Genomic DNA, 144,179 nt, shown 5'->3' with positions numbered 1-144,179 from the left:
GGTTTGCTTCCACAAAGTTTTGGGTTTTTGGGTTCCTTTCGGGTTGACTAGGTAGTTTACCAAGTTCTCTCGCATTCAATGAATTAGCTGTCAAATTTGGGATTCAAGCTTCGATATCGATTAAAAATGAGAATGCAACAATTTAGTGTTCATTTCCAAACTACCTAAAGTCACCAAAACCTTATCCTCAAATGTCGAATTGCTAGAAAATGATTGAGGATGATAAAAACAATTTTGAGAATCATAAACTTGAGGATGAGAATAGTGGTTCATTTTTTGATAATAAGAAGAAGATGAAAGAAATCATTGAGAACCTTCATTTCTTTTATAAAGAGGAACATATCGACTTTGAAAAATTTTAGCTTGAAAAGGATTTGAATTTTCATTCCACACCGAAACATAAACATTTGAATGAGGGTGAGCAAATGTAGCATTAACTTGTTCAAAGTGTTTATTAAACACATGTCCATGGGGAAAATTAGAAGTTGAATATAAAACACTAGAACATGTCATGCAAGGCTCACAAGAATGATGGGGTTGATGAAGAGGAGATGATTGGATAACCGGTTTTTGACTCAATAAAAATTGATCAAGTCTTTAAGAAAGAGTTTTGACTTCGGCTACAATCTCCATTGGACTTTCAATTTGACACACTTTCAAATTTTTCTTGTTTTCATTAGAATTATGACTCACCTAAGAAGTGTGATATTTATGTAATGAATTTTCACTCATTTTTTCAAAAAGGTGCCAAACATCATCTTCATGTGTTTCCAAAATATGAACCTCCACATTATGTATCAACTATGTCCTTGTGAGTGGCGGATAGGCTTTCATAGAAATATTGAAGCCCTTGCCATTTTGAAATGCTATGGTGTGTGACGAGCCCCTTTCTATGTGATAGAAAACCGACTTTTTAATGAGAGAGGTCGCTTCGTAAGGTTAAAATATGATTGTGGTTTAAGAAGCCTTTCTAGTCAAATTTACATTTATAAAAACCACTACTACAACTAATGAAGTATAGTGAGTAGGGATCGTCCACAGAGATTATACGTGTTAGAATTTAATTTTGACTCTAATGTATCAATTGATTGCAAGGAAAGATTGGTTGATTACTCTAGAAAATAATTAATTAAAATGCAAGTAAAATAAAACTAAGTAGAGAAAGGGATTTAAGAGATGAGAAGTGAGGTCTTGGGGTCTATTGGAATTGCCACCAAGCTTGTTCACCAAACCACACACTTTCAACTAATTTGGGGGAAAACATTTTTGTGAACAAAATGTGACTTCCGATTGCAATATTAAGCATGAACCATCAAATTAAAAAATGAATTGTCTACCTAACCGACAAATAAACTAAGTGTAGCACAACTCATCAATTCTAAGCATGACCCATCAAATTAGTCATAATTGTAGCACACATCAATCTAGAGAATCATGGAATTTACAATAATAAATCATGGAATATCAACTCAAGTATAGATTGTCTACCTACCTACAAGCATGAATTAAATTGTAGAACAACCCATCAAGCATAAGAATAATCCATCAAATTAATTGACAAACCCATCTAATAAAAACAATATCTAGCCATCACTAGATCCTTAATTAATCACACATAGACATGCAACCAACATAGAGAAACTAGTGTAGAGATCAACTCCCAAATAATCACACATAAGACAACATGTAATCACAAAGAGAATCAATAGAAAGAATTAAACCATATGAATTATGTGAGACATAATTCCCAATTTAATCACACATAGACATGTAAATAAATTAGAGAATTAATAAGAAGAATTAAACCATAAAAATCATAGAAATATACCAAGATTCATTAAATTCACAAGGTTAGAACACTAATCACAAGATATTATTCCCCAAAAAGTATAAAAAAGATAGAGGTTTAGATTACAAACTTGGGGCTCATCCAAGCACCAAGGAGAAGTCCAGCCAATCATTGAGGAGGTGGGTGTGATCTTGTAACCCTCAAGGGCAATCCTCAAATATGGCTCCATCTTCTTCCTCTTCTTCCTTGTTGAATTCTAAAGAGAGAGAATGTGTAGATCTATAGATGTGTTCTTGGAGCCTCCACTCTTCTCTTTTCTTCTAACCCTAATCTCTAACTTTTCTAGAGAGAGAAAATAAAATTACAATGTAAAAATAAAATGATAAAAAGCTCTCTTACAAAATGGTTCAATTCCCTTTAAATACAAGGTCCTTTTCTTAGTCACTTAGTCAGAAATACAGCCCAAAAATATCTAATCCCGCAACTATGTGGTAGGCGGAGTTCGGGTGCACGGGAATAAGACAGCTCGCTGCCAGCACATTTTCGATCAATCTAACTTTTCTTCGATCGATTAGAGTTGGTTCGATCGATCAGAGTTCGATCGATCTCACTTGGTAGTTTCAGTATCAACCTTCCTTTTGCTCCAGATCAACCTCATTTTACTCCAGATTCTCACTAAGACTTAGTTTGACTCCAAAAAGGCCTTACGAAACCATTTTTAGCCCGTTTTAACATTATTGGCCTGAAATAGACAAAAACACAAATAAGTACTAAAACGAGAAAATAAGATAGAATAAGATCATAGAACACTCAAGCTTAAGGGGTTTAAATACGCACTTTTCAGCGCTCATCAGTGTGGACATTTCTTTAGTAAGTCATTCGATCTTTCCTAAGCCTCATGCAAAAGTTCTCTTTCCTCATGAGAAAATTCTCTAATGGTGGTTCTTATTGAGTTGGTCAAACTTATGAGGTAAATATTTTTCAAAAATTCATTTTACATTTGTATCCAAAAAGTTATTAAATTTGCCCCCAAATTGTTAAACCAATGTTTTGCCTTATTTTTAAGAGTAAAGGGGAAGAGGAGTAACCTAAGAACTTCTTCTGGTACATTCATGTATTTCATGGTGGAGCATATTTTAAAAAATTCATCAAGATGTTTATATGGTTCCTCATCATTTAAGCCATAAAAAAGTGGACACATTTAAATAGTCTCGGACTTAATTTCATATTGATTGGCCCCAAAGTTTGGGAGCATGATACAAGTTGGCGCATAGTACTCATGGAAATTGTAATAATCATGAAGCATCATTGGAGGAATTGAAGCTTGAGGAGGATGTTCCATGAAATTTGGGTCTAGATAACCAAGATGACCCTCTAGATTTTCCATTGATGTGGTTATGATGAAGGATGGGCTAGGACCACACAAAATTCAAGCAACACACCAACAAAAACAACAAAAACAAGCACTTCTCCTTCGCAACAAGTCAATCAACAACAATCCTCCACATACATTGGTCCCATACTCCCTTCCTTTGAACAATATGCAAGGAAAATAAATTGCCTCCACGCGGGCTCACGATTTATCTAAGAAATTAAAACTTGCCACCACGCGGGCCGACGATTTAACTAGAGAGAGAGTTAGAAAAGCTCACAAAGGGTCTTTAAGCAACTTCAAATTATTTTTCAATTTTTTTTTTTTTTTGCCTTGCTTTGCTTTGCAAATTTTTATATTTTTAGCTTTTATGCTTTTGTTTTGCTTAGCTTAGCTTGCTTTTTTGCTTTAGAATCCTTTTGCTTAACTTTCCTTGCTCAATACACCTAGCCAAGAATAAACACAATAACTAACTAAAATGAAATAAAATAAAGACAATATCAAAAGAGTACTAATTCCTAATTCGTTCCAAAATACGGCGTTGCCACATCCCCTGCAATGGCGCCAAAACTTGGTGTGTTCGTTTGCACCAAAGCACAAATGTGGAAAAATGTAGTGTGACCAAGTTTGAATTTATAGAATACCACTACCACTACTAACTATTAATGTAGCTAGAGTAAGTAGGGATCGTCCCAAGGGAAATGAAGCGTATTTTGGAATCAATGTTGGATTAGTAGGTCGAGTGATCAAAAGATAGTTTGTTGGTTAAATTATACTACACTTTAAACTAAATAAATGTAATGTAAAACAACTAAAACAAATGAGGTATAGAGAATATGAGAGATGAGTCTTGGGTCATAGAGTTCACCACTAAGTATTACCTTCCTAGACATTCAATATTTGATGGATTAGAGAGATTGTGTGTTGTAAATGAAAGTGTGTGCCATTAATTGAATTATCAAGTATTGATGGCCAAGTAAACATACATTGTTTAGTCAATCTAGTGACAACATATTAAATTAAGCCATTAATCCTTCCATAAGTCTACAATTAATGCACACTCATTAAATTAGAGAAATATACTACTTGCATTCATAAGCATGGAACATCAAACAACAAGAATGGATTGTCCACCTACCTAAGAAAATAAGGCAATTACACTACAACTAAGTTAGTGACATGAAAATTAAACTAATTAAACTAAGGATGTGGTACAATCCATTAAGAAATATGTATGAACTATCAAATAAACCACAAGAGTAATTTATTTAAGTACCATGCTTTGACCATCACTAGATTCATAATATCAACATACATAAACATGTATCGATGTCACAAAATCTAGAGATAAACACATGAACATTCATTCTAGCATACATAAACATATGGATAGAATTAAATGATCAATTGGAAGTATTAAACTACACAAATCATTGTAGAAACAAAATTTATATATATATATAATTGTCAAGACAAGAAATACAACACAAATCTCCATTAATTACAAGACATCAAAGTCTAGGAGGTATGCTTAGAGTTATTTCTAGCCCCAAGAGAATGGTTTAGCCACTCATTGATGTTGTCATCCAACCTTTAAGGGCTATCTCCATGGTAGAATTCATTCTCCTCCCCTTGTGTTCTTGGTAGAAACCCTAGATGAGTGGAAGAATTTTCCTAAATTGTATGTTTCTCTCTCTAATCTCTAGCCAAGCCTCTCTCTAACCAACCTCTTCTACTAAAAATGGCCAAAATCCTTATATAGGTAGCTCAAATGTCACACGTAATGGTCAAACCTCGTACACTAAGACCTCCAAATGATTGCACCACGAGCACGCTTTTAATTTGGCTTAAAATCTGTTTTTCACGCAACTTGAGGCAGTTCGATTGATCATATGGTTGCTCGGATCGATCGAACACGGTGGCGCACTTTTTAGATAAGGACAAGGCTGAGATGTTTTTGGGAAAAGGACAAAAGTGGTAGGTGAGGATAAGATCAAAAGGGTTCGATCGATCGAAGAAAAGGTTGGATCGATCGAATAGGAAATTTTTCTAAAGATAAGGACAAAAGGCTCGATCCATCATAACAGGGTTGGAACGATCACAGTATGATCGATCATAGCTTGGTTCGATCGATAAGAGAAGACTTTTTCACCACTTTGCTCATTTCTTCCACTGGGCTTGAGATTGCTTCTTTTAATGCTCTAATTCAACTGAATTGACTTATTTTGGGGATAAGTACCTGAAAAGGAAATTTACATGAAATTAGACTAAAACGGGGAAATAAGATAGAATAAGGTCCTAGAACATTCAAGATTAAGGGGTTTAAATGTGCCCTTTTCAGTGCTTATCAAGTACTAAAATATGAAAATAAAATAGATGAATGGACTGAAATACCCTAACTTAGGTGCTAAAATGCGTCACATTTGAGCACTTATCAGTCATGTTTGTATCTTAGTGATGACGTACATCTCTTGAGACTTTGTTTTTATGTGAAATGACCATTTTGCCCTTAGGGGCATACTTGGTCTATTTTCACCTTTTCGCTTCCGTATTTGTTTTCTTTCAGTTCCGTGACTTCATTGAAAGTCACCATAGCGTTTTAGGGATACCGAACATCCCCATTGACCTTGTTTTTGTTTCCGCTTCTGCATTCCGGATCCGTTGTCGGGTCAGCTTTCGGGTCACATTGACATATCTGGGTTTGTGAAAATTCGGAATGTCTCAAGTGGTATCACAACATCTTATGTTTAGATCGTCACAGCTTCAACTCTATAATGCTAAGCAAAACGGTCCAAGCCCTATCCTTAGCAACATCTCATGTCAATTCGTACTCGTCATTCGCCATGTCTACACTCTACAATGACACAAGAGCAACTGATTAATCACACCCATGAAATTAATTACTCAACTCATACACCACGACCTTCCCATGACATCAAAACTACTAAGACATCAAAACAGACAAAATGGCTCCCAACGTGGAAACCCTACAAAATGAATCCTTCCTACACAAGGAAGAAACCCAACAAGGCAAGAACGTATCCAATGATACTACAAACTCCAAGAGCTAATGCCCTAGCATCAATCTCACCCGACCGAGTATAAATAATGCACGATGGTAAGACAAGAAACAAAATAAACATAAAGTCGTCTCATGCTATCAGTCCACCCAGGTTAAGCACGTAGAATACATTCATTTACATACATAGGAGTACTAAACATTCAGCATACATTATGTCAATAGGACTATATACTTCTATAAGTAATAAATAATCTACATACAACATGCTCTGTCACAAAACAAGTAGGTAAAAATCAAAACAAATAGCGTAAGTAGCAACTAGTATGCTCTTAGGAAAATAAATGCACCTAACAATGCATGAAACCCAATATGAGAAGCTCCATGCCTCTCTTACATCCTATTAGCCGTCTAGGCACAAGACACAACGAATGGCGTGGAAGGATGATCAATCATCTCCAAGTACTCGTGACAACATGTAACCCGTCGAATGAATGTATAAAACATAAAGTGTGACAATGTAAATGGCGAATAGATCATGCTAAGGCAGTTAAAGAATGCTTTTAAACACTCGAGCACATAAACACCTAAATCATTTTGAGTCAGACAACGAAAACATTAAACACTTAAGAATATGAGTATACAAGCATGCATATCAAACAAAAGATGCTTCTAAATACTTAAGCATGTAAGCACGTAAACATGTGAACACATCAAAGTATGTCAACAAGATGCATGAAATAAACCCAAACCTGTCGTCTTAAGGTATTTTAACCTAGGAGCTCTGATACCACCTGTGATGACTCAAGTTTTACAAACCCAATGTGTCTATGATAACCCGAAAGTTGACCCGATAGTGGATCCAAAGTATGGAAGCGAGAGAAAGAAACAAGGTCTGTAGAGATGTACATCATCCCTAAGACGCCAAAGTGACTTCCCATGAAGCCACGGAACTCAAATAAACCAAATGTGGAAGCAAAGTTTTGAATAGAAGTGGGTGCTATCGTGCACACCATTGAAAAGACAAAGAAAAATTAATAAAGTTAGACTCAAGAATTACCTGATTCGGAGTCCGGATGAAGGAGATATGGAACCTCGAAGTTTTGAAACAAAAATAGAAAATAAAATGCTCCCAAGGCGATCGATAGCCGAAGTCCACGAAGGATGAACAGGTGCCTGGCGATTGATCGCCGCCTACAGAAACTGAAATGCTGCAAGCATATTTTTGACTAAAAACGTGCATTTTTTGACACTTAAACGGATTCTTTTGGAAAAAGTTTATGAAGTAACCCCCCCTCCCCTAAATTGAGTCCTCTAAACAACTATGAACTAAAATCAAAATAAAATTTGATATAGAATACCCAAAATGCCCTCAAGATAAAATAGGTCATGGAAGTCAAAATATGCTAAGTTTTCTCATATATTCCATTTAACAAAAAAGATTGGCCCTTGGCATCATTTACATACATGTTGAAGTACATTCAAAATACGATATTTTACATGCCCAAAAAGGGAAACAAGCTATGCTTCCATTGGTAGGCGTCGTCGCACCACTCCAAATTTGTGTTAAAGGATAGTGAATGTGCAATGTGGCCAAGTTTTAAATTTATAAATGCCACTACTACCTCTAATTAAAAATATAGCTAGGGTGAGTAGGGATCGTCCCAAGGGATTGTGGGCGTGTTTGCAATGGAAACAATGTATATGGTTAGTAGGTCAAATGATCAAAATAAGGTTTGTTTAGTTGATTAAACTACAATGCAATTGAAATTAGAGCAAGTAAAAGTAACGATTTATAAAATAGGGAAAAAGATATGGAGAAGAGGACTTGGGGTACTAGAGTTCACCACTAAGCTTGACTTCACTAAACACTAGCAATTGTATATCAATGGGGAAACTGAATTGTAACTTGTGTGTGTGTGTGACATTAATTGAAACTAGGCATGGATGGCAAATAAGTATAGATTGTCTAGCCAATTCAAATGGAATGCATAACCTATCAAATGAGACCAAAATCCATTCAATGAAACCATAATTTATGCACACACAACTATCTAGAAGCATACACCCTTTGCATTCATAAGTATGGAACACCAAGGAACAAGAAGAGATTGTCCACCTATCTATGAATCTAAAGCAACTACACTACATCTACACTAAAGATATGGAAATTAAATTAACTAAACTAAAGGTGTGGCATAATCCATCAAGAAATAAATGTGAACCATCAAATAAATTGCAAGAGTGTTCAATTAAGCACTATGTTTTAACCATCACTAGATTAACTTCATCCATACACATAGACATGCATAAATTCCATTAAATCTAGAGAAAAGCACATGAATCATCCATTCTAGCATACATAGACATATGAGTATAAATAGATAATCAATTGGAAGCATTAATCCATACACATCAAGTAGAAATCACAAGATATATATAAATCCAAGATCAAAACATTTATTACAAGTAAATCCCCAAAAATATACAAAACACAAAGTCCAGGAAGCAAACTTAGGGGCTACTCTAGCCCCAAGTAGATGTTTAGCCACTCATTAAAATAGTCATCCAACCCTCAAGGGCTATCTCCATGATAGGAATGACCTCCTTCTTGATGGAAACCCTAGAAGAATGGAAGAACTCCCAAAGATATATAAAGCTCTCTCTCTAGCCTCCTCTCCAAGATATGAGATATTATATGTGTATTTTCAATCCCCTTGATATGAATGGCTCAAAATCCTTACATAAGAGGCTCAAGTGTCACACCCAATGGTCTGGATTCGTGCACTGGGGTCCTTGCAATGATTGCACCACGAGCCAACTTTTAATGAGATGGAATTTGTTTTATTTCGGACTTGAGGAGGTTCGATCGATCAAACTGTGTTGAGATCGATCGAACATAGGTGAGATCCATCGAATGCTACAGAGATCGATCATCCTTGGCAGCGCCTTTTTGAATAAAGACAAATCTCTGAGATATTTTTGGGATATTTTGGGAAAAAGACAAAAGTGGTAGGTGAGGTGGTAGTTGTGGATAAGATCGAATATTTTCGATCGATCTGAGAAAGGTTGGATCGATCGAACATGGTGGAATCTTTTAGATAAGGATAGCTGCTTGGATCCATCTTGAAGTGTCCAGATCGATCTTGCTCTGATTAATCGAAGGAATGTTGAGATCGATCGAACTTGCTGTTTTTCCACACTTTGCTTCATTTTGCTTCCACTTTGCTCCTTTCTTCCATTTAGCTTGAGATTGCTTCTTTTAAGCTCTTATTTAGCTGAATAAACTTATTTTTGGGATAAATACCTAAAAAGGACAATAACATGAAATTAGTCTAAGACGGGAAAGTAAGATAGATAAAGGTTCTAAAATACTTAAGTTTAAGGGGTTTAAATGCGCACTTTTCAACGCTCATCATCCATACAAGTTATATATTACAACATTTAAGAAAAGTTTAATATGCTAACACTTGCATGTATACAAAATCACATCAAATATCCAATGTAGCTCAAGCCGATCTAGGGATGTTGTGAATTCCAAAATAAGGTCTCCTTACCTGAAAATAGCCCAATCAACTAGGGTGAGTAACTTGCATTACTCGTAGGAAAAGAATATGCGTATAACCTCAAGTTTTAATGAATTTGCAAGTTAATCGGATTCACACGAATCATGCCACCTAACATCTAAGTTCAAAGGGAAAGGATAAGGACATCCTAAAGCTACATTTGAATCATGAAACATACCATCCACAACAAGTAAACTTAATAAGTTACAACTTCAAAAGTAATGTCAACTTGTAAATGAAAGCGAAATCAAATAATAAGCATATATTTGCAATGACAACTACCACAAAGCTAGTAGGGGAACAAGGTATACACCACTTTAACAGCTACAAAATAATTTGCACATAGACTCCACTATGTTGCAACTCACACATACAACTCTACCTAAAAATAATTAGATAATGAAATATTTAAAGAAAAAAAATTCTATAAAACTCTACCTAAAATTACGTATTTTATTTCTATAAAACTCTAACACAAATTACCTATTTTATTTAGTATTTCAGTATTTAATTATTAATATAAAAAAATATTTATTAATTGACATAAAAAGAGTTTTTAAAAAAGTTATTATGAGTTTTTATTTTTTTTAATTAATATATGGTGTTTAGAAGAGTTTCTATAAAACTTAAATTACCTGTATATTATAAGGTTTTTAATAAAAGGAAATCTAATTAAACAAGGAAATATTTAAACAAAATAAAAATAATTTCTATAAACTCTACCACAAATTACCTATTTTATTATCTATAAAACTACATCATATCATATATATATAGGGTGACGATATTCACACTCCACTTTTCTCCAGTTGCACTACATTTATCATTTTCTTTTAAAAGAAATGACAAGATAGTCCTTGAATTCATTAATGCATAACTCCTTAATTTATAATGTCATAACTACCCTTTATATAACCTTTTTTTTTTTTTTTTAACTTTCTTTACTTCTTTTTTTCCCATTCTTTAGTTTTTTCGGAGGTCCTCTCAAAGAAAATAAATATTTTAGATTTTTTCCATAGTGACTTTTTTTTTGGTACAATCAAAAAAGATATTTATTTAGCAAAATTGACTCTTTTTTAATTTTGTCAAAAGAGATAACTTTATTTTTTGGTAATTTTTTATGGGTCTTATCAAAAAAATAATTTATTCGATAAAAATAATATATATATATATAAATCATCTTCTTTTTGTACTTTTTATTATTATTATTATTTTTTTTTTTTTTTTTGGGATTTTGACAACAGAGATAATTTATTCAATAAATATATTTTTTTGACGCTTTTTTTTCTTCATGTTAAAAGAGATAATTTTTTAAATGGTTACTTTTATTTTTTTATCAGGCGAAAAGAGGCAATTTATTCAACATAACAAAATTATATATTTTTTGGGTCTCTTGAAAAAAATTATTCAATTTTTATTTTATTTTATTTTATTTTATTTGTGTTATCAAAAGATACTTAAAATATTAAAGATTATAGATAAGGAGAGAAAATATGAAAGAGCAGTTGTATCATTTAAAAAGTAATAATTATTTACTTGTAAAGATAAGGTTAGAATTGTCATTTCATTTAAGATTGTAGTGCAAATATTGAAAAATGGAGTGCGGATATCGACTCCCATATATATAAATATATATTGAGAGAGAGAGATGGGACAAGTGCAAAAAAACACTTGGATTGTTAATTTTTTTCATTACTTTTTTCTTTTTAGAAGCATTATTAATTTTTTTTTCTTTAGTTTTTAATTTTATTTTACTCTTTGTGAGTTAACTTTGGATTGTAAATTTTTTCTGCATTTTTTATTTTTTATTTTTTGTTCATTCTTAATTTATTAGTTTGAGTCAAGGTTTCAATGTTTTTTGTGTTTGGGTTGGACTTGATTTGAATTTGTTGCTGAAAGTTTTTCATATGTTAATTTTTTTTTTTTCTTCTTTTTTTTTTGGTTCAATTTTAATTTATTGTTTTGAGTCATACATCAGGTTTCAAAATTTTTGATGTTTGGGTTGGACTTAATTTTGAATTGAATGTGTTGCTGAAAGTTTTTTATATGTAAAAGTTGTTGGGGAAATTTGAACATAAATATAACACATTATAATCATATCACATAAAATTATTATTCATACTGTAAAAAGAATAAAACATCAAAGGATAATACATCAACATGAACTGATAATAAAACACCTTGGATAATATATTAACGTGAGTAATACATCAATTTGAACATCATGAATATAACAATGAATCATAGAATATTAATCTGTACAATAATATCAACAATAGAAATTAAGATAAGAAAACAATGATAATAAAATAAATAGGAAAGAACTGGCCTGGATAATTAGAGGCATTCAAGCACTGACCTAAAGTCGTATGGCAAACACTGTCCTAAAGTCGTTTGGTCTCCCTACGTGTAGGTAATAACAGTCTAATACGGCTCTAAGATACAACACATATTAGTTAGTGTTCTTCTCCAGACACATCCGAAAAGAGACAATAATGTACTAGTCTTGTCTTCAAAGTTGCCTCAAACTCAATAAAAAATATTCTCACATACACTCAATGAAAAAAGAGATATAATAATTGTTTTTTTTTTATTATTTAAGAATAAATAGGCTAATAGCCTTACACGTTTCTCACACCAAAGTTTCTCTCTCGCATATCCCAAAATATTGTATAGGTCCTTTTTTATAACTTTTCAACTTTTAACTCTTTTGTAGCACCGATACAAAATTTAAATAAAATGATAATGGTAATAAATATAATAATAATAATGATACTAATAATATTTTTATAAAATAGTAGTAAAAAAAGTATGTTAATTTTTTTCATTTTTTATTTTTTTATTTTTTGTTCAATCTTAATTTTTTGTTTTGAGCCATACTTCGAGTTTCAATATTTTTGGTATTTGGGTTGGACTTGATTCTGAATTGAACTTGTTGCTGAAAATTTTTTATATGTAAAAGTTTTGATTTTTTGTTCAGTTTTTTTTTATAAAAAAAAATTATTTTCATAAGCATCATAATATTTTCTTTTAATATATAGTTTTATGTGATAAGTTTAACTTGGATTGTTAATTTTTTTTCTTTACTTTTTCTTTTTAGAAGCATTATTATTTTGTTTTTTTTTTCTTTAGTTTTTATTTTTATTTTACTCTTTGTAAGTTTACTTTGGATTGTAATTTTTTTCTCCCATTTTTTTTTTCTTTTTTTGGGTTCATTCTTAATTTATTAGTTTGAGTCAAGGTTTCAATATATTTTGCGTTTGGGATGGACTTGATTTTGAATTGAATTTGTTGCTGAAAGTTTTTAATATGTTAATTTTTTTCTATTTTTTATTATTATTATTTTTAAAATTTTTGGTTCAATCTTAATTTATTGTTTTGAGTAATACATCGAGTTTCAATATTTTTGGTATTTGGGTTGGACTTGATTTTGAATTGAACTTGTTGCTGAAAGTTTTTTATATGTAAAAGTTCTAATTTTTTCTTCAGTTATTTATTTTTTATTTTTTTAAAAAAATCATGATATTTTCTTTTAATATACAATTTTATTACTTAATTAAATTGGTGCAATTATAATCATCTAAATCAAGATAAATAATCTTGATTTTGATATTATTTTAGGAGTTTAAAAATACATCTATCACTAATTGAATTCCTATTGAAATATTTAATTAATAAATATTATTTTTATCTCTTTTACATTGTGTTAATATTATGTTCATTGGTCATTTTACAGTTTTGCTAATTATATTTTATAGAATAATTTTCTAATTTATTATTGTAAAGATTTTGTATATTGTTATCATTATTTAATTTAGTAATCTGTTTATCTTAATCAATATACCAGTGTGATTATTTAAAAAAAATATTTAATTACCATTTGAGAAAATAATTATTTAATTATTTTGAAGAATATTAATTTTAAATAAGATTTTACTCACTGCAACGCACATACTGTTTTACTAGCAATAATAGATAACTATAACCTAATAAATAAATAATAATTTTTTTATGGTCTCCACGTGGGCTATTCAGAGCTCAACATATGTATACATATGAATAAAGCATGAATAAAGTACACTCAAAATTGCTCTCTAACGATTTCAGTAAGGGCATGGACCCGTTCGAGACCCAGTTGACTTGAAGACAAATTTTAGTCGGATCAACTATGGGTGCAAAAAAATTCCATCAAATTGGATCGAACAATTTGATTTGGTTTAGTTTGCTAATGGTTCGGTTTGGTTATGGTTCTAAATTTATAAAACTGTAAAAATACGATTTGGTCACGATTTAATATCTTTTGAGATCAAATTAGACTGAATTGAACCGCTATGTTATATATATATGTGTGTGTGTTAAATTATATATTATAATCCTGCAATTCAAATCACTTAGAAGTTTGTAACAACTACCAACTTATGATTCACTCTTAATTCTCATAGGTTTTATCAATTTATTAGATAATTCTTTTATTTTATTTATTTATTTATGTTTTATAGTGACTGAATTTTGAATTGTGCTTGACTGTTTGTTGTCGAATTAGTAATTCTAGATGTATTAAGTTATTAGTTGTAATATCCGTAATTTTAAATAATTTATTAATTAGTTTATTCGCATTAATTGGTTTTAAATTATTTATTTATGTGTATTTAATGTGATGTGTTTGGATGTGTCCAAATTATTTGGACTTTAATTTAATTAATTGTGTGTGTGACATTTATCTATTTATTGTTATTAAATGTTATGTGAAATTTATTTGTTGTTATTAATTAAATAATTATCTATTTTTATTTATTTAATTCATTTGGGCTGGACTTTGGACTATATTATTTACTATTGGGCAATGGGCTATATGGACTAGTCTATTATTACAAGTTGGGTCTATTTTAAGTTAGGCCCAACCCAATGTTAATTGTAAGTATTTCATTTATTAATTATATAAATACATATAAATAAATGTTATATATATTAGAGAGAGAGAGAGAGAGAGAGATTTATTTGTTTTATTTTTGTGGTATCGGTGTAAAGGGGAGGAATGGAATTGGGTAGCCGAAAGTGAGAGGGTAAAAGGGGAAAGGGAAAGGGAAAGGGAAAGAAAAAAGAAAAGAAAAGAAAAGAAAAGAAAAGAAAGAAAGGGAAAAAGAAAAGGAAGAGAAGAATGATGATAAAAGGAGGTTGGTTATAATTATTTTTTTGTGTTAGTGTATTTGTGAGATAAGAGAAGATTCGGGAGAGGGAGATAGATAGAGAAAGAGAGAGGTTGATGAGGAATGAAGAAGAAGTAGGAGAAGAGATCAAGTAGAAGAAGGTGGTCGGAGGTGACGAATTTTATTTCCAGCAAAATAGACTTTGGATTTTAAATTCTTAAGGCATATTTATACTCTACTCTACTCCTTTGAATTTATAAGCCTATCACTTTGATTAATCAAAATTATAGTTGTTATTTTAGTCTATCACTTGATTTAAAATAAAAGAATAGTTTTTATTTTATTTTGTGGATTTAAATTAAAATAATTTATAAATCGGATGCCATGAACATGATTATCCTTTGTAAAATTATAGATTTAATCATGGATATATATATGTATGTGGTGTTGTTATAATCTAATGGTGGATGTATTGTTAAGATAAAATTATAATTATATTTTATCTTGTGGAATAAAATAATCTATTAATTGGATTCTATATTATTCTTTGCAAATTCATATATATGCTAGCTAATAAGTTTAGACTCACTTTACCGGGACAGATTTTATGACTGTTGGGTATGTAGTTGATTATTATTTATGGAACCGCGTGAGCTGGTTAATAAGTTTAGACTCACTTTACTGGGATAAAATTTATGGCCGTTGGCTATGTGGCTGATTATTATGTGTGGAATTACACGAGTTGGCTAATAAGTTTAGACTCACTTTACCATATGAGACAACTATATAATTGTCGAAGTATGTGGTTGATAGATTGGTGACACCGCGTGAGCTGGCTAATAAGTTTAGACTCACTTTACCCTGTGGGATTACTATACGATTGTCGGGTATGCAGTTGATTATTGAGAATCTTACCATTGGGTAAGTATATTGATTATTATTGAGATTTTTACCATTAGTAAGTATATAGATTATTGTTAAGATTCTTGCATTTGGGTAAGTATATAGATTATTATAGAGTTTCTTGCCATCGTGTATTTACACTTACTATTTTTTATTACGTTGTCTATTATTTAATTATAGATTTACCTTTGGGATTCGTAACCCATAGTTCGATTATATATTTGTTGTTGGGATTCATGACCCACTGTTGGATTATATTTATTATTGGGATTTAGTTATCCATTGTTTAATCACATATACTATAGGGATTGGTGGATTAGTGTTTAGTGTATAGGATGACGGCGTATATGGCCGAGTGATGTATTACATGTATAGGAGCTATTGCTCGGTTAGATATTAGACACTTAACCATCCTATATGAGTTCTAAGTGGTCGCCGTCTATTCCTGATGTGGTTACCTATACATAGTGATCATCTATTAGTGTGTATATGTATGTATGACTACGTAGCTAGTGGGATAATTATTGGTTAGAGATGATTTGTTTATCGATTCTCTGTTGGGTTGTGGAAGAGAGAACTTGCTCGTGGGTTTGACCCACCTTTTGTTGTCATATTTCAGGTCCTTGTCAATTTTAGCTTCAGGGATGACGACTCAGCGTATTAGGGATTTTATTCATCTTCCACTCCTTTCGATTATTTTATTGTATGAGTTTTTCTGACTTTAGAGTTATTACGGATTTTGGTTTAGGGGTCCTCATATTAAAGGATTCCCAAGTTGTATTATTTAAAGTATTAAAGTGTTGGGTTTTATTTCAATAATTCATGTAGAAATCGAATATACTGTAATTAATTAAAGAGTAATTTAGATATCGTACCTGATTGATGATCAACGCACATATACCTTTTGAATATCTATGTAATCCTCTGTGAGTTCCTTATCGCCCTTTGAGATATCTGAAAATAGAGCGTTTTACCCCATTCTGAGAGTTGTCGATACGATTGGACTGAATAAGGAATTTAAAACCCTTATATATAACAACGATAGGGGATGACGGCTTCTCTACAAACAAGCATATCTAAGTTTACCTTCCTATCATGGAAACTTAGATATCAATGGTTATAATTAAACCACACCAAAAAAGTTGAAAAACCACAATCCAACGGTATAAAACCATACTCCCAATTAGACCACCAAATTGGAAAGTACAACCCAATCCATCAAGTATCAATAATCACATTGCAATCCTATTTTAGAAAACCTAGTACATAGGACCATAAAATAATTTTTATTATTTAAATATATATATAAAAATTCTAACAATCTCCCACTTCGTCCATGCACTCTAAGTTTTATAAAATGACATTATGAATTGCAACAACACTTTATAAAAGTCGAGTGGCCACTCATTTTAATTTAGAAAACACAATTATCGAAATTGATGGATTGAAAACTTTAGAACACTCTCCTCCATAAATTTCCTCAATAGTGGATCATGAATGCGTAGACAAGTAATATATTAGTCTAAACAATTTCATGGTCTCAAAATCGATTCCATCTAGGATTCAAGCAAATATAGTGGTTTTTACTGTATTTCATGAGATGTGCAAACTGCATGTGGTCTAAACGCACACCTCACTATCTGTCCTGCTTCATACCATCGCGGTATGTCACCTGAACATATTATAGCAAATCGCCAACATTCTGTTCAGTGTAAGGGTTTACCGATATGGAGCCAATCCCATATCTAGCCCAAGCTATCCTCGTGGAGTGTGAAGTACTCCCACAGGCAAACTTTAATATTTATGTTTGGATTTACTAATGTGGTGTCAATCTCACATCTAGTCCAAATAACATCATGAGTGAAATACCACTCCCAGACAAATCTTATATTTGGATTTACCGTTATGATGTCAATCTCATATTTAGCCCAAACAACCGTATAAGTGAAATATCACTCTCAGACAACCTTTAATAATTATTTTGGATTTACCGATGTGGTGTCAATCTCACATTTAACCCAAACAACCTCATGAGTGAAATACCACTCCTAGACAAACATAATAGCACGTGTATAAATCACATATATAAAGATAATAGTAATTTTGCATCATAACTTTATTTTGGATGCAAATAATTGTCACCATAAGGTGTAAACTGGAGGAAAAATAACTGTCACCACAAGGCGTAAAGAAACTAATTGCAATGTAGCATATACAAAAGAAATATTAGATATCATAACATAATGACTGTTGAACACCTATCCGAATCACGTGCTCTTTAAATACTTTATTATTTTCGGTTCAAGGCTTTAGTAAGAGGATTTGCAACAATCTTTCTGTAACCATATAGGAAAATCTTAACGACAATTCAACCTTAACCTTCTCACGCTTGAAAATGTATTTTATGTCAATAGGCTTACTACGCTTGGTCACCCTTAAATTTTTCCATATACTTAATTAATATAAACCTTTAGAGAAAGTTTAAGTATGCTAATAGCGTGATCCCTATGGATCTAATGCCAAGGACATACTCTACATACCCCACGTCCTTCATGTCAAAACTTTACATGAAATTTTTAATATTATGTATCACATGAATGTCATTGCTACCTAGCAAAATATTATCAACATATAGGACAAGGAAACCAAAATGACTCCCACTAAACTTGAGGTATATGCATTTATCCATAACATTCTCTTTGAACCTACAATTAATAACCACTGTATCAAAGTTCAAATACCACTACTGTAAAACTTGCTTAAGCCATAAATGAGCGATAATGAAAGAATGACTCTTAAAGAGTCCTTTAATGAAATTAGAGAAAAAACTTAAAGAAATTAACACTTCACTTTTACTTAAGCACTTGGCCATCAATTTTTGTCTTATATCCATCAAAAACCTCAAATCACCAACTACAGCATACTTCCAAACTCTAGAAAATTGAAACTAGATTGGAAACTGAAAGAAAGGTCTGCAAAGGAGAAATAATTGAAAGAGTAAGAATATGAGCTTTAACTGAAACCATTAAAGAAAGTGGAATGAAGCCTGGAATAAATAGAATAGATGCTGAAAATACCTTTCTGTAAAAAGAAACTACAATATCTTAAACTCCCACTGGATTCACCACTCTCATGAAATATGCATAATATATTCCAATAATCTCCAAAGGTCTACAGGACAGTAAAATCTCAAATTCTTTAATCTTTCAAGATGTCTAATAAAATAATCATTGGTAATGTGAGTATTAAGCTCCTTAATATCTGCATTATATAACTATGTCTCTATAAGATATCCATACACTTTCTATTTTCTGCAACTTTATTCTGTTCAGGAAAACTAGGAATGGTGTATTGTGGCACAATGCCCTACTTTTTAAGTATGTATTGAAAATACTACTATTTACACCCTCCTTATCATTATCCTATTAAAACTCACCACCTTAGTTTGATTTTAAAACCATAATCTTTATACCAACTACTTTCAACTTTAGTCTAGTAGATTTTACACACATCAAGTGCTTCGGACTTCTGGTGGATTAAGTACACAATCATACCTTGAGAACCAATCAATGAAGACAATGAAATATCTTTGCTGCAAACGAGCTATAATAAGAAATGGACCAAAAATGTCGGTATAAATATAGTTTAAAACCAAATGACTGACTAGCCTCAAAATTACGTTTATTAGCATTTGTCCTTTGACACAACCAACGCATAAAATTTGTGGCATAATAATCTTATCCTTAACCAAGCGTTCAAATCTCTTTTGAGAGACATTCCCCAATATCCTATGCATAACATAGATGAATCCTCTCTGACCAAAACACGATTTTATTCGGATGGTATCGAGTCAATTGAAAAACAAGAAGCAAGTAGGATCACGCCCGAATCCATCCATCATGTTTATACCTATATTTTTACCAAGTTAGGCTCAAATATTAATATAGCAATTTTCTTTCTTACTTTGTTTTTCTTTTCACCACAATAACCTTTTCTTTTAATGTCCTTTTATTTCTACATGATCAACATTTATCATTCCATGATCAATGTTTTTATTCTGTTTAGCCTTATTCACTTTCTTGCCGCCTAGTTTCTTCATGAAACTATTCTTACTATCACCGCAAGATAAGCTGACTCAGTTTTAACACCCTTGAGTCGTTTCCATTCAATAACACAAAATGCTAACAGCTGGTTAATGCCACATTTAACTTCTTGTGAATTATAATTCACCTTGAAAAGCTGAAAAACCTAAGTAGAGAATAGATCACCATGTGGACTAATTAACTTATTAGCAAATATGATTCTCTACTACCTCAGATCATTAACTAGCTTGCACATCTTATAGATGTACTTCCTCACTGAACCATTACCATCATATCTCACTAACATAATCCATGTCAGATAATAGTATTGTAGTTACTTTCTAATACCCATTAACTCTTTCTTGATCAAATCAAGAAGCTCCTTGGCAGTATCAAAACTAAAATACCACCCTGAATAGTATCACCAATAGAAGTATAAATTAATCTAATGGCATGGTAGTACTTGTAGTTCACTTAAAAAATGCAACAACTTTTCTACCTAAGAAGACAATGCACTGGGCATATGGGCTTCTTTCTAAAACAACAGACACGTAGTCCAAGAAATCCAATATAATATCAAAACCTGTCTTCTAGGCAGTATAATTTTAACCATTCAATGGTTCAATCCCTATAAGATATCTTTAAATTGTGGAAGCGTCTGTAACCTCAATAAACGTTATATTGAATAACATCACATAAACAACATATAATAATATATCTCAGTTTTAGGGATTATAACTTTATTTCGTGCTTGGGTTTTAAGCCGAACTTATCAGGGTGTTTTATATGTGCAAAACCATCCACCCTGCGAGAACAAATAAAATGCCATCTAAAAATCACCTTTTGGCAGAATTTTAGATTTTATTTTACCCCCAAACCTACGATCAAATCGCACATAAACCTATTTGATTATACTTGAATTATTGCTAAAGACTTCCACGACCTTTTGGCAAGAGAGTTATTTAGTTATAATTCAAGCACTCTCAAATATTCTACTCACTTATCCCACACTAAGACATTGATCACCTTTTGGCAGAACTAATGCCTTCATGTAGGTAAATGCAATGTGAGACCTCAATAAGACCAATGTCTTAAAAAATAATAATAATAATAATAATAATAATAATAACCTCCGTGAGCGTGTCATCTTTTGGCAGGCATCATCGACTTTAGCTATTACCTTTGAAATTGTCACTTTACCGGTCTTCCTAAACCCCAAGGAAAGACCTAAACTGTAGATGTTCCATTTTATTTATGTTCATATTTATTTAGTGCACATAAGCCAAACCCAAAATTATGGAACATTTAATTTCACTGTAATATAAATGGCTTTAATACAAATACAATAAAGCCTTCTCATACATCTTAAGAAATTACAGTGAATAATATAATAATAACATGCACATCAATCAAGATTTAAAAATCTCAATTCTATATATATTTTAATTAAAATAAAATATAAATACTTGATGCATGTATATTATATATTCCGTAAACAATTTAAAATAATTGAATCTTTAAATCAATCAAGTTAATACTGATTGCTTATGACACACAAGCCCATAGGTTTTCAACCTAAAATTAAACAATTAAAACTTGAATCTTTAAATAGATCAGATTAATAATACTCGATTATGGAACGCAAGCCCCATAAGTCATTCAATTTAAAATTGAACAAGTATGGTTAAACTACCACGCAACTTCAAATTAAAAAAAATAAAAAAAAAATACTTACTCATGTAATTCAAGATAAATACCTCGTAACAGAGATCTCAAATATACATTGTTTCTTTCTTTACCAATAAATTATTCTTGTAATATAACATGAATTAAAATCTCAACCTGACGTCAAATAGATTATTCATACAGGATATAAACTAGGCAAAACAAATCACGTTTTAGTATCTCACTGTCCATTTATGCACTTGATGCATGTATGTATAAACACATTCAAATAAATAAGTTTACTTTAAATTCATGAAAATAAAAACTTCATATATATATATATATATATTAGTGTTAATTGTACTGTACTGTACATGCAATCTTGCATATATATATATCAAAATATATATAATCACTGTACAAAGGCTTAGTCAAAACCATATTGTATATCACTGTATTGTCATTATTATAATATTATGGTAATAAACAATTCAAAATAAAATTATCAAATTGATTATTGTAATATAATAATAATATTGAATATTATCATGTCACAGGACTCACATGTGCATAACTAAATACATGTAGCAGTAATAGATGTTTGTACCACAAGTTCCTATGAACCAAGCAAGCTCCCCTAGCTATACATACGCAATACATGCAAGATATCCCAGAGACTAAAACTTTAATCACCTTCAAGCACGATTTACGAAATTGGTCATGCTTAATAAATAAGCCATTTAGAATGTATAATATTTACTGTACAAAGGTTCACATGCTTAGATTAGATGACCAAAGGAGTACTCAATCAGGAAAGAGAAAAACAAGTCTCTAATCTATCATTCTGATTGATGATTCCATGTGAACTTATACAAGAAACAAATGCTTTAAAATATATATATATATATATATATATACATACATATATATACATATCTCGTTCGGCGCGTGCATGCCTTGATCATAATACAAATTTATAACAAATTCATCAATACAACAAACTGATAACAAATTATATCTCGTTTGGCGTGCATGACTTAATCAGAATACAAATTGATAACAAATACTTTATTGTTGTATAAAGTATTTTTCAAAACAGAAGAATTAATTATTTTTATTTTGATTTCAACAAATCCTAACCTGGCTCTGATACCAATTGTTGAGTTTTATTTCAATAATTTATGTAAAAATTGAATATACTGTAATTAATTAAAGAGTAATTTAGATATCGTACCTGATCGATGATCAACGCACATATACCTTTTGAATATCTATGTAATACTCTGTGAATTCCTTATCGCCCTTTGAGAGATCTGAAAATAGAGCGTTTTACCTCCTTCTGAGAGTTGTCGATACGATAGGAATGAATAAGAGTTTTAAAACCCTTATATATAACAACAACAGGGGGGGACGGCTTCTCCACAAACAAGCATATCTAAGTCTCCCTTCCTATCATGGAAACTTAGATATCAATGGTTATAATTAAATCACACCAAATAAGTTGAAAAACCACAATCCAACGGTATAAAATCATACTCCCAATTAGACCACCACATTGGAAAGTACAACCCAATCCATCAAGTATCAATAATCACATTGCAATTCTGTTTTAGAAAACGTAGTACATAGGACCATAAAATAATTTTTATTATTTAAATATATATATATAAATTCCAACATAAAGGAGTTGTAAAGTTAAGGATTTGTTTATTTGGATTTTATTTATTATAATTCAATTCCGCTTTTATTTTCTTTTATTATTATCATTTTGTATTCCGTGTTTGCATATTACCAAATTATTTTTTATATCCCCATATTTTTGGGTGTGGACCTGATCAACCCACGCTCGAAAATTTGGGGGTATCACATTAGTAATTCTGAATTTTTTCACTTATTTTCAAAAGTGATAGAGAATAATGAATTAAAAGTTCTTAATATATTAATAATTCTGCATGTGTTTAGAAGTGATAGAGAATAATGAATTAAAAGTTCTTAATATATTAATAGTTCTGAATGTGTTGATAACTTGGTTTATAGTTGTGTAAGTGGATTTTGAAATATGAATACTTCTGTAACAAAAAAGTAAAAAAAAAAAAAAAAAACCGTGGAACCAAATCGAACCAAACCAGTTTTTCACGATTTGGTTTGGTTTGGTTTCTTTGGTCAAATAGTTTAGTTTGGTTCCAAATTTTATGAATTGGTTTAGTTCCAAAAAAACTCTTAAATCGGTCCAAACCGAACCACATGCACTCCTAGGATCAATAAATCAATTTCCCTCCAATAAGGATTAACCTATGATCTGCACAAGAGATATAACTACTACGTCCTTGATATGATTGTCAGTGTAAATCTATCAGAGAAAGTCCCAAATTCTTGGAGTGTCTGGGAAATTTTACTTTTTATGCTAGTGGGTTTTTAGTATTTTATAAATTATAAAGATAAGAACGAGATTTTGAATTTATCCTTATTAAAAGACAAATGAGTACTCCGTAATTTGTGCACTTTTTTAATCAAGTCAATGTCAAAATGATAATTTGGTAATGTTATTAAAAATAGTATATATATTTTGAAATGTGACATGTATTTTGGGACATCTTAAAATAGAAAGATGGACACAAATTTTGAGAGGGAGGGAGTATAATATCTATTTGTGAACTAATATCAAAACCACTACAAACAAATATAGGAGTGCACTTACAATATTGATTTTGATATTAAACATGCAAACCTTATGACATAGACCAACAAAAATAATACCATAGTGAATACCAAAGGCATCATTTCGGTTAGTGGTAAAGGAAGTCTCCAGGTGAGTTATCAATATAGGTGAAAAATGGACGTTCAAATATCTTAAAAGCTACATGCATTTAGTCTCTTGTCAATGCTTAAACACTTGAGTTTACCTTTAGTTCACATAGGACAAATTAATTCGACGAAGAATAGTAAGTTTGTGGTCGAGCTCATTCGATATTTATAATGTCAACGCGAGGTGCCAATTGAAGATCATTTTCATCGAGTTTAAATAGTTGCTCCCCGATTATCTTATCTATTTGCTATCCTCTGAAATCATCAAATAGAATAGTAAGCTTGTGGTCGAGCTCATTCGATATTTATAATGTCAACACGAGGTGCCAATTGAAGATCATTTTCATCGAGTTTAAATAGTTGCTCTCGATTATCTTATCTATTTGCTATCCTCTGAAATCATCGAATAAAATATCATGACTGGCACTTATTATTATTATTATTATTTTTTTGTATCAAAGATGATCAAACAACTTTTCAATACTTATTTTGTTAGCAAAAAGATCATTAAAATTATTTATGTATATGATGTAATGTCAACAATAATTTCAAAATAATTTCTTAAAAATTATGTCTTTTACAAGCTTTGGCAATTGGTTTTTAAATTTAAGAGAGTACGAAGAAGCAACTTTACAATGTTTTCAAATATTTATAAATATTTATGTGGATTATATTTATTTTTATTCATATAACATATATTTAAATGTTATTTGAAAAAAAAGATGATGTATCTTCTTACTCCATGGAGGGTGATGACGAGCAAGAAAGGCATAAGTTTAAGAGTAAGAATGAAAAGCTCGGGCCAGCAATACAAAAGGAAAGCAAACCCTATGGCTATGTTTGGTATGGTGGGAAAGAAAAGAAATGATAACATTAGTTATGAGGGAAAGGGAAGAGAAGGAACGAAAATGATAATTTTAACCCCTATCTTGTTTGATTAATTAATGAAAGAAAATAAAGGAAATGATAATAGTCATGTTTGAGAAAAAAAAAGGAAAGGAAACTATTTTAATAAATTTACTTACCTTTTTTATCTTTTAAAAGATAAATTTATAGATTTAACTTTGTAATATAAAAATAAATAATAATTTGATAAAAAAATTATTGTTCTTTTGAATTGATGTTATACCTTTTAACTTATATGCTAGATAAACAAAAGAATGTATATTAGATAGGCAAAATAAATGTTACTATTTTAATACAAATGAGTTAAATTAAAAGTTACCAATAAAAGATGAACAAAAAAGATGGACCAGAGAACTGCATAATATTTATGTGACAAATGCATCAAAAATATAAAACAATTAATTCAGTGGTAAATTATATAAACCTCACAAATAGAATGCAGAAACAATTATTTCAGTGGTAAATTATATAAACCTCACAAAATAGAATGCAGAAACAATTATTTATGGGGCCTCAAAATTTATAGGCCCATGGATGATGGGCCACCAGAAAAAAATATTTATGGGGCCTAAAAATTTATCGGCCCATGGATGGTGGGCCACCAGAAAAAAAATATTTATGGGGCCTAAAAATTTATCGGCCCATGGATGATGGGCCACCAGAAAAAATATATTTTTAGGGCAAATAATTTCAGCCTCCCCAATCGGCTCCCTCTATCTCTATTCTCGTTCTCAACTCTGAACTTCTCTCTCTCTCTCTCTCTGGCTCTCTGCAACTGCAAACTACAAAATCTACAAGAATCAGAAGTTCAAAACCCATATATTTCAGTTTATCTATCTGTCTGCAAGAATCAAAAGTTCAAAACCTATTGCTTATATCAAAAGTTCAAAACCCATATCGGCATATCAATTCAGATTGTTCAAAAAATCAAAACCCATATCTTTCAGTTTCCATCGCCCGCTGTTCCAGTTCGGGTTCGCCGTTCGCAAGCTTTAGCCGCTGTCTCTCAACTCTCAAGCTTGCCCCCCTCTCTCTCTGCAACTGCTAACTTGTATGAATGGGTTTTGCCGCTAACGGCAGAAATTTCAAATTTCAAGTTCTGCTGCTAACGGCAGAAATTTCAAATTTCAAGTTCTCTCTTCCTCTCTTCTCTCTTTCTACCAATTCTTTCCCTTCATCACCAGACCAACCAAGACCCGTATCCACAAACCACTTCCATCTCTTTCTCTCTCATCTATTCTCTCTCCTCTCTTTCTTTTTCTCATTCTCTCTCTAATACTGTATCTCTCTCACCGGGAAAGAAGCAAGAAGTGGGTCTGTTCTTAAGCTAGGTCACCGACGGCAATGGCTTCGATTTGGGTGGAGGGTTGGTAGGCAACGATGTTGTCTTGGACCCATTTGTGGGTGAATGACTGGTCGGCGGCGGCGGAGGAGAGGTTCTCGTTGGGGAGTGCGACGGTGACGGTGAGACCCAATACCACCGCTGCCGCAGATGATGGAGAAGTCAGGTAGATCGATCAATCAAACGGAGCTCTGGGTGTGTGGCCGGCGGTAGGTGGTGAGCACCGGATGAAGAACTGGCTGCCCTAGAAATGTAAGGGTTTCTTCCCCTCTTTAGGCTGTAATTAGATATCACTTATGTATAGCCTATATACTGCCTCTGCTTCTGCATCTGATTTCTTTACCAAGTTTTCAATGAAAAATAAATGCGTATACCCATTTCCAATAAAGCACCAAATCAAATAAAAGGCTAGGCAAGAACATCACAGAGAAGAACATAAAATAACTGTAGACGCAATTCATGGGAAGATGGAATGCAAATCCTGCAATTGAACCCCCAGTAGCTGAATTCACTCCCATAGCACTGCATCCAAATTCCCATAACAAAGGTGTCAAATAGATGTGAGAGACAGCTCACTTTTCTGCAGATTCCCATAATTAGGAATTGCAGACTGAAGAACAAGAGCAGTAGTCATAGAGGCTCTAGTCCTGCAATACCTCCACACGTTCTTATGCCACACAACACCATCAGAGGAAAGCCTGCACTTGTTCCAAACTGACTTGACAATTAATTTTCAACTCCCGAATCCCTCCACTTGCTCCTTGGTACCTGAAAATGATAGGATGAGCTAGCAGCCCAGTAGGAAAAACCATATCAAGAGTCTCCAAGAGGTTTAACACACATGAGAATAAGCTTTACAGAGAATATGTAAAAACATATATAAATATAGAAGATAAATGTTGAAAAATATTGAGACAAAAAGCTCATGAACAAAGCGGAGGATGAAGATGATTTCAATATAGATCAATATCAGTTTGGCCAAAACATATGTAACAATAAAAACAGATTGTGTCATGGCTCAACCAAGGAATTTAGGAATAAAACCACTCCAAGCAACTCAAGCTATAGAGAACCCTACCCATGAATGACAACATGAAGATGGAGATGAGATGGTGATGAATTCTACAATTCAGCCCCTATTCCTCTCCTTCCTTTCCTTCTTCTCTCTCACACTAAACCCTCACTGCTGGAGCTCTCTGGCTCCCTCTCTACTGTTTTCTTTTCTTTGTCTTGGTTCAAGTGTGCATGTAATAGAAGAGAAGGCAGCAACAGGTGTAACCGCTGGGAACAAAACGTGTCATAAACTGGTGTGATGAGGTTATAGGAAGCTGCCACTTGGATTCCAAAACTGTCCATCACTAAAAAGTTAATCACACTAATGCCCCAATAAAATCAATTAACTCCTTAAGCTCGATTAAGAATCACTAAGCTCGATTAAGAATCACTAAGCACGATTAAGAGTCACTAAACACAATTAAAAGGCCTAATAAAATCTTAGGATATCACATATATACTAATAAAGACGTTGTTGCTACTCCAACAATCCGGAAATAAATTGTTCTGGGTTGCTTTGGTAGGTTTTCTGAACAACTGGAATAATTTTTTGAAGTTAATGGCATAATGAAAGAATTTTTGTTTCCATGGTCTGGCACAATGCAATTTGTCCTAGTGAACATATTGAATTTGAATATTTCTGTATTGTTCGGTAGTTGAGTGACCAATGGGAAGTGTATCGATAATTGAGTGCAAACGGTTACCTACTCCGCCATTTTTTTGTGGTCTTGCCAAAGGACAGGAGCACAATTTCAAATGATGAATTCTGCAGGCCAATATCTCCGGTGGACACTGAAATAGTACGTCACCTATGTAAGGGTGTTAAGGGTGGATTTGATGAAGAAATGTTCGGGTCTCACCTTGGTTTTGGCTGTCTCAGAGATTATTTGGACTTTGAGCTTCAGAAGCGGTATAAAGAAGCTGCAACAGCAACTCTGGCTTTGCTTGAACAACATTGCAACAAAGTCACTGTTGAACTAGCCAGAATGGACTTTAAAATAGAGGCCAATTCTGATGTTGCATATCTTCGAAGATCTGCAATGCTGCATGCTGCTTCTATCTGCAAATATGTGGTGGGTAATAGTAGGCAATTTACTATTTTAATTATGAGCCTCATAAATATACCTAACTTTGCTGTTTAAGGGGATAGATAATATTGAGTTGTTGAACTCCAAACTCTCTTGTAAAACATGTCATTTTGAGAGTGTAAATCAATAAAACACATGGTTGATCTAGAAAGCAAGTCTAAGAACACATATTCAAGTCTAGGGATAGCCACTTTCTGCAATTAATGCCAAATGTTTTGCCTTTGCTTTTTCTGATTACTGAAGAGGTGAGACCAGTCTACCCTTCACAGCATCATACATTATTAGGGTGCACTGGATAATTTTTTTTTTTGAGCTATTACTTTTTCTGATTACTGAAGGGAACATTGATTGACAGAGCAGCAGATCCTTCCCCTGAGCAATGGGGAAGACAACAGAAGAGGAGCAGTCGGAGAGTGGGATTGGAAGCTGGCCTGGCGTTACAACAGATATTAAATCTCCCACCACCTTCGACTCTACGAGGAAGGTGCTTTTTGAAAGTGTGATTCTTTTATTTTCGTTACGGCACATCCTCTAAGGGATGTCCTCTAGTATAAAGATTTTTTGTAAAAGCAATCATGAAGTTCTGTTTATCCACCCTATTTTGATTTGGTTTTGCCGATTGAATACAATCAAATACAATCGAGCGGAATCCGATTTGAATGCAACAAATTGGAGATCAGAGCATTTTTTTATTTTGATAAATTGTGACAGATGGCAAATATGTTACTTGCCCATGCTGGTCGAGGTGGAGGGAGAGGAGTTTCTGAAGCAGCTGCAGAGATTGCAGATGCTTTTGCACGACCATGGCTTGCTCCCCTTCTTGACAGTTTATGTGATCGGCTAGATTTTATATTGGGGAACCTCTTTGATCTAGGTGTTGAGAGAAATCACCACTGCGGCTCAGACTGTTAGTATTCCTTGTATGCTTTTACTCTTAATTGACACTATGCTTCCCCTTGGATTAGAAAGTCTTAAATAATAACATTAGACTACATAAGATTTTCCTTTAGCATGGTATTCACTGGATATAGAAATATTATTACTAACAAAAAATGTTTTTTACTGTTAGTTCCCTTGTAATAATTTTTTTTGCTAACAGATTAACATTCATCAATTTTCAACTAACTTAAGTAATTCTTAGTCACTTATGTTTTTAATGACAATTGCTCCTTCATGAGTATCAGTTACTGCCGGTTTAACAATATTTTCTATAAAGGCTTTTTGAGTTGTAGTAAGTCTTATATTGTCACGGTGTTGCATGTTGTAGCGAAGCAAAAACTTTAACAGGTGCTTTTCTTTCTTATGGTCTCCATGTCTCAAGATCCCAAGATAGATTTATAGTAATAATATATATTTGTTATGGGGAATCGAGACATGAGCAAAGCAATACAAAGAAGAAAAAACATACCCCTATTAAATTTATCTTTTTTAATGTTTTCTTTCTTTTGATTTTTGGTTGTATTCAGCAAATTGCACCTTTTTACTCAAAACTAGTTAAAATATTTGCTGTCAATAAATATTAAAGTTATATATTTTTCCACAGATGGAAGAAATAATGGAGATATTGATGGGTATGTGGGTTTCCATGCTGCTTTATGACGCTCTTGACTGTTCTATATAGAGGAACTTGCGAAACACTGCAAGCAGCTAGTTCGGCACCATCTTGATTCAGTTACTAGCCTATAGTCTCAGGAGTGCTATGATATTGACTTAAAGGGGAGCTTCAGCTCAGGTGCAAACTCTTTTTACAGATTTAACCAGGAATCCGCTGCTGCTTTATATCTCGAGCTATCTGATAGGGGGCCAGCTTTGCGTGATGAAACTAAGAGAGACCAAGGGAATATACCTCCAGAAAAGAATGCACAGCAGGCCACTCCAGGAAAAGGTGCTGAAGCCAGAGATGCTCTGCATGAAAGCCATATGATTGTGCTTAGACCCCATCACCTTTATCAGCCATGTGATGTGGTTAAGAAGGAACTTGGAGACTGCCTTGAGATTGGAGCAAGGAAATGGCACACAAGAATATTAGGCAATAGCAGAAATCCAGATCTTCTGAGAGACCAAAATGGTGGTGGCTTTCTATTTGCAAGTGGAGAAAATGGTTCAAGATTAGGCACGGCATAATTAGAGATTTGTTCATCAGCTGTACAACATTTTGCAGGGATATGTGAAATTCTTGTTTAGCAAACTGTGTCTTGAACCTTGAACTCGGCTCCTTAACCCCTTGGTAAGCTTTTAAGATTCTTTTTCTCTCAAACTTATTTGCCTCCACATGAATATGCATATCTAGGGCGGATTGCTTGGTGCAATAGTAATGCCTTTTACGAGTATGCATATCCTCAATTAAAACCTGAAAGCAGAATACATTGTAAGATAGTAATAATTATTGTAGAATCCACCTTAGTGGCTTTTGTACAGCATCGTTGATTACTAATGGCATTTTCCCAAGGAGGAACATGTTCTGTTCACTTCTGTCTCTTTCCAGAATATAAGGTGCAGATGGCAATTACCGTCATGCTATTCCAGTTTTCTCATAAATTTTACTCATCATTCCCCTACTGTTTTGGGCTTTTTAGAACTCGATGGTTTTGGTTTGGTTTGTCTGACCAAGCTATATTACAGTTATTACTGTACATTTATTAAAATGCTACAGGCAACCTTCTTTTTTGTTTTAAAATGTTTGACCTCTATCATTTTAATAACACATCACAGACCAATTAAATATGAATTTATGCTTGCTCATTACTAGGATTATGGTCAACAGAACAACAGTTATTGTTGCCCATCGTTTGAGCATGGTGAGGAATGCCTGTATGATTGCCGTGATTCATCAAGGAAAATTGGTAGAAAAAGATATCTTAGATTGTGCTTTGCTAATTATTATGTAACTCAATCACATACGCAGAAAATCTAAAGTTACTACTCATGTCATAACTAGTGATACTATTTTTAACTGGCTTGTAGTTTTTCTTATTCATACTGTGTGATATTTCTATGTTTTGAGAAAATTCCCAATAAAATCCCAGTTCTTTTTAGTTACAATGGAAGGTGTGCTTCTTTCTACTATAGTATACATTGCTTTCCCACAAGTAATTTTATTAAAAAAAATGTATATATGTTCTAATGAAATTTTCCAGGAAATTACAAAATTTTGGTAATTTCCGCATTTTAATTACTTTTTTAACTGTTTTTCACCATAGTTCTCATAGATCAGAGGGAAATGTATGTCAATTAGTGTCATATTTGTTAGTTGAACAGGCTCACATTTGGAACTACTCAAGGATCACCCTCAGCTCATACGATTGCTAGAAGTGAAAAAAGATCCACTACTACAAGGTGCAGTTGAGCAAGACAAAGTCAAAAATCAATACGGAATCTGGTTGACAGTCAAGTCAATGAATGTCTTTCCTGCGTTCCACAAGTTGGGGATCATCTGGATCAGGAAACACCATCACCACTCACTCTCTGTCCCATTTTCGTCCACTAGCACCAGCAGGAGCGAATGTTCCTGAAACTGCATTAACAGAACCCGGTGGAACCTATAAAAACTGTCAGAAAAGTGTCGAGAAGTTCCACTGACGCCTTGCCTATCTCAACAAACCAGAGGTTCTGGTTCTGATGGCAGGAGCCTTATCTGCAATTATTAATGGCGTGATTACGTTACTGGATTAGTTGGTATGGTTTCTCATTTCTTTTACAACTTCCCTTCCAATTGGATTTTTAATGCCCATATCTCAAATGAATGTCTAATTGGTTTTACTTCTTATTTCTATTTTGGTTGTATCTGCTTTGTATTTTTCTTCAGACTGTCGCTTCCATTTCTCACAAGGCAGAGAACGGGTTGGCTGGGCGCTTCTATATGTCATAGAATTTTTGTTTTCGAAGGTAAATCATATGAAACTATTTTTTTCCTCTTATTTTTGTAAGTCTTTTATGATTAGCCACATTGGGATGCATATTTGTGAATCCAGTTCAGTTTTTCTTACTACTGTTATATGCTTGAATAGTTATCTTTTTCAATTTGTCTATGTTTCGTGTTACTCTGAAGAGCTTAAAAAGGGAAGGATAAAAAAGATATGAGGGAATTGTAAGATGTGAAAAATTAAAATTCGGATGAGATGTAAAAGAAGAAAAAAAAGAGCTAAAATGAAGTTAAAGTTTTTTGTTTTTTTTTTTTTACATTTTGTGTAGCTTCTAATGAAGTTATAGTGTTCTGATGCCACATGAAGGAGAACACTTTCACCTTATGCTTGAGTTTATCATATTGGAAACAAATCAGATATTTACAACCTTTTGCTGCAATGTGGATATTTCAGGTCTTCAGGGCAGGCATCTTACTTCACGAGTGAATTTGGCGCTGATCAAGTTGTTGCATTCCAGATGTTTGATACTGTATATAGGAAGCCAGAGATAGATGCATATGACATGAAGAGAAAATTATTGGATGACATTAGTGTGGACACAGAGCGAAGATATGTCCATTTTAGTTATCCAGCCGTACCAGATGAGCAAATATTCAGTTCATTCTCTGCTTACATCCCTAGTGGCACAACTGCAGCTTTGGTTGGACATAGTGGAATCGTGATGTCAATAGTGATCCTTCTTATTTATAGATTTTATGATCCACAAACTGGTGAAGTAGTTATTGATTGAATTAATCTAAAAGTGTTCCAGCTTAAATGGATTTGGGAGAAAATTGGTTTCGTCAGCCAAGAACCTGTGTTGTTCGCATCCATGATCGAGGATAATATTGTGTATGGAAGGATGGGGAAATAATTGAGGAGCTTAGAGCTGCATCTGAACTTGCAAATGCGCCAAATTCGTTGATAAGCTTCCACAGGTTCTTTCTTTTTCCATTTTGTTATGCTTTCATCATTCCTCACTTACATGAACATGAAAATTTTAATTTGCTTTTGAATTTTAAATTTTAAATTTTAATTTAGGGACTATTCACCATGGTGGGTGAGCATGGAATTTAGCTGTCTTTTTGACAGGGACAATAATTCTACTTCTAGATGAAGCATCAAGTGTATTTGATGGTGAATCCGAGAGGATTGTGCAAGAAGCATTATATAGGATTATGGTCAACAGAACAGCAGTTATTGTTGCCCATCGTTTGAGCACAGTGAGGAATGCCGATATGATTGCGTGATTGATCAAGGTGGTGAAAAAGGTATCTTAGATTGTGCTTTGCTACTTATCATGTAACTATATCCATATACAGAAAATGTAAAGGTTACTTCTCATTCCTTAACTGTTGATATGATTTTTAGCTGGCTTGTAGTTTTCTTCTTCATACTGTGAGATATTTCCATGTTTGAGAAAATTCCCAATTAAGTCCAAGTTCCTATTAGTTACAATGGAAGATGTGCTTCTTTCTACAATAGAATACATTGCTTTCCTACAAGCAATTTTTTATAAACAAAAAAGAAATTGTAAATACATTCTAATGAATTTTTCCAGGAAAATACAAAATTTTTAAAATTTCCTCATTTTGTTCCTAAATCGCAACATCTTGTTTTACTGTTTTTCAACTTAGTTCTCATAGATCAGAGGGAAATGTATGTCAGTTGGTGTCATATTTGTCAATTGAACAGGCTCACATTTGGAACTGTGTAAGAATCACTCTTAGCTGATACAATTGCTAGAAGTGAACAAAGATTTACAACTACAAGGTGCAGTTGAGCAAGAAAAAGTCACAAATTAATACAGAATCTGGTTGACAGTCAATTCAACGAAAATCTTTCCTGCGTTCCACAAGTTTGGGGATCATATGGATCAGGAAACAACAACCACCGCTCACTCTCTGTCCCATTTGGTCCACTACCACCACCAGGAGCGAGTGTTCCTGATACTGCATTAACAGAATCCGGTGGCACCTATAAAAACTGGCAGAAAAGTGTTGACAAGTTCCACTGCCGCCTTGCCTATCTCAACAAACCAGAGGTTCTGGTTCTGATAGCATGAGCCGTTTCTGCAATTATTAATGGTGTGATAACGTTACTGGATTAGCTGGTATTATTTCTCATTTCTTTTACTACTTCCATTCCAATTGGATTTTTAATGCCCTTATCTCAAATGAATGTCTAATTGGTTTTACTTTTTATTTCTATTTTGGTTGTATCTGCTTTGTATTTTTCTTTAGATTGCCGCTTCCATTTCTCACAAGGCAGAGATTGGGTTGGCTGGGCGCTTCTATATGTTATAGAAGTTTTGTTTTCGAAGGTAAATAATATGAAACTATTTTTTTTCCTTATTTTTTAAAATCTTTATGATTAGCCACATTGGGATGCATATTTGTGAATTCAGTTCAGTTTTTCTTACTACTGTTATATGCTTGAATATTTATCTTTTTCAATTTGTTAATGTTTCATGTTACTCCGAAAAGCTCAAAAAGGTAGGAGAAAAAAGATATGAGAGAATTGTAAGATTTGAAAAATTAAATTCGGATGAAATGTAATATTTATCTTTTTTTAACGTTTTGTGTAGTGTCGCATGAAGTTTTAGTGTTTTAGTGCCACGTGAAGGAGAACACTTTCACCTTATGCTTGAGTTTACAACCTTTTGCTGCAATGTGGATATTTCAGGTCTTCAGGGCTGGCATCTCACTTCATGAGTGCATTTGGTGCTGGTCAAGCTGTTGTTGGATGACATTAGTGTGGATGCAGAGCGAAGATATGTCCATTTTAGTTATCCAGTCATACCAGATGAGCATATTCAGTTCATTCTTTCTTTCCATCCCTAGTGGCACAACTGCAGCTTTGGTCGGACATAGTGGAAGCGTGAAGTCAACAGTGATCCGTCTTATTTATAGATTTTATGATCCACAAACTGGTGAAGTACTCATTGTTTGAATTAATCTAAAAGTGTTCCAGCTTAAATGGAGTTGGGAGAAACTTGGTTTCTTAGCCAAGAACTCGTGTTGTTCTCATCCAGGATTGAGGATAATATCGTGTATGGAAGGACGGGGCAATAATTGAGGAGATTAGAGCTGCAGCTGAGCTCGCAAATGCTGCCAAATTCGTTGATAAGCTACCACAGGTTCTTGCTTTTTGTCCATTTTGTTATGCTTTCTTCATTCCTCTTCACTTACATGAACATGCAATTATTTAATTTGCCTTTGAATTTTAAATTTTAATTTAGGGACTATTCACCATGGTGGGTGAGCACGGAATTCAATTGTCTGTTTGACAGGAGCAACGAGTTGCCATAGCCAACAATTTTGAAAGCCCGCGAATTCTACTTCTCGACGAAGCACCAAGTGTACTTGATGGTGAATCCGAGAGGGTTGTGCAAGAAACATTTTATAGGATTATGGTCAACAGAACAACAGTTATTGTTGCCCATCATTTGAGCACAGTGAGGAATGCCGATATGATTGCTGTGATTCATCAAGGTGGTTGAAAAAGGTATCTTAGATTTTGCTTTGCTAATTGACATGTAATTATATCAATATACTGAAAATCTAAAGGTTATTTCTCATTCCTTAACTGGTGATATGATTTTTAATTGGCTTGTAGTTTTCTTCTTCATAGATATTTCCATGTTTTGAGAAAATTCCCAATTAAATGCAAGTTCCTATTAGTTACAATGGAAAATATGCTTCTTTCTACTATAGTATACATTGCTTTCCCAAAGGTAATTTCTTTTAAAGAAAAAAAATTGTAAATATGTTCTAATGAAATTTTCCTGGAAATTACAATTTTTTTAAAATTTCTTCGTTTTGTTCCTAAATCTCAACTTATTTTTTTACTAGTTTTCAACATAGTTCTCATAGATCAGGGGGAAATGTATGTCAATTAGTGTTATTTTGTTAATTGAACAGGCTCACATTTGGAACTAATCAAGGATCACTCCCAGCTCATAGGATTGCTAGAAGTGAACAAAGATTCACAACTACAAGGTGCAATTGCAAGACAAAGTCAGAAATTAATACGGAATCTGGTTGACAGTCAAGTCAATGAATGTCTTTTCTGCATTCCGCAAGTTTGGGGATCATCTGGATCAGGAAACAACAATCACTGCTCATTCTCTGTCCCATTTGGTCCACTAGCACCAGCAGGAGCGAGTGTTCCTGAAACTGCATTAACAGACTAGTGGCACCTATAAAAACTGTCAGAAAAGTGTCAAGAAGTTCCCCTGCCGCCTTGCCTATCTCAACAAACCAGAGGTTCTGGTTCTGATAGCAGGAGCCGTATCTGCAATGATTATTGGTGTGATTACGTTACTGGATTAGCTGGTATGGTTTCTCATTTCTTTTACAACTTCCATCCCAATTGGAATTTTAATGCCCTATCTCAAATGAATGTCTAATTGGTCTTACTTTTTATTTCTATTTTGGTTGTATCTGCTTTTTATTTTTCTTTAGATTGTCTCTTCCTTTTCTCACAAGGCAGAGACTGGGTTGGCTAGGCGCTTCTATATGTTATGGAAGTTCTGTTTTTGAATGTAAATCAGATGAAACTATTTTTTTTTGCTTATTTTTTTTAATCTTTTATGATTAGCCACATTGGGATGCATATTTGTGAATCCAGTTCAGTTTTTCTTACTACTTGTATATGCTTGAATTTTTATCTTTTTGAATTTGTCTATGTTTTACTCCGAATAGCTCGAAAAGGGAGGGAAAAAAAAATTATGAGCTAACTCACATAATTCTTCTAAATGGGTGACGCTCTCATGCTCCCACAGCCGCTCTGTGTGACTTAGGTTATGAGAGAATTGTATGATGTGAAAATTAAAATTCCTATGAGATGTAAAAGAAAAAAAGAGCTATGATGAAGTTATAGTTTTTGTTTTTTTTACCTTTTTTGTAGCTTCTAATGAAGTTATAGTGTTTTAGTACCAACGTTTTCACCTTATGCTTGAATTTGTCAGATTGGAAGCAATTCATATATTTACAACCTTTTCCTGCAATGTGACATTTCAGGTCTTCAGGGCAGGGATCTCTCTTCATGAATTTATTTGGTGCTGGTCAAGCTGCTACATTCCAGATGGTTGAGACTATATATGGGAAGCCAGAGATAGATGCATATGACATGAAGGAAATTTATTGGATGACGTAAGTCTGGAGGCAGAGTGAAGATATGTCCATTTTAGTTATCTAGCCATACCAGATGAGCAAATATTCAGTGCACTCTCTCTTTCCATCCCTAGTGGCATAACTGCAGCTTTGATTGGACATAGTGGAAGCGTGAAGTCAACAGTGATCTGTCTGATCTATAGATTTTATGATCCACAATCTGGTGTACTTACTGATGGAATTAATCTAAAAGTGTTCCAGCTTAAATGGATTTGGGAGAGAATTGGTCTCGTCAGTCAGGAACCCGTGTTGTTCGCTTCCAGGGGTGAGGATAATATTTTGTAAGGGAAGCCTACCTGATGTTGGTTGGAAAATGGTGTTCCCATTGGATCCACCACTTACTAAGGTGCTCTTGATAGGAGAACAACTAGGATGCATAGATGAGTTTCTGACAATTGTATCAATGCTTTCGGTGCCATCAGTGTTCTTTAGACCCAAGGACATGGCGGAGGATAGTGATGCTTCTTTGTTTCAGAATCTGACCACCTCACACTACTAAATGTTTACCAGCAATGGAACCTAATCAATACCGGGGTGATTGGTGCAATAGTCACTTTTTACATGTAAAAGGGTTTGGGAAAGCAAGAAGGGTGAGATCCCAGTTACTCAATATTCTGAAAACACTGAAATCCCACTCAAATCCTGTGGACTAGTTTGGGATATTGTGAGGAAGTTTATCTGTTCTGAATAATTTCACAATTCAGCAAGGCTTAAAGGTGTTGGGAGTGTATGTTAATTTGCGGAATGGGATGCCTTGCTACTTGCACTTAAGCAGTGCTCTGTATGGTTTTGGTGACACCCCAGATTATGTGGTTGGTCACGGGTCGATCTTGACGAGAAAGGAGTACATGCAGTGCGCAACATTTGTAGAGCCCTAGTGGTTGGCTGAATTGGGCCCCATGTTCTTTTTGGTGAAGGACTCGAATACATCAATGTTGGAGCACAAAATGAAGCAGAACTACTGAACGGGGGATTTAATACAGAAAACCCTGCAATAAAACCAAGCAAGGTTTTGGGGCTACCGACTTAATTAAGATCACTTCTCCTACAGTTTCTGAAGCAGATACACTTAGCCCTTCAAATGTTCCTTCTTCTTTTGGCCTAGACTATTATGTCTTCCTTGGACATGTCTAAGAGTTCCTTCAAATCAGGTATGCCCTTTCTGGTTACATGTGAGCATGGTTTTCATGGTTCAATTTCTGGTGCCCTTCAACGTTAAATTGTTTTTTTTTCCTTCTACATGAGCTCAAAATTATGTTTTTATTTCTAAATAAACTATGGAACTCCTTTCTCGAAAAAGATAAATTTTGTAATTGGTTGGTGACAAAGTGAGATTCACTGCTTTTGCTTCTGGCAGCTTATATTCAACATTATCTACTTCAAAGTATAATTTATAATTGTCTTGTGCTGTCAAGACTACCTTTTATGTTATCATTTCTTTTAATTTGGGGATGACTTGTATTTTAATCTCTCAGCACTTCATCCCTTTATGCTTGTTATTTATTTATTTATTTATTGGTATTGTTTTTGCATTTCCTTTTAGGGTATGCTTTGTGTTTCTTTCCTTTGTTTTTCATCTAATAAGTTAAATCACGTGGTCTGTATTAGTTTCGAAACTTTCTATTGCCTTTGCTCTTGGAGCTTTCAAATTTGATTCATAGGTTCATTAACTAATCTCTGTGTTCATTCATCATTCACCAAGGTTAACACTTCTAAATGTCAACGTAACTTCATTCAGGTGATATCATATATATGGAATAATCTTCTACTGTGGGAAATGTATACTTGGTATGTTCTGTTGTGCTGGATATTTTTTGGGATGTGTTGCATTCTTTGTCAGCGCATTTTCCATCTTCCTTTCTTTTGTTTGAAGGAGGTTGTACCTCCTTTTTCTCTTGTACTTATTATTTGAATTTTAATGAAACCAACACATTTAGGAAAAAAATGTTTACTTGGTATGAGCCTGTGGCCTGTACAACATGTCTATTTCTTTCTATTCTTTGTATTGACATTTTCATAACGATTGGCTATGTAATTTTTTATTTTTTTGTCTACATGTATGTGGCAAGCATTACTTGTGTGGAATGTCGTATGTGTATCTATTGTACCTCTCTCTCTTGTGACAATTTAAATTTTACTATGGTAAATGCCTCAGTTTCTGTCTGCATATCTATGTCAATTTTTAGGGGACCAACTTTTGAGATTGGAGGGAAGGTCTTATTACCTTTGGAAGGAAATCCTCATTGAAAATCAGTGTTAGATTTGATAAGCCCATAGATGATGGAATTGACATATGGGGTCCTATTGAGGCGGGTCATTATTCTTCCGTAAGGAGAGGCCCTAATTTGTTATTATTTTCCACATGCTCACGGCTTTATAAATTTTGTTATGTCTTCACTATTGCCAAGTCCCATTCTGCCACTCTCACTCCTAATCCCTCTAGTTTGTGATCTTTGCTTGGAAGCCGCTGGCATGGAAGATCTGGATAAGTTACTCATCAACATGTTATTTGAGGTAGGCCTTATAGTCTATTCAAGTCATTTGGTTTCTTATGTCTCAGATTTGTGGTTTATCATCGGTTCATTAAATACCTTTTAAGTTCCACTATTATATTATATATATATATATATATATTTTTACGTCGTTTTTTTTTTTTTAAGTTTGTTGGTTCAGTAATTTCTGCATCAAAGTTTTGGATGCTTTTGAGCTGTGATTTATGGGTAGTACCTTTTGCAGACAATGCAGAATATATAAAAAAATCCATTTGAGGTAGAATTGCATTTGCATTTGCATTTACCATTCCATTTGTGATTGTTTCTTATAAGTTGTCTGTTATTTGTGTGGTGTTGTATTTTGTATGGTTTATCTGCGGCTCCGAAGAAAACTGTTAAGACATCGGATTTCACATTCTCTTCATTTAGTGGTGGCTTGATATCCTGCCACATGAGGATATCAGTGGGAAGATCACACCTGCCCTTTTAAAGGGCATAGAAAGTCATGATTGGAAGGTCTGGCCATTAGCATCTATGATATTCACTTGTAATATAGCATTGTGTGGGTACAGTTTTAATTCTTGGTAACTGACGTTCTTGAACTTGTTGTTTCCTTGTATATCAGATTTGTTTGGAATCTATTGAAGCTGTCAACAAAATCTTGGAAGAGGCCAGTAAGTGCATTTAGCCAACCGGAACTGGTATGCAATTATTTTGCATGATTAGAACTAGCTATACATTTTAAGTTTTAACTGTAACCATACAAGCATCATCCTCATTGTACTTCTTATTTTGTTTGTAATGTTGTCTATCTGTTATTTTTCTGTTGATTGGCAGTGGATTTATTCAGATCACTTAGAAGACGCCTATTCGACATCAATAAAAAATTAGTTATGGCAAGTTTGGCTGCTGTAGGTGCTGCCGCATCTGCAATGGTTAAGTCAAGCAAGGTTTGTTGGCTTTGAACCTGCATTTGCCTCTTTTTACTCTGTTTTTCTTAGATATCTGACATTAATATGTTAAGTGGTTTGCTGCAGGGCATTCTATCAGGCGATTTGAAATGCCTGGGTGACAATAAAAAGAAATTTGACAGAATCTTCTTTGACTACTTTAGATTCTTGGCTTGCTGCTGTACATCTTGACAAAACGGTTACTATCTGTTCATTTATTCTATTTCATTGTACTTTTTGTGCATTATATTAATGCTTGTCCGATATTATGACAATTCTATGTCCATTTTAGGTTGGAATTAATTTTTGGCATGTATTTATTTTTAGTTAAACTGAAGGGTGGTGATATTTGTAGTAATTTTATGTGCTTGTATATTTGTTTAATTGATTTCCTTTGTGTTTCAGGTTATCTTTTAGATGGTGAGTGAGAGATGTTCGAAAAAGAAGTGAGATGAGATGTACAAAAAAAAAAAAAAAAAAAGAAAGAAAGAAAGAAAAAAAAAAAGGATGTCAGATTTGTATGAGAAAAAAAGAGAGAAGTAGGGAAAGAAAATGTGAGAAGAAAGAAAATAGACTATATGAAAAGGAAAAAAAAAAAAGAGAGGGAGAAGTTGCGATAAAAGAGGGAGAATGAGTTGCATGTGAAAAAAAAAAAAAAAGATTTAAAAGGAAAAAAAAAGAAGAGGGAGATTGGGTTAGATGTGAAAAAAAAGAGTAAAAAATGAGGCACTGAAGGCATATAATATTATTCGTTGTGCTGTGGTGAAAATCTACCCACTGTTCGACGATCTTGTCATAATCCTATCAGGTAATTTCTTTCTCTCTTACACTCAAAAAGTTAATGGCTTAAAATGTGTGAGGGTGTACCCTCTATCTCTGATTCTCTTTCTTTCTTAATTTCAGTTTTTCTGCCCTTAGCTAAAATTGGTGTGTAATTTCTTTTGTTTTGTATTCCTCTTAGGTTGTTGTTTCGAGTTTTAGGAAAGCAGAACATGGTTGGGTGCTTCAATGCGATATGGAACTTTCTTTTTGGGTGGTAAATAATATTAATTCAAGTGGTTTTCCTTTCTATACTTGCCCATATTTTTTTGCTTAGCGAATATACGTAGTATTTTCTCTCTTATAATTAATTTTAGTTTTGACAGTTCTGTGGTTTGCTTGAACATGGCAGGGAAGATTGTGAAAATGAATTTAAGGTAGCTTAGCATTTTGTCGATTGGGAACGATTTTTGTTTTTGGGTTTTGTGATATGAGAGTGCAAATATAAGAGATGGGGCTTGACAATGAATACAGTACCATTAGGGGTGATGTGGTCGTGGATCGTGGGTTGTTTGATTTCATGGGAAAGGAGGAGGAGGAGAAGCCTCAAGAGGCGTGAAAATGCTTGTTCCCTAGTATGATAATTTATGCATACTTATCATGTATATTTGTTTAATTTATTTATGAATTTGTGTCTAGAAATACATGCCATAAACTTTGAATTGTTCAATCAAGAGTCAATTAAAAAGATAAAAGTTTGGAAACACAATTTTGAAATTGATTCTTATTAAACATAGAAGTTTGAATAATTTCTAGTAAAAGTTTCGGTTTATTTATTTCTTTATAGTAAGAAACTTGTGAAATTATTCACACACACACTAACTCACATTTATATGATCTTTCTTCAAAGTTGTGAACTTAGACTCAAATAATGAGTAACATCTTAAGGTGATATAAGATGATGGCATTTGAAAAAAAATATGTGAGGTGCAACGCAAAAAGAAAAAAAAGAGAGCGTGTTTTTGCAGTTGAAAAGAAACGAAAAATCTCCAATGAGATGGCTGCAAAAAGTTTCTTATGAAAAAGGCTACCTAGTGAGATCAGACCGAAAGCTTCCTTGACTCGAAAAAAATGGGAATAAGGGAAAATAGCTGGCTACTCATTAGAGTGAAAGCCGTCATAGAAACACAAGAAAAAAACAAGAGAGGTTTCAAAAAGGAAAAGAAAAGAGAGAAAATTCTCCAATGAGATGGCGGCAAAAAGTTTCTTATGAAAAAGGCTACCTAGTGAGATCAGACCGAAAGCTTCCTTGACTCGAAAAAAATGGGAATAAGGGAAAATAGCTGGCTACCCATTAGAGTGAAAGCCGTCATAGAAACACAAAAGAAAAACAAGAGAGGTTTCAAAAAGAAAAAGAAAATAGTGAAAATTCACATGCTTTTTAAATCTTTGAATCTTGTGTGAAATTTATTTTTGTTTTTGAACACAAATTTGAAACTGATTATATTTGTGTTGAGTTTATTTCTAATGCACATATAATGGACTAAGTTGACTACTATTGATTTATAAATGGGCTAGAAATCTTTGAACCTAATTATGAGAATTTTTATGTTTATAAAGATAATAGAATAAAAATTTGTGGCTCCAAATAATGTTCAATTTGATTGATGATTTATTGACACTTCAAAAACCTTGGCATGTTTAGATTTATATATTTATATGTGTCTTTGCATATCATCACAAAACTGAAAAATGACAAAAATATATTTCTTTATAATTTTGTTTATTTGTGTCTTTATTTATTTATTTGATCATATGAGAGATCATGTAGGGCGTATGAGGACTTAAAATTGCAAAAGAAGCAATTTAGGGCATTTTTAGGTACGTCGCTCGAAGCTATAGCAAGGCTCCATCGATTGACCCTTGAAATCAAATCAATCGATGCAAGTGTCACTCAGTTCCAGTGAGTTTGCAACTCGTCTCTGTCTCATTTGGTCTACCAGCATCAGCTGGACCGAGTGGTCCTGAAACTGCATTAAGAGAACCCCGTGGCCACCTATCAAAACTGTCAGAACAGCGTCTAGAAGTTCCACTGCGCCTCTTTGCCTATCTCTACAAACCAGAGGTTCCGGTTCTGATTGCAGGAGCCATATCTGCAATTATTAATGGTGCGATAGCATAACTGCACTAGCTTTGTGATTTCTCATTTCTTTTACAACTTTTATTCCAATTGTATGTGCTTTAAAATTTAGCTAATGTCAATTTATTTATGTTTTGGGTTACTCCTCAGAAGAAGGGAGTTGTGCTTAGAAGGAAAGCATAATATTTGGAACTAGTCAAGGATCCTGATGGAGCATACTCTCAGCTCATATGATTTCTAGAAGTGAGCAAGACAAGTCATAAATTACTATGGAATCTGGTAGACAGTCGAGTCAAAAAATTTCATTCCTGCGTTCCACAAGTTGGGAATCATCTGGAGGAGGAAACAACAATCAGCTCCCACTCTGTCTCACAAGGGAGAGTTTGGCTTGGCTGGGTGCTTTTATATGTTTTAGAAGTTTTGTTTAGGAAGGTAAATCATATGAAACATTGAGGTGCATATTTGTGCATCCAGTTCGGTTGCTCTTACTGCTGTTATTTGCTTGAATGTTTATCTTTTTCAATTTATCTATGTTTCATGTTACTCCGAAGAGCTGAAATGGAGAGGACAAAAAGTTAGTAGAGTAGTAAGGTGTGCAAAGTTAAGAATCGGGATGAGATGTAAAAGAATAAGAAGAGCTAAAATGAAGTTTTGGTTTTTTCCCCATTTTGTTGTGTAGCTTCTAAAGAAGTTATAGTTTTTTCAGTACTACATAAAAGAAAACACTTCACCTTCTGATTGAGCTTGTCAGTCTTGTAGCAAATCATATATTTATAACTTTTTGCTGCAATGTGGATATTTCAGGTCTTTACGGCAGGCATCTCCGATTTTCCTTGCATGAGTGCATTTGCTGCAAGTCAAGCTGCTGCATTACAGATGTTTGAGACTATAAATAAGACTATAGAGATAGATGCATATGACATGAAGGGAAAAGTGTTGGATGACATTAGTCTACTCTAAGCGGAGCTTTTTGAGAGGTTGATGATGTTATCAACCAGATCCAGACAGAGAACTTCACAAATATCTAAACCAGGCAACCGAACTCCCTGCTTCTACTTACGCTGCAACTGGAACATTTGAGGAAGACAAATAAGGCAAGACTCCTGGAAATGAAGAAGAACCTTCGACCTGAGACAATCCAAAGGAGAAATATGGAGCAGAGTGCCTGGAGATATAGAGTTAAGTGATGTCCATTTTTGTTATTCAGCCCGACCAGATGATAGTGCATTCTCTCTTTCCATCCCTAGTTGCACAACTGTAGCTTTGGTTGGACAGAGTGGAAGAGGTAAGTCAACAATGCTCAGGCTGATTCAGAGATTTTATCATCCACAAACTGGTGAAGTACTTATTGATCAAATTAATCTATATGTGTTGCAGCTTAATGGATTAGGGAGAGAATTGGTCTCGTCAGCCAAGAACCCGTGTTGTTTGCATCCAGCATTGAGGATAATTTTGTGTATGGGAAGGATGGGACAACAATTGAGGATATTAGAGCTGCAGCTGAGCTAGTAAATTCTGCCAAATTCATTGATAAACTACCTCAGGTTCTTGCTTGTCCATTTAGTCACTCTTTCAGCATTCCTCTTTCTTCACTTTCATGAAAATATGAATTTTAATTTGCCTTTGAATTTTAAAATTTTAATTTAGGTACACCGCACCATGGTGGGTGAGCATGGAATTCAGCTGTTTGGTGGATGGAAGCAACGAGTTGCCCTAGCCAGAGCAATTCTGCAGGACCCCCAAATTTTACTTCTAAATGAAGCAACGAGTGCTCTTGATGCTGAATGCGAGAGGATTGTGCAAGAAGCAATGGATAGGGTTATGGTCAACAGGACAACAGTTATTGTAGCCCATCGATTGAGCACAATGAGGAATGCCTATATGATTGCCGTGATTCAACAAGGAAAGATGTTTGAAAAAGGTCTTAGATTTGGGTTCGCTAATTATTTTGTAACTCGATCACATATAGAGCAAATATAAAGGTTACATTTCAAGTCTGAACTTGTGACCTGATTTTTAACGGGCTTTTAGTTTTTCATAATATGTGATTGGTTGTATAATTTTACTTTCCGTTGGCTTTCCAGGCACTTTTATCCATTGGAAAGTAACTAATTGAAGTTCTAGATGTTCTTCTAAGATGGTTTGGTGTGCGATTCTGCGAATCTAACTCATCATGCCTGGTGAAGGTGAAGTATTTTCTTATCTATATATTTCAGTTTTGCTTATATCAGGTGGCTGGTAAGAGAATTTGTTGGTTGTGATTAAATTTAGTATTTTTTCCCCTTCAAAAACAGGTGCTGGAATTCCTTCATGAACTTTTTGATACGTTGAGGAATGAGGGATACACCATTACTGAATCAGAGGCTGTCAATTTTTTTCCCTGCTTGATTGATAAGGTTTTTTTTTTTTTTTTTTTTTTTTTTTTCAGCCCTGAATTTTTTCAATTAGTCCCATAACCTGTGCAGTTTCTAATACTGCTTGATTGAGAAGGTTCTTTTTGTAGCCCTTAACTGCTTCAATTAGTCCCATCTCCTTCTCAGTTTCTAATGCTGCATTGTTGTTGGTCATGTTTAACCCAAACCTGCTAACCAACTTGAAGTTATGTAGCTGGCAGTTTTTAGCCTAACCTTCCCTAGAAGATGTCATACTGATCAGTTCTTTCTTTAAAAGACTAAGTATTTTCTTTAATAATGCATCTAGTTCCATTTTCTTATGTTAGTTGACCAACCTTTTTCTTAAAAGGGATTGCAGTAGTTGTGGTTGTATTGTTATGCATTATATTCAAGCTTGTCTAATATTACGACATTTTAGGTTACTTGTGTTGCTGCTGCTTTAACAGATGCAATACTTGCTGTGAAAGATCATAAGGATCTTTTTCATTGGGTATCGAGGCAACTTACTGGATCAAGTGTTTTTTCTGATGCTTCACATTTGCTAAAACCAGTTGCCTCTGCTATGACGGTATATACTAGAGCAATACTAGAATTTGTTTGCAAAATAAATTGAAAGCAATATTCATTTTTTTATTTTATGGTTTGTTGGTCCCCATATAGGATAAATCAGCGGAAGTTTGCAAGGCAGCAAAAGCATGCATTGGTGAAATTTTAAGAGTTTGCGGACCAGAAACTCTGCGTTGGCTTCAAAATTCTTTGGTGTTACCTTTGGTTTGTTGAAATTTATAGAACTCTTGATATTATTATAATTATCATTTTTCTTGGTGACAAAAAATTTAAAAGATATACATGGACCTGCCTTGGCTATTGTTCTCGAACGGCTGATGCCATATAGGGCTTTTCAAGGTGATTCTTCATAAATTTTGCGTAGTTGTTATATTGGTTTTGTTGGCTGTGTTACTTAGCTAATCTAACTTGTTTGCTTCCAGGAAAACGTTTGAATCAGCAATAAACAATACCAACATCTAAAATTGGCTCAAAGGCTAGGAAGTCTAGTATCAACGATCTTGGAGATCGTGTACCATGGCATGTGATAGGGGAAAAGGTACAATAGTCAGCAACAAAGGAAAAGCCGAGGGCCAATCGGAAGCAATCAAACAGTTACAAATTCAAAAGAGTTAGACGATAAAGTAAAATAGAAATTCGATTTCCTGGGAAGTCTTCTTAAAGTTGCAACAAACTAATTTTCCACGGTAGCTATAAAGTAGGTCCATAGCAACCAATCAGGTACAATAAAAATTATCACCTTACTGCTCTGTTTATTTTACTGGTGACTGACTTTACCATCAGAGGGTTTTTGGCAGGCACCAAACCGGTGTCAAAGCAGTGCCATTTCGGATCAACTGAAGACGAGGTGTGTCTTCAGTATGCTTTTACCTGCTTGAAAGGTTTGCCGCTTATAGTTTAACAATGATTCTGATTCTTTAATTGTTTGGGCAGGGAGTTACGGAAGCAATGGTTCATGGCCTGAGTCAATTATATCTTTTCAATATATGACAATCCAGTCTCTGCCTTTGTTAAATGTTAAGGTTCAAACAGGGTATATTGGATAGTAATATAACATCAAGTTCCGATTGTGTTTTATTTAGTGCACCGTCACTTGAGGAATGAGGGATACACCATTATTGAATCGAAGGCTGCCATTTATTTCCTGTGCTTGATTGTGAAGGTTCTTTTTGTAGCCCTGAACTGCCTCAATTAGTCCCATCACCTTCGCAGTTTCTAATGCTGCTTGATTGAGAAGTTTTTTTTGTGGCCCTGAAGTGCTTCAATTAGTCCCGTCACCTTTGCAGTTTCTAATGCTGCATTGTGGTTGGTCATGTTTTACCAAAACCTGCTAACCAACTTGAAGTATGGTAGCTCGCAGTTTTAAGACTAAACTTCCTAGAAGATGCCAAACTGATCATTTCTTTCTTTATAAAGCAAAGTAGTTGCATCTAGTTCCATTTTCTTATGTTAGTTGACCAACCTTTCTCTTAAAAGGGATCGTAGTAATTGTGGTTGTATTTTTGTGCATTATAGTCATGCTTGTCTAATATAATGACTATTCAATGTCCATTTTAGGTGTCTTATGTTGCTGCTGCTTTGACAGATGCAATACTTGCTGTGAAAGAACGTAAGGATCTTTTTTATTGGGTATGGAGGCGACTTATTGGATTAACAAGCTGCCTCTGCTATGACGGTATATACTAGAGCAATACTAGAATGCTTTAGCAAAATAAATTTAAAGCAATATTCATTTTTTGATTTTATGGAAATTTTATGGTTTATTGGTTCCCATATAGGATAAATCAGCAGAAGTTTGCAAGGCAGCAAAAGCATGCATTGGTGAAATTTTAAGGGTTTGCGGACCAGAAACAGTGCGTTGGCTTCAAAATTCTTTGATGATCCTTTTGGTTTCTTAAAACTGACAGAACCCTTGAGATTCTTTATTATAATTATCATTTTTCTAGGTGACCAAAAATTTGGAAGATGTATGTGGACCTGCCTTGGCTATTGCTCTTAAACGGCTGCAACTGTCACTAGGACTGATGTGCCGGATATTACAGACAGAATGGTTATCCGAAGGTCTAAATTCTAAGAGCCACGGTCAGAGCAAATTCAAGAACTCGAGGTTTGTGTTCATTTACAGTTCATGAATATTTTTTGCTTTTCTATCATTTCCTTTTGAATTTGACAGAATGATTGTTTATGCTACAGAATGGTCTTTTGAAGTATTTCAGAGAAGATCTGCACAGGAGGCTTCTTAGCACAGACTTAAAGAAGCAAGTTGATGGTATTGAGATGCTGCAGAAGGTGCTTTCGCTGTCACATTTGTGGTTACTTGGACTTGCTCAGAATATGTGATTGGTTATATAATTTTAGTTTGTGTTGGCTCTCCAGTCACTTTTAACCATTGGAAAGGAACTAATTGAAGTTCTAGATGTTCTTCTAAGATTGTTTGGTTTGCGATTCTGCGAATCTAAGTCATCTTGCCCATTGAAGGTGAAGTATTTTCTTATTGATATATTTCAGTTTTGCTTATTTTAGGTGGCTGGTAGGAAAATTTGTTGGTTGTGATTAAATTTAGTTATTCTCAAACCACCCCCCCCCCCCCCCCCCCCCCCCCCCCTCCCCCTTCAAATACAGCTGCTGAAATTCTTTCCTGAACTTTTTGATACGCTGTGGAATGAGGGATACACCATTAGTGAATCGGAGGCTGCCATTTTTTTTCCCGTGCTTGATTGAGAAGGTTCTTTTTGTAGCCCTAAACTGCTTCAATTAGTCCCGTCACCTGTGCAGTTTCTAATGCTGCTTGATTGAGAAGGTTTTATTGTAGTCCGGAACTGCTTCAATTAGTCCTGTCAACAGTGCCATTTCTAATGCTGCATTGTGGTTGGTCATGTTTGACCCAAACCTGCTAACCAATTTGAAGTATGGTAGCTGGCAGTTGTTATCCTAACCTTCCTATAAGATGTCAAACCGATCAGTTCTTTCGTTAAAAGGCGAAGTAGTTTCTTTAAGAATGCATCTAGTTCCATTTTCTTATGTTAGTTGTCCGACCTTTTTCTTAAAATGGAATTGTAGTAAATGTGGTTATATTTTGTGCATTATAGTCATGCCTGTCTAATATTATGACAATTCTATGTCCATTTTAGGTTAATGTTGTTGCTGCTGCTTTAACAGATGCGCCGCGAAAGAGCTTAAGGTTCCTTTTTATTGGGTATTGAGGCAACGTACTGGATTAAGTGATTTTTCTGATGCTTCACATTTGCTAAAACCAGCTGCCTCTGCTATGACGGTATATGCTAGAGCAATACTAGAATATTTTTGCAAAATAAATTGAAAGCAATATTCATTTTTTGATTTTATGGAAATTTTATGGTTTGTTGGTTCCCCTATAGGATAAATCAGCGGAAGTTTGCAAGGGTGGAAAAGCTTGCATTGGTGAAATTTTAAGAGTTTGCGGACCAGAAACACTGCGTTAGCTACAAAATGCTCAGAATATGTGATTGGTCATATAATTGTAGTTTATGTTGGCTTTCCTGGCACTTCCATTCTTTGGAAAGGAACTAATTGAAGTTCTAGGTGTTTCTTCTAAGATGGCTTGGTTTGCGATTCTACAAATCTAACACATCACGCCTATTGAAGGTGAAGTATTTTCTTATTTATATATTCAATTTTGCTTATTTCAGGTGGCTTTTAAGAAAATTTGTTGATTGTGATTAAATTTTTTTTCTTTTTCCCCTCTAAAACCAGGTGCTGGAATTTCTTCATGAACTTTTTGTTACGCTGAGGAATGAGGGATACACCATTACTGAATCGGAAGCTGGCATTTTTTTCCACTGCTTTATTGAGAAGGTTCTTCTTTGTATCCCTGAACTGCTTCAATTTCTAATGCTGTGCATTGTTGTATGTCATATTTGACCCAAAGCTGCTAACCAACTTGAAGTATGGTAGCTGGCAGTTTTTAGCCTAACCTCCCTAGAAGATGCCAAACTGATCTTTTCTTTCCTTTAAAGGTGAAGTACTTCAAGAATGCATCCGGTTCCATTTTCTTTTGTGAGTTAACCCAGCTTTTTCTTAGGAGGGATTGTAGTATTTCTGGTTGTATATTACTTGGATTGGCTCTCTCATATTGAGAAATTTTGCTAGAGGCATTCTTCTTCTTGTTCCTCTTCTTTTTTCTTTTTCTAATAGTGTCAGTAGGCTGGTGGGTAGGTTTTGGCAGTTCTTCTACTTTTTCTTTTTCTTTTTGTATCAGTGGGTTGGTGGGTTGGTTTTTTGGCAGTACCCTAGTATGATAATTTATGCATACTTATCATGTATATTTGTTTAATTTATTTATGTATTCGTGTCTAGAAATACATGCCATAAACTTTGAATTGTTCAATCAAGGGTCAATTAAAAAGATAAAAGTTTGGAAACACAATTTTGAAATTGATTCTGATTAAACATAGAAGTTTGAATACTTTCTAGTAAAAGTTTCGGTTTATTTATTTCTTTATAGTAAGAAACTTGTGAAATTATTCGCACACACACTAACTCACATTTATATGATCTTTCTTCAAAGTTGTGAACTTAGACTCAAATAACGAGTAACATCTTAAGGTAATATAAGATGATGGCATTTGAAAAAAAAAAGTGAGGTGCAATGCAAAAAGGAAAGAAAAAAAAAAAGCCTGTTTTTGCAGTTGAAAAGAAACGAAAAATCTCCAATGAGATAGCTGCAAAAAGTTTCTTATGAAAAAGGCTACCTAGTGAGATCAGACCGAAAGCTTCCTTGACTCGAAAAAAATGGGAATAAGGGAAAATAGCTGGCTACTCATTAGAGTGAAAGCCGTCATAGAAACACAAAAGAAAAAAACAGGAGAGGTTTCAAAAAGAAAAGAGCGAAAATTCACCTGCTTTTATAATCTTTGCATCTTTTGTGTGAAATTTATTTTTGTTTTTGAACACAAATTTGACACTGATTATATTTATGTTGAGTTTATTTCTAATGCACATATAATGGACTAAGTTGACTACTATTGATTTATAAATGGGCTAGAAATCTTTGAACCTAATTAGGAGAATTTTTATATTTATAAAGATAATAGAATAAAAATTTGTGGGTCCAAATAATGTTCAATTTTATTGTTGATTTATTGACACTTCGAAAACTTTGGCATGTTTAGATTTATATATTTATATATGTGTCTTTGCATATCATCACAAAATTGAAAAATTACAAAAATATATTTCTTTATAATTTTGTTTATTTGTGTCTTTATTTATTTATTTGATCATATGAGAGATCATGTAGGGTGTATGAGGACATAAAATTGCAAAAGAAGCAAATTAGGGCATTTTTAGGTACGTCGCTCGAAGCCATAGCAAGGCTCCATCGATCGACCCTTGAAATCAAATCAATCGATGCAAGTGTCACTCAGTTCCAGTGAGTTTTCAACTCGTCTGTGTCTCATTTGGCCTACCAGCATCAGTTGGACAGTGTGTTCCTGAAACTGCATTAAGAAAACGCCGTGGCCACCTATCAAAACTGTCAGAACAGCGTCTAGAAGTTCCACTGTGCCTCCTTGCCTATCTCTACAAACCAGAGGTTCTGGTTCTGATAGCAGGAGCCCTATCCGCAATTATTAATGGTGCGATAATATAACTGCATTAGCTTTGTGGTTTCGCTTTTCTTTTACAACTTTAATTCCAATTGTATGTGCTTTAAAATTTAGCTAATGTCAATTTATTTATATTTTGGGTTACTCCTCAGAAGAAGTGAGTTGTGCTCAGAAGGAAAGCATAATAGTTGGAACTACTCAAGGATCCTGATGGAGCATACTCGCAGCCCCCAACAGTGACAACAATTGTGGATATTAGAGCTGCAGCTTAGCTAGTAAATTCTGCCAAATTCATTGATAAAATACCTCCGGTTCTTGCACGTCCATTTAGTCACTCTTTCAGCATTCCTCTTTCTTCACTTTCTTGAAAATATGAATTTTAATTTGCCTTTGAATTTTAAAATTTTAATTTAGGTACACCACGCCATGGTGGGTGATCGTGGAATTCCGCTGTTTGGTCGATGGAAGCAACGAGTTGCCCTAGCCAGAGTAATTCTGAAGGCCCCCAAATTCTACTTCTAAATGAATCAACGAGTGCTCTTGATGCTGAATCTGAGAGGATTGTGCAAGAAGCAATGGATGGGGTTATGGTCAACAGGACAACAGTTAGTGTAGCCCATCGATTGAGCACAATGAGGAATGCCTATATGATTTCCGTGATTCATCAAGGAAAGATGTTTGAAAAAGGTATCTTAGATTTGGGTTTGCTAATTATTTTGTTACTTGATCACATATAGAGCAAATATAAAGGTTACATGTCAAGTCTGAACTTGTGACCTGATTTTTAACGGGCTTTTAGTTTTTCAGAATATGTGATTGGTTGTATAATTTTACTTTCCGTTGGCTTTCCAGGCACTTTTATCCATTGGAAAGGAACTAATTGAAGTTCTAGATGTTCTTCTAAGATGGTTTGGTATGCGATTCTGCGAATCCAACTCATCATGCCTAGTGAAGGTGAAATATTTTCTTATCTATATATTTCAATTTTGCTTATATCAGGTGGCTGGTAAGAGAATTTGTTGGTTGTGATTAAATTTAGTATTTTTTCCCCTTCAAAAAGTGGTGCTGGAATTCCTTCCTAATCTTTTTGATACGTTGAGGAATGAGGGATACACCATTACTAAATCGGAGGCTGTCAATTTTTTCCCCTGCTTGATTGATAAGGGTTTTTTTTTTTTTTTTTTCTAGCCCTGAATTTTTCCAATTAGTCCAATCCGCTGTGCAGTTTCTAATTCTGCTTGATTGAGAAGGTTCTTTTTGTAGCCCTTAACTGCTTCAATTAGTCCCATCACCTGTGCAGTTTCTAATGCTGCATTGTGGTTGGTCATGTTTGACCCAAACCTGCTAACCAATTTGAAGTATGGTAGCTGGCAGTTGTTCTTTCTTTAAAAGACGAAGTATTTTCTTGAAGAATGCATCTAGTTCCATTTTCTTATGTTAGTTTACCGACCTTTTTCTTAAAAGGGATTGCAGTAATTATGGTTGTATTGTTGTGCATTATATTCAAGCTTGTCTAATATTATGACAATTCTATGTCCATTTTAGGTTACTTGAGTTGCTGCTGCTTTAACTGATGCAATACTTGCTGTGAAAGATCATACGGATCTTTTTCATTGGGTATCGAGGCCACTTACTGGATCAAGTGATTTTTCCGATGCTTCACATTTGCTAAAACCAGTTGCCTCTGCTATGACGGTATATACTAGAGCAATACTAGAATTTGTTTGCAAAATAAATTGAAAGCAATATTCATTTTTTGATTTTATGAAAATTTTATGGTTTGTTGGTTCCCCTATAGGATAAATCAGCGGAAGTTTGCAAGGGTGCAAAAACTTGCATTGGTGAAATTTTAAGAGCTTGCGGACCAGAAACAGTGCGTTGGCTTCAAAATGCTCAGAATATGTGATTGGTTATATAATTGTAGTTTATGTTGGCTTTCCTGGCACTTCCATTCTTTGGAAAGGAACTAATTGAAGTTCTAGGTGTTTCTTCTAAGATGGCTTGGTTTGCGATTCTACAAATCTAACACATCACGCCTATTGAAGGTGAAGTATTTTCTTATTTATATATTCAATTTTGCTTATTTCAGGTGGCTTTTAAGAAAATTTGTTGATTGTGATTAAATTTTTTTTCTTTTTCCCCTCTAAAACCAGGTGCTGGAATTTCTTCATGAACTTTTTGTTACGCTGAGGAATGAGGGATACACCATTACTGAATCGGAAGCTGGCATTTTTTTCCACTGCTTTATTGAGAAGGTTCTTCTTTGTATCCCTGAACTGCTTCAATTTCTAATGCTGTGCATTGTTGTATGTCATATTTGACCCAAAGCTGCTAACCAACTTGAAGTATGGTAGCTGGCAGTTTTTAGCCTAACCTCCCTAGAAGATGCCAAACTGATCTTTTCTTTCCTTTAAAGGTGAAGTACTTCAAGAATGCATCCGGTTCCATTTTCTTTTGTGAGTTAACCCAGCTTTTTCTTAGGAGGGATTGTAGTATTTCTGGTTGTATATTACTTGGATTGGCTCTCTCATATTGAGAAATTTTGCTAGAGGCATTCTTCTTCTTGTTCCTCTTCTTTTTTCTTTTTCTAATAGTGTCAGTAGGCTGGTGGGTAGGTTTTGGCAGTTCTTCTACTTTTTCTTTTTCTTTTTGTATCAGTGGGTTGGTGGGTTGGTTTTTTGGCAGTACCCTAGTATGATAATTTATGCATACTTATCATGTATATTTGTTTAATTTATTTATGTATTCGTGTCTAGAAATACATGCCATAAACTTTGAATTGTTCAATCAAGGGTCAATTAAAAAGATAAAAGTTTGGAAACACAATTTTGAAATTGATTCTGATTAAACATAGAAGTTTGAATACTTTCTAGTAAAAGTTTCGGTTTATTTATTTCTTTATAGTAAGAAACTTGTGAAATTATTCGCACACACACTAACTCACATTTATATGATCTTTCTTCAAAGTTGTGAACTTAGACTCAAATAACGAGTAACATCTTAAGGTAATATAAGATGATGGCATTTGAAAAAAAAAAGTGAGGTGCAATGCAAAAAGGAAAGAAAAAAAAAAAGCCTGTTTTTGCAGTTGAAAAGAAACGAAAAATCTCCAATGAGATAGCTGCAAAAAGTTTCTTATGAAAAAGGCTACCTAGTGAGATCAGACCGAAAGCTTCCTTGACTCGAAAAAAATGGGAATAAGGGAAAATAGCTGGCTACTCATTAGAGTGAAAGCCGTCATAGAAACACAAAAGAAAAAAACAGGAGAGGTTTCAAAAAGAAAAGAGCGAAAATTCACCTGCTTTTATAATCTTTGCATCTTTTGTGTGAAATTTATTTTTGTTTTTGAACACAAATTTGACACTGATTATATTTATGTTGAGTTTATTTCTAATGCACATATAATGGACTAAGTTGACTACTATTGATTTATAAATGGGCTAGAAATCTTTGAACCTAATTAGGAGAATTTTTATATTTATAAAGATAATAGAATAAAAATTTGTGGGTCCAAATAATGTTCAATTTTATTGTTGATTTATTGACACTTCGAAAACTTTGGCATGTTTAGATTTATATATTTATATATGTGTCTTTGCATATCATCACAAAATTGAAAAATTACAAAAATATATTTCTTTATAATTTTGTTTATTTGTGTCTTTATTTATTTATTTGATCATATGAGAGATCATGTAGGGTGTATGAGGACATAAAATTGCAAAAGAAGCAAATTAGGGCATTTTTAGGTACGTCGCTCGAAGCCATAGCAAGGCTCCATCGATCGACCCTTGAAATCAAATCAATCGATGCAAGTGTCACTCAGTTCCAGTGAGTTTTCAACTCGTCTGTGTCTCATTTGGCCTACCAGCATCAGTTGGACAGTGTGTTCCTGAAACTGCATTAAGAAAACGCCGTGGCCACCTATCAAAACTGTCAGAACAGCGTCTAGAAGTTCCACTGTGCCTCCTTGCCTATCTCTACAAACCAGAGGTTCTGGTTCTGATAGCAGGAGCCCTATCCGCAATTATTAATGGTGCGATAATATAACTGCATTAGCTTTGTGGTTTCGCTTTTCTTTTACAACTTTAATTCCAATTGTATGTGCTTTAAAATTTAGCTAATGTCAATTTATTTATATTTTGGGTTACTCCTCAGAAGAAGTGAGTTGTGCTCAGAAGGAAAGCATAATAGTTGGAACTACTCAAGGATCCTGATGGAGCATACTCGCAGCCCCCAACAGTGACAACAATTGTGGATATTAGAGCTGCAGCTTAGCTAGTAAATTCTGCCAAATTCATTGATAAAATACCTCCGGTTCTTGCACGTCCATTTAGTCACTCTTTCAGCATTCCTCTTTCTTCACTTTCTTGAAAATATGAATTTTAATTTGCCTTTGAATTTTAAAATTTTAATTTAGGTACACCACGCCATGGTGGGTGATCGTGGAATTCCGCTGTTTGGTCGATGGAAGCAACGAGTTGCCCTAGCCAGAGTAATTCTGAAGGCCCCCAAATTCTACTTCTAAATGAATCAACGAGTGCTCTTGATGCTGAATCTGAGAGGATTGTGCAAGAAGCAATGGATGGGGTTATGGTCAACAGGACAACAGTTAGTGTAGCCCATCGATTGAGCACAATGAGGAATGCCTATATGATTTCCGTGATTCATCAAGGAAAGATGTTTGAAAAAGGTATCTTAGATTTGGGTTTGCTAATTATTTTGTTACTTGATCACATATAGAGCAAATATAAAGGTTACATGTCAAGTCTGAACTTGTGACCTGATTTTTAACGGGCTTTTAGTTTTTCAGAATATGTGATTGGTTGTATAATTTTACTTTCCGTTGGCTTTCCAGGCACTTTTATCCATTGGAAAGGAACTAATTGAAGTTCTAGATGTTCTTCTAAGATGGTTTGGTATGCGATTCTGCGAATCCAACTCATCATGCCTAGTGAAGGTGAAATATTTTCTTATCTATATATTTCAATTTTGCTTATATCAGGTGGCTGGTAAGAGAATTTGTTGGTTGTGATTAAATTTAGTATTTTTTCCCCTTCAAAAAGTGGTGCTGGAATTCCTTCCTAATCTTTTTGATACGTTGAGGAATGAGGGATACACCATTACTAAATCGGAGGCTGTCAATTTTTTCCCCTGCTTGATTGATAAGGGTTTTTTTTTTTTTTTTTCTAGCCCTGAATTTTTCCAATTAGTCCAATCCGCTGTGCAGTTTCTAATTCTGCTTGATTGAGAAGGTTCTTTTTGTAGCCCTTAACTGCTTCAATTAGTCCCATCACCTGTGCAGTTTCTAATGCTGCATTGTGGTTGGTCATGTTTGACCCAAACCTGCTAACCAATTTGAAGTATGGTAGCTGGCAGTTGTTCTTTCTTTAAAAGACGAAGTATTTTCTTGAAGAATGCATCTAGTTCCATTTTCTTATGTTAGTTTACCGACCTTTTTCTTAAAAGGGATTGCAGTAATTATGGTTGTATTGTTGTGCATTATATTCAAGCTTGTCTAATATTATGACAATTCTATGTCCATTTTAGGTTACTTGAGTTGCTGCTGCTTTAACTGATGCAATACTTGCTGTGAAAGATCATACGGATCTTTTTCATTGGGTATCGAGGCCACTTACTGGATCAAGTGATTTTTCCGATGCTTCACATTTGCTAAAACCAGTTGCCTCTGCTATGACGGTATATACTAGAGCAATACTAGAATTTGTTTGCAAAATAAATTGAAAGCAATATTCATTTTTTGATTTTATGAAAATTTTATGGTTTGTTGGTTCCCCTATAGGATAAATCAGCGGAAGTTTGCAAGGGTGCAAAAACTTGCATTGGTGAAATTTTAAGAGCTTGCGGACCAGAAACAGTGCGTTGGCTTCAAAATGCTCAGAATATGTGATTGGTTATATAATTGTAGTTTATGTTGGCTTTCCTGGCACTTCCATTCTTTGGAAAGGAACTAATTGAAGTTCTAGGTGTTTCTTCTAAGATGGCTTGGTTTGCGATTCTACAAATCTAACACATCACGCCTATTGAAGGTGAAGTATTTTCTTATTTATATATTCAATTTTGCTTATTTCAGGTGGCTTTTAAGAAAATTTGTTGATTGTGATTAAATTTTTTTTCTTTTTCCCCTCTAAAACCAGGTGCTGGAATTTCTTCATGAACTTTTTGTTACGCTGAGGAATGAGGGATACACCATTACTGAATCGGAAGCTGGCATTTTTTTCCACTGCTTTATTGAGAAGGTTCTTCTTTGTATCCCTGAACTGCTTCAATTTCTAATGCTGTGCATTGTTGTATGTCATATTTGACCCAAAGCTGCTAACCAACTTGAAGTATGGTAGCTGGCAGTTTTTAGCCTAACCTCCCTAGAAGATGCCAAACTGATCTTTTCTTTCCTTTAAAGGTGAAGTACTTCAAGAATGCATCCGGTTCCATTTTCTTTTGTGAGTTAACCCAGCTTTTTCTTAGGAGGGATTGTAGTATTTCTGGTTGTATATTACTTGGATTGGCTCTCTCATATTGAGAAATTTTGCTAGAGGCATTCTTCTTCTTGTTCCTCTTCTTTTTTCTTTTTCTAATAGTGTCAGTAGGCTGGTGGGTAGGTTTGGCAGTTCTTCTACTTTTTCTTTTTCTTTTTGTATCAGTGGGCTCGTGGGTTGGTTTTTTGGCAGTACCCTAGTATGATAATTTATGCATACTTATCATGTATATTTGTTTAATTTATTTATGTATTTGTGTCTAGAAATACATGCCATAAACTTTGAATTGTTCAATCAAGAGTCAATTAAAAAGATAAAAGTTTGGAAACACAATTTTGAAATTGATTCTGATTCAACATAGAAGTTTGAATAATTTATAATAAAAGTTTTGTTTTATTTATTTCTTTATAGTTAGAAACTTGTGAAATTATTCACACATACCCTAACTCACATTCATATGATCTTTCTTCAAAGTTGGGAACTTAGACTCAAATAAAGAGCGTGCTTTTGCAGTTGAAAAGAAACGAAAAATCTCCAATGAGATGGCTGCAAAAAGTTTCTTATGAAAAAGGCTACCTAGTGAGATCAGACTGAAAGCTTCCTTGACTCTAAAAAAAAAGGGAATAAGGGAAAATAGCTGGCTACTCATTAGAGTGAAAACCGTCATTGAAACACAAAAGAAAAAAACAAGAGTGGTTTCAAAAAGAAAAAGAAAAGAGCGAAAATTCACATGCTTTTGAAATCTTTGATTTTTTTTGTGAAATTTATTATTGTTTTTGAACACAAATTTGAAATTGATTATATTTGTGTTGAGTTTATTTCTAATGCACATATAATGGACTAAGTTGACTACTATTGATTTATAAATGGACTAGAAATCTTTGAACCTAATTATGAGAATTTTTATGTTTATAAAGATAATAGAATAAAAATTTGTGGGTCCAAATAATGTTCAATTTTATTGATGATTTATTGACACTTTGGAAACCTTGGCATGTTTAGATTTATATATTTATATTTGTGTCTTTGCATATCATCACAAAATTGAAAAATGGCAAAAATATATTTCTGTATAATTTTTTTTATTTTTATTTTTATTTTTTATTTTATGTCTTTGTTTATTTATTTGGTTATATGAGAGATCATGTAGGGTGTATGAGGACTTAAAATTGCAAAAGAAGCAATTTAGGGCATTTTTAGGTACGTCGCTCGAAGCCATAGCAAGGCTCCCTCGTTCGACCCTTGAAATCAAATCAATCGATGCAAGTGTCACTCAGTTCCAGTGAGTTTGCATGTGTCAAATCAAATCAATCGATGCAAGTGTCAAATCAATCGATTCAAGTGTCACTCGTCTCTGTCTCATTTGGTCTACCAGCATCAGCTGGACCAAGTGTTCCTGAAACTGCATTAAGAGAACCCCGTGGCCACCCATCAAAACTGTCAGAACAGCATCTAGAAGTTCCACTGCGCCTCGTTGCCCATCTCTACAAACCAGAGGTTCCTGTTCTGATAGCAGGAGCCATATCTGCAATTATTTATGGTGCGATAACATAACTACTTTAGCTTTGTGGTTTCTCATTTCTTTTACAAGTTTCATTCCAATTGTATGTGTTTTAAAATTTAGCTAATGTCAGTTTATTTATGTTTTGGGTTACTCTTCAGAGGAAGTGAGTTGTGCTCAGAAGGAAAGCATAATATTTGGAACTTCTCAAGGATCCTGATGGAGCATGCTCTCAGCTCATATGATTTCTAGAAGTGAGCAAGACAAGTCATAAACTACTACGGAATCTGGTAGATAGTCAAGTCAACAAATTTCATTCCTGCATTCCACAAGTTGGGAATCATCTGGAGGAGGAAACAATAATCAGCTCCCACTCTGTCTCATAAGGGAGAGTTTGGCTTGGCTGGGTGCTTTTATATTTTATAGAAGTTTTGTTTAGGAAGGTAAATCATATGAAACATTGTGGTGCGTATTTGTGCATCCAGTTCGGTAGCTCTTACTGCTGTTATTTGCTTGAATGTTTATCTTTTTCAATTTATCTATGTTTCATGTTACTCCGAAGAGCTGAAATGGGAAGGACAAAAAGTTAGTAGAGTTGTAAGATGTGAAAAGTTAAGAATCGGGTTGAGATGTAAAAGAATAAGAAGAGCTAAAATGAAGTTTTGGTTTTTTCCCCGTTTTGTTGTGTAGCTTCTAAATAAGTTATAGTTTTTTCAGTACTACATAAAGGAAAACACTTCATCTTCTGCTTGAGCTTGTTAGTCTTGTAGCAAATCATATATTTAAAACTTTTTTGCTGCAATGTGGATATTTCAGGTCTTTACGGCAGGCATCTCCGATTCTCCTTGCATGAATGCATTTGCTGCTGGTCAAGCTGTTGCATTACGGATGTTTGAGACTATAAATAAGACGCTAGGGATAGATGCATATGACATGAAGGGAAAAGTTTTGGATGACATTAGTCCACTATGAGCGGAGCTTTTTGAGAGGTTGATGATGTTATCAACCAGATCCGGACAGAGAACGTCACAAATATCTAAACCAGGCAACTGAACTCCCTGCTTCTACTTACGCTGTAACCGGAACATTTGAGGAAGACAGAGAAGGCAAGACTCCTGGAAATGAAGAAGAACCTTCGACCCAAGACAAACCAAAGGAGAAATATGGAACAGAGTGCCTGGAGATATAGAGTTAAGTGATGTCCATTTTTGTTATTCAGCCTGACCAGATGATCGAATATTCAGTGCATTCTCTCTTTCCATTCCTAGTTGCACAACTGCAGCTTTGGTTGGACAGAGTGGAAGAGGTAAGTCAACAGTGCTCTGTCTGATTCAGAGATTTTATCGTCCACAAACTGGTGAAGTACTTATTGATCGAATTAATCTATATGTGTTCCGGCTTAATGGATTAGGTTGAGAATTGGTCTCGTCAGCCAAGAACCTGTGTTGTTTGCATCCAGCATTGAGGATAATATTGTGTATGGGAAGGATGGGATAACAATTGAGGATATTAGAGCTGCAGCTGAGCTAGTAAATTCTGCCAAATTCATTGATAAACTACCTCAGGTTCTTGCTTGTCCATTTAGTCACTCTTTTCATCATTCCTCTCTCTTCACTTTCATGAAAATATGAATTTTAATTTGCCTTTGAATTTTAAAATTTTAATTTAGGTACACCGCACCGTGGTGGGTAAGCATGAATTCAGCTGTTTGGTGGATCGAAGCAACGAGTTGCCCTAGCCAGAGCAATTTTGAAGGACCCCCAAATTCTTCTTCTAAATGAAGCAACAAGTGCTCTTGATGCTGAATGCGAGAGGATTGTGCAAGAAGCAATGGATAGGCTCATGGTCAATTGGACAACAATTATTGTATCCCATCTATTGAGCACAATGAGGAATGCCTATATGATTGCTGTCATTCATCAAGGAAAGATGTTTGAAAAAGGTACCTTAGATTTGGGTTCGCTAATTATTTTGTAACTTGATCACATATAGAGCAAATATAAAGTTTACATTTCAAGTCTGACCTTGTGACCTGATTTTTAACGGGTTTTTAGTTTTCTTATTCTTGCTTTTGTCCATTTTGTTTTATGAAGAAAGAAAATTGAACGAAAGTGGCAAAAAAAAAAAGGGGGACGTGAGATGGAAACCAGTTGCGCAAAAAAGAAAAAGCACAAAGAAAGAAAAAGGAAAAAAAAAATAAAAGTAAATAAAAATGAGGGAAATGAGATGAAAAGATAAGAGGAAAGACGGGTTTGAGATGCGATAAAGAAAAAAAGGTGGGGAGAAGTGAGAACTAGGCCCTGGAAACTTGTGTTCTGTTTTGCTGTGGTGAAAGTCAAGCCTTAGTATTTCTTGTTTTTTAGTTAGTCAGGCATTAATATATATATATATATATATATATATCAGACACGCACAAAGCGACACATACTGATTAAAGATGTGTGTATGTCCATGTTATGGGTAGTCACTGAGTTGGATTATATTTTGTTATATATTTTGCGTGTTCTTTATTATCTTCTCTGTTTGAGGCATGTGGTCCATCAAACCATGCTTTAGAACAGGAGATGCTTCACATAAATGTTATGGTCATCGCCATGTTCTCCATTTAAATTTAGGTTTCAGTTATTTGAAATGATGTCGTTGAGGTTGTAAGCACATATTCTCCACTTAAATTTTGGTTGATCAAAGAGCATGCTAGAGTAAGTAGTACTTTATGTTGACTTAGAATTATCTTATTTCCTGTTAAAATTTCTTATTCTTCTTTGTCCTTGCTTTCGTATTTTGTTTTTTGTTTGAAACAAACATATTAAATTTTTTTTGCTTCATTATAGGGGTTTCATTGGAACCATCCTCAGATAAGCTCCTCCCTGATTTGCACCTCCTGGGGATGCACATGTTTGGGCTTCTGTTAGATCTTAATGAGACACTAATATACTTTGCTTGGAAGGTAAGGTTTTATTGTTAATGGTTTGCTTTACTGCTGTCCATTATTCTAGCGCTGATAAAAACTGACAGAGTGGTTCCATGGCATCACTATAGGCATCTGTTATGGTTTTATTTTATCATCATAAGCATCTTTAGTACATTTCAGTGTTGATATCCATGTACTTTGTGATCTGACAGCTCTCTCTTTTGGACTTCTAGACTCCATATGGCAATGAAATCTCTCTCCAGAGGCTGTACTACCCACTTTTCACATTGATATGCATCCATTTGTTAGACGTAATATTCCTAACAACAGTTTTATATTGAGTTTTGATCATTTGGATGAATTGAGTGAACAAGGGAAAAACTTCAGATTTCTTTTTAAGTAAATATACCCATGTGTAACGGGAATAATCATCAATGAATGTGACATAATAACGAAGGCCCGAAAAATCAGTAATAGGAGAAGGACCCCACAGATCAGAATATATGAGATCAAACATACTAGGTGCACGATGCATATGAGAAATATAACTGGTTCTAGTATATTTAGAAAGCTCACAAATCTCACATTGAAACTTATTATCCTTGCAAGCCGTTATTAATGAAGGGAAAAGTAGACATAAATACTAAAAGTTTACATGCCCAAGGCGACCATGCTATAAACTTAAAGTCTGAAAAGAAAAATCATAAGACCTGGAAACTGGAAGAACAGATGCTTGAAGGCTTGAAGCAAGTGAAGGATCCTTAAAGTAGTAGAGGCCATTGTGCTCCTGCCAAAAATTCTCTTCAAACACAGGTCCTTTAAAACACAGTGATGAGGAAATAAAATCACAGTACAATTTAGTGATTTGGCAAGTTTGCTAACAGATAGAAGATTAAATGCAAAGTTAGGAACATAAAGAACAGATGGCAAAATAATATTAGGGGATAGATGAACATCTCCTTTGCTACGAATAATGGTGGTTGACCCATCGGCTAGACTAACAACCTGATTAACAGGGTAACGGGAGTAAAAAATAATGACAACTCACCAGTCATGTGATCATTGGCTCCGTAATCCAAAACCCAAGTAGGTTTTCCTGCTTTAACATGATAAGCACAAGGAGTACCTGTAGCTATAGTAGTCGTGGGGGTAGGAGAGCCGGCCCTGGTAGATAAGGCTCCGAACTGCTCCTGAAGCTGACCAATCTGGGATTGTAACTGTTTGAAGTCCTGAAAAGATGGTCTGGGAGGAGTTGTAGCAGGAGGGACAACAATCTGTGGAGTAGTATACCCACCAATAGTATCGGCTACTGCGGCAGTGTGACCACGGCTCGAAGATAAAGTGTCCTTTTGGCTACTAGAATCACTCATAGTACCAAAATAAGGGTGGTCCACACGTCAAAGAGGGAGGAAAGAGAAAAACAAAGCCGGAAAAATCGGCGCTTTCCTCCAAATATGCTACCGAACAAACACCGGCAGCCCACAAAGAAAAAGAAAACACTAGAAGGACCCTTAGATCATAAAAAAACCTAAGGGAATTGTCCTAAAAAAGGAGTAAAAAAACAGAGGGTGGGAGGAGATGGAGGTGCACTGGAGGTGAGGGAAAATGGAGAGGGGAAGAGAGAGTGGCGGTGTTGGGGAGGAAGATGGGGAGGCGAAGGTTTTTGTTTTGCTCTGATACCAAAAAGAAGATTTGGGTTTTGGCTTATTCAAACCAAGAGCCAAGATCTATATTTATATATAAGAATAGGGTACAAAGAAAGGAAACCAAATCAAAGAAAGAAAGAAAATATGCCAAAATTTATGTGATCCCATGATTATGGGGATCTTATCTACAGGATCCCATGATTACGCGGATCTTATCTACGTGATCCCATGATTACAGGGGACTGAAGATTTCAGATAAGAATCTGTCATCACGCCATATTAAAGTGAATGTGTAGTAAACAAGATATGAATTATGTAGATATGGTCAAAACTTAAAGAGGGTTGGCTGAAGATAACATAATGATTTAAATGTTCTTCTAAATTATTTATTATAATGAATTCTCCTTGAAAATCAAACTTATAAGTTATAACTTATTTAAAAAAAAAAAATCTTATATGTGATAACCATGTACTGGTCAGGATTTAGTGTATAGTTGTCTTTTACTTTATGGGGACCACATTATTTTCAGAAAATTCCAAAGTAACTTGTTGCCTGCTTCTGGGAACTTCCGGTATATGGATTACTTTTGTGACTATCCTCCTCTTATCTGTTTTAAATACCCTATTATTATTTGTCCAAAAAAAAAAAACCCGTATTGTTTAATTGTAATTGTCATCCTTGAAATAAAAAAAAACCAAGAATAAGCAATTTCATCTACAATTAGGAGCACGTCAATGTTCCATCGATAGTGAATCAGTTCATAGCATTTATTTAGAATATGAAATTAGTCTGTGCATTTTGTGTAGCATTTCCATAAATAATGGTAATATCTGCATGTGTAACAGTTTAGATGTTAATGAAATCTAGTTCTTTCTATCATGTTACAATATATGGTGATTCTTGTTCTGATTTAATAAAGCATGCACATCTATGTCCCAACTTGGACTTGAACTTTGTAGGGTGATAGGAGATACTGCTCAAGCTAACACCTGGTCCTATCATTCGTGAAATTGACAGCTCCTTTTTTCATTATCACTCTAGCCTATATATGGTTGTTGTCCCAACACAGCATTTGAAATAAAACAAATTGATCCAATTCCCTATACTGGGGCTTGTTTCCCTTCTCCCCCCTTCCTTAAAAAATTGTACCTAAGAGAGCTTCATATGCTGATTTTGATTTTAAATTAATGATGGTTTCCAAAAAGTATTTGGTGCTTGTCTCAGGCAAGTTTTTCTGTTTTGGGGTTTTGGAGTAGCTAATTTTGGTATAAATTTGGAGGTAACATCTCTATGGTGCATGTCCTGGTTCTAATGGGTTCCCCACTCGACCAACTATCAATCTTGACTTTTACCCAAATGAGAATTAACAACTTTGTCATCTTTCTTGTTCTTTGTATCTAACAAGGCTTGAACATATTTTTATTTCAATTTCAAATTAAATTATGAAATTATGAAAATCATTATAAATTCACGAAAAAGAAAAATGCCTTGGTAATACAGTTCTTCACCCTTATATAATATAATTTCCTTTATATAAATCCGTGTTGACTATATTTGAATGTGGTACAATATGTTGAACTTTAAACAAGTAAGTGGTTTGATTTGTACGAATTTACTTTGTTTCAGGGGAATGCCACTGTGTCATGTTCATGACAGAAAAGTTACATGGAATCATATGGAAAACGATGATGATATCTTTGTTTATAGAGAAGGAACACTGGACCATATACAATTTATATTGCAATAACAAGAATGAGAACAATAGCAACAGTGAAGAGAGCTATTCAATTATTATTGGAGACAAGGGCAAGGATGCCACTATTTGCTTTGTTGCGGCTCCTCCTTCCCCGCAACCCAACGCCGATGCTGGTGGCACTGATGAATCACTGCGCGAGCCGCTGAGGCCTCGGCTTCCCTATCCAACTGGATGGAATCCACATCTCCATCTACTCTTGGATGCGTAAACTTCTTCCTTGAGATGGGTGACATCTCTGAGCTCTTCCACATTCAGTAACGCTTATCTCTCTCTCTCTCTCTCACACACACACACACACCCATTAATTTCTCCTTTTTCAATTATTATATTATATTTGTTTCCTACAGTAATATCTGACCAGTTCTAGCTTTTGTAATTTATCAGTTTTAAAGCCTGACAAAAGCCTTGCAGATATTCAAAAGAATCGGAGTTGCTGCCATTTTGGAACATCTTGCCTAGTTTTATGAAATTGTAGTGTATTCAGACCAGGTGAGTATGGTAATATTGATTCTTTACTGCCATTTTAGTTATTATTATTATTATTATTATTATTTATCGTTATTATTGTTAGTGTTAGGCTCAGGTCTTTAAACTAAACTCAAGTCAATCACCACTCATTCCGTTTTGACTCTAGTGAGTCAACAAAAGTCAATCACAACTCATTCAACTTCGAATCGAGTCACACACGACTCATCTCATTATCAATCACAGACCGAGGTTATTAAATTAATCTCAAGTCAATCACGACTTATTTATCCCATTTGCGAATAAAGGTCTATAAGTTCACCTTAATAGAACTACGTTTGACTTGATTCCCCAACGATGGGATACGTAGGCAGCTTAGGTAACCCTAGGTTCAGTCATTATTATTATTTATCAATGTTGGGATTTTTTCGTGTTATTTATTTTTTGTTATGATAATTCTTTTTATTATTTATTGTTATTAGGATTTTTCTTTTTGTTAGTTGTATTTAGGGTTTTCTTTTTCTTATTATTTGTTGTTGTTAGAGTTGTTTTAGCAATTATATATTGTTGTTAAGTATTTCTTTTTGTTATTTGTTGTTGTAAGATTCTGATTTTTATTTATTATTTCTAAGGTTTTTTATTCTTGTTATTATATATTGCTGTTAAGGTAGTTATTTTTATTATCTATTTGTTGTCAATGTTTTCTAAGGTTTTTTTTTTTATTTTTTTATTTTTTTTTATTTTTAATTTTTTAATTTTTTAAATTTGTTGTTAGTATTTATCTGTTGTTGTTAGAGTTGTTCTAGTTATTATTTATTGTTGTTAGGTTATTTGTTTTTGTTTATTAGTTGTTGTTGGAGCTTATTTATTTATTTTTATTATTTATTGTTGTTGAGGTATTTTGTTAGGGTTTATTGTTAGGGTTTTCCTTTTCTTATTATTTGTTATTGCAAGGTTTATTTTTGCTATTCGTTGTTGCTTGGGTTTTCTTTTTACTATTATTTGTTATTTTTAGAGTTGTTCTAGTTAATATTTATGGTTGTTTGGATTTTTTTAATTTTTTTAATTTGTTTTTTCGGTTTCTTTTTTATTATTATTTGTTGTTGGTAGTGTTTTTTTTTTTTTTTTTTTTTTTTTTTTTTTTTTTTTCTTCTTCTTTGCTATAGTTTCTTTTTTTGTTATTTGTTGTTGTTAGGGTGGTTGTAGTTATATATTATTGTTAGGGTTTGTCCTTTTCAATTATTTGTCGTTCTAGTTATTATTTATTATTTTTACGGTTATTCTAGTTATTTATTGTTGTTAGGTCTTTTCTTTTAGTTCTTTATTATTGTTAGGGCTTTTATTTTTCTTATTATTTGTTATTGTTTGGTTGTTCTTATTATGGTTTTTTTTTTTTTAATAATATTTTTGTTAGGTTATTCTAGTTAATAATAATAATAATAATAATAATTTTTTTGGTAGTGTTTTTTAGATTTTGTTTGTTGTTATAGTTTCTTTTTTTATTATTTGTTGTTAGGTTGGTTGTAGTTATTATTTATTGTTGTTAGGGTTTGTGCTTTTCTATTATTTGTCATTTTTTTTATGTAGATTTTTCTTTTTTATTGATATTTGTTGGTGGTAGTGTTTTTTTATTTTTTGTTTGTTTGTTATAGTTTTTTTTGTTTTACTATTTGCTGTTGTTAAGTTGGTTGTAGTTATTGTGTATTGTTGTTTGGGTTTGTCTTTTTCTATTTGGTTTAGTTATTATTTATTATTGTTGAGATTTTTATTTTATAAGTATTATTATTGTTATGATTATTCTAGTTATTATTTATTGTTTTTAGGGTTCTTTTTTTTTTTTTTTTTTCCTAGTTGGTACTCACACACACATGCCTCCACTGAGACTCGAACCTCTTACCTCTCTTTAAGAAGTAGAGGCTTGGTACCGCTAGGCCACTGGCCTGTTGGTGTTTTTAGGGTTCTTTTAGTTATTTGTTGTTAGGGTTTTTCTTTTTCTTATTACTTGTTGATATGTGGTTGTTTTGGTTTTTTTTTTTTCCTTATTATTTTTTGCTGTTAGGTTGTTCTACTAATTATCTATTGTTGGCCACACTTTCAGCTCGGTCCGACTCTAATATCATTATTATAAAATTATAAGCTTTGGGTTCGGGCCTGCACACAGCCTCATACCAATTGGAGTGCACCAATACTACATGTATAGTGTTTCTCCTTTCCACACCCAATGGGATTGTACACCTTACTAGCATAATAGCCTACCAGTGCCTTACCCCCGCCCACAAGGTCGCCATAATCACCCTCTTAGGTGTTCAACGTCCTTGTTGGCCACAATTCTTTCTGTGTAAGTCTCTAATAGCATTTGTAACGACCCACACCACCATATGGTATGATATTGTTCGCATCAGGCACGAGCCCGCATTGTTTTGCTATGTAGTTTTGCCTTTTAAAGTCTTTATACGAATTGGAGATAGTACCAGTACATAAAAGTACTTCATCTTCACCTTACCTAGGTGATGTGGGATTGTGCACATATAGCTTGCCCAGAGTGGTAGCCTACCAGTTCCTCTTGCACCCGCCCGCGGCACACCCAGCCACATTGGTCGCCATAATCACCCACCTTAGGGGGCCAACGTCCATTTTAGCCACTCTTTATTGTGGCGACCTTGTAAGCGGGTACGAGGCACGATCCCACATCGCTTGGGTATGGATAGTAGAAGTGATATATATGTAGGATTGGTACACTCCAATTCGTGCAATGCATTTTTGGGTAAACATAAAAACAAAACCGTGCGTGCTTCGTCCAAAAACGAACAATATCATACCATGCAATGCAGTGGGTCATTACGAATGATACGAGAGATGATGCATAATTGGAAGTATGGTCAACTAGGACATTGAGGCTCAAAGTGAGGTGATTGTGGCGACCTTTGTGGGCGGGTGCAAGAGGCACTTACTGGCTATCTCACATTACAGGTGCACAATCCCACATCGCCTAGGGTAAGGTGAATGTGAAGTGCTAATATATACTAGTGCTTTTTTCCAAGAGGCCTTTTAGGTAAACCCAGATAAAAATAATGCGGGCTCAACCCAAGTCGAACAATAACATATCATGTAGTGGAGTGAGTCGTTACAAATGGAGTTAGAGCCTCACCTAGTTGGAAGTGTTGCGACATTGGACAACTAATGTTGGGTTATACTGTGATGACCTTTGTGGCGGGTGTGCAAGAGCGGGTGTGAGCTAACAGGTTACGGGGGCATAGTCCCACATCGCCCGAGTTTGAAAAAACAGAGGTGGTGAATAGGACCCTTGGAAATCTAATTTGCTGTATTTTAGGAGAGAAACCAAAACAGTGGGATCTTGCTCCTGCCCAGGCAGAATTTGCTTACAATTGCATGGTTAACAGGTCCACTGGCAAAACCCCGTTTGCGGTTGTGTCTTGTTGTCCTGCAAAAGTTGCTTTGGATTTGGTTTCCTTACCGAAGTTGCCGGGGAAGAGTGTTGCTGCAGAGAAAATGGCTGAGCACATTAAGATCATTCAGGAGAGTGTCAAGAAACATCTAGAGGAAACTTACGCCAAATACATGGCTGTAGCTGACAAGAGATGAAGGAAAAGAGTATTTGAAGAAGGGGACTTGGTTATGGTGTATCTAAGAAAAGAGAGGTTTCCAGTGGAAACATACAACAAGCTGCAAGCCAAGAAATATGGTCCGTACCATATTCTAAAGAAAATCAACGACAACGCCTATGTGATTGATTTACCTACTAACCTGGCCATTTCTTCTACCTTCAATGTGGCTGACATACATGAATATTATCCGCCAGATTCGGGTGATTCGGGGATGAGTTCTTTTTACGCAGGGGAGACTGATGTAGAACAGCTCGCTCATGATTATCTGAACATACAGAATCATCCCAAATCAGGGAGGCTGAAAAAGTAAGGAGAATAGAAGGAAATAAATAAATAAGGAAAAGTCAAAAGAATTATCGCAAATCAGGGAGGCTGAAAAGGTAAGGAGACTAGAAGGAAATAAATAAATTGTTAGCATATAACATACCACGATTTATGGTATGACTTACTATAATAGCAGAGATTTGACTATGCTATAGAATATGCCATAAAATATGCTTTAGAATAAGTTGTGATTTGATTTTGATTTAATTTAGTTTCCTTTCTTGTAATATGAGTATGTGGTCATTTTATCTATAAATACTAGAGCTGTGAATGAGTAATTCATATCATTCAAGCCTTTACACAATTCTTTCCTTTCTCTTCTTTTTATATTTTTACTTGGTATCAGAGCCAACACCTTTCCACACCTTTCAGCAGCCTTGTTACTTGTGCGACAGCTACCTTAGGCTGTTTGTGACATCGTGTAACGTTGCCTACACATGTTTTCTATGTTGTTGTTTTGTGATCGAAAACAGGTATTTTTAAGTTTTGCAATTTCTTTTTCACTCTTCTAGGGTTGGGTAAATTTGGATAGTTGGTTTTCAACACCTAGAAGGGCTTGAGTAAAAAAAAAAATTAGTCTACAAAGAGGTTCCAGATATTAAGAAGGAGGTTGTCTGGCTATATATAAGCGGGCAGCGCTCCTTAAAAAAAAAAAGGTATGTATTTGGATTTTTCGGGAATGGTCTGAGGAGCCATTGTGATTGTTTATGGTCTAAGATCCTTTGATTTATTAACAGAATTTGTGGTGTTTTTGGAGTTTTTTATTGTCGTGTGATAGATTATGGCAGATTCAGGGTCCTCAACTGTTAATTTTGTGGGTGGTGGTGCCATTTTTCCCACCAACTCATCAGAAAATCCAGGACATCAAATCACCACAGTGAAGTTGGATGGTTCAAACTATTTGATTTGGGCACAGTCTGCCAAGATGTTCATTAGTGGCAAAGGCAAGATTGGCTATATTACTGGTTCTGAGAAAGAGCCAGCTGAGTCAGAGAAGGCATATGCACAGTGGTTTGCAGATAACGCTATGGTTATGTCTTGGCTAGTCAATTTGATGCAACCAAAAATAGCTGTTGGCTATATGTTTATGAAGACTGCTAAGCAGATTTAGGATTCAGTTCAACGCACTTATTCTCAGAGGCAGAATAATGCACAAATTTTCCAGCTGGGGCGAGATATCACCAAGATTTCTTAGGGTGACTTTACAGTTTCAGGTTACATTGCCAAGATTCGTGCTATTTGGGAGGAGATGTCATATTATGATTCCTTCCACTCTTGGAAGGATCCAAAGACGCAGTTTTATATGCAGGAATTGTGAAGAAGAATCGAGTGTTTCAGTTTCTTGCCGGGTTGAACGACGAGTTTGAGTATGCTCGTGTTCATTTACTGGGCTTATCTTCATTCCCTACTCTTGAGGATGTGTAGTCCTATGTGTTGTCAGATGAGAGCCGCCGGACTCATCCATTAGGTGTTGCTTTTGTTGATCGTTCTGCTATGGCAGTTTGGATTCCCAACCTTTCAGGAACTTCACCATCCCAGTCAGTTCAGAGCACTACCACCGATCCTCCTCTGGGACGACAACGTGGACGATGTGACTATTGCGGAAAAATTGGTCACATCAAATCTCGTTGTTAAGCTCTACATGGACGTCCACCGCAACAGAAACAACAGCCTCGATCCTTTGCACATTTTGTTACACAACCAGTCTCGTTGTCAACTCCTGACAACCCTGCCTCTACATCTTCTGCCACAATTACCTTGACTCAAGCTGATTTGGACAAGTTCAAGCAATTCTTCAATCAAATGGAGGCATCATCTTAGCTAACCTCCACTTATGCCCACTCAGGTACTATTGCGTCTGCACATAGCGTATCTACATCTTCAACACCATGGATCATTGATTCTGGTGCTTCAGATAATATGACTGGTATGTCCTCACCCTTCCAATCTTATAGTATCTGCTCTGGCCACTGCAAGGTCCGCCTTGCGGATGGCTCTCCATCTTCCATTGCTGGGAAGGGTCACATATCAGTTACTCCTTCATTAACTTTGTCAAATACACTTCATGTTCCAAAGTTGACTACAAATCTTATTTCTGTTAGTGGCGTTACCAAACAATTAAATTGTAGTGTAACGTTCTTTCCCTCTCATTGTATTTTTCAGGATCTGGTGTCGAAACGGACGATTGGCAGTGGGCGTGAAATAGATGGTTTATACCTGTTGGATGCTCAAGCACATTCAGCTTCATTTTCTAATATTGTTTCATCTAATAAAGCCTAGCTTATGCGTTGACACATGCGTTTAGGGCATATTTCTTTTGGTTTTTTGAAACATTTATTTCCTCTCTTATTTTGTAACGTGGCAGTGTTAGATTTATCCTGTGAAACATGTTATATGGCTAAAAATGTTCGTTCCAATTATCCTGCTAGTAGTAATAAATTTGCTTTTAACATCTTTTGATCTTGTTCATTCAGATGTGTGGGGTGCTTGCCCAGTTACTTTTAGTCTTGGATTTTGATATTTCGTGTTGTTCATTGATGATCATAGTCGTGTTACTTGGGTTTATCTTATGAAAACCAAAAATGAGGTATACACCATTTTTAAAAATTTTATGACAATGGTTTAGACTCAATATGGTCGTACCATTAAAAAATTCCGATCTGACCAGGGTACAGAGTACACTTATGGGGAGGTACAATGGTTATGTACAAAATTTGAGATTGTGCATCAGATGGCTAATGTTAAAACTCCTCAACAGAATGGTCGTTTTGAAAGAAAGAATCTCCACATCCTTGACTTAGCCAGAGCAATCTGCATTGGCATGAATGTTCCCCAGTCATTTTGGGGAGATGCAGTTCTTACCGCTGTTTACATCATTAATAGGACTCCTTCTAGGATTCTTAACTTTGCAGCTCCACTCTCAATCTTACATCCCAATTCATCTCTTTTTTTGATTCCTCCGCGAGTCTTCGGGTGTGTGTGCTTTGTTCAGCAGTTAGGGCAAACTTGTACAAAGGATGGTCAAATTTGCACTCCATTTGTCACAAGCTCTCAACATCTTGCAGACATTCTTACAAAGGGCGTCAATAAGATTGTTTTTGAGAATGCATTGTCCAAGTTGGGCGTTTCGGATATCCACGGACCAACTTGAGGGGAGTGTTAGCATATATGATACCACGATTTATGGTATGACTTACCATAATAGTAGAGATTTGACTATGCATATGTTAGCATATATGATACCACGATTTATGGTATGACTTACCATAATAGCAGAGATTTGACTATGCTATAGAATATGCCATAGAATATGCTTTAGAATGAGTTGTGATTTGATTTTGATTTGATGTAGTTTCCTTTCTTGTAATATGAGCATGTGCTCATTTTATCTATAAATACTAGAGCTGTGAATGAGTAATTCATATAATTCAAGCCTTTACGCAATTCTCTCATTTCTCTTCTTTTTATATTTCTACTTAAATAAATAAGGAAAAGTCAAAAGGAGATTTGGTGTAGTTGCCAGCAATAGAAGATATTATTCTCTATTGCAAGATTTAAGGAGGATTCTACTTCATCAAATCTCATATTTCCCCTTTAATATTATTTCACGCATACTTTCCTTTTTTATTCCCTATATATAGGGAAGAGATGTAAGTCTACAGACATCATCATTATCAATATAATTTCAATTTCTCTCTTGTGAGTGTGTTCTTTGTGAGTTTAAGGGTTTAACCCTGTACTTTATCGTTTCCGCTACGTTAAATCCCTAGGATGAAACCATGCTGGCTCGGTCCTAATGCAAACAATGCGATGTAGTGGGTTATTATAAAGATAAAGCACAGCCGGAAATGTAGCCAATAGGGATGTTGGCTCCTTAAGGGGGTGATTTTGGCGACCATTGTGGGTGGATGTGCCATGGGCGGGTGCAAGAGGAACTCGTAGGCTACTACACTGGGCAAACTACATGTGCACAATTCCACATCGTTTGGATAATGTGAAGGTGAAGTGTTTTTATGTACTGGAGCTATCTCTAATTTGTATGATGCCTTTTGGGGGTAAAACTAAAGAGCAAAACAAGTGCAAGCTCGCGCCCAAAGTGGACATTATCATACCATGTGGTGGAGTGGGCCGTTACAAATGTTACTAGAGACTAACCCAGCCAGAATTGTGGCCAGCGAGGAAGTTGAACCCCTAAAGGGGTGATCATGGCGACCATGTGGGCGGGTGTGAGGCACTGGTAGGCTATAATGTTAGTAAGGTGTACAATCCCACTGAGTGAGGAAAGGAGACATGCGATATATGTAGTATTGGTACACATCAATTGGTATAAAGCCTTTTGAGGCCGAGTCCAAGAACAAAACCGTGCGGGCTCGGTCCCAAAGCGAACAATATAATATCATGTGGTGGAGTGAGTCGTTAAAAATGGTATCGGAGCCAGACCTTGACCGTGCCAGAAGTGTGGCCAACAAGTACATTGGGCTCCTAAAGGGGTGATTGTGGCGACCTTGTGGGCGTGTGCGAGGCACTAGAAGGAATAGCTTTCAAGCTACGGGTGCACATTCCACATCGCCTGGGTGTGGAAAGGGAAAGTGCTCTATTTGTAGGATTGATACAATTCAATTGGTATGAGGCCTTTTGTAGCTATGTTCATCAACAAAATTGTGCGGGCTCGGGCCTATAGTGGACATTATCATACCATTTAAAGGAGCATGACTCAGCCGGAAGTGGCCAACGTGGAATTGTGCACCCGTAGCTTGCTAACTAGTTGTCTATTGGTGCACGGTTTGTCCGCTTTGGGTTTTACCCCAAAAAGACTCGTGCCAATTTGAGTATACAAATCATACAAATATAACATTTCCCATTTTCACACAAGCGATGTGGGATTGTGCCCCCATAACCTACTACCTCACACCCACTCTTGCACATTGGCTATAAAGGTCGTCACAATCACCCGTCATTAGTTTCCAAATATCGGCACACTTTTGACTGGGTCAGGCTTTGATACCATTTGTAACGACTCACTCCACCTCATGGTATGCTATTTTCGATTTGGGCTTGAGCACGCATTATTTTTTCTCTGGGTTTTTACCTAAATGGCCTTATTTGCAATTGGAGAAGGCATTAATACATATTTGCACTTCACCTTCACGTTACCCCTGGCGAAGTGGGATTGTGCACCTGTAACGTGTGAATGTGAAGTGCTAATATATACTATTGCCTTCTCCAATTGGTATGAGGTCTTTTAGGTAAACCCAGATAAAAATTATGCAGGTTCAACCCAAATCAAACAATTACATACCATGTAGTGGAGTGGGTCGTTACAAATGGTGTCAGAGCTTGACCCAGTTGGAAGTGTGGCGACATTGGGCAACTAATGTTGGGTTATATTGTGATGACCTTTGTGGCGGGTGTGCAAGAGTAGGTGTGAGCTAACAGGTTATGGGGGCAAAGTCTCACATCTCCTGAGTTTGAAAAAGGGAAGTGCTATGTTTGTAAGATTTGTACACTGAGATTGGCGTGAGGCCTTTTGGGGGTTAAAAACCAAAAGTGGACAAACCGTGCACTGGTAGGCTACTTGCTGGCAAGCTACAGGTGTACAATCGCACAATCACCCGCTGAGGGGCCCAACATCCGCATTGGCCACTTCCGGTTGAGTCAGGCTCTGATACCATTTATAACGATCCACTCCACTACACGGTATAATATTTTTCGCTTTGGGCTTGAGCCCGCATGATTTTGTTCGTGAGCTTAGCCTCAAAAGGCCTCATACTAATCGAAGTGTACCAATCCTACAAATAGAGCACTTTCCCTTTCCACGCCTAGGTGATGTGGACTGTGTAATCGTAACTTGGAAGCAATGTAGCTGTCTTGCGCCTTGCACCCGCCCACGTACACCTGGGTGAGCCCGCTTTAATTTTCTCTTTCTCTGGGTATTACCTAAAATGCCTCATATCAATTGGAGAAGGCACTAGTACATTTTAGCATTTCACCTCCACCTTACCTCAGTCGATGTGGGATTGTGCACCTATAACGTGCGATAACCTGTTAGTGTCTCTTGCACCCGCCCTTAAAGGTCGCCACAATCACCTCAGTTGGGGGACTCAATGTCCCCGTTGGCCACATTTCTGGCTGCGCTTTATCTTTGTAACTATTTGTAATGACCCACTCCATCGAATGGTATATGATATTGTCTGCATTGAGACCGAGCCTGCATGGTTTTGTCCTTTGGTTTACCTGAAAATACCTCGTACCAATTGGAGTGTATAAATTCTATATAGATATCACTTCTCATTTTCACACTTAGGCGATGAGGGATCGTGCAAGGTTGCCAGCTAACAGGGATGTTGGCCCCTTAAGGGGTGATTTTGACGACCATTGTGGGCGAGTTTGCTTCATCTCATGTGGGATTGTGCCTCGTACTCGCCCACATGGTTGTCATAATGAACAGTGGCTAACAGGGATGTTGTCCCCCTAAGGGGGTGATTTTGGTGACCATTGTTGGCGAGTGTGCCGTTTGCGAGTGCAAGAGGAACTCGTAGGCTACCACACTGGGCAAATTATGTGTGCACAATCCTACATCGTCTGGATAAGGTGAAGGTGAAGTGTTTTGATGTGCTGGAGCTATCTCCAATTCCTATGACGCCTTTTGGGGTAAGACTAAAGAGCAAAACTGTTCAAGCTCGCGCTCAAAGCAGCAATATCATACCATGTGGTGGAGTGGGCCGTTATAAATGTTATTAAAGATTAACCCAGCCAGAATTGGGGCCAGCGAGGAAGTTAATCCCCTAATGGGGTGATTGTAGCGATCTTGTGGGCGGGTGCGAGGCATTGGTAGGCTATAATGTTAGTAAGGTGTACAATCCCATTTAGTGTGGAAAGGAGAAACACCATATATGTAGTATTGGTACACATCAATTGGTATGATGCATTTTGAAGCCGAGTCCAAGAACAAAACCGTGCGGGCTCGGGCCCAAAGCGGATAATATAATATTATGTGGTGGAGTGTGTCGTTAAAAATGGCCGTCTGTTTTTTTAGATTTTGTTTGTTGTTATAGTTTCTTTTTTAATTATTTTTTGTTATATTGGTTGTAGTTATTATTTATTGTTGTTACGGTTTGTGTTTTTCTAATTTTTGTCGTTTTTATTATTTGTTGTTTAGATTTTTCTTTTTTATTGTTATTTGTTGGTGGTAGTGTTTTTATTTATTTATTTATTATTTGCTGCTGTTAATAACTTAAGTTGGTTGTAGTTATTGTTTATTGTTGTTTGGGTTTGTCTTTTTCTATTTGGTTTAGTTATTATTTATTAGTGTTACGATTATTCTAGTTATTATTTATTGTTTTTAGGGTTCTTTTAGTGATTTGTTGTTGTTAGGGTTTTTCGTTATCTTATTATTTGTTGATGTGTGCCTGTCATTTTTTTTTTCTTATTATTTTTTGTTGTTAGGTTGTTATAGTAATTATTTATTGTTGGCCACACTTCCAGCTGGGTCCGACTTTAATACCATTATTATAAAATTATAAGTTTTGGTTCGGGCTTGCACACAGCCTCATAGCAATTGGAGTGTACCAATACTACATATATAGCGCTTCTCTTTTCCATACTCAGTGGGATTGTACACCTTAGTACGATGATAGCCTACCAGTGCATCACCCACGCGCATAACTTCTCCATAATCACTTTCTTAGGTGTTCAACATCCTCGTTGGCCACAATTCTGGCTAGGTTTGTCTCTAATAGCATTTCTAATGACCCACACCACCATATGACTTGATATTGCCCGCATCGGGCGTGAGCCCACACGGTTCTACTTTGTAGTTTTATCCCTTAAAGGCTTTATACGAATTGGAGATAACACTAGTACAACACTTCATCTTCAGTTTATGCTGGCGATGTGGGATTGTGCACCTGTAGTTTGCCCAATTTGGTACCCTACCAGTTCCTCTTGCACCCGCCCACGGCACACCTACCCACATTGGTCGCAATAATCGCCCACCTTAGGGTGCCAACGTTCGTTTTAGCCACTCTTCATTGTGGCAACCTTGTGAGCGGGTACGAGGCACGATCCCACATTGTATGGGTATGGATGGTAGAAGTGATATATACGTAGGATTGGTACAATCCAATTGGTATAATGCTTTTTTGGGTAAACCCAAGAACAAAACTGTGCGGGCTCGGTCCCAAAGCAAACAATATCATACCATGCAATAATGTAGTGAGTCGTTACAAATGGTAAGAGAGATGAAGTATAGCCGGAAATGTGACCAACGAGGACGTTGAGCCCTCAAGTGAGGTGATTGTGTCAACCTTTGTGGGCGGGTGCAAGAGGCGCTGACAAGCTATCTCACGTTACAGGTGCACAATCTCACATCGCCTGGGGTAAGATGAATATGAAGTGCTGATATATATACTAGTGCCTTCTCCAATTGGTATATGAGGCCTTTTAGGAAAACCTAGATAAAAATAATGCGGGCTCAACCCAAATTGAACAATAACATATCATGTAGTGGAGTGAGTCATTATAAATGGTGTCAGAGCCTAACTTAGTCGGAAGTGTGGCGACGTTGGACAACTAATGTTGGGTTATATTGTGATGACCTTTGTGGTGGGTGTGCAAGAGCGGGTGTGAGCTAACAGGCTACGGGGGCACAGTCCCACATCACCCGAGTTTGAAAAAGTGAAATGTTATATTTGTAAGATTTGTACACTGAAATTGGCATGAGGCCTTTTGGGGTAAAAACCCAAAGCGGACAAACCGTGCACTCGTAGGCTACTTGTTGGCAAGCTACAGGTGCACAATTCCACAATCTCCCCCTGAGGGCCCAGCGTCTGCGTTTCCCACTTTCGGTTGAATCAGGCTCGGATACCATTTATAACGATCCACTCATCTACATGGTATGATATTGTCCGCTGTTGGCCTGAGGCCGCACGATTTTGTTCATGAACTTAGTTTCAATTGAAGTGTACCAATTCTACAATTAGAGCACTTACTCTTTCAACACCTAGGTGATGTGGATTGTGCACTCGTAACTTGCAAGCAAGGTAGCCTTCCTGCGCATCGCACACATGGGCGTGCCCGGATTAATTTTCTCTAGGTTTTACCTAAAATGCCTCATACCAATAGGAGAAGGCATTAGTACATTTTAGTACTTCAGTTCCTCCTTACCCTAGGCGATGTGGGATTGTGCACCTGTAACGTGCGATAACCTGTTAGTGCGTCTTGCACCTGTCGACAAAGGTCGCCACAATCACCTCTGTTGGGGGCTCAACGTCCTCGTTGGCCACATTTCCGGCTGTGCTTTATCTCTGTTACTATTTGTAATGACCCACTCCATCGCATAGTATGATATTGTCTGGTTTGAGACCGAGCTCGCACGGTTTTGTGCATAGGTGTACCGCAAAATGCCTTATATGAATTGGAGTATACAAATCTTATATATATATATATATATATATATATATATATATATATCACTTCTCATTTTCACACAGGTGATGTGGGATCGTGTCTCGTACCCGCCCACAAGGTTGCCACAATGAAGAGTGGCCAATAGGATGTTGCCCCCTAAGGGGATGATTTTGGCCGCCATTTTGGGCGGGGTGTGCTTCCATCTTTGTTTCCATTTGTAACGACCCACTCCATTACATGGTATGATATTGTTCGCTTTGGGACCGAGCCCGCGCGGTTTTGTCTTTGGGTTTACCACAAAATGCCTTGTACCAATTGGAGTGTACCAATCCTGTATATATAGATATATATATATTTATATATATCACTTCTCATTTTCACACTCGGGAGATGTGGGATTGTGCCTCGTACCTGCCCACAAGGTTGACACAATGAATAGTGGCCAACAGGGATGTTGGCCCCCTAAGGGGGGGATTTTGGATACTATAGTTGGCGGGTGTATCGTGGGCGAGTGCAAGAGGAACTCGTAGGCTACCAATCTACCACACTTGGCAAGCAACATGTGCAAAATCCCATATCGTCTGGATAAGGTTAAGGTAAAGCGTTTATATGTACTTGAGCTATCTTCAATTTGTATGACGCCTTTTGGGGTAAAACTAAAGAGCAAAACCGTGCAAACTTGCGCCCAAAGCGGACATTATCATACCATGTGGTAGAGTGGGCCGTTACAAATGTTATTAGAGACTTGTTAGAATGTTATATATATATATGGGCTATTATGTAATTACATTATGTTAGTAGGGCCCTTGTGTTATTAAGGTGATTTGTATCCCTTATATAAGCCTATATAGGCTTATTAGGTTTGTAAGTGTGTATGTGTGAAATATAGAGACTAAGTTCTCTCTCTCCTTCTCTCTGTCTCTCATGATAAAGAACATGGTATCAAAGCTCTACGAATTCATGGGTGTGAGGGTCTGTAATTGTGTGATCTAAGATCGTAATCACGATCGGAATCGCGATTGTGGTGTTGGTGTTCCTGCTTTCTTCGTTCGTCGCCAGCAGCTCCTCGTTCACCGTCATCAGATCTGTATCGTCATTCGTCGTCGTTAGATCTGCATCGTTCGTTATCGTCGTTGTCAGCAGCTTCTTTTTTGGTTGTTATTGAGCTCGTCATTAGATCTGCCGTCTTGATTTACAGTCGTCGAATTTTTTTTTTTTTGGACGAAAGTTGCAGAGGTAGCTGCCTCTTGATTCGGCCGTTGCTTGTGACTAGGTCGCCATTGTCTCTGCTGCTTTGTTCACCGGCGTTTGTGAAGGTGTGAAGAAGAAGACCTTTGTTTGGCTACACTGTTATGCTATTTCAATCTTGGTTTACTAAATGTGGAATAGCTATTCCAACTCTGGATAGCCCAGATCCGGCCCGATAGCCCAGATCCTGCCTGTTTGACCAGATCAGGCCCGATTCGGACCGTTGGCCCAGATCCGGCCAGAATACCAATTTTGTTTCTTTTTCTTCTCTGTTTTGCTGGGTACAACATGGCATCTAGTTCAGATTTGTTTTCTCCCACATCTGGTCTTCATTCTCCCATGACTTCTGTTAAACTCAATGGGAAGAATTACATAAAGTGGGCTAAATCCGTTAAATTTTTTCTCAAAGGTAGAGGCCTTGGTACTCATCTGACTAAAGAGAAACTCAAGGAAATTGATGCTTCTTTTGATGCATGGGAAAAGGAAGATGCTCAGATCATCTCTGTGATGATAAATAGTATTGAACCCCAAATTAGTACAACTTTACTTTATTTGGATACTGCCAAGGAGATATGGGACAGATTGCAGCAACTGTATTCTGGGACAAGTAATATTACTCGTGTTTATGAGATCTGTAAGCAGTATTTCACTCTTGAACAAGGTAATCAAAGTATAGAAGAGTATTATTCCAAAGTTAGGGGAGTTTGTGAGGAGGTGAATATGCATCAGCCCATTACTGCTGATGTTCGAAGTATGCAACAGCAACGTGCGGACTTTAATGTTGTCCGTTTTCTTATTGGTTTGTCATCAGCTTATGAGTGTTTTAGTTCACAGATTATGGGCTGTCCCACACTGTCATCTCTTGCTGATGTGTTTTCTAGACTTCAGCGCGTTACACTTGTCAGTGATACCTCAACTTTGAATACTGGGCAGAGTGGTGAGAGTTCAGTATTGATCGTTTCCAAGGGTGAAAATATTGCTTTCCGTGGAGGTCGTGGGGGACGCTCCACACGTGGTGGTCGTGATTCACGGGGAGGACGTGGCCGTGGTAGGGAATCACGAAAATGTACTCATTGTGGCCTTTCTAATCATACTGTGAATTTTTGTTGGGACCTTCATGGCAAACCTTCTACAACGTGTGGACTTTAATGTTGTCCGTTTTCTTATTGGTTTGTCATCAGCTTATGAGTGTTTTAGTTCACAGATTATGGGCTGTCCCACACTGTCATCTCTTGCTGATGTGTTTTCTAGACTTCAGCGCGTTACACTTGTCAGTGATACCTCAACTTTGAATACTGGGCAGAGTGGTGAGAGTTCAGCATTGATCGTTTCCAAGGGTGAAAATATTGCTTTCCGTGGAGGTCGTGGGGGACGCTCCACACGTGGCGGTCGTGATTCACGGGGAGGACGTGGCCGTGGTAGGGAATCACGAAAATGTACTCATTGTGGCCTTTCTAATCATACTGTGAATTTTTGTTGGGAACTTCATGGCAAACCATCTAGTTATGCAAATAAAGTTTCCTGGATCTCAAAATGTAGCTGAATCAGATACGGTCCCTGTCCCACGTGACGAGTATACTCAGTTTTTGTCTTATAAGCAAGCATCTAATTCATCTTCCACGGTTACCTTTGCTTAGTCAGGTACTGCACACAAATTTCTATTGTCTTCCACTCGAAGTCCTTAGATCATAGACACTGGAGCATTCGATCATATGACTGGATGTTCTTCTCTTCTATCTGATTTTAATTCTGTACCTCCTTCTTAAAGACTTACCCTTGGTAACGGTTCCTCCACTAAGGTTTCAGGTTTGGGGACAAGTCAACTTAGTGATTCCTTGTCTCTCCCATCTGTTTTATATGTTCCTCAGTTTCCCTTTAATTTAATGTCTGTCAGTAAGCTTACTACATCTCTTCAGTGCTCTGTTACATTTTATCCTACTTTTTGTGTGTTTCAGGATCTCAAGACGAAGAAGACGATTGGTACGGGGTATGAAGCTGGTGACTTATATTACTTTGATGTGGCACCTTATCCTATGGCTCTTCAGTCTTCTCTATCTCCATTCCAGTGGCACTGTCGTCTTGGTCACCCGTCACTTCAAGTTTTGCTGCGTCAAGTTCCTAGTCTTAGTAATTTGAAATTCTTGTCATGTGAAGTTTGTCAACTTAGTAAGCACCATCGCGTGTCTTTCAAGTCTAGGGTTAATAATCGTGTCTCTTTTCCTTTTTATTTGGTTCATTCAGATGTATGGGGTCTAATAAAGCATTCTTCAATCAATAAATTTCATTATTTTGTGACATTCGTGGATGATTATTCTCGCCTGACTTGGTTGTTTTTGATGAAAGATCGTTCTGAGTTATTTTTAATTTTTCAAAAATTTTGAAAAGAAATCAAAACTCAATTTGGCTGTCCAATTCGTATTTTAGGTTCTGATAATGCTATGGAATATTCTTCAACCCCCTTTGATACATATCGTAGTGATAAAGGAATTATTCATCAAAATTCATGTGTTTATACTCCTCAACAAAATGGAGTTGCAGAACGTAAGAATCGACACCTCTTAGAAATAACCCGTGCTCTTTTGTTTCATATGCCTAAACGGTTTTGGGGTGATGCTGTTTTTACTGTCTGTCATCTTATTAACTGTATGCCGTCGTTTGTATTAGATGGGAAATCTCCACATTCTATTTTATTTCCTGATTCTCCTTTGTTTTTTCTTACTCCTAGAGTTTTTGGATGTGTATGTTATGTCCACAATCTTGGTCTTGGTTTTGGTAAACTTGACGCACGTGCCACAAAGTGTGTATTTCTTGGATACTCTTGTTCTCATAAAGGTTGTCGCTGCTATAGTCTTGTTTCTCAACGGTACTTTATTAGCACGGATGTGACCTTTTGTGAGTTCGTCCCATATTTTTCAGATAGTGATTCAATTTTTTATATTGCTCCTAAGTCGCCTCTTTCTGCGGTTCCACTTCCCTCACTTTCTCTTTAACCTAGATCTCCTTTGCCTGCCCCGTTACAGGTGTACACTCGAAGACCAAAGCTATCTGCTGTCCTGCCTCCTCCATCGTCTTCAGAGTCTTTGGATCCAACACAGCCCACTATGTCTAATTCCTTGCCTATTGCACTTCGTAAAGGCACTCGCTTGTGTGTGACTAATCATCCTATTGCTCATCATGTCTCTTATAATTCTTTATCGCCATCCTTCTCATGTTTTTCCTCTCAACTGTCGACTGCATTTGTTCCTAAGACTGTGCAGGATGCTTTGTTTGATTCGGGCTGGAGGAAAGGAATGCAAGATGAAATGGATGCTTTGCATCAGAATGGCGCGTGGAATCTTGTTCCATTACCTCCAGGTGTCAAACCGGTTGGTTGTCGCTGGGTATACACTGTGAAGTATCTTCCAGATGGGTTTGTTGAGTGTTTAAAAGCTCTTCTTGTTGCCAAAGGTTATACCCAGACTTATGGTATTGACTATGATGAGACGTTTGCCCCTGTTGCTAAGATTTCTTCTATTCGTGTTTTGATTTCTCTTGCTGCTAATAGACATTGGCCTCTGTTTCAGTTAGATGTTAAAAATGTTTTTTTGCATGGTGACTTAGCAGAAGAGGTTTATATGGAGCAACCACCTGGGTTTGTTGCTTAGGGGGAGTATCTTCACACTGTTTATCGTCTTAAAAAGGCCCTATATGGATTGAAACAATCTCCACGGGCTTGGTTTGGAAAATTCTCTGAGGCGGCATTAAAATTTGGTCTTAACGGATGTTAGACCGACCATTTGGTATTTCACCAGCGCACTCAAGCTGTCTTCATCTTCTTGTGGTATATGTAGATAATATTTTGATCACAGGTGATGATTCTGAAGGCATTGCTAAGTTGAAATTGTTTCTGCAATATCGATTCCACACTAAAGACTTGGGTAAACTTAGGTATTTCTTGGCTATTGAAGTTGCTAGATCCAAGAAGGGTATAAGTTTATCCTAACGAAAATATGTGTTGGATTTATTAGAAGAAACAGGTATGTTGGGTGGTCGCCCAGTTGATGCTCATATGGATTCGAATACAAAACTTGTGTCTGATAAGGTGATCTATTTAATGACCCGGGCAGATTTCGTCGTCTTGTTGGGAAATTAATTTATCTCACTATCCCTCGACCTGATATTTCATATGCAGTTAGTGTTGTAAGTCAGTTCATGGGAGCTCCTAGAATGCCACATTGGATTGCTGTTCTTCGGATTATCCGATATCTCAAGCACGCTCCAGGTGTTGGGTTACTATATAAATCAAATGGTTATCTCAGGGTGGAAGGTTTTACAGATGCCAACTGGGCTGGTTCTTCTTCAGATAGGAGATCTACTACAGGCTACTGCACATTTGTAGGAGGAAATCTTGTTACATGGCGAAGTAAAAAGCAAACGGTGGTAGCTCTATCTAGTGCTGAAGCTGAGTATAGGGCAATGGCCCATACTACTAGTGAGTTGACCTGGATACAACATTTTCTAAAAGAACTTGGGTTGACAGTTGAAGCTCCTACTCCATTGTTTTGTGATAATCAAGTAGCAGTTCACATTGCCTCAAATCCTGTGTTTCATGAGAGGACCAAACATATTGAAGTTGATTGTGACTTCATTCGAGAAAAGATATTGCGTGGGAGCATCTCTACTCCATTCGTGAAGTCTGAAGATCAATTAGCTGATATGTTTACCAAAGCATTGGGTCATAACCGGTTAAGAACTATCTATTCCAAGATGCGATTATTTGATATATATTCTCCAGCTTGAGGGGGAAGGTGTTAGAATATTATATATATGTATATATATATATATATGTTGGGCCATTATGTAATTAAATTATGTTAGTAGGGCCCTTGTGTTATTAAGGTGATTTGTATCCCTTATATAAGCCTATATATGCTTATTAGGTTTGTAAGTATGTATATGTGAAATATAAAGTTCAAGTTTTCTCTCTCCTTCTCTCTGTCTCTCATCATAAAGAACAAGACTAACCCAGCTAAAATTATGGTCAGCGTGGACGTTGAACCCCAAGGGGGTGATTGTGGTGACCATGTGGGCGGGTGCGAGGCACTGGTAGGCTGTAATGCTAGTAAGGTGTACAATCCCATCGAGTGTGGTAGGAGAAGCGCCATATATGTAGTATTGGTACACATTAATTGGTATGAAGCTTTTTAAGGCCGAGTTGAAGAACAAAACCGTGCGGGCTCAGTCCAAAGCGGACAATATCATATCATGTGTTGGAGTGAGTTGTGAAAAATGGTATCGGAGCTAGACCTAGACCCAACCAGAAGTGTGGCCAACAAGCACGTTGGGGCTCCTAAAGTGGTGATTGTGGCGACCTTGCGGGTAGGTGCGAGGCACTAGAATAACTTTCAAGTAACGGTTGCACATTCCACATAGCGTGGTTGTGGAAAGGAAAGTGCTGTAGGATTGGTACACTTCAATTGGTATGAGGCCTTTTGTGGCTAAGTTCATAAACAAAATCGTGCGGGCTCGGGCCTGTAGTGGACATTATCATACCATCTAAAGGAGCCTAACTCATCCGGAAGTGGACAACGTGGGATTGTGCACCCGTAGCTTGCCAGTAGGTAGCCTACCAGTGCACGGTTTGTCTGCTTTGGGTTTTACCCCAAAAGGCCTCGTACCAATTTGAATGTTCAAATCATACATAACATTTTCCTTTTTCACACTCAGGCGATGTAAGATTGTGCCCCTGTAACCTGCTAGTTCACAGCCATAAATGTCGTCATAATCACCCCTCACTAGTTTCCTAACAGCGGCACACTTCTGACTCAATTAGGCTCTGACACCATTTGTAATGACTCACTCCACCATATGGTTTGTTATTGTTCGATTTGGGCTTGAGTACACATTATTTTTTCCCCGTGTTTTACCTAAAAGGCCTCATACCAATTGGAGAAGGCACTAGTATATATTTGCACTTTACCTTCACGTTACCCAGGGCGATGTGGGATTGTGCATTGGTAACATGAGGTATCTTGTCTATACCTCTTACACCCGCCTACAAAGTTCGCTACAATCACCTCACAAAAGTGCTCAACGTCCTCGTTGGCCACACTTACGGCTGTGCTTTATCTCTGATACCATTTGTAATGTTCCACTCTATCGCATGGTATGATATCGTCCGCTTTGGTACTGAGCACGCACGGTTTTATTCTTGGATTTACCCCAAAAGGCCTCATACCAATTGGAGTGTACCAATCCTACAAATATATCACTTTTCCTTTCCATACCTAGGCGATGCGAGATCGTGCATCGTACCCACCACAAGGTCGCCTCAATGAATAGTGGACAATCGGGACGTTACCCCTTAAGGGGGGTGATTCTGGTGACTAATGTGGGCGGGTGTGCCGTGGACGTGTGTAACAGGAACTGGTAGGCTACCACCTTAGGCAAGCTACAGATGCAAAATCCCAGATCACACTTGGGTAAGGTGAAGGTGAAGTGCTTTTATTTAGTGGTGCTATTTCCAATTCGTATGACGTCTTTTGAGGTAAAACGAAATAGCAAAATCGTGCAGGCTCGCGTTCGAAGCATACAATATTATGCCATGTGGTGGAGTGGGTAGTTACAAAAGTTATTAAAGACTAACTCAACCAGAATTGTGGCCAACTAGGACGTTAAACCACTATGGGAGTGATTGTGGCGACCTTGTGGGCGTGTGCAAGGCACTGGTAGGCTATCAAGCTTGTATACGTAGTATTGGTACACTCCAATTTGTATGAGGCCGTGTAGGCCCGGGCCTAAAGCGCTCAATTTTTTACTTGGAATGGGTCGTTACAAATGGTAATGAGCACTTAGCCCTTATGGGTTGATTTTGGAGAACTTTTGGGCAGGTGTGAGGCACTGGCAGGCTGCTAGCTAGCAAGCTATGGGTGTAAACACCCACATCGCCTTGGTGGTGAAAGTAGAAGTGCTTTATATGTAGGATTGGTGCACTCTAATTGGTATGAAGTCTTTTGAGGCTAAGTCCAAGAACAAAACTGTGCGGGCTCAGGTCCAAACGTACAATATCATATCATGTGGTGGACTGAATCGTTAAAAATGGTATCGGACTTTGACCCAGCTGGAAGTGTGGCCAACGATCACGTTAGGCTCCTAAGGGGGTGATTATAGCGACCTTGCGGGCGGGTGTCCGTGGTCTAGTACGAGGTACTGGAAGGCTATGGGTGCACAGTCCACATCGCTTGGGTGTGGAATGGGAAAGTGCTCTATTTGTAGGATTGGCATACTTCAATTGGTATGAGACCTTTTGAGGCTAAGTTCAAGAACAAAATCGTGCAGTCTCGGACCCATAGCGGATAATATAATGCCATGTATAGTTGTGGATCGTTATAAATTGTATCAGAGCCAGACTCAGCCGAAAGTGGTCAACGCGGACGTTAGGCCCTCAGGGGGGTGATTTTGGGATTGTGCTCTCGTAGCTAGCTAGCAAGTAACCTACCATTGCACGGTTTGTTGTCCAAAGTCGACACACTTTCGACTCGTTCAGGCTCTGACACCATTTGTAAAGACTCACTCCACCACATGGTATGTTATTGATCGATTTAGGCTTGAGCTTGCTTTATTTTTCTCTGGGTTTTACCTAAAAGGTTTCGTACCAATTCGAGAAGGCACGGGTACATATTAGCAATTCGCGTTCACCTTACCCGAGGCGATCTGGGATTGTGCACTTGTACAATGAGGTAGCCTTGCCAGTGCCTTTCGCACCTGCGCACAAAGGTTGCGACAATCACCTCACTTCTCGTTGGCCACACTTTTGGCTATGCTATTCCATCACATGGTATGATATTGTTTGACTGAGCTCGCACGGTTTTGTTCTTGGGTTTACCCCTGACAAAATTACTGAAATTGGTAATCAAATCAATTCATTAAAGAATTGGGAATACACTGTTATATATACATCAGAATAATGCTATTCTAGGAAGCTAATAAAAATTGATCCCTAGAAATCAGGGATTGCAATAACTAATAAATCTCTAGCTATTAACAGCTTGTAGCCTGTAAATCTGTAGCTATTAACAGCAGCCTGTACACAACCAATAAATCCCTAGCTATTAACAGCCTATACACAAGTAATAAATTTTATTTTCCCACACTCCCTCTCAAGATGGTGAATGGATGTCATCCATACCAAGCTTGCTGGTTATTCTTTGAAAAATGGTACCAGGCAATCCTTTGGTAAGCACGTCTGCTATCTGTTCTCCAGTAGGAACAAAAGGATTACAAATGAGGCCACTATCCAACTTCTCTTTAATAAAATGCCTATCCACTTCAATGTGTTTTGTGCGGTCATGTTGCACAGGATTGTGTGCAACATTGATGGCTGATTTATTATCACAGTAAAGTTTCATTGGACCTTCCCATCTGACTCTCAAATCTTCCAGGATTATCCTTAGCCATAGCAGTTCACATATCTCGAGTGCCATCGCTCTAAATACAGCTTCTGCGCTGGACCTTGCAACCACATTCTGTTTTTTGCTTCTCCAGGTAACGAGATTACCACCTACGAAGGTGCAATAGTCCGAGGTTGATCTTTTGTCAATCACCGATCCTGCATAATCTGCATCTGTGTAGGCTTCAAGAGTCAGTCCTTCCCCTTTCTTAAACAGAATTCCTCTTCCTAGCGTACTCTTCAAGTACTGCAGAGTTCTATACACAGCTTTGAGATGTGATTCTTTGGGATTGTGCATGAATTGACTCACAACACTCACAGCATAAGCTATATCCGGCCTGGTATGTGACAAATAAATTAACTTCCCCACAAGTCTCTGAAAAGAGCCTTTATCCGTGGCCATGTGTTCTGGAACATCACAAAGTTTGTGGTTTGACTCCATAGGTGTCTCAACTGGTTTGCATCCCAGCTTGCCTGTATCAGCCAACAAGTCTAACACATATTTTTGTTATGATATAAAAATCCCTTGCCGAGAGTGGGCTACTTCAATACCAAGAAAGTACTTCAGTTTCCTAGCTCTTTGATCTCGAATTCCTTCACTAATTGTTTCTTCAAACTCTCCATTCCTTCCAAGTCATCTCTTGCTACTATGATGTCATCCACATAGACCAACAATACTGTCACTCCCCCTGATGCTGAGTGTTTTACAAATAATGTATGATCACCTTGACTTTGCTTATATCCCATACTCACCATCACTTTGGTAAATCTCCCAAACCAAGCTCTTGGGGATTGTTTCAGTCCATACAAAGCTTTTTTAAGCTTGCATACCATTCCTTCCTTTTCATTTGAGCCAAACCCAGGCGGAATCTCCATATAGATCTCCTTCTCAAGATCACCATGTGAGAAGGCGTTCTTGACATCAAATTGCTGTAATCTCCAGCCAAAATTTGCAGCCACTGATAACAGAATTCTCACAGTATTCATCTTAGCAACTGGAGCAAAAGTCTCAAGATAATCTATGCCGTAGGTTTGTGTATACCCTTTGGCAACTAATCTTGCCTTATACCTTTCTAAAGAGCCATCTGAGTTGTATTTGGTTGTGAACACCCATTTACACCCAACCGGCTTCTTCCTTCTAGGCAGTCTCACCAAGTCCCAAGTTTTGTTTTTCTCAGGTGCTTCCAATTCAACCTTCATAGCATTTTCCCAATTCTCATTTCCTAATGCATCGGATAAAGTTTTGGGAATAGGGACTGTATTTAAGCTAGTAAGAAAGGCCCTATGGTTATGAGAAAGATTCTTATATGACATGAATAGATAAAAAGGGTGTTTGGTACAAGTTCGAGTTCCTTTTCTATTTGCAATAGGGACATCATAATCATTTTGTTCAGAGGTTTCATTAGTGTTATCATTGGGTTGAGTAATTTCCTCGATATTATCATGAATAGATTTGGGTGATTGAACTTGCACAGGTTGAGAGATTGGTGCTCTTTTCCTTAAGTAAATCTGCAATGGACGAGTGGAGTCTCGAGTTTGATTCCCATGTAACACTCCTTGTGATTTGGGTGTATGAGGCTCGGCTTCAGACCATGTGTTTGGCTCGGATTGATGAGAGATAGAGGTTGGAAACTCAAGGACAAAAAAATCATTTTCCTTATCTTCTACGAAGGATGTCTCCCCTTGAAGATAAGGACCGTTAAAGTACTGATCTTGTTCGACAAGAGTAACATCAGCAAACACATAAAATCTCCTTGTCGGAGGATGATAGCATTTGTAGCCCTTTTGGGTGGAGGAATAGCCAAGAAAGACACATTTGAGAGCTCGAGGATCAAGTTTTCCCCTGTTTTGAGAATGCACATGAACAAAAGCAACACAACCAAATATCTTCGGAACAAGATTATTAGATGCGTTAAAATTGGGAAAGAACTGTGTAAGAACCTGCATTAGACTTTTAAAACCAAGGACTCTTGTAGGAAGCTGATTGATGAGATGAGCAGCGGTTAAAACAGCCTCCCCCCAGTATTGTTTTGGAACATTTTTTTGGAACAAGAAAGCTCTTGTAATATCAAGAAGGTGACCGTTCTTTCGTTCGGCCACCCCATTTTGTTGAGGTGTGCTAACACAAGAGGATTTATGTATTATGCCCTGTTTTTGGAAATACGGAGAGAGAATTTGATTAAAGTAGTCCTTAGCATTGTCAGATCGGAATATCTTTATCACCATACCAAACTGAGTTTTGACCATATTGAAAAAAATTGGAAACACAGAACGCACATTCGATTTATTTTTTAACAGAAAAAACCAAGACACACGAGTGCAATCATCAATAAATGAGACAAACCACCTTGCCCCAGAAACATTAGTAACAGTGGAAGGTCCCCAAATGTCACTGTGAATCAAGGTAAGTGGAATAGAAGTTCTTTTGTTGCTGATTTGAAAAGAAGTACGTTTGTGCTTTGCAAGTTCACATACGTCGCAATGAAAATTTTCAATGGATAAACTTTTGAACAATGAAAGAAACATTATTTTGAGAACACTAAATGATGGGTGATCAAGACGAAGGTGTTGAAGCCATATCTTATCTTTATTGGATTTGAATGACTTGGAAAGAAATGATAATAGTGATAAACGCTCAACTCTATTTTGTCCATTTGATTCTTCAAGGTAGTATAGACCATCCCTTTCCCTAGCATGTCCAATCATCCTATTCGTGCCCTGTTCCCGCAATATACAACGGAGAGGATAAAACGTCACTGCAATTAAAATCTGTAGTGAGTTTCTGGATTGACACAAGATTGGTGCATAGTTTTGGGACATGGAGGACATTCTTTAGTGTAAGGTGGTGATTCAGAAAAACATCTCCTTGACCAGCCACGGTTGTCACTGAACTATCAGCTGCTATTATTTTCCTATTGCTAGGACAAGGGGTATATGAAATAAATTTTTTTGAGGAATGGGTCATGTGATCTGTAGCCCCTGAGTCAATGACCCAGGAACTTAAGGAGACTATATCCGAAGCACTAAAAACATGAGAAGAGGGGGAAGGAGAGGAAATACTTGAGAACACCAAAGAACAAGTACCTGCTGTAGACGGTTTCTCCAACGTTCCCAATAGGCTCCTTAATTTCTCTCTCTCTTCGTTGTTGAATTCAACAGATGGGATTGAAAGATTGTCTTCACTGTTGGATTGTGTGGTTGCCGCATGTGCTTGTCCCTGTCCACTTGGCTGTCCACTCTTTTCTGACCAAGCTTTGTTCACAATTTGAGGCTTGCCATGGAGCTTCCAACACTTCTCCTTAGTATGGCGGGATTTTTTGCAGTATGTACACCACAGAGAATCCTTGTTGAATGGTTTTGACATATCAGTTTGCCCATTGCCTTCTCCAAAACGCTGTTCGGAGCCATAATTCTTCATAGCCGTGTTTTTTGACACCAAGGCCGAACTCTGTATTGTGTGAGTTTCAATCATAACACCCCTTCTTCCTTCCTCAGCAAGAACAATTGCAATTGCCTCATTTAAGGTTGACAGATCTTCTTTTCCAAGTATTTGCACTCTTACAACATCAAATTCGATGTTTAAACCTGCAAGAAAATCATAAATTCTGCCCTTTTCAACAAACCTCTTAAGGATGGCTGCATCTTCATTGCACTTCATCTGAATGCAGTGATAATGATCCATCTCCTGCTATAGACCCTTCAAGGGGTTGGAATATTCGCTGACTGACCGATTACCCTTTTTGGTACCGGAGATTTTGGTCTTGATCTCATAGATTTATGCAGCATCACGCATTTTGGAATAGGTCTGCTTGACTGCTTCCCATATCTCCTTGGCCGTGCTCAAAATCATAGAAGTGTCGCTGATTTCTGGTAACATAGAGTTCCATAACCATGACATAACGATAGAGTCTTGTTCATCCCAAGCATCAAACTTAGGATCCTCCTTCTTTGGACCATTACCAAGCAAGTGGCTCACTTTCCCTCTTCCTTTCAAGAACGTGTGGACCATTTGAGACCACTTCAGATAATTTTTTCCGTTCAACCTATACGCTGCCTGGATATTATGCAATTCTCCTGTTGGGACAAAGCCGTTGCTTCCAGTTATAGGAATCTCTGAAGTGTTGCTGGTTTCAGTAGATGCTGACATGATTTAGAGAGAGACATGGAATCCACAGGTTTGATAACACTGGATTTTCACAGAACAATAACTCTAGGAAAAAAAAACTAGCAAAGAAGGCCAAGAGAAGACGATTACCCAGAAAACGAGCCTAAAGCTCTGATACCATGACAAAATTACTGAAATTGGTAATCGAATCAATTCATTAAAGAATTGGGAATATACTCTTATATATACATCAGAATAATGCTATTCTCGGAAGCTAATAAAAACTGATCCCTAGAATTCAGGGATTGCAATAACTAATAAATCTCTAGCTATTAACAGCCTGTAGCCTGTAGCCTGTAAATCTCTAGCTATTAACAGCAGCCTGTACACAACCAATAAATCCCTAGCTATTAATAGCCTGTACACAACTAATAAATCTTATTTTCCCACAACACCAAATGTCCTTGTCAATTGGAGTTTACCGATCCTATACATATATCACTTCTCCTTTCCACACCCAAGCGATATGGGATCATGCTTCGTACCTGCCCCGCAAGGTCGCCACAATAAAGAGTGGCCTATAGGGATGTTGTCTCCTTAAAGAGGGTGATTCTGGTGATGAATGTGGGCGGGTGTGTCGTGGGTGGTTGCAAGAGGAACTGGTATGCTTCCACATTGAGCAAGCTATAGAAGCATAGTACCACATTGCCTGGGTAAGGAGGTGAAGTGCTTTTTTGTACTGGTGCTATCTCCAATTTGCATGACGCCTTTTGGGTTAAAACTAAAGAGTAAAACCATGCGGGCTCGCGACCGTAGTGGACAATTTCATACATGTGGTGGAGTGGGTCGTTACTGTGGAAAATTCAGTTCAATAAATAAGGAAACGGTGTGTGTATAGCTGTAATTAGGTAAGGAAACGGTTTGTGTATAGCTGTAATTAGTTAGGAGATTTTGTAATGTTTTAATCATTGTAATCCCTGATTTTAGGGAATTAGTCTTTGGTCGATATCTCTAGGATTAGACAGTTTCCTAGTTTTAGAGTTTCCTAATTTAGATCCTCTGAAGTGTGTATAACAATGTTATTTCATTGTGATCTTAATACAATTGAATTTCAGCCTAATTTGTGTCATGGAATCAGAGCTGTAGGCTCAATTCTGGGAATTGTATTTCTGGTCTTGCAAACTCTCATATCGCTACACTGATTATTATCAATCTCCAACCCCACACTATCACCCCTCAAGATCATAACCCTTTTACCAAAAGACCATGTCAGAAACAACCGACAACAGCAACACCATGACTACCTCGGAGGTTCCTTTGACTGAAGGCAGCAACTCGATTCCAACAGGGGAATTGCAGAACATCCAGGCAGCGTACAGGTTGAACGGGAAGAACTATGTAAAGTGGTCTCAACTGGTTCGCACGTTCTTGAAGGGAAGAGGCAAATTGAGTCACTTACTCGGTTCTAGGCCTTAACAAAGGGGATCCTAAATTTGATGCTTGGGATGAACAAGACTCTATGGTGATGTCTTGGTTATGGAACTCTATGTTGCCAGAAATCAGTGATACATGTATGTTTCTGAACACAGCCAAAGAAATATGGGAGGCCGTGAAGCAGACTTACTCTAAAGTCCGGGATGCTGCACAAATCTATGAAGTCAAGACCAAGATTTCATACACCAAGCAAGGAAGTTGATTAATCACAAAGTTCTCCAATCTGTTGCAGAGCTTATGGCAAGAGATGGATCATTACCAGTGCATTCAAATGAAATGTAGCGAGGATGCAGCCCTCCTTAAGAGGTTTGTTGAAAAAGACCAAACTTATGATTTTCTTGCAGGACTAAACATTGAATTTGATGCAGTAAGGGTCCAAATACTCAGAAAGGAAGATCTGCCATCACTTAATGAAACAATTGCAATTGTTCGTGCTGAGGAAGGAAGAAGAGGAGTTATGATTGAGAATAACCCAGTGGACAGTTCGGCCTTGGTTACAAAAGCTGCAAATGTGAGGAACTTTAGCCGGGAGCAGCCATCTAATGAAGACAACAAGTGGGCAGATTTTACAAGGCCAGTCAATAAAGATTCCCTATGGTGCACATATTGCAAAAAGTCCCGCCATACTAGGGACAAATGCTGGAAACTCTACGGCAAACCGGAGACAACAAACAAAAATTGGGCGGCAAAAAGTGGATAGCCAAAGGGACAGGGGTAGGCGTATATGGCAAATATACAATAGGCTGGAGAAGGTAAATCTCAAGAATCATCTATTGAGTTTGATAGAGAGGAAATTGAGAAATTGAAGAATCTATTGGGATCTTTGGAGAAACCATCTACAACAGGTACTTGCACTTTGACGTTCTCAGGTATATCTTCCTCTGCTCATGCTTTTAAAGTCTTGGATATATCCACCACAAGCTCCTGGGTCATTGACTCAGGAGCTACAGATCACATGACCCACTCGTCACAAAAATTTATCTCATATACACCTTGTCCTAGCAATAGGAAGATAACAATAGCCGATGGTTCTGTGACAATAGTGGCTGGTCAAGGAGATGTTTTTATAAGCAAAACCCTTACACTTAGAAATGTTCTCCATGTACCAAAATTATTGACCAACCTTTTGCCAATCCACAAGCTCACTAAAGATTCTAATTGCACTGTGGTGTTTTATCCCTCTCGTTGTGTATTTCAGGAACAGGGCACGAGGAGGATGATTGGACATGCTAGAGAAAGGGATGGTCTCTACCATGTTGAAGAACCCAGTGGTCAAGTTAGTGTTGCGAATTCCTCACCATTATCCAGTGGGATTGTGCACCTGTAGCTTGCCTAGTGTGGTAGCCTACGAGTTCCTCTTGCATCCGCCCATGGCACAACCGCTTACATTGGTCGCCACAATCACACACTTTAGGGGGCCAACGTCTGTTTTAGCCGCTCGTCATTGTGGCGACCTTGTGAGCATGTACGAGGCATGATCCCACATCGCCTGGGTATGGATAGTAAAAGTGATATATATGTTGAATTGGTGCACTCCAATTGGTACAATGCCTTTTTGGGTAAACCCAAGAACAAAACCGTGTGGGCTCAGTCCCAAAGCGAACAATATCTTCCCATGCACTAAAGTGGGTCGTTACAAATGGTAAAAGAGATGAAGCACAGCTGGACGTGTGGCCAACAAGGATGTTGAGCCCCCAAGTGAGGTGATTGTGGCGACCTTTGTGGGCAGGTACAAGAGGCACTGTCAGGCTATCTTACGTTACAGGTGCACAATCCCACGTCGCCTGGGTAAGGTGAATGTGAAGTGCTAATATATATATTAGTGCCTTCTCCAATTGGTATAAGGTCTTTTAGGTAAACCCAAATAAAAATAATGCGGCTCAATCCAAATCGAACAATAACATACCATATAGTGGAGTGAGTCGTTACAAATGGTGTCAGTGCCTGACCAGTCGGAAGTGTGGCGACATTGGGAAACTAATAATTATTTATTGTTGGCCACACTTCCAGCTGGGTCCGACTCTAATACAATTATTATAAAATTATAGGCTTTGGGTTCGGGCCTGTACACAGCCTCATACCAATTTGGGTTTTTCTTTTTCTTATTATTTGTTGATGTGTGGTCGTTTTGGTTTTGTTTGTTTGTTTGTTCGTTTGTTTGTTTTTTTTTTTTTTTTTTTTTTTTTTTTAATTTCTGGTGTTAGGTTATTCTAGTAATTATTTATTGTTGGCCACACTTCCTGCTAGGTCCGACTTTAATACCATGGAGTGTGCCAATACTACATAAATAACGCTTCTCCTTTCCACACCTAGTAGGATTGTACACCTTACTAGCATGATTGCCTTCGAGTGCCTTGCCCTCTACCACAAGGTCGCCATAATTACCCTCTTAGGGTTCAACGTTCTTGTTGGCCACAATTCTGGCTGGGTAAGTCTCCAATAGCATTTGTAACGACCCACACCACCATATGGTATGATATTGTCCGCATCGGGCTTGAGCCTGCACAGTTTTGCTATGTAGTTTTACCCCTTAAATTCTTTATACGAATTGGAGATGGTACCAGTACATAAAAGCATCTTACCCAGGCGATGTGAGATTGTGCACATGTAGCTTGCCGAGTGTGGTAGCCTACGAGTTCCTCTTGCACCCGCCCACGGCACAACCGCCCATATTGGTCGCCATAATCACCCACCTCAGGGGGCCAATGTCCGTTTTAGCCACTTTTTATTGTGGTGACCTTGTGAGCGAGTACGAGGCACGATCCCACATCGCGTGGGTATGGATAGTAGAAGTGATATATATGTAGGATTGGTACACTCCAATTGGTACAATGCCATTTTGGGTAAACTCAAAAACAAAACCGTGTGGGCTCGGTCCCAAAGCAAACAATATCATACCATGCAATGCAGTGAGTCGTTACAAATGGTAAGAGAGATGAAGCATAGTCGGAAGTGTGGCCAATGAGGACGTTGAGCCTCTAAGTGAGGTGATTGTGGTCACGTTACAGGTGCACAATCCCATATCGCCTGGGGTAAGGTGAATGTGAATTGCTAATATATAGTCATGTTTTCTCCAATTGGTATGAGGCCTTTTAGGTAAACCTAGATAAAGATAATGCGGGCTCAACACAAATCGAACAATAACATACCATTTGGTGGAGTGAGTCGTTACAAATGGTGTCAGAGCCTGACCAATCGGAAGTGTTGTGACGTTAGGCAACTAATGTTGGGTTATACTGTGATGACCTTTGTGGTGGGTGGGCAAGAGCGGGTGTGAGCTAACAGGTTACAGGGGCACACTTCCACATCACCCGAGTTTGAAAAAGGGAAATGTTATATTTGTAAGATTTGTACACTGAGATTGGAATGAGGCATTTTGGGGTAAAAACCTGAAACGGGCAAATTGTGCACTGGTAGGCTACTTGCTGGCAAACTACTGGTGCACAATCCCACAAACACCCTTTGAGGGGCCCGACATCCGCGTTGGCCAATTTTGGTTGAGTTAGGCTTTGCTAATATTTATAACGATCCACTCCTTTGCATGGTATGATGTTGTCCGCTATGGTCCCAAGCCCGCACAATTTTGTTCATGAACTTAGCCTCAAAAGGCCTCATACCAATTGAAGTGTACCAATCGAACAAATAGAGCATTTTCCCTTCCCACGCCTAGGTGACGTGGACTGTGCATCCTTAACTTGCAAGCAAGGTAGCCTTCCTGCGCCTCGAACCCGCCCACACACACCTGGGTGAGCCCGCATTAATTTTCTCTTGGTTTTTCCTAAAAGGCCTTTTACCAATTGGAGAAGGCACTAGTACATTTTAGCACTTCACCTCCACCTTGCCCTAGTCAATGTGGGATTGTGCACCTGTAACGTGCGATAGCCTGTTAGTGCCTCTTGCACCCGCCCACAATCACCTCAGTTGGGGGCTCAACGTAACCGTTGTCCACATTCCTGGTTGTGCTTTATCTCTTTTACTATTTGTAATGACCCACTCCATCGCATGGTATGAAATTGTCTGCTTTGAGACTGAGTCCGCACGGTTTTGTCCTTGGGTTTACCACAAAATGCCTCGTACCAATTGGAGTATACAAATCCTATATATAAATCACTTTCCATTTTTAAACCAAGACGATGTGGGATCATACTCGTGCCTGCCCACAAGGTTGCCACTATGAAGAGTGGGCAACAGGGATGTTGGTCCCCTAAGGGGGTGATTTTGTCGACCATTGTGGGCTGGTGCTTCATCTCTATTACCACTCTATTACCATTTGTAATGACCCACTTCATCGCATGATATGATATTGTTAGCCTTGGGACCGAGCCCACATGGTTTTGTCCTTGGGTTTACCGCATGGTTTTGGCCTCGTACCAATTGGAGTGCAACAATCCTATATATATATATATATATATATATATCACTTCCCATTTTCACACTCAGGCGCTGTGGGATTGTGCCTTGTACCTGCCCACAAGGTTGCCACAATGAATTGTTTCCAACAAGGATGTTGGCCCCCTAAGGGGTTGATTTTGGCGACCATTGTGGGTGGGTGTGCTTTTGGTGGGTGCAAGAGGAACACCTAGGCTACCACACTAGGCAAACTACATGTGCATAATTCCACATCGTCTGGATAAGGTGAAGGTGAAGTGTTTTTATGTATTAGAGCCATCTTTGATTCGTATGACGCCTTCTGGGGTCAAACTAAAAAGCAAAACAGTGCAAGCTCGCGCCCATAGTGTACATTATCATACCATGTGGTGTGGAGTGGGCCGTTACAAATGTTATTAGAGACAAACTCAGTCAGAATTATGGCCAGCGAGAATGTTGAACCCCTAAAGGGGTTATTGTGGCGACTATGTGGGCGGCTGTGAGGCACTAGTAGGCTATAATGCTAGTAAGGTGTACAATCCCACCGAGTGTGGAAAGGAGAAGCTCCATATATTTAGTATTGGTACACATCAATTGGTATGAAGCCTTTTGAAGGTCCAAGAACAAAATTGTGCGGGCTCAGGTCCAAAACGGACAATATCATATCATGTGGTGAACTGAGTCGTTAAAAATGATATCGGAGCCAGACCCAGACCCAACCAGAAGTGTGGCCAACAAGCACGTTGGGCTCCTAAAGGGGTGATTGCGGCGACCTTGCGGGCCGGTGCGAGACACTAGAAGACTATTGTTTTCAAGCTACGTGTGCACATTCCATATCACTTGGTTGCGGAAAGGGAAAATGCTCCATTTATAGTATTGGTACACTTCAATTGGTATGAGGCCTTTTGTGGCTAAGTTCATGAACAAAATTGTGCGGGTTCGGGCCCATAGCGAACAATATCATATCATGTAAAGGAGCCTAACTCAGCCAGATGTGGCTAACGTGGGATTGTGCACCAGTAGCTTGCCAGTAGGTATCCTACCAGTGCACGGTTTGTCCGTTTTAGGTTTTACCCCAAAAGGCCTCGTGCCAATTTGAGTGTACAAATCATACAAATATAACATTTCCCTTTTTCACACTCAGGCGATGTGGGATTGTGTCCCCGTAACCTACTAGCTCACACCCGCTCTTGCACACCGGCCACTAAGGTTGTCACAATCACCCTTCATTAGTTTCCCAACATCGGCACACTTCCGACTGGGTCAGGCTTAGACATCATTTGTACCGACTTACTCCACTACATGGTATGCTATTGTTCGATTTCGGCTTGAGCATGCATTATTTTTTCTCTGGGTTTTACCTAATACGCCTTATACCAATTGGAGAAGGCATTAGTACATATTTACACTTCGCCTTCACGTTACCCCGGGCAATTTGGGACTGTGTATGTAACGCGTGGTAGCTTGTCAGTAGGGCTGCAAATGAGTTGAGCCGAGCCGAGCTTTGGCATGTTCGGGCTCGGCTCGCCACAATCAGGGAGGTGCTCGGGCTCGGGCGAGCCTAGAATAGCCAAGCTCGAGCTCGGCTTGTCAAAAAATCGACGAGCTCGGGCTCGTCTGCGCACATATTGGGGAGGCTCTCAGCTCTCAAGCTTGCCCAAATAGCCGAACAAAAATATCAGAATAAATGAAAAACCATTAAAAAAGAGCAGTTTTTTTTTGGAAGGTAAAAAGAGCAACACAGATTTGTGTAGATAGATGGAAGTCATCAAAGTAGCCCTTGAAAGTGAAATCAACCTTTAGAATAGTTAGCTGGTTTGCTACTTGCTTCTTTAATTAGATACACAGCACACACACATATATAACGCACACAGAACACAACACCTATATATACATAGCACACATATATACAAGTATATATAATACAAAGCAGGTTAGTATATATATATATATATATATATGCACATACATACCTTCAGAATCGTTGCAGAGAAGGAAAGAAGAGCATAGGAAAGATGAAAGGGCTACCGCTGCTTCATTTGTGAATTGTGGTAGAGAATGAAAGTAGAATAGGGTTTGTTTGTAAACTTAAATGGGTTTGGTCTTTAAAATGAATATGGGCCATTATTTTTTGGGCTTTGTTATTTAGATTGTAGTTGGTTTTCAAATGGGCTTATCATATATAATTGTAATGGACTCACACATATGGGCTGGATCAAGAATTTATAAATGGCTAATAAACGAGCCTTATACGAGCCTTGTTCACGAATTTAAACGAGCCTTATACGAGCCTTGTTCACGAGCCCATACGAGCCGAGCCTAATGTTGTTCGGGCTCGGCTTGTTTACTAAACGAGCCTAGAAATTAGGCTCGAGCTCGGCTTGTTTGCGTAATGAACGAGCCCGAGCCGAGCCCTTAGCGAGCCGAGCCCGAGCTGTTTATGAACCACTTGGTTCATTTGTAGCCCTACTTGTCAGTGCCTCTTGCATCAGCTTAACAAGTTCGCCACAATCACCAAATAATGGTGCTCAACGTCCCCGTTGGCCACACTTACAGCTGTGATTCATCGCTGATACCATTTATAATGTTCCACTCTATCGCATGGTATGATATTGTCCGCTTTGGGACTGAGCCCACACTGTTTTATTCTTAGATTTACCCCAAAAGGTCTCATACCAATTGAAGTGTACCAATCCTACAAATATATCACTTCTCTTTTCCACACCTAGGCGATGTGGGATTGTGCATTGTACCGGCCATAAGGTCGCCACAATAAATAGTGGCCAATAGGGACGGCCCCTTAGGGGGGGTGATTCTGGTGACCAATGTGGGCGGGTGTGCCGTGGGCTTGTGCAAGAGGAACTGGTAGGCTACCACTTTAGGCAAGGTACAGGTGCACAATCCCAGATCACTTGGGTAAGGTGAAAGTGAAATGCTTTTATTTAGTGGTGCTATCTCTAATTTGTATGACGTCTTTTGGGGTAAAACTAAATAGCAAAACAGTATGGGCTCGCGTCTGAAGTGTATAATATTATACCATGTGGTGGAGTGGGTAATTACAAAAGTTGTTAAAGACTAGCCCAGCCAGAATTGTGTGGCCAACGAGGACGTTAAACCACTAAGGGAGTGATTGTGGTGACCTTGTTGGGTAGGTGCGAGGCACTGGTAGGCTATCATACGTGTAAGGTGTACAATTCCAATGGGTGTGGAAAGGGGAAGCGCTATATATTTAGTATTGGTACTCTCTAATTTGTATGAGGCCGTGTAGGCCCGAGCCCAATGCGTATAATTTTATGCTTGGAATGGGTCGTTACAAATGGTATCAGAGCCTTATTCAGCGTGAAGTGTTACCAACGAGCACTTAGTCCCTAAGGGGGTGATTCTGGTGAACTTGTGGGCAGGTGCGAGGCAGTGGCAGGCTAATAGCTAGCAAGCTACAGGTGCACAAACCCACATCGCCTTTGTGGTGGAAGGAGAATTGCTTTATATGTAAGATTGGTACACTCTAATTGGTATGAAGTCTTTTGAGGCTAAGTCCAAGAAGAAAACTGTGCGGGCTTGGGTCCAAATGGACAATATCATATCATGTGGTGGATTGAGTCCTTAAAAATGTTATCTGACCCAGACCCAGCCGGAAGTGTGGTCAACGAGCACATTGGGTTCCTACGGGGGTGATTATGGCGACCTTGCGGGCGGGTGTTGGTGGTCTGGTACGAGGTACTGGAAGGCTACGGATGCACAGTCCATATCGCCTGGGTGTGAAATGGGAAAGTGCTCTATTTGTAGGATTGGTACACTTCAATTGGCATGAGACCTTTTGAGGCTAAATTCAAGAACAAAATCGTTCGGGCTCGGACCCATAGTGGACAATATTATGTTATGTAGAGTAGTGGATAGTTATAAATTGTATCAGAGCCTGTCTCAGCCGAAAGTGGTAACGTGAACGCTAGGCCCTAAGGAGATGATTTTGGGATTGTGCACCCGTAGCGTGCCAGTAAGTAACGTATCATTGCACGGTTTGTTGCCCAAAGTCGAAATTCCGACTCGTTCAGGCTCTGATGCCATTTGTAACGACTCACTCTACCACGTGGTATGTTATTGTTTGATTTGGGCTTGAGCCCGCTTTATTTTTCTCTAGGTGTTACCTAAAAGGCTACATACTAATTTGAGAAGGCACAAGTACATATTAGCAGTTCGCCTTCACCTTACCCCAAGCGATCTGGGATTGTGCACTTGTAAGGTGATGTAGCACAAAGGTCGCGACAATCACCTGATGTTCCCGTTGGCCACACTTCTGGCTGTGCTACTCCATTGCATGGTATGATATTTTTCGCTTTGGGACTCGACTCACACAGTTTTGTTCTTGGGTTTACCCCAAAAGTCCTCGTACCAGTTGAAGTTTACAATATATATATATATATATATATATATCACTTCTCCTTTCCACACCCAGGCGATATGGGATCGTGCTTTGTACCTGCCCGCAAGATCGCCAGAATGAAGAGTGGCCTATAGGGATGTTGTCTCCCTAAAGGGGGTGATTCTGCCGGGCGGGTGTGCCATGGGCGGTTGCTAGAGGAATTGGTAGGCTACTGCATTGGGCAAGCTACAGGTGCACAATCCCACATCGCCTGGGTAAGGTGAAGGTGGAGTTCTTTTATGTATTGGTACTATCTTCAATTCGCATGACGTCTTTTGGGTTAAAACTAAAGAGTAAAATCGTGTGGGCTCGCGCCCGTAGCGGACAATATCATACCATGTGGTGCAGTGGGTCATTACAAATGTTATTAGAGACTAACCTAGCCAGAATTGTGACCAATGAAGACGTTGAACACTTAAGGGTGGTGTTATTGTGGCGACTTTGTGGACTGGTGCGAGGCACTGATAGGCTATCATGCTGGTAAGGTATATAATTCCACTGGTTGTGTAAAGGAGAAGCGCTATATATGTAGTCTTGGTACACTCCAATTGGTATGAGGCAGAGCAGGCCCGGGCCCAAAGCTTACAATTTTATACTTAAAATGGGTCGTTTCAAATGGTATCAGCGCCTTAACAATCGGGAAGTGCGGCCAACGAGCAATTGAGCCCTTGGGGGGTGATTGTGGCGAACTTGTGGGCGGGTGCGATGCATTGGTCGGTTGTGTTTTTAGAATTTTATTTATGTTATAATTTCTTTTTTTATTATTTGTTTTTAGGTTGGTTGTAGTTATTATTTGTTGTTGTTAGGGTTTGTGCTTTTCTATTATTTGTCGATTAGATTTTTCTTTTTTATTGTTATTTGTTGGTGGTAGTGTTTTTTTATTTTTTGTTTGTTGTTATACGTGTTTTTTAGTGTTCTTTGGGTTTGTTTTTTCTATTTGGTTTAGTTATTATTTATTATTGTTACAATTATTCTAGTTATTACAAATTTATACTTGAAATGGGTCGTTTCAAATGGTATCAGAGTCTTTCCAACCGGGAAGTGTGGCCAACGAGCACTTGAGCCCCTAGCGGTGGTGATTGTGGCAAACTTGTGGGTGGGTGCGATGCACTGGCCGGCTGTTATTTTTGTTGTTGTTATAGTTTATTTTTTATTATTTGTTGTTAGGTTGGTTGTAGTTATTATTTATTGTTGTTAGGGTTTGTGCTTGTTTATTATTTGTCGTTTTTGTTATTTGTTGTTTAGATATTTCTTTTTTATTGTTATTTGTTAATGTTTTTTTTTTTAATTTTTTGTTTGTTGTCATAGCTTTTATTTTTATTATTTGCTGTTGTTAAGTTGGTTGTAGATATTGTTTATTGTTCTTTGGGTTTGTCTTTTTCTATTTGGTTTAGTTATTATTTATTATTGTTACGATTATTCTAATTATTATTTATTGTTTTTAGGGTGGTTTTAGTTATTTGTTGTTATTGGGGTTTTTCTTTTTCTTATTATTTGTTGATGTGTTGTTGTTATTTTATTTTATTTTATTTTTATTTTTTTTCATATTATTTTCTGTTGTTAGGTTCTAGTAATTATTTATTGTTGGCCACACATCTAGCTGGGTCCAAATCTAATACTATTATTATAAAATTATAAGCTTTGGGTTCGGGCCTAGGCACAGCTTCATTACAATTGCAGTGTACCAATACTACATATACAACGGTTCTCCTTTCCACACCCAGTGGGATTGTACACCTTACTAGCATGATAGCCTACCAGTGTCTTGCCCTCGACCATAAGGTCGCCATAATCACCCTCTTAGGGGTTCAACGTACTCATTGGCCACAATTTTGGCTTGGTTAGTCTCTAATAGCATTTGTAACGACCCACACCACCATATGGTATGATATTGTCCGCTTCGGGTGCGAGCCCGCACGGTTTTGCTATGTAGTTTTACCCTTTAAAGGCTTTATACGAATTGGAGATAGCACCAGTATATTAAAGCACTTCATCTTCACCTTACCAAGGCGATATGGGATTGTGCACCTATAGCTTGGCTAGTGTGGTAGCTTACCAGTTCCTCTTGCACCCGCCCACAGCACGCCCACCCACATTGGTCGCAATAATCACCTACCTTAGTGGGCCAGCATTTGTTTTAGCCACTCTTCACTGTGGTGACCTTGTGAGCAGGTACGAGGCACGATCTCACGTTGCCTAGGTATGGATAGTGGAAGTGATATATATGTAGGATTGGTACACTCCAATTGGTACAATGCAATGCCTTTTTGGGTAAACCCAAGAATAAAATCGTGTGAGCGCTCGATCCCAAAGCGAACAATGCATTGGGTTGTTACAAATGGTAAGACAGATGATGCATAACCGGATGTGTGGCTAACGAGGATGTTGAGCCCCCAAGTGAGGTGATTGTGGCGACCTTTGTGAGCGGGTGTAAGAGGTACTGACAGGCTATGTCACGTTATAGGTGCGCAATCCCACATCGCTTGAAGTAAGGTGAATGTAAAGTGCTAATATATACTAGTGCCTTCTCCTATTGGTACGAGGCCTTTTAAGTAAACCCAAATAAAAATAATACGGGCTCAACCCAAGTTGAACAATAACATACAATGTAGTGGAGTGAGTAGTTACAAATGGTGTCAGGGCCCTACCTAGTCGGAAGTGCGGCGATGTTGGGCAACTAATGTTGGGTTATATTGTGATGACCTTTGTGGCGGATGTGCAAGAGCGGGTGTGATCTAATAGGTTACGGGGGCTCAGTCCCACATCACCCGAGTTTGAAAAAGGGAAATGTATATTTGTAAGATTTGTACACTGAGATTCGTATAGGGCCTTTTTGGGTAAAAACCCAAAGCGGACAAACCGTGAACTAGTAGGCTACTTGCTAGCAAGCTACCAGTGCACATTCCAATAATCACCCCCTGAGGGGCCCAACGTCCGTGTTGGTCACTTTCGGTTGAGTCAGGCTCTGATACCATTTATAACGATCCACTCCTTTACATGGTATGATATTGTCTGCTATGGCCCAAACCCATACGATTTTGTTCGTGAACTTAACCTTAAAAGGCCTCATACCAATTGAAGTGCACCAATCCTACAATTAGAGCACTTACCCTTTCCACACCTAGGTGATGTGGACTGTGCACCCGTAACTTGCAAGCAAGGTAGTCTTCCTGCGCCTCGCACCCACCCACGCATACCTGGGTGAGCCCGCTTTAATTTTCTCTGGATTGTACCTAAAAGGCCTCATACCAATTGGAGAAGGCACTAGTACATTTTAGCACTTCACCTCCACCTTACCCTAGGCGATGTGGGATTCTTCACCACCACCTTACCCCAGGCGATGTGGGATTGTGCACCTGTAACGTACGATAACCTGTTAGTGCCTTTTGCACCGGCCCACAAAGGTCGCCACAATTGATGCGCACAAATGTGTACCACTTAAAAATACCACTTATAACAATAGCACATTCATCATTGCAGATTAATGTTAGAGTTGGGGGTTGTCGAGCCACAAGGATTGCTAGTTTATGGCAAACAGAATTATACAACTACTTCCTCCATTTGATAAAAGAAATGATAAATCGATTGGTTTGTCACTTAACCTACGAATTTAACTTTCAGAATACAGTAAATAATGTGAATATGATGGATTGAACTTATAAAGAGAAGGCTAGGGAATTGACTTCACCTCAACCTTATAAACATGTTAAACTTGCACTCAACTTGGGAATTGACAATTATATATATAAAATGATGTGTAAAAGTATAAAACTACCACAACATCGTCATGAAGTGGACCATCTATCTAACTACATTAATCTAAGGGTGTAGCATGGTCCATCTTTCTTAGGATTCTTTCCCATTGTAACTATAGGAAATCAAGTGTAATACTTGTATCAATATGATTTCTAAGATAAGATAACAAATCAACACAATTGTATATTCATATGATAAACACATGCATCAATTCAATGTAAAGAATATCAAGTCAATGTAAATACTTCAAATTTATGAAATTAAATGTATATAATAAAAATCCCCAAATTGAAATACAAATCAAACCATGTTTACTTGGTTTAGGTTACATCAACTCTCTAGAAAAGGGATTTAGCCTCTCATGAATATGGCAACAATCTCCAGGATTGAAGAAGAGAATAGAATCCCCCCTCTCACCATTGTTGCAAGCTTAGCCTCCAAGAACCCTAAAAATCCTCCTCTCTCTGTGTATCTTTTCAAAAACATCCTTCCGCCTTTTCCCCCTCTTTATCCTCCCGTGAGTTCAAAAATACAAAATCTCGTTTAAAATTCAAATCCCCCACTTAAGATAGACAAAATCGGACTAAAAATAACATGGGGGCCCGTGGTCTCGCGTTTGGACGCGAGGGCCGGATTTCGGACACGAGGCCCTGATGATGTGGCGTCCGGACGCCATAGCATGCGTCCGGACTCGAGCTTCTGGAAGGTGGCGTCCGGACGCCAGGCATGCTACTCTGGCACAGAATCCTTTCTGTAGCTCCGGTTGCATCCTTCGCCTCTTCATGTCTTCTTCTTTTGATGATTAATTGAAATGTAAGTTCGAAATGACTTGTGCTTTAAAAACCTTTAAAACCTTATTTTTATTCCTTTTTCGCAATTAGACCTGCAAAAACACAAAAACATAAAAATGAAGTACGATCTCTATACATAGATCAAATAATGGGTTTAACTAATGCGATTAAGGGCGCTTAAATATGCAATATTTGACGCTTACCAACAATCACCTCTGGGGGCTCAACGTCCTCGTTGGCCACATTTCCGGCTGTGCTTTATCTCTATCGCATGGTATGATATTGTTTGCTTTGAGACCGAGCCCGAACGGTTTTGTCCTTGGGTTTACCACAAAATGCCTCATACCAATTGGAGTGTACAAATTCTATATATATATCACTTCTCATTTTCACACGTAGGCGATGTGGGATCGTGCCTTGTACCCGCTCACAAGGTTGCCACAAAGAAGAGTGGCTAACAGGGATGTTGGCCCCTAAGGGGTTGATTTTGGCGTCCATTGTGGGCTGGTGTGCTTCATCTCTGTTACCATTTGTAACGACCCACTCCATTGCATAGTATGATATTGTTCGCTTTGGGACCGAGCCCGCACGGTTTTGTCCATGGGTTTACCATAAAATGCCTCGTACCTATTGGAGTGTACCAATCCTATATATAACTTCTCATTTTCACAATCTGGCGATGTGGGATTATGCCTTGTACCCGTCTACTAGGTTGCCACAATAAAAAGTGGCCAACAAGGATGTTGGCCCCCTAATGGGGTGATTTTGGCAATCATTGTGGGCGGGTGCAAGAGGAACTCGTAGGCTACCACACTGGGCAAACTACATGTGCTCAATCCCACATCGTCTGGATAAGGTGAAGGTGAAGTTTTTTTTATGTACTGGAGCTATCTCCAATTCGTATGACGCCTTTTGGGGTAAAACTAAAGAGCAAAACCGTGCAACCTCGCACCCAAAGTGCACATTATCATACTATGTGGTGGAGTGGGCCGTTACAAATGTTATTATAGACTAACCCAGCCAAAATTGTGGCCAGCGAGGACGTTGAACCCCCTAAGGGGGTGATTGTGGCGACTATGTGGGCGGGTGTGAGGCGCTGGTGATTGACTTTACCATCGGAGGGTTTTTTGCTGGCACCAAACCGGTGTCAAAGCAGTGCCATTTTGGATCAACTGAAGACAATCTGTGTCTTCAGTATGCTTTTACCTGCTTGAAAGGTTTGCCGCTTATAGTTCAACAATGATTCTGATTCTTTAATTGTTTGGGCAGGGAGTTGCGGAAGCAATGGTTCATGGCCTGAGTCAATCATATCTTTTCAATAAATGACAATCCAGTCTCTGCCTTTGTTAAATGTTAAGTTTAAAACAGGGTATTGGATAGTTATATAACATCAAGTTCCGATTGTGTTTTAATTAGTGCACCATCATTTGGATCATCCCATTTGAACACATTTTGTGTTGTTTTTTATTTATTTATTTATTATTATTTTTTTTTTATGAATGACCACGTGCAATGTCTAAATTCCTTAAGCTCTTTAATCACCCCATGTAACATGCGTTGAGCCAACGACTCCCACACCAGATGGTCTTAGGGCGTTAAGTTTAAAGACACTCCTAAGGGCGTAATGACTCGGAATGCTTAGGCTACGAACTCAAACAAATCATACATCTTACATTCTTTCTTTGTTTTCCTTTTTAATCTGTTGACATGTTGAAAGAATGCAGTTTTATTCATCATCTTTTTTTTCTCTTTTTTTTTTTTTTTTTTTTTTTTAATGCCAAGGATTATTTCATTCCTTCGGCTTACTAATTCTGGGAGTCAATTAAGTAAAACCAAAAGGAAGGGAATGCAATTTTCGGTGTGCTCAATGTGCATTGTGAAGTCACTTGGAGATGAAAGATTCCAAAATGACACATTTAAATCATGCAATGGACCTTTTCATTTGAACAATCATGTTAGCAATTTTCAATTATTTCTTGATATCATATATAAGCATACAAGTTGTATTAAGCACATAAATTCTCCCCTAAACTTAGTTCCAACAACGCCAAAAATCATTTGCCTAAACATACAATTTTTTTTTTTTTTTTTTTTTTTAACAAATCAATTCAAGTATAAACAATTCAACTATATTCAATAATGACAATCTGCCTGTGAATAGCTAACTCTCAACATCCCCAAATTTAAATAATATATTGTCCTCAATGTATGAAAACATGTATAGAAATTAAGCATGCCAAGAGATGTAAAAGGTGAGAAACTACCGAGTGCGAGATAATAACTTCAGTGCAACCAATCGTAGTGAAAAAACGAAATTTCTTCCCCCAAACTTGGACCTGATAATTTGTTCACAAAAACTACATACCAAGCATAAAAGCATAGACATATATAAAGATATAAATATGAAATAATATGTCATGCTTTTTTTAAAATTGGGAAAGAAAACCAAAATATGTGCACATCAAAAAGTGCACCCACAATTGTCATGCCAAACATGGCCCAAATCCTAAAATTATTCGAAGCACACAAAATAGTAGTAAATAGCATGAACTAAATAAGACTCAAGATAAAATCAGTTCACCCTACAAATTAGAGGGTGAAGTGTTTGCTCCTTTAGGAGCATGATCATTCATTGATTGCACCAGTGCGAGCAAGAAATTGCTCCTTCCAATCTTTGAAATTGTAAACCTTCTTTGTAGTTTCTCGTTTCTCATTACACTGAATCACCAACCCTTGGTTCTTAATCAGCTTCGTGATGAGATAAGGAAACGAAAATGACCAAGTCAAAGAGCTTTCCTTTTTGCAGACAATCAATTTGTTATAAACCTTCAAGATTTGATTCATAATCAAAGTGGGCACTGAAAACCAAAATTCATTCTTTGCTAAAAAGAGACAATCCAAAAGGACACTGTTATTAGCTGTAGGTTTCCCAATCGGAAGAACCTTCGTAGCCAGTAAAACCTCAATGAACCAAATCCGGGGTGGAGCAAAAGATCTTCTAGGTGAAGTGCTATCTAAACTTTTGAGATTTCTATGTGCTACCTCTTTCAAAACATCGGTTAGGTCATCCAATAAATCAAGAATATCTGGTAGGTGAGCAAAGAGAGGCTGACCGTCCACATCGACTGGGGAGTTGATTGGACATCCACATGCAACTGCAATATCCTCTAATGTAACCGAAAACATGGTGCCATCAATTTCAGTGAAAAGCTTGGTTGGCTCCTAAGGTTTGTATGAAAGATTCTGGTAGAACTGACGAACCAAGCGAGGATGAACCATATTATGACATGGCTGAAAAATTGATGCTAGTCCCCATTTCCTGAGATTTTTAACTGCCCAGTCTGTGTCAGCACGTCTACGAAAGACATTCCTAACATCAAATGTAGTTTCAAATTGAAGAGGCCATTTAGACTAATCCGGATCAGTAGTTTCCTTAGAAGAACTTTTTGATTTGCGAGGCGCTTAGAAGCGGAAGAAGAAGCCATTTGAGTGATGAAAGTTGGTTCAGAACTTTTGTCGAACACGTGGTATGCAAGACTTAAAAGTAAAGAACACTTGTGAAGATTAGATTATTTGAATCCAATAAGCATGAATCTAGAATTGAAGCACACCAATTTCTCACTGAATAAACTAATCGCCCACAAAATCAAATTCTAATCTCTATGAAATAATCAATAGTTGAAATATAGAAGAGAAAAGAACTTACCTCAATTTGGAGTTTGAAACTTTGCCCTCTTTGATTGAAAGATTATGATTATGATGGAAAAGGATGATTAGAGATGATGGATGGAGGACAAATGGAGATTGAGAGAGTGAAATATGATTATGATATGGATTGGATAGGTAGGGTTAGAAAGTGGGAGGTTTAGGTTGTGAATGAGGAATGAAAGGTTTAGCTGGGCTTGGGTTGGCTTCATGGGCCTTCGCGTCTGGACGCAAGGCATGGCGTTCGGATGCGCGGCATGGCGTCCGGACGTGCACTGTAGTGGGGTGAAATTCTATCAGCAATGAGGTTCAGGATTTGGCATATGTATAATGGCGTCCGGACGTCGAAAGTGGTGTCCGGATGCGGGAGAGAGCAGGTGATGGCGTCGGGACGCCGGAAGTGGCGTTCAGACGCGGCATGAAGCAGGTGATGGCGTCCGGACATCGGAAGTGGCGTCCGGACGCGACATTTGCCCAGTACCTTAGATCGATTTCTGCTTGAAAAACTCCCGAAAATGTTACCAAAACCTTTTATGATTTATAAAAAACCCACGATGACCTCTGGAATGGAAATCTAAATGATTCTTGAAGAATGCAAAGTGGAGTTTCTACATAGGCATTTTTAGAGATTTTTGGTTCACAGTAACAAGTAAATAAAGAAGCTTGGAATGGAAAGAATTTGCTTCCTTGAAGTGCTAAATTTAACGTCGATAGTTAGACGTTACCGGAATCCTTTTAGTCCTCATAAATTGGATCCATCAAGATAATGGAATCCACATATCCGATCGGGACTAGGTTATCAATGTAAGGCTTAAGCCGTTGACCATTGACCTTAAAAAGATTCCCATTCTTCAGGTCTTGCAGCTCAACTGCACCATAAGAGAATACCGAAGTGATTAGAAAAGGACCTTCCCAGCGTGATCGAAGCTTCCCTGGGAAGAGTTGCAATATGGAATTGAAAAGCCAAACCTTTTGACCTGAAGCAAAAGACTTATTGATGATATGTTTATCATGGAATACTTTAGTCTTTGCTTTATAAATTTTTGCATTTTCATAAGCCTTATTCCGAATTTCTTCTAGCTCATTAAGCTGTAATTTTCTGTTAGAGCGGGCCTAATCAAGATTAAAATTAAACCGTTTTATGACCCAAAATGCACGATGCTCTAATTCAATCGGAAGATAACATGCCTTACCGTAAACGATTTGGTATGGTGACATGCCAATTGGCATTTTGAACGCAGTTTGATAAGCCCAAAGCGCATCGTTTAGCCGTAATGACCAATATTTGCGGTCCGATCGAACCGTCTTTTCAAGAATATGCTTAATTTCCCGATTAGAAACTTCTACTTGACCACTCGATTGAGGATGGTAAGGTGTGGCAATCTTGTGACTGACAGAGTATTTAAGGAGAACAGATCGAAAATAATGATTGCAGAAATGAGATCCTCCATTGCTCAAGAGTGCTCGAGGTGTGCCAAACCGACTGAATATGTTCTTTTGAATGAACTGGACCACTGCAGTGTGGTCATTGGTTATGGTCGCCTCAGCTTCTATCCATTTAGATACATAATCCATTGCTAGGAGAATGTAAAAATAACTATAAGAAGATGGAAATGGTCCCATAAAATCTATTCCCCAGACATCAAAGATTTCGATAATTAAAATGGAATTTAATGGCATCATGTCCTTTTTTGACATGGCCCCAAGCTTTTGACATCGCATATAAGACTTGCAAAAGTTGTAGGCATCTCTGAATAATGAAGGCCAATAAAATCCTTTCTGAAGAACTTTAGATGAAGTCTTTTTGGCACTGAAATGTTCTCCACATTCAAGAGTGTGGCAGAATTTCAAGATGTTTTAGACTTTGGATTCAGGAGTACATCTCTAGATTATTTGATCCAGACAGTACTTGAACAATTCCGGGTCTTCCCAAAAGAAATTTTTGATTTGAGCGAAGAACCGGTCTTTTTCTTGCTTAGACCACTTTGATGGAATTTTCCCAATCGCAAGATAATTGACAATGTCAGCGAACCAAGGAGGTGACTCATGAGAAATCTGGAACAGTTCATCCAGGAAGGAGTCATGAACTGGAGAAAAATCAGAAGTGTTCTCAATTAAAAGCCTAGAAAGATGGTCTGCAACTACATTATCAGTTCCTTTCTTGTCCTTAATCTCAATGTTGAACTCTTGGAGTAAGAGTATCCAACGAATAAGACGAGGTTTGGTCTCTTTCTTTGCAAGTAGATGTCTTAACACGGTATGATCCGTGAAAACGATGACCTTGGATCCAAGAAGATATGAATGTAATTTATCCAAGGCATAGACAGCCGCTAGTAATTCTTTCTCAGTTGTTGTGTAATTCATTTGAGCATTTGAGAGAGTCTTGCTAGCGTAGTAAATAGTATGACGAGTTTTATCCACACGCTAGCCCAAAACAGCACCTAATGCATAGTCAGATGCATCACATATAATCTCAAAGGGTAGAGACCAATTAGGTGGTTTCATGATTGGGGCAGACGAGAGTAGTGAATGGAGCTTCTTAAAAGCTTCCAAACATGCTTCATCAAAGTTGAAATTAGTGTCTTTTTCAAGAAGATGGCATAAGGGCCGAGATATCTTACTAAAATCCTTGATGAAACGGCGGTAAAAGCCTGCATGACCAAGAAAGGATCGAATTTGTCTTATCGAAGAGGGAGGAGGAAGGCTATGAATTAATTCAACTTTTGCCTTATCGACCTCAATCCCTCTTTTAGAGATAATATATCCCAAGACAATCCCTTCTTGTACCATGAAGTGACTCTTTTCCCAACTTAAAATCAGATTGGTATCTTTGCATCTTTGAAGGACGAGTGATAGATTGTGGAGACAAGAGTCAAAAGAAGATCTAAAGACAGAAAAATCATCCATGAATACTTCAAGAAAATTTTCGACCATATCAAAAAATATGGACATCATGTATCTTTGAAAATTGGCCGGCGCATTACACAACCCAAAGGGCATGCGACGATAAGCAAAAGTTCCAAAAGGACAAGTGAAGGTGGTCTTCTCTTGATCTTGAGGATCTATAGCCACTTAGTTATAACCAGAATAACCATCAAGAAAACAATAGTAACTCTGACCAGCTAACCTTTCTAGGATTTGATCAATGAATGGGAGTGGAAAATGATCTTTTCTAGTTGCAAAGTTTAGTTTTCTATAATCAATGGACACACGCCAACCAGTGGTAGTACATTGTGGCACAAGTTCTCCTGCTGAATTTTCAACAACGGTGAGGCCAGACTTCTTTGGAACAACTTGAGTGGGACTTACCTACTTACTATTTGAGATGGGGTAGATGATTCCCGCATCTAATAGCTTGATTACCTCTTTCATGACAACCTCCTTCATGTTAGGATTCAACCGACACTGGACCTCTCGGGAAGGTTTAGCTTCTTCCTCTAAAAGAATGCGGTGCATGCAAATGGAAGGGTCAATTCCTTTTAAATCAGCCACCGACCAACCAATAGCTTCGTTGTACTCTTGTAGCACTGCTAAAAGGCTATTTTCTTATTATTTTTTTTTTTTTTAAGATCTGATGCAATGATGACCGGAAGAGTTTTGTTTATACCAAGAAATACATACTTGAGATTAACTGGGAGCGGCTTTAACTCAAGTTGAGGTGGAGATTTCAATAAAGGGACATGAGGAGTGCTGGAAATTAATAAAAGAGGTTCCTTTGGCATTTTCCAAGAAGGAAAGTCTGAGATTATAGGCTTCATGTAAAGAGTTGACTTCACAAATGGATTTATCAATATCATAATTTTCAAAGTCAAAATGATCCAAGCAAGTTTCAAGAGGATCTTGACTTAAAATAAATGGGAGAGATTCTTCAACCATTTCATCAATGATGTCAAGAGAGAAACACTCATATTCCCCTTGAGGATGTTGAGAAGCACTAAAGATGTTAAGCTTCATCTTCATATTTCCAAAAGAAATATCCATCACCCCGGTTCGGCAATTAATTGAAGCATTAGCTGTAGTTAAGAAAGGCCGACCAAGGATTACAAGAATATGTTTTTATTGGATTATGGACTGGTTCAGTATCTAAAACCACAAAATATACCGGGAAGTAGAAATTGTCTACCTTGATGAGTACATCTTCAATCATACCACGAGGTTACTTTACAGATCTATCCGCAAGTTGCAAGAGGATTTGAGTTCTCCTACGCCAAGTTGCAAGTATACTGAGTAAGGAATCAGATTTACACTTGATCCTATGTCAAGGAAGGCCTTTTCTATCTCATTATCTCCAATGACACACGAGATTGTCGGGGCACCCGGATCCTTAAACTTTGGAGGTGTATTATGCTGAATGATAGCAATTGCTTGCTCAGTTAACCTCACCTTCTTTGGAATATTGCTTTTAGAAATGCGTTTTTGAATACACAAATCTTTAAGAAATTTTGCATAAGGTGGAATTTGCTTAATGGCGTCAAGGAGAGGAATGTTGATCTTTACTTGCTTAAAGACTTCAAACATATCCTGAATTTTATCGCCCTTTTTCCCAAAATGTGTGGACTCTATGAGGTGTTGAGGAAAAGGAGCCTTAGGCTCATAAGATATCTCAACATTTTGGATTGGCGGATTTGGAATTTTTGGACTATCTTTCAAATTTTTGGATGAAGAAGTCGAATCATTGGGAGTAAGAATTTCAGCTTTATTATCATCCTTTTTGTCCACAACTCTTCCACTCCGAAGTGTGGTGATTGCTTGAACTTGCTTAAGATTTGATCCACTCGGAGGAGTGATCTCATCAATCATATGCTGCCCTTTCGGGTTCGCCACAGGTTGAGCTGGAAGTTTTCTTGTGTCCTCCTTGTGAAGCTGATTTATTGAACTAGCCATTTGTCCCAGTTGGGTTTCAATATTGGCTATTTATTGAGAGTGAGTATTAACCAATTGTATAGTTGATTGCAAACCACTAAGAGTAGCCATTATCTGCTTATTGGAAATTACCAGCTCATCCAATTGAGACTGTTGCGAAGGAAAATGATTCTGATTGGAAAAATTTGCATTGTAGGAAGGAGGACGATAGCTTGAAGTAGCTTGAAATGGCTGGTTCATAGACTGAGAATTAGATTGATTTGATTGCCCATGACCTTAGAAGGATGAATTTTGTGGGGCTTGTAGGCTCTACGAGAAATTTGGATGATCTCTCCAATCCGGATTGTATGTATTGGAATAAGGATTATTTCCAGGGCGAGAGAACGTGGCATTTACCTATTCTGGCATACCTTCAGAAAATTGCTCCGGTGTGGGGCAATCTTCTGCATTATGGAAAGTACTTGTGCAATGTGCACACATAGCACTTGATGAAGAATTCTGAGAAGATGAGAGATGTGGTGCCACAAGCTGAAAAACTTTGTGGGCTATGGCATCCACTTGAGAAGATTCTTCCCTAAGAGTCTGTGGTTGACACGGATTTGAGGGTTTAACCACATTGGATGTAGAAGCTCTACGAGAACTATGTTGCATAGAATTTTCGTTTATGTTCTCAAGTAGAGTCCATGCATCATCTGGATTTTTGGACATAAACATACCCCCACACGAAGAATCGATTAATTGTCCATGTGGTTCTGTCAAACCATCATAGAAGGCTTGCACCAATTGCCACTTTGGAATTTGGTGGTGTGGACACTTCCTCAGAAAATCTTGAAGTCTCTCCCACGTCTCATAGAATATTTACCCATCAATTTGGGAAAAACTAAGAATGAAATGACGCATTTGATTCGTCTTACTCACAGGATAGTACTTTTTAAGAAATTCTTGTTGCAATTGGAACCATGAAGTGATGGAATTAGCAACAAGAGAGTTCAACCAATATTTTGCTCTATCTTTCAAAGAGAATAGGAAGAGAAGCATATGAAGTGCATCTTAGGGAAAATCCCTCATCTTGATGGTGGAACAGATTTCTAAAAACTCATCAAGATGTTTATAAGTGTTCAAAATCATATAAAAGAGAGAGTGATTGTATCTTGTATATAACACATTACAGACCTAATAAGCCTATACAGGTTATATAATGATTACAAGTCTTACTTAATAACACAAGGGCCCTATCAACTTTCTGTAATTACATAATGACCCAACACTTATATATATATATAACATTCTTAACCTGTTATGACCCAATGCTTTGGTAAACATATCAGCTAATTGATCTTCAGACTTCACAAATGGAGTAGAGATGCTCCCACTTAATAGTTTTTCTCGAATGAAGTGACAATCAACTTCAATATGTTTGGTCCTCTCATAAAACACAGGATTTGATGCAATTTGAACTGCTGCTTGATTATCACAGAACAATGGAGTAGGAGCTTCAACTGTCAACCCAAGTTCTTTTAGAAAATGTTGTATCCATGTCAACTCACTAGTGGTATGAGCCATTGCCCTATACTCGGCTTCAGCACTAGATCGAGCTACCACTGTTTGCTTTTTACTTCGCCATGTAACGAGATTTCCTCCTACAAATGTGCAGTATCCTGTAGTAGATCTCCTATTTGAAGGAGAACCAGCCCAGTCAGTATCTGTAAAACCTTCCACCCTGAGATGACCATTTGATTTATATAGTAACCCTAAACCTGGAGCTTGCTTGAGATATCGGATAATCCGAAGAATAACAATCCAATGTGACTCCCATGACCTGACTTACAACACTAACTGCATATGAAATGTCAGGTCGAGTGATAGTGAGATAAATTAATATCCCAACAAGGCGATGAAATCTGCCTGGGTCATTAAATAGATCACCCTCATCAGACACAAGTTTTGTATTCGAATCCATATGAGCATCAACTGGGCGACCACCCAACATACCTGTTTCTTCTAATAAATCCAACACATATTTTTGTTGGGATAAACTTATACCCTTCTTGGATCTAGCAACTTCAATACCCAAGAAATACCTAAGTTTACCCAAGTCTTTAGTGTGGAATCGATATTACAGAAACAACTTCAACTTAGCAATGCCTTCAGAATCATCACCTGTGATCACAATATCATCTACATATACCACAAGAAAGATAAAGATAGCTTTAGTGTGCTGGTGAAATACCAAATGGTTGGTCTAACATCCGTTAAGACCAAATTGTAATGCCGTCTCAGAGAATTTTCCAAACCAAGCCCATGGAGACTGTTTCAATCCATACAGGGCCTTTTTAAGGCGACAAATAGTGTGAAGATACTCCCCCTGAGCAACAAACCTAGATGGTTGCTGCATATAAACCTCTTATGCAAAGTCACTATGCAAAAAAGCATTTTCAACATCTAATTGAAACAGAGGCCGATGTCAATTAGCAGCAAGAGAAATCAAAACACGAATAGAAGAAATCTTAGCAACGGGGGCAAATGTCTCATCATAGTCAATACCATAAGTCTGGGTATAACCTCTGGCAACAAGACGTGCTTTTACACGCTCAACAGACCCATCTGGAAGATACTTCACAGTATATACCCAACGACAACCAACAGGCTTAGCACCCGGAGGTAATGGAACAAGATTCCATGTGCCATTCTTATGCAAAGCATCCATTTCTTCTTACATTGCTTTCCTCCAGCCCGAATCAGACAAAGCATCCTGCACAGTTTTAGGAACAAATGTAGTAGACAACTTAGAGGAAAAACATGAGAAAGATGGTGATAAGGAATTATAAGAGACATACTGAGCAATGGGATGTTTAGTAACACACGAGCAAGGAGCTTTACGAAGTGCAATAGGCAAGGAATCAGACACAATGGAAGATGTAGGATCCAAAGACTCTGAAGACGATGGAGGAGGCACGACAGCAGATGGCTTTGGTCTTTGAGTATACACCTGTAACGGGGCAGGTGAAGGAACTAGAGATTGAGGTTGAAAAGAAAGTGAGGGAAAAGGAACTGCAGAAAGAGATGACTCAAGAGTGATATCAAGAAGTGAATCAGTCTCTGAAAAATAGGGGACGGATTCACAAAATGTGACATCCGCGCTAATAAAGTACCGTTGAGAAACAGGACTATAGCAGCGATAATTATGAGAACGAGAGTAGCTAAGAAATACACACTTTGTGGCACGTGGGTCTAGTTTGTCAAAACTAGGACTAAGATTGTGGACATAACATACACATCCAAAAACCCTAGGAGGAAGAGAAAACAAGGGAGAATCAGGAAATAAAATAGAATGTGGAGATTTGCCATCTAATGCAGATGACGGCATACGGTTAATAAGATGACAGGCAGTAAGAACAGCATCACCCCAAAACCGTTTAGGCATGCGCATATGAAACAAGAGAGCACGAGTTACTTCTAAGAGATGTTAATTCTTACGTTCTGCAACTCCATTTTGTTGAGGAGTATAAACACATGAATTTTGATGAATAATTCCTTTATCACTAAGATATGTATCAAATGGAGTTGAAGAATATTCCTTAGCATCATCAGAACGTAGGATACGCATTGGACATCCAAACTGAGTTTTGATTTCTTTGCGAAATTTTTGAAAAATTAAAAACAACTCAGAACAATTTTTCATTAGAAACAACCAAGTCAGGCGAGAATAATCATCCACAAATGTCACAAAATAATGAAATTTATTGATTGAAGAATGTTTTATTGGACCCTATACATCTGAATGAACCAAATGAAAAGGACTAGGGACACGATTATTAACCCTAGACTTGAAAGACACGTGATGGTGCTTACTAAGTTGACAAACTTCACATGACAAGAATTTCAAATGACTAAGACTAGGAACTTGATGCTTCAAAACTTGAAGTGATGGGTGACCAAGTCGACAGTGCCACTGGAATAGAGACAGAGAAGACTGAAGAGCCACAGGATAAGGTTCGAAATCAAAATAATATAAGCCACCAGCTTTATGTCCCGTACCAATCGTCTTCTTCGTCTTGAGATCTTGAAACACACAAGAAGTAGGATCAAATGTAATAGAGCAATGGAGAGATTTAGTAAGCTTACTGATAGACATTAAATTAAAGGGAAACTATGGAACATGTAAAACGGACGAGAGAGACAATGAATCACTAAGTTGAGTTGTCCCCAAACCTGAAATCTGAATGGAGGAACCATTAGAAAGAGTAACTCCTTGAGAAGGAGGTACAAAATGAAAATCAGATAGAAGAGAAGAACATCTGGTCTATTGATCAGATGCTCCAGTGTCTATGATCCAAGGACTGTGAGTGGAAGACAATAGACATGTGTGTGCAGTACCTGACTGGGCAAAGGTAGCTGTGGAAGATGAATTAGATGCTTGCTTATAAGACAAAAACTGAGTATACTCATCCCGTGGAACAGGGACCGTATTTGATTCAGCCACGTTGTGAGATCCAGATGCAACATCATTCGGAGAAGAGGAAACTTGATTTGCATAACTAGATGGTTTACCATGAAGGTCCCAACAAAAGTTCACAGTATGATTAGAAAGACCACAATGAGTACATTTTCTTAATTCCCTACCACGGCCACGTCTTCCTCGTGAATCACGACCACCACGTGTGGAGCGTCCCCAACGACCTCCACGGTAAGCATTATGTTCACCCTTGGAAACTACCAATGCTGAACACTTACTACTCTGTCCAGCATGCAAATTTGATGTATCACTTGCTAGTGTAGCACGCTGAAGGCGAGAAAACACCTTAGCAAGAGAGGGAAGTGTTGGACTGCCCATAATCTGTGCACGAAAACACCTCAACAAGAGATTTCAAGATTGAAAGGAAATCTGTATTTTGCCTTACTTTGAATGGTTTACAATGCTTTAGTTAAATAAGAAATACAAGGGGCTAAAAAAAGGAAACTACAAGCTGACTACAGGCTGTAACAGCAAGCTATAGGCTGTAATTACAAGCTGTATACTAACAGAAGCTACAGGCTGTACACTAACAGAAGCTACAGGCTGTACACTAATAGAAGCTACAGGTTGTACACTAAAATATCCCCTAAAATCTGGTCATTGACTATCTATATTTTCACGCCTATCATATCCCCTAAAATCTGGTCTTATTAAAACTGAATATCTCTTTTTCAACACTCCCCCTCAAGCTGGCTTGTAGATGTCTTCCATAGCTAGCTTGCTTCTTAAAACTTCAAACTGTCTCTTGTGTAGTCCCTTGGTAAGGATGTCTGCAGCTTGTTCAGTAGTAGAGACATAAGGAATGCAAATCATACCACAGTCAAGCTTTTCCTTAATAAAGTGTTTGTCAACTTCCACATGTTTGGTTCTGTCGTGGAGGACTGGATTATGAGCAATTGAAATGGCAGCTTTGTTGTCACAGTAGACTCTCATTGGAGGAGAAAGAGTAACCTTCAAATCTTCAAGGAGTCTTTTTAACCATATAGCTTCATAAATCCCATGGGCGAGTGCTCTGGACTCGGCTTCTGCACTACTCCTCGCTACTACATTTTGTTTCTTGCTTCGCCACGTGACTAAGTTTCCTCCAACGAAGGTGCAATATCCTGAGGTAGATCATCTATCAACTATACTACCTGCCCAATCAGCATCTGTGTATACCTCCACTTGCAAATGACCTTATTTCTTGAACATAAGTCCTTTACCTAGTGAGCCCTTTAAGTACCTCAGAATCCTGTACACTACTTCAAAGTGTTCCTGTCCAGGAGAGTGCATGAACTGACTCACCATACTGACTGCAAATGCTATATCTAGGCGTGTGTGAGATAAGTAAATTAGTCTTCCAACCAATCTCTAATATCTTTCACGATCAACCATATTCTTGGGTTCGGCAGCTTCTAACTTCAGGTTGACTTCAATTGGAGTGTCAGCAGCGTTACACCCGAGTAGTCCTATCTCATTAAGCAAATCAAGTACATATTTTCGTTGATTCACGAAAATTCTTTCTCTTGACCTGGCAAATTCCATTCCAAGGAAGTATTTTAATGCTCCTAGATTTTTGACTTCAAAATCTTTAGCAAATTTCTTCTTTAGTCTGGTCAACTCTTCAATGTCATCACCTGTCAAAATTATATCATCCACATACACAATTAAAACGGCAATTTTCCCTTCCTCACCGTGTTTGTAGAACATAGTATGGTCTGCCTGACTCTGATGATACCCATGACTCTTCACAGCCTTTCCAAAGCGTTCAAACCACGCTCTTGGAGACTGTTTCAAACCGTACAGGGATTTTTTGGGTTTACCGACTTTGCTCTGACTGTGTTTTCCTTTGAACCCAGGTGGCAAGCTCATAAACACTTGTTCTTCCAAGTCTCCATTTAAAAAGGCATTTTTTATGTCCAATTGATGTAATGGCTAGTTAGAATTGATTGCCAACGACAATAAGACTCGGATATAATTTATTTTTGCTACAGGAGTAAACGTCTCTTGGTAATCAATGCCGTACGTTTGCATAAAACCTTTCGCCACAAGTCTTGCCTTGTACCTTTCCACACTACCATCAGCTTTACACTTAATAGTGAAAACCCATTTACACCCAACAGTTTTCTTTCCTTTGGGCAAGTTAACTATCTCCCACGTTCCATTCCTTTTAAGAGCATTCATCTCCTCTAACACTGCTGATTTCCAATTCGGATCATCTAGTGCTTGCTGAATGTTTCTTGGAATAAACAAGTGAGAAATATTTGAAGTAAAGGCCCTATGTTTATGGGAAAGTTTATCATAAGACAAGTATTTGGCAATGGGATGCTGGGTACAGGTTCGGATTCCTTTTCTAACAACTATAGGGATATCAAGGTCTACAGGAACTTGGCTAGGTGACTCTGTACGATCAGAAATAGTAGGGACAACTGTAGACAAGTTAGGATTTAGAGTACCTTGATTGTTCAGGGAGTCATTGCTCGGGACCTCTGATTGGCCTTGCTCAGGTACAATAGTAGGCTCTCTACTCTTTTGATGAGTCTTTTTCCTGCTATAAACCAGAAGCTCAGGATTCAGTTTTTTTGGAACCGTTGGTAGGATTTCTCCCCCTTTTGGAGATACAGTAAGGCTCGGCAGATTAGGACTAGGAGGCCCCAGGTTTCCTGATTCTAGAACATCATTTCCCTATTTAAAAATATCAGTGTTTGGAGTAATAGAGTGTGAGACAATAGTTTTAGGTAAGGGAATATTAGTAGAAATCTCCCAAAAATTTTCTTCACTCTCTCTCTCCCCCTGAAGAAAAGTTTTCTGAAAATAAGGATGATTTTTTAGAAAAAAGACATCTATACTGATAAACATTTTTTTTTGTTTTCGGATTGAAGCATTTGTACCCCTTTTTATTCGGGGCATACCCAACAAATACACATTTTTCAGCCCGAGGATCCAATTTAGACTGAAGTCTACTAGGTAAATGGACACAGACAGTGCAGCCAAATACTTTCAAAGGCAGGTTGGAATAAATCCGAGTTTTAGGAAAAATTTTTTTAAGGCTTTCAAGGGGTGTAAAATAGTTAAGAACACGAGTAGGCATCTTGTTAGTCAAATATGTTGCTGTTAAAACAGGTTCACCCCACAAATACTTAGGAACATTCATTGAAAACATGATGGCACGAGAAACTTCAAGTAAATGTTTATTCTTTCTTTTAGCATTTCCATTTTGTTGGGGCGTTATCAGTATGAAGAATGCCAATTTTTGTTTGAAATTGATTTTTAATCATCATATAAAAATCCTTGAATAATTTTTCAACCTCAGATTTTTCATTCATTAAATACACCCAACACAAACGTGTATGATCATCAATAAAAGTCACAAACCATTTTTTTCCAGAAAGAGTTGTGATCCTAGAAGCTAGGGCCCCAAACATCGCTATGAAAATGGTTTTGATGTTTGGTAAGGTTTGGGAGAATACGTAGTACAATGACTCTTTGATAAAAAATAATTCTCATAATAAAAAAGATGAACAATCCAATTCTTTAAACAAAGAAGGAAATAATTTTTTAAGATAAGGGAAACTAGGATGCCTAGTCTAAAATGCCATCGAGTGGCAGCGCATAAAGCCCATGGATAGAATAACATCGCTGAAACAACTAAACCAAGCTCTAGGAGATTGCTTCAGACCATAAAGAGACTTCCACAGCTGACAGACTTTCCCAGCATACTCCCCCTCAGCCCGAAATCCAGGGGGTGGATATATATAGTCTCAAGTAAGTCTCCATTAAGAAATGCATTCTTGATAGCTAAGTTATGCAGAGGCCAAGAATGGGTAGTAGATAAGGAGATAAACTGTCGCACATACGCCAACTTTGCCATAGAAGCAAAGGTAGCACCAAAGTCTTTGCTTAGAATCTTAGTAAAGCCTTTTGCCACCAACCAAGCCTTATACCGATCAATAGAACCATCGGCTAAGTACTTCACAGTAAAGACCCATTTGCAGCTAACCGTTTTCTCCTCAGCAGGTAAAGCAACAAGTTCTCATGTATTATTATGCTGTAAAGTATCCATTTCTGTTGTCATGGCTGACACCCAATTGGGATCATGAAGGGCCTTTGACACTGATCGAGGAATAGAAACGGTCCCAATCTTGCCCAGGAAGATTTATATGCACCTAAAAGACTATCATATGAGACATACTAGGAAATAAGGTGGTTAGTGCTACTAGAGAAACCACACCAATTAGAAGGGTGACGATCACGGGTAGGATAACGGGATATATGCTCAGGAATGGTGGGGGCCATAGGAGAAGGAGAGTTACCTGGACATGGTTCTGTAGATGATTCTGGCAGGTGAGGTTGAGTGCAATGGTGACGAGAGTAGACCTGCAAAGGCAGAGGGGAACCCTGCATGGATGGAGAAGGAGATTCTAGGATAGTGTGATTTTTAAAGAGGAACAAGACGGGCAATAGGAGAGATCTCCTTCCCCAGACCACAAGAGAGAGAATCCTGTACCACAGAATTAGTACTATAAAAAGGAACATTTCAATGAAATGTCACATCAAGAAAATGATACATATGTTTGGCCACAGGATTATAACAACGATAGCCATTTGATATAGCAGAATACCCCAAGAAAATACACTCAAGTTTATGACGAGAAGGACTACGGTTATAAACAAAACAAGTACAACCGAAAACACGAGATAGAAGGTGAAACAATGTATAATCTGGTTGGAGAATTTGAAGTGGGGCCTTACCACCCAAAACTTGAGTGGGAGTACGATTAATCAGAAAAGCAGCTGTAAGAACAGCTATATGCTAATAGAATTTAGGCACATGCATACCACTCAGAAGACATCGGACCACAGACATAAGATGACGGTTTTTACGTTCAGCCACACCATTTTGCTTAGGAGTGTAAGGGTAAGTGAGTTGATGTAAAATCCCTTTTTTATTAAGTTTAGTCCGGAACTCATTCGAAACATATTTACGTCCATTATCAGAATGAATATTATGGACAACAGTGCTATACTAGGTTTTGATCATTTGAAGAAACTGGGTAAATAAAAGAAGCACATCAGATTTCTTTTTCAATAAATAAACCCATGTACAATGAGAATAATCATCAATAAATGTCATATAATATCGATGCCCAGAAAAAGCAATAACTGGGGAGGGGCCCCAAACATCAGAATGAATAGGATCAAATATACTAGGAGCACGACTCATATAAGAAATATAGCTAGTTCTAGTATGTTTAGAAAGCTCACAAACTTTACATTGAAACTTACGGTCCTTACATGCTTTATTTAACGAAGGAAATAGTAAACATAGATACTGAAAGTTTATATGCCCCAAATGTGTATGTCACAAACTAAAAGTGCGAAAAGAAACATCATAAGTACTAGAAGTACGTAGGGCAGAAGCTTGAATACCAGTTCCTCGTGGTTCCCCAAAGTAGTAAAGCCCATCACGCTCATAACCCCTGCCAAAAATCCTCTTCGAACACAGGTCCTGCAACAGACAGTGATCTGATAACTGCACATTGGAGGTTTTTTGCAAGTCGGCTAACAGATAAAAGGTTAAAGGCAAATTTTGGTACATAAAGGACAGATGAAAGAGTAATATTAGGAGACAAACAAATATCACCCTTACTGTGAATGTAAGATGTAGATCCATTCGCAAGATACACAGATTGGGTAACAAGTATGACATTGGAAGAAAAAATTGATAACTCACCAGTTATGTGATCATTGGCCTCAAAATCTAGAACCTAAGTAGGCTGCTTGGCCTTAACATGAAATGCAGTAGGAGTACCTGTAGCAATAGTGGCAGTGGGAGCAGCTGAAAGAGCATCAACTTTAGAAGCAAGGGAGCCAGGTTGGTCCTGGATTTGCCCAATTTAAGACTGAAGTTGGCTCAGTCTAGAAAATACAGTAGATCCACCAATAGTAGCAGGAGTCTTTGCAACAACAACAGTACGAGAAGAACCACTTCCAGATAAACGGTTCGTAAAAAATTTCTGCTTCATTTCAGGATGAAGTTTGAAGCAGTGAGTCTTAACATGTCCAACCCCTCCACAATGGTGACAAACAATCTGACTTCCAGAAGTACATGATCCAAAGTTGGCTGCAAAAGCTATACTATCCCGAACAGGCGACACTGGAAGAGGAACAAGTGAGGGTTGAATTAAACGGTGCTTGCATTCTTCACCATCAACAGTAGCAAAGGCTTCCAACAGGAATGGCATTGGTGATACATTCAAGATCTGAGAATTAAGTGGTTCAAATTCTGGGCGTAATCCCATAAAAAACCGATAGGTATGCTGATGATCAAGACGTTTGACAAGAAGAGAGCCTGCCTCGGGAGTAAATTCACTGAGAGTCTCGTATTGAGCCAGTTCCTCCCAAAGAGATCTCAAATACCCAAAGTAATCAGCTACATACAAATTCAGGCCTTCCAGTGAGGCCTTACCAATATCTTGGTATAACTTAAAAATACGAGCATCATTCTTAGAATTAAACATCCATCCTAAAATGGTGCAATTGTCCATATCTCATTGAGTATATTTAGGGCTAGTTTGGTGTGCAAGAATGAAATAGAATGGAATGGGAATGAAGCTAGGAATAGAATGGAATGGGAATGATGATTTCTATTCTCTTGTTTGGTTGCAAACATGGAATGTTAAAAATAAAATGATGATTTCCATTTATTTGTTTGATTAGACTAAAAATTAAAATGGAATGAATTTATATTGTTTTACCTTTATCGCCATTTATATTGTTTTCTCCAAATTACCTTTATCATTAATAAAAAAATTAACTAAAAAATTAACATCAAATTTTTTCCAATCCAATGGTTAGAAAGAGGTCTGTAAGAAGGAAATTGGGGCAAGAGATAGAGAGAGAAAGTATAGAGAAGAAAGAAACTGGGCAGCGGTGTCTGTAGTTTCCAGCCAAGCCTTCCGTTCCGGGTTGGGCGTTTCCGTTCTAAGGTCGCCTCTGCTGCATCCACAAATAAGAAAGCCATATGAGTCACTGTTTCTTTCCTTATTGTTTGCCTCGATCGAATTCGTTATATTGGCCATTGTCCCGTTCAGCACAAAAGGAGGAATCTGGTCATGCCGGGAGCAACCGTTGACCGTCTTCGTCAATTTAAGCACTGGCACGATATCTATGAAGATTGATTGTCCTTGATCTAGAATGGGTCACCCCCCCGCGGCGACTAAACGACCCTCTTCCCAAGTGAAGTTGCAGTGTTTGCCGACGGTGAAGCTCCACAACGGAGACCAACCGACCCTCTTCCCAAGTGCTTTTGGGTCATGTTCACTGTTTACTTAACTCAGATCTACTTCTGATTTTTTGTTGTGTCTTGGTCCATCACTTTGAAGTTCAAGGTCAATATTATGTTTGTTAGACAATGGGTTGGATTGGGTTGTGTGTTCTTGTATGTTTCACCGTCGATGGAGGAGATGATGATGCCGGCGGTGGGTTTGATAGAGGAGATGATGATGCCGGCGTAGGTTTGTAATTTGTTAGGTTTTATTTTTTAATATCTTTTTTAGTTTGTATTTTTTTAAAGTAGGAATGGAATGGTCATTCCTTTTGTGAGAAGGTGGAATGATTTTGATGGAATGACTATTCTCCAGGAATGGTGGAGAATGACAATTCCAAGTTTAAAATTGGGCACCAAACACAAGAATGGAATAAAAACCATTCCATTCCACTTTCTCTATATTCCATTCCACCACACCAAACTAGTCTTTAGGATCTTTAATATCTGGCGTCTTTTTAGTGCCCAAAAACCACCTTGATTTGCCTTTTTCACTAACATAAAGGCGGAGGGAACGAACCACGGATGCAAAATTATAGCCATTCAACAGCAAATTAGTAACTTGTTGAGCCATCGTGTGTTGCACCGAATAGAGAGTTTCTTTATTATTACTTGAATCAGTCATAATATTAAATAGAATAATTCAACAAATCACTAATAATTTCAAATAAAGGAGGAATAAACCTGATTTTGATAAAACCAAGAAGCCGGAGACATGGCGGCCCGATCCGAAAATGATGCCGAATATCCCGGCAGCCCCCAAAAATTGCATAAACGTCTTCTGACCCTTAGTGCATGAAAAAGGTTAAGGGAATACCCCTACAGGGGTTGAACCTAGAGGAGATTGGCTACCCCTAGGACTGTCGCAACAATGGCCTGAAGAAAAGAGAGGGTCTGTGAAGAAAAGAAAAAAAGAAAGGGGGAAGGGGCTGTGACGAGATAGAGAGAGAGATGAAAAGTGGCAGTGAAAGAGAGAGAGGGGAGGTGTAGGTTTTAGGCTCTAATACCAAAAAGTAATTTGGTAAAATTGGCGTACTCAATTTAAGAGCTTAACTATCATTATATATAAGAGGAAAATTACAGATATGGAAAGAGAATAAGGAAACAAAAGCCTAAACATTAGCTTATAATGAAGACCCAATAAATCTACCACAATCATTAAGTCAACTTATAGATATGATTTCCAACAATAATTATCATTTTTCTAGGTGACCAAAAATTTGAAAGATATATGTGGACCTGCCTTGGCTGTTGCTCTTGAACGGCTGCAACCGTCACTAGGACCGATGTGCCGGATATTACAAACAGAATGGTTATCCAAAGGTCTAAATTCTAAGAGCCACGGTTAGAGCAAATTCAAGAACTTGAGGTTTGTGTTCATTTACGGTCATGAATATTTTTTGCTTTTCTATCATTTCCTTTTGAATTTGACCGAACGATTGTTTATGCTACAGAATGGTCTTTTGAAGTATTTCAGAGAAGATCTGCATAGGAGGCTTCTTAGCACAAGCTTCAAGAAGCAAGTTGATGGTATTGAGATGCTGCAGAAGGTGCTTTCATTGTCACATTTGTGGTTACTTGGACTTTCTCAAAATATGTGATTGGTTATATAATTTTAGTTTGTGTTGGCTTTCCAGTCACTTTTATCCATTGGAAAGGAACTAGTTGAAGTTCTAGATGTTCTTCTAAGATTGTTTGGTTTGCGATTATGGGAATCTAAGTCATCGTGCCCATTGAAGGTGATGTATTTTCTTATTGATATATTTCAGTTTTGCTTATTTCAGGTGGCTGGTAGGAAAACTTGTTGGTTGTGATTAATTTTAGTCACTCCCCCCCCCCCCCCCCCCTCCTCTTCAAATACAGGTGCTGAAATTCCTTCTTGAACTATTTGATACGCTGTGGAATGAGGGATAACCATTAGTGAATTGGAGGTTGCCATTTTTTTCCTGTGCTTGATTGAGAAGGTTCTTTTTGTAGTCCTGAACTACTTCAATTAGTCCTGTCACCTGTGCCATTTCTAATGCTGCATTGTGGTTGGTCATGTTTGACTCAATCCTGCTAACGAATTTGAAGTATGGTAGCTGGTAGCTGTTATCCTAACCTTCCTAGAAGATGTCAAACCGATCAGTTCTTTCTTTAAAAGGCGAAGTAGTTTCTTTAAGAATACATCTTGTTCGATTTTCTTATGTTAGTTGTCTGACCTTTTTCTTAAAAGGAATTGTAGTAAATGTGGTTGTATTTTGTGCATTATAGTCATGCTTGTCTAAGATTATGACAATTCTATGTCCATTTTAGGTTAATGTTGTTGCTGCTGCTTTAACAGATTCGCTGTGAAAGAGCTTAAGAATCTTTTTTATTGGGTATTGAGGCAACTTACGGATTAAGTGATTTTTCTGATGCTTCACATTTGCTTAAACCAGCTGCCTGTACTATGACGGTATATGCTAGAGCAATACTAGAATATTTTTCCAAAATAAATTGAAAGCAATATTCATTTTTTTATTTTATGGAAATTTTATGGTTTGTTGGTTCCCCCATAGGATAAATCAGCAGAAGTTTGCAAGGGTGAAAAAGCTTGCATTGGTGAAATTTTAAGAGTTTGCAGACCAGAAACAGTGCATTGGCTTCAAAATGCTCAGAATATGTGATTGGTCATATAATTGTAGTTTATGTTGGCTTTCCCGGCACTTCCATTCTTTGGAAAGGAACTAATTGAAGTTCAAGGTGTTTCTTCTAAGATGGCTTGGTTTGCGATTCTACAAATCCAACACGTCATGCCTATTGAAGGTGAAGTATTTTCTTATTGATATATTTCAATTTTGCTTATTTCAGGTGGCCGTTAAGAAAATTTGTTGATTGTGATTAAAATTTGTTTCCTTTTCCCCTCTAAAATTTGGTGCTAGAATTTCTTCATGAACTTTTTGATACGCTGAGGAATGAGGGATACACCATTACTGAATCGGAGGCTGGCATTTTTTTCCACTGCTTTATTGAGAAGGTTCTTCTTTGTATCCGAACTGATTCAATTTCTAATGTTGTGCATTGTTGTATGTCATATTTGACCCAAAGCTGCTAACCAACTTGAAGTATGGTAGCTAACAGTTTTTAGCCTAACCTCCCTAGACGATGCCAAACTGATCTTTTCTTTCCTTAAAAGGTGAAGAATTTTAAGAATGCATCCGGTTCCATTTTCTTTTGTGAGTTAACCCAGCTTTTTCTTAGGAGGGATTGTAGTATTTCTCTGGTTGTATATTACTTGGATTGGCTCTCTCATATTGAGAAATTTTGCTAGAGGTATTCTTCTTCTTCTTTTTTCTGTTTTTTTTTTTAATAGTGTTAGTAGGCTGGTGGGTTTGTTTTTGGCGTTTCTTCTTTTTTTCTTTTTCTTTTAGTATCAGTAGGGTTGTCGGTTGGTTTTTTGGCAGTTCCCTAGTATGATAATTTATGCATACTTATCATGTATATTTGTTTAATTTATTTACGTATTCGTGTCTAGAAATACATGCCATAAACTTTGAATTGTTTAATCAAGAGTCAATTAAAAAGATAAAAGTTTGGGAACACAATTTTGAAATTGATTCTAATTAAACATAGAAGTTTGAATAATTTATAGTAAAAATTTCGGTTTATTTATTTCTTTATAGTAAGAAACTTGTGAAATTATTCAGACACACACTAACTCACATTTATATAATCTTTCTTCAAAGTTGTGAACTTAGACTCCAATAATAAGTAACATCTTAAGGTAATATAAGATGATGGCATTTGAAAAAAAAATGTGAGGTGCAAAAGCAAAAAGAAAAAAAAAAATCGTGTTTTTGCAGTTGAAAAGAAACGAAAAATCTCTAATGAGATGGCTGCAAAAAGTTTCGTATGAAAAATGTCGGATTTCTAGGAAATAAATTAGGAAATTCTATTTTTGCAAATAAAATCTGAAATTACTATTTCAGATTTTAGTAGTTTCCGTTTCCTGTTTTCTAGCCTAGAGATTTGCTGATTTGATTTGCAGATTTTGTGGGCTTCCTGATTTGGTGGCCTTCCTCTATTATTTATCTTGTAATCGTCTCTCTTGAAAGATATGAAGATTGGTTATTTTTCTTCTTAAAAAACCTTCATGGTATCAGAGACTTGTGCTTTTTATTTTTTATTTTTTTTTTCTAATGATGTCTTATAAGTCAACGATGACCGCCTCCCAAAGAAATCTTACCGTCTCTTCCCGTACTTCCGAAACCATTCCGCCCAATCCCACTATTCCTCCCACGAATATTCTGCCCAATCCCACACCTGTATCTGCCGATTACTGTTCCCAGAATTCAGCCCTTTATCTCACGGTTACAAAACTCAATGGGCACAACTATCTTGAGTGGGCTCAGTTCGTAAAATTGGTGATAGATGGCAGAGGCAAAATTGGGCAATTGACTGGCAAAATATCGAAACCTGCTGCTGGTGACCCTAATATGAAAAAAATGGCAGTCCGAAAATTCTCTTGTTATTGCTTGGCACATCAATTACATGGAACCTGCCATTGGAAAACCTCACCTATTTATACTCATTGCTCAAGATGTCTGGGAGGCCGTTTGAGATCTTTATTCGGACATGGAGAATTCTTCTCAAATATTTGAGTTGAAAACTCGACTTTGGAAATCTATGCAGAATGATCGTGATGTTACTTCTCATTATAACGAATTGGTAACGTTATGGCAGGAACTTGATCAGTGTTATGATGATGTTTAGGAGAATTCGAAAGACTACGCTCGCCACAAGAATAGAGAGGAAACGACAAGGTTTACATGTTTTTAGTCGGCCTTGATCGGAGTTTGGACGAGGTTCGAGGCCGCATTCTCGGCAGAAAGCCATTGCCTTCTATTCGGGAAGTTTTTTCTGAAGTTAGACGTGAGAAGTCAAGGAGAAAAATCATACTGCGCAACATTGAACCTGGTTCCAACCTGGAACCTGAAAGCTCTACTCTTGTGTCAAGAGGTGTTAATTCTGACAACGATGGCCGTAAGAAACCGTGGTGCTAGCATTGCAAAAAATCGCGGCATACGAAGGACACGTGTTGGAAGCTTCATGGTAAACCAGTAAATTGGAAGCCAAAATCCAAACGTGACGGTCGCGCCTACCAAGCCACTGCTGAAGAGACTCAGGAGCCTTCTACCAATTCGGATGCAGTCTCTTTTACCAAGGAGCAATTAGAGCACCTGTACAAGTTGTTTCAATCTCCAAAACTATCCTTAAATCCGTCTTGTTCTTTGGTATAGAAGGGTAATTCTCTTGCTACTGCATTTTTTGGTGTTATTCCTTACCCTGTTCATTCTTGGATAATTGATTCAAGCGCAACTGATCAATCATATAACCGGTTGCTCCAAATTGTTCTCATCTTATAGTCCGTATGCAGGCAATAAAAAGGTCAAAATTGCAGATGGTTCACTCTCGGTAATTGCTGAGATAGGAACTATCAAACTCACTCCGTTGTTAACCCTCCACGTTCCCTATTTGTCTTGCAATTTGTTGTCCATCAGTAAAATTACCTTTGATCATTAGTGTCAAGCTAATTTCTACTTTTTTTTTTTTTGATAAGTAACTAATTTCTATTCTTCTTATTGTGAGTTTCAGGAATTGACCACAGGGAGGATGATTGGCAGTGCTAAGGAAAAAGATGGACTCTATTATTTTGATGATGGACCTGACTCGAGTAGACGATGTCAAAGTACTTGCTTAAATTCTGTTTCCGTTTCCAAAGATAATGATATTATGTTATGGCATTATAGGTTAGGCCATCTTAGTTTTCAGTATTTAAAATACTTGTTTCCCAATTTATTTCGGAATAAAAATCCATCTGCCTTCTAATGTGATGTTTGTTAGTTTGCTAAACATCATCGTGCATCTCCCCACCCAGCCCTACAAACCAACTACACCATTTACTGTGATTCATAGTGATATCTGGGCCATGTAGAACATCTACGTATTTTGGTAAAAAATGGTTTGTGACCTTTATTGATGATCACACGAGATTTAGTTCGGTTTATTTGATGAAGGAAAAATCTGAAGTGGGAACAATTTTTCAAAAAATTTTACACCATGGTACAAACACAATTTCAAAAAAATATTCAAATACTGCGGAGTGATAATGGTCGAGAATATTTCAAAAACATTTGGGCCAATTTTTTCTTGAAAATAGAATTATTCATCAAAGCTCTTGTGTCGACACTCCTCAACAAAATGGATTGGTTGAAAGAAAAAACAAACACTTATTGGAAGTAGCTCTGGCATTGCTTTTTACCAATCAGGTAGCTAAATATCTTTGGGCTGAAGCCCTTCTTACTGCTACATATCTCATAAATCGAACGCCTAATAAGGTTTTAAGCTTTGAAACACCTTTTGATATTTTTCATAAGTTTTATCCAACAAATCGGCTTTCTTCTTCTTTACCACTAAAGATATTTGGTTGTACCGTATTTGTTCATATTCAGTCCTAATCGAGGAAAACTTAAACCCCGAGCCACAAAATGTGTGTTTGTTGGTTGTGCTCCCACTCAAATGGGGTATAAATGTTTTGAACCCATTTCCAAAAAAATGTTTGTTACCATGGATGTTATCTTTTTAAAATTACATCCCTATTTCACGCCTCATCTTCAGGGGGGAAACCAAAACAAAGATTCGGCTATTTTTCATGATTTTTTCCAAACTGAAGACTCGCAAAATGATCCTTCTCCAACTTTGATTATTTAACTTGAAACCCAAGCTTTATGATACCAGGAGAAAGTGAGTTGAGTTTTTTAGATACTGAAAAGGCAGGCTTCCTACAGTGCCATCTTATGATGTTTATGATCCTATAACGACTAACAAAGGAGAAACAAGAAAAAGAAACACAGCGTTGGTACCATTTGACATTGTCTTCTCGCGACAGAGGACAACTCGAGAGAAAGGGTCTCCAATCCTTTGCATTGCCCAGATTCCGTAAACCCTTCAGGTAATGTCCTCACTGAGCCTTTACCTTATGTTTAGCCCATTTCATCTTCTAGTTCTTAGTCCTCTAGTTCTGAACCCGAGTCTAATTCCAATCCTGAGTTCGATGATTCTAAACTTCCCATTGTTGTCCGGAAGGGTGTGAGGTCTTGCACCCAGCAACCATTATCTAATTATGTGTCATATGAACATCTCACCTGTTTTTCGTGCTTTTACCTCACAATTGTCTTGTATGGAGAGATTCCTAATACTATGCAGGATGCTCTGAAAGTTCCTGAGTGGAAGGAGGCTGTCTTTGAGGAGATGAAAGCTCTTGAAAAAAATGACACATGGGAATTAGTTGATCTACCATGAGGAAAGACAATTGTAGGGTGCAAATGGGTGTTTACAGTCAGGTATAAATCTGATGGCTTTCTAAAACAGTATAAAGCTCGATTGGTTGCCAAGGGATTCACTCAGATCTATGGCATTGATTACTTGGAGACATTCGCCCTAGTCGCGAAGCTAAACTCTGTAAGAGTTCTTTTGTCACTTGCAGCTAATTATGACTGGCCTCTGGAACAGTTGGACGTAAAAAATGCATTCCTCAATGTAGACCTGGAGGAAGAAGTGTACATGGATGCATCTCCAAGATTTGGTGAAAAGTTTGGCACAAAGGTGTGTAAACTGAAGAAGTCCTTATATGGGTTGAAACAGTCACCAAGAACTTGGTTTGAGAAATTCACTCAGTTTGTTAAAAGCCAGGGGTATACTCAAGGGCAATGTAATCATACGATGTTTATAAGACATTTACAGGATAGGAAGATAGCGATATTGATTGTGTATGTTGACAATATAATTCTCGTACTTGAGATGAACCGATTGAAGACTTCCCTCTCAGTAACATTTGAGATTAAGGACTTAGGATCTCTGAGGTATTTCCTTGGAATGGAGGTTGCTCGGTCGAAGAAATGGATTGTTGTCTCCCAACGGAAGTATATCCTTGACCTTAAGGAGACTGGGATGAGCGGTTGTAGGCCAGCAGACACTCCAATCGATCCCAATCAGAAACTTGGAGGTGACAAGGAAGGTGGTCAAGTGAATACAACTCGGTATCAAAAGTTGGTGGGAAAGTTAATTTACCTATCACATACGCGGCCCGATATTGCTTTTGCTGTGAGTTTGGTAAGCCAGTTTATGCATTCACCCTACAAGAAACATCTTGAAGCAGTTTATCGGATTCTCAGATATTTGAAAAGTACACTAGGCAACAGCAGAATATAGAGGCATACACTAATGCAGATTGGGCAGGCTCAGTTATTGGTAGGAGATCCATGTCAAGATATTGTACTTATGTTTAGGGAAATCTGGTCACATGGCGAAGCAAGAAACAGAATATGGTTGCAAGGAGCAGTGACGAGGCAGAATATAGGGCTATGGCTAATGGAGTTTGTGAGATACTATGGTTGAAGAGAATTCTTGACGAGCTGCGGATGCCGATTTACATGCCAATGAAGTTGTATTGTGACAACAAAGCTGCCATAAGTATTGCACAAAATCTAGTACAACATAATTGCATGAAGCATGTGAAGATTGACACACACTTCAAAAAAGAAAAGATTGATAATGGAGCTATTTGCATGCCTTTTGTTCCTACTACTCAACAAATAGTCGATATCTATGCTCCAACTTGATGGGGGTGTCGGATTTCTGGGAAATAAATTCGGAAATTCTATTTTTGCAAATAAAATCTGAAATTACTATTTCAGATTTTAGTAGTTTCCGTTTCCTATTTTCTAGCCTAGAGATTTGCTGATTTGATTTGCTGATTTTGTGGGCTTCCTGATTTGGTGGCTTTCCTCTACTATTTATCTTGTAATTGTCTCTCTTGAAAGATATGAAGACTGATTATTTTTCATCTTAAAAAACCTTCAGGCTACCTAGTGAGATCAGACCGAAAGCTTCATTGACTCGAAAAATAGTTGAAATTAGGGAAAATAGCTCTCTGCTCATTAGAGTGAAAGCCGTCATAGAAACATAAAAGAAAAAAAACAAGAGAGGTTTCAAAAAGAAAAAGAAAAGAGCGAAAATTCGCATGCTTTTGAAATCTTTGAATCTTTTGTGTGAAATTTATTTTTGTTTTTGAACACAAATTTGAAACTGATTATATTTGTGTTGAGTTTATTTCTAATGCACGTATAATGGACTAAGTTGACTACTATTGATTTATAAATGGACTAGAAATCTTTAAACCTAATTATGAGAATTTTTATGTTTATAAAGATAATAGAATAAAAATTTGTGGGTCCAAATAATGTTCAATTTGATTGATGATTTATTGACACTTCGAAAACCTTGGCATGTTTAGATTTATATATTTATATATGTGTGTCTTTGCATATCATCACAAAATTGAAAAATGACAAAAATAGATTTCTTTATAATTTTGTTTATTTGTGTCTTTATTTATTTATTTGATCATATGAGAGATCATGTAGGGTCTATGAGGGCATAAAATTGCAAAAAAAAAAAAGTTATTTAGGGCGTTTTTAGGTATGTCGCTCGAAGCCATAGCAAGGCTTCATCGATCAACCCTTGAAATCAAATCAATCGATGCAAGTGTCACTCAGTTCTAGTGAGTTTGCAACTCGTCTCTGTCTCATTTGGTCTACCAGCATCAGCTAGACCGAGTGTTTCTGAAACTGCATTAAGAAAACCTCGTGGCCACCTATCACAACTGTCAGAACAGCGTCTAGAAGTTCCACTGCGCCTCCTTGCCTATCTCTACAAACCAGAGGTTCCGGTTTTGATAGCAGGAGCCATATCTGCAATTATTAATGGTGCGATAATATAACTGCATTAACTTTGTGGTTTCTCTTTTCTTTTACAACTTTCATTCTAATTGTTTGTGTTTTAAAATTTAGCTAATGTCAATTTATTTATATTTTGGGTTACTCCTTAGAAAAAGTGAGTTGTACTCGGAAGGAAAGCATAATATTTGGAACTACTCAAGGATCCTGATGGAGCATACTTGTAGCCCACAAGAGTGACAACAATTGAGGATATTCGAGCTGCAGCTGAGGTAGTAAATTATTCCATATTCATTGATAAAGTACCTCAGGTTCTTGCTCGCCCATTTAGTCACTCTTTCAGCATTTCTCTTTCTTCAGTTACTTGAAAATATGAATTTTAATTTGCCTTTGAATTTAAAATTTTAATTTAGGTACACCACACCATGGTGGTTGAGCATGGAATTCAGCTGTTTGGTGGATGGAAGCAACGAGTTGCCCTAGCCAGAGCAATTCTAAAGGACCCCCAAATTCTACTTCTAAATGAAGCAACGAGTGCTCTTGATGCTGAATCTGAGAGGATTGTGTAAGAAGCAATGGATAGGGTTATGGTCAACAGGAAAGGAACTAATTGAAGTTCTAGATGTTCTTCTAAGATGGTTTGGTGTGCGATTCTGTGAATCTAACTCATCAGGCCTAGCGAAGGTGAAGTATTTTCTTATATATATTTCAGTTTTGCTTATATCAGGTGGCTGGTAAAAAAAAATTTGTTGGTTGTGATTAAATTTAGTATTTTTTCCCCTTCAAAAATGGGTGCTGGAATTCCTTCCTGATCTTTTTTGTACGTTGAGGAATGAGGGATACACCATTACTGAATCGGAGATTGTCAATTTTTTCCCCTGCTTGATTGATAAGGTTTTTTTTTTCTGTAGCCCTAAATTTTTCCAATTAGTCCCATCAGCTGTGCAGTTTCTAATGCTGCTTGATTGAGAAGGTTCTTTTTGTAGCCCTGAACTACTTCAATTAGTCCCATCACCTGTGTAGTTTCTGATGCTGCATTGTGGTTGGTCATGTTTGACCCAAACCTGCTAACCAATATGAAGTATGGTAGCTGTCAGTTGTTATCTTAACTTTCCTAGAAGATGTCAAACCGATCAGTTCTTTCTTTAAAAGACGGTGTATTTTCTTTAAGAATGCATCTAGTTCCATTTTTTTATGTTAGTTGACCGACCTTTTTCTAAAAAGGGTTTGCAGTTATTGTGGTTGTATTGTTGTGCATTATATTCAAGCTTGTCTAATATTATGACAATTCTATGTCCATTTTAGGTTACCTGTGTTGCTGCTGCTTTAACAGATGCAATACTTGCTGTGAAAGATCATACGGATCTTTTTCATTGGGTATCGAGGCCACTTACTGGATCAAGTGATTTTTCTGATGCTTCACATTTGCTAAAACCAGTTGCCTCTGCTACGACAGTATATACTAGAGCAATACTAGAATTTGTTTGCAAAATAAATTGAAAGCAATATTCATTTTTTGATTTTATGAAAATTTTATGGTTTGTTGGTTCCCCTATAGGATAAATCAGTGGATGTTTGCAAGGGTGCAAAAACTTGCATTGGTGAAATTTTAAGAGTTTGTGGACCAGAAACAGTGCGTTGGTTTCAAAATGCTTAGAATATGTGATTGGTTATATAATTGTAGTTTATGTTGGCTTTCCCGGCACTTCCATTCTTTGGAAAGGAACTAATTGAAGTTCTAGGTGTTTTTTATGGCTTGGTTTGCGATTCTACAAATCTAATTCATCATGCCTATTGAAGGTGAAGTATTTTCTTATTGATATATTCATTTTTGTGTATTCCAGGTGGCTGTTAAGAAAATTTGTTCATTGTGATTAAAATTTGTTTCCTTTTCCCCTCTTAAACCAGGGGCTGGAATTTATTCATGAACATTTTGATATGCTGAGGAATGAGGGATATACCATTACTAAATCGGAAGCTGGCATTTTTTTCCACTGCTTTATTGAGAAGGTTCTTCTTTGTATCCTTGAACTGCTTCAATTTCTAATGTTGTGCATTGTTGTATGTCATATTTAACCTAAAGCTGCTAACGAACTTGAAGTATGGTAGATGGCAATTTCTAACCTAACCTCCCTAGAAGATGCCAAACTGATCGTTTCTTTCCTTAAAAGGTGAAGCACTTCAAGAATGCATCTGGTTCCATTTTCTTTTGTGAGTTAACCCAGCTTTTTCTTAGGAGGGATTGTAGTATTTCTGGTTGTATAGTACTTGGATTGGCTCTCTCATATTGAGAAATTTTGCTAGAGGCATTCTTGTTCTTCTTCCTCTTCTTTTTTCTTTTTCTAATAGCGTCAGTAGGCTGGTGGGTTGATTTTTGGCAGTTCTTCTTTTTCTTTGTCTTTTTCTTTTTCTTTTATTATAAGTAGGTTGGTGGGTTGGTTTTTTGGGAGTTCCTGTTGGGAAACGTGCAAATTTTAAAAAAATTTCGAGAGATTTTGATTCATAGATCTTAATTCATCACATAGAGACAAGTTTTATGCAAAAATAAAACATGATGTATCATTCAATTAAAAGATTGAATACTTATATCAAGGTTTGAGTAAACCTTATATCTCTCTTCTAAAGTGAATGTTCTTACTTATTGTAGATCCCTTAACAAAATGCATTCTTTTTGGATCTCCATCTTCTTGGTAATTATTTTGCCTTTAGGAATCACTCATATGCCTCCATGAATGACCTTGGAAAACTAGGCTTGTGGGAGCCTCCAACATAAACCCTAATTTTCTAGAGAGAGAAAATATATTCCTTTTTCCTTCTACTAAAAATCATCCCCCCAAAATATACATAGACCATGTATATATATAGGCAACATAAAAATAAGGAAAAGGAAACTATAAATCCTTCTCAATCTCTAATTCACATATCTCAAATCTAATATGATTCCAATATCAAGTTGGGCTATGAGTGAGAATTTTGGGCTTATTATTTTTATTGGCTACAATGAATTAATAATTGACCCGGTCCATGGACCCAATTAAATTAATTCATAAATTAATTTCTACTCCACTAAAAGAAATTAATTGAACTCCAATTAAATAATAAATAACCACTAAGTCAATATTGCACTTTGACCCCTCTATGCATAATTAGTTATCGGATGAATAAAGCCATCAATCCGACTACTTAATTAATATATTTATTTTGGTACCATTGATTATTTCTGGCTCGATCACAATAAAACATTTGTTTGACAAAAATAATAATTTAAATAAATAAATATATAATAAATCATTTTGTCTAAAAACATACGAAGGCCTTCGAATTTACTTTGTGATCAACCATAATCAATACAAAATAAATACAAGTAACAATGATGCAAATATTGAAAATGTAACCCTCTAACTATTAATTACATAACTACCCAAAGTGTCGGTCTAAGGATTCTGAAGAATCCGCCGAACAAATCAAAGTAATTATTAATTAATAAAAGAGTCTATAATTTTTTCATGCTTAAGAGTCAAATGCTATGACGGTGATAGGGAGCAATTGCATACGACGGCTCTCGCAATATATCTCAACCTAACGCGGATCCAGTTCAAGTCTTAATTAATTATGAGTCCATTCATAATTACCGACTATGAACAATTTATAATTACTATTTATATATCATGCATTGATTGCCATCACATACATATATATAAATATTTCTCGTAATCACAGGGACACTATCAATTTCATAGTGAATCGAAACATAATACATTGAATTCACCAATTATATAAATCATAAATATTTCAGATATGTCAGGAACATATGTCACTATAATCTAGATAGGAATTTGCTATGCCAGGGCATATAAATCCCAACAGCTCCCACTTGCCCTCATAGCCAATTCAAAATGCATCTAACTCCAATGTTATCCAGGTGTTGATCAAAACTATTGATCGATGATACCTTTGATAATGGATCAACAAAGTTGTGTTCCAATGCAATGTTCTAACTACAAGTACATTTTCTTGCCGGACAATATCATGTAGAACATGATACTTCCTCTCAGTGTATCTTGTTCCTTTATAGAACCTTGGGTCATTGGTTTAGACTACTTCTGCACTATTGTCACAACATAGCTCAATAGGCAGGTTAGTATACTCCACAACCTTTAAATCAGTGAGATCAAACCAATAGGCTTCCTTTGCCGCCTTAATGCTACAATATATTCCACCTGTAGGTTTGAGTCAGCAGTTGAAATCTGCTTAACAATCTACCAACTGATTTCCCTTCCATTAAGTGAACATGCACTAAGTCATGAACCTCATAGTATTTACTTCTGATTAAAAATCAGAACTAGCATACTTGACTAGGACCCTATCATTACATCCATAAATGAGTATGAGATCATTGGTTCTCTTTATGTACTTAATGATATTTTTCACAACAGACTAGTTATCAAGTCCAGAATTGGACTGATATCTACTGACTATCCCTACTATGTAGCGGATGTCCTGTTTGGTATAGACCATGGCATATATGAGACTCCCATATGCCAAAGCATATAGTTTCAGTCTCATTTGCTCAATCTCCTCTGC

General features: G+C 37.2%; 3 long non-coding RNA genes and 1 pseudogene across 3 annotated transcripts; all 4 read left to right on the top strand.

Moving 5' to 3' along the window:
• The first annotated feature begins 14,653 nt into the window (after positions 1-14,653).
• On the top strand, positions 14,654-16,707 carry LOC132268721 (uncharacterized). Its single transcript, XR_009469353.1, has 2 exons — positions 14,654-15,064; positions 16,416-16,707. It is a non-coding gene; the product is annotated as an uncharacterized LOC132268721 (long non-coding RNA).
• A 9,264-nt stretch (positions 16,708-25,971) lies between these two features.
• Positions 25,972-30,968, top strand: LOC132268299 (dynamin-related protein 5A-like; annotated as a pseudogene).
• Positions 30,969-40,688: 9,720 nt separating this feature from the next.
• On the top strand, positions 40,689-45,670 carry LOC132268300 (uncharacterized). Its single transcript, XR_009469274.1, has 9 exons — positions 40,689-40,824; positions 40,934-41,009; positions 41,146-41,258; positions 41,346-41,457; positions 41,664-42,066; positions 42,220-44,185; positions 44,308-44,589; positions 44,962-45,442; positions 45,535-45,670. It is a non-coding gene; the product is annotated as an uncharacterized LOC132268300 (long non-coding RNA).
• Positions 45,671-45,956: 286 nt separating this feature from the next.
• LOC132268301 (uncharacterized) lies at positions 45,957-142,167 on the top strand. Its single transcript, XR_009469275.1, has 42 exons — positions 45,957-46,078; positions 46,242-46,343; positions 46,452-46,553; positions 46,969-47,118; positions 47,211-47,456; positions 47,540-47,964; positions 48,051-48,792; positions 48,896-48,970; positions 49,064-49,224; positions 49,311-49,595; positions 50,277-50,391; positions 50,495-50,741; positions 50,850-52,732; positions 52,855-52,977; positions 53,117-53,389; positions 53,555-53,656; positions 54,248-54,397; positions 54,501-54,747; positions 54,856-56,738; positions 56,861-56,983; positions 57,123-57,395; positions 57,561-57,662; positions 58,253-58,402; positions 58,506-58,752; positions 58,861-60,739; positions 60,862-61,143; positions 61,517-62,006; positions 62,112-62,265; positions 62,370-62,642; positions 63,532-63,647; positions 66,885-67,503; positions 131,046-131,206; positions 131,292-131,576; positions 131,701-132,274; positions 132,378-132,624; positions 132,741-132,835; positions 135,454-139,625; positions 139,748-139,867; positions 140,009-140,279; positions 140,901-141,050; positions 141,154-141,395; positions 141,504-142,167. It is a non-coding gene; the product is annotated as an uncharacterized LOC132268301 (long non-coding RNA).
• The last annotated feature ends 2,012 nt before the right edge of the window (positions 142,168-144,179 follow it).

The sequence above is a fragment of the Cornus florida genome, unplaced genomic scaffold (assembly GCF_030987335.1).
Source record: "Cornus florida cultivar Cherokee Brave unplaced genomic scaffold, ASM3098733v1 CherokeeBrave_3.0.0_Hap2_Chr08, whole genome shotgun sequence".
In the NCBI taxonomy this organism is placed as follows: Eukaryota; Viridiplantae; Streptophyta; class Magnoliopsida; order Cornales; family Cornaceae; genus Cornus; species Cornus florida.
This window is presented reverse-complemented; position numbering and strand designations above follow the sequence as displayed.